This window comes from Engystomops pustulosus, chromosome 11 (assembly GCF_040894005.1).
Source record: "Engystomops pustulosus chromosome 11, aEngPut4.maternal, whole genome shotgun sequence".
Taxonomy (NCBI): Eukaryota; Metazoa; Chordata; class Amphibia; order Anura; family Leptodactylidae; genus Engystomops; species Engystomops pustulosus.
Genome location: NC_092421.1, coordinates 411,533 through 555,711, shown reverse-complemented (window position 1 = coordinate 555,711; position 144,179 = coordinate 411,533). Strand labels below are relative to the sequence as shown.

Genomic DNA, 144,179 nt, shown 5'->3' with positions numbered 1-144,179 from the left:
CGTTTCCAGACGCCTCCGTGTTCCTCCAGCGCTTCCAGACGCCTCCGTGTTCCTCCAGCGTTTCCAGACGCCTCCGTGTTCCTCCAGCGCTTCCAGACGCCTCCGTGTTCCTCCAGCGTTTCCAGACGCCTCAGTGTTCCTCCAGCGTTTCCAGACGCCTCAGTGTTCCTCCAGCGTTTCCAGACGCCTCAGTGTTCCTCCAGCGTTTCCAGACGCCTCCGTGTTCCTCCAGCGCTTCCAGACGCCTCCGTGTTCCTCCAGCGTTTCCAGACGCCTCAGTGTTCCTCCAGCGTTTCCAGACGCCTCAGTGTTCCTCCAGCGTTTCCAGACGCCTCAGTGTTCCTCCAGCGTTTCCAGCCGCCTCCGTGTTCCTCCAGCATTTCCAGACGCCTCCGTGTTCCTCCAGCGCTTCCAGGCGCCTCCGTGTTCCTCCAGCGTTTCCAGGCGCCTCCGTGTTCCTCCAGCGTTTCCAGACGCCTCCGTGTTCCTCCAGCGTTTCCAGCCGCCTCCGTGTTCCTCCAGCGTTTCCAGGCGCCTCCGTGTTCCTCCAGCGTTTCCAGGCGCCTCCGTGTTCCTCCAGCGCTTCCAGGCGCCTCCGTGTTCCTCCAGCGTCTCCAGGCGCCTCCGTGTTCCTCCAGCGTCTCCAGGCGCCTCCGTGTTCCTCCAGCATCTCCAGACGCCTCCGTGTTCCTCCAGCGTTTCCAGGCGCCTCAGTGTTCCTCCAGCGTTTCCAGGCGCCTCAGTGTTCCTCCAGCGTTTCCAGGCGCCTCCGTGTTCCCTTACAAAAAATGGCTGGACCATTATACAACGGCTTTACCTCTTGTGTCACCCCTCATCCTCATAGTCTGTGAGCTCTTGTGTCACCACCCTCATCCTCGGAGACTGTAAGCTCTTGTGTCACCACCCTCATCCTCGGAGACTGTAAGCTCTTGTGTCACCACCCTCATCCTCGGAGACTGTAAGCTCTTGTGTCACCACCCTCATCCTCGGAGACTGTAAGCTCTTGTGTCACCACCCTCATCCTCGGAGACTGTAAGCTGTTGTGTCACCACCCTCATCCTCGGAGACTGTAAGCTCTTGTGTCACCCCTCATCCTCATAGACTGTAAGCTCTTGTGTCACCCCTCATCCTCATAGACCGTAAGCTCTTGTGTCACCCCCTTCTCCTCATAGACTGTAAGCTCTTGTGTCACCCCTCATCCTCATAGACCGTAAGCTCTTGTGTCACCCCCTTCTCCTCATAGACTGTAAGCTCTTGTGTCTCCCCCTCATCCTCATAGACTGTAAGCTCTTGTGTCACCCCCTCATCCTCATAGACTGTAAGCTCTTGTGTCACCCCCTCATCCTCCATAGACTGTAAGCTCTTGTGTCACCCCCTCATCCTCATAGACTGTAAGCTCTTGTGTCACCCCCTCATCCTCCATAGACTGTAAGCACTTGTGTCACCCCCTCATCCTCGGAGACTGTAAGCTCTTGTGTCACCCCTCAACCTCATAGTCTGTAAGCTCTTGTGTCACCACCCTCATCCTCGGAGACTGTAAGCTCTTGTGTCACCACCCTCATCCTCGGAGACTGTAAGCTCTTGTGTCACCACCCTCATCCTCGGAGACTGTAAGCTCTTGTGTCACCACCCTCATCCTCGGAGACTGTAAGCTCTTGTGTCACCACCCTCATCCTCGGAAGACTGTAAGCTCTTGTGTCACCACCCTCATCCTCGGAAGACTGTAAGCTCTTGTGTCACCACCCTCATCCTCGGAAGACTGTAAGCTCTTGTGTCACCACCCTCATCCTCGGAGACTGTAAGCTCTTGTGTCACCACCCTCATCCTCGGAAGACTGTAAGCTCTTGTGTCACCCCCTCATCCTCATAGACTGTAAGCTCTTGTGTCACCACCCTCATCCTCATAGACTGTAAGCTCTTGTGTCACCACCCTCATCCTCATAGACTGTAAGCTCTTGTGTCACCCCCTCATCCTCATAGACTGTAAGCTCTTGTGTCACCACCCTCATCCTCATAGACTGTAAGCTCTTGTGTCACCCCCTCATCCTCATAGACTGTAAGCTCTTGTGTCACCCCCTCATCCTCATAGACTGTAAGCTCTTGTGTCACCCCCTCATCCTCATAGACTGTAAGCTCTTGTGTCCCCCTCATCCTCATAGACTGTAAGTAGAGATGAGCGAGCACTAAAATGCTCGGGTACTCGTTATTCGAGACGAACTTTTCCCGATGCTCGAGTGCTCGTCTCAAATAACGAGCCCCATTGAAGTCAATGAGAGACTCGAGCATTTTTCAAGGGGACCAAGGCTCTGCACAGGGAAGCTTGGCCAAACACCTGGGAACCTCAGAAAAGGATGGAAACACCACGGAAATGGACAGGAAACAGCAGGGGCAGCATGCATGGATGCCTCTGAGGCTGCTTAATCGCACCATTATGCCAAAATTATGGGCAACAGCATGGCCATGACAGAGTGACAGAATGAAGCTAGATAGCATCTAAAACAACCAATAATTGACCCTGACACTATAGGGGATGGCATGCAGAGGCAGCGGCAGCAGTGGCAGGCTAGAGAGTGTCATGGCGACATACCCTAAATGGACTCAGGCTTCAAACTAATGGGTGGCAGAGAGGAACCAAAGGAGGTGAGCAAGAAGCGCTCAAATAATATCGGTACATGATAAAAGTTTGCCAGTATATTTTGTGGATTACACAGCAGGGTGGCGACGAAGTTAACAAGTTTGATGTGGAAGCCATGAAAACAACCCAAAATTCTGCCTGACACAGCTCGTTTGATAAGGGGACCATGTATGGAGGCAGTGAACTAGTAGTAGATTAAAGGTGCTGCAGTTAAAACTATGTTAGTTGGATCTTGGGATGGAGCTGGCGCTCCGCTGCCAGGCGAGCTTTCGCCAATCCAAGCCCCTGTCTCTAGGCTACTCCCCAAACAGCACTTCTAAGAACCTTTTGTATAAGATCAAGTGTAGTAGCGTTCTTATAAGTTTAGGATATGGCGGGTGAGGGGAATGTAAACAGATGCGCAAGAAGCGCTGAAATAATATTGGTAAATGATAAAAGTTTGCCAGTATATTTTGTGGATTACACAGCAGGGTGGCGACAAAGTTAACATGGAAGCCATGAAAACAATCCAAAATTCTGCCTGACACAGCTTGTTTGATAAGGGGACCATGTATGGAGGCAGCTATATGAACTACTTTTGGAGGCAGCTATGGCGATGACGTGTGGAGGCAGCTAAAAAGACGACGTGTGGAGGCTGCTATGGAGACAATTTAATTTGGATAGTGCCTGTATGTGGCAGTCCAAAAAAGTTTTCAAACCAGAGGAGCAGGTAGCTGGTCCTCCAGAAAAATTACATAGATTGAGTGCCTGTATGTGGCAGTCCAAAAAAGTTTTCAAACCAGAGGAGCAGGTAGGTGGTCCTCCAGAAAAACTACATAGATTGAGTGCCTGTATGTGGCACTTCCAAAAATTGCTTAAAACAGAGGACCGGGTAGGTGGCCCTCCAGAAAAATTAAATACATAGAGTACTATAGCTAGAGCCAGATGGCCCTGGCAAAAAATAGCCAGATTCCTCTGCTTTAGTGTACAAAGAGGAGGAGAAGGAGGACAATGAGGAGGAGGAGTGCATACATTATTCAGGTTCAGCTTCCTTCACCTGGTGGAGAATGGAAATGCGGAGAAATCCAGGCTTTATTCATCTTGATAAGCGTCAGCCTGTCAGCGCTGTCAGTCGACAGGCGTGCACGCTTATCGGTGATGATGCCACCAGCTGCACTGAAAACCCGCTCGGACAACACGCTAGCGGCAGGGCAGGCAAGAACCTCCAAGGCGTACAGCGCCAGTTCATGCCACATGTCCAGCTTTGAAACCCAGTAGTTGTAGGGAGCTGTGTGATCATTTAGGACGATGGTATGGTCAGCTACGTACTCCCTCACCATCTTTCTGTAAAGATCAGCCCTACTCTGCCGAGACTGGGGACAGGTGACAGTGTCTTGCTGGGGTGACATAAAACTGGCTGGACAAGCTGCCTGCTCGCCTACTCTCCCTCGCTACTTGTCCCGCAGAACTACGCCCTCTGCCGCTAGCGCTGTCAGAAGGGAAATACTGTTTCAGCTTGTGCACCAGGGCCTGCTGGTATTCATGCATTCTCACACTCCTTTCCTCTCCAGGGATGAGAGTGGAAAGATTTTGCTTGTACCGTGGGTCCAGGAGAGTGAATACCCTGTAATCGGTGCTGGAATAAATTCTTTGAACGCGAGGGTCACGGGATAGGCAGCCTAGCATGAAATCTGCCATATGCGCCAGAGTCCCAACGCGCAAGAATTCACTCCCCTCACTGGCCTGACTGTCCATTTCCTCCTCCTCCAACTCCTCTTCTTCTGCCCATACACGCTGAACAGTGAAGGACTGAACAATGGTCCCCTCTTGTGTCTCGCCAACATTCTCCTCCTCTTCCTCCTCATCCTCCTCCACCTCCTCCGATATGCGCTGAGAAACAGACCTAAGGGTGCTTTGGCTATCAACAAGGGAATCTTCTTCCCCCGTCTCTTGTGACGAGCGCAAAGCTTCCGACTTCATGCTGACCAGAGAGTTTTTCAACAGGCCAAGCAGCGGGATGGTGAGGCTGATGATGGCGGCATCGCCACTGACCATCTGTGTTGACTCCTCAAAGTTACTCAGCACCTGACAGATATCAGACATCCACGTCCACTCCTCATTGTAGACTTGAGGAAGCTGACTGACCTGACTACCAGTTCTGGTGGAAGTTGACATCTGGCAGTCTACAATCGCTCTGCGCTGCTGGTAAACTCTGGATAACATGGTCAGTGTTGAATTCCACCTCGTGGGCACGTCGCACAACAGTCGGTGAGCGGGCAGTTGGAGGCGGCACTGCGCTGCCCTGAGAGTGGCAGCATCTGTGCTGGACTTCCTGAAATGCGCACAGATGCGGCGCACCTTCGTGAGCAAATCAGACAGATTGGGGTATGTCTTGAGGAAACGCTGAACTATGAGATTTAACACATGGGCCAGGCATGGCACATGTGTCAGTCTGCCGAGTTGCAGAGCCGCCACCAGGTTACGGCCGTTGTCACACACAACCATGCCTGGCTTCAGGTTCAGCGGTGCCAGCCACAGATCAGTCTGCGCCATGATGCCCTGTAATAACTCTTGGGCGGTGTGCCTTTTATCGCCTAGGCTCAGCAGTTTGAGCACCGCCTGCTGTTGCTTAGCGATGGCACTGCTGCTGTGCCTAGAGCTACCGACTGATGGCGCCATGCCCACGGATGGTAATTCAGAGGAGGAGGTGGAGGAGGGGTGGGAGAAGGAGGAGGCATAGTAGGCCTTTGAGACCTGGACCGAGGTAGGCCCCGCAATCCTCGGCGTCGGCAGTATATGACCAGCCCCAGGGTCAGACTCGGTCCCAGCCTCCACCAAGTTAACCCAATGTGCCGTCAGCGATATATAGTGGCCCTGTCCGGCAGCACTCGTCCACGTGTCCGTGGTCAGGTGGACCTTGTCAGAAACGGCGTTGGTCAGGGCACGGAGGATGTTCTCTGACACGTGCTTGTGCAGGGCTGGGACGGCACATCGGGAAAAGTAGTGGCGGCTGGGGACCGAATACCGAGGAGCGGCCGCCGCCATAAGGTTTCGAAAGGCCTCGGTCTTTACCAGCCTATAGGGCAGCATCTCCAGGCTAAGCTACTTGGATATGTGGACGTTGAGGGCTTGGGCGTGTGGGTGGGTTGCGCTATACCTCCTTTTGCGCTCCAGCGTCTGGGGTATGGAGAGCTGAACGCTGGTGGATGCTGTGGAGGATCGTGGAGGCGAAGATGGGGTTTTCACACTCGAGGTGTTTGGGCCGGGGTCCTGGGCAGGGGGCTGACTAGCAGATGACACAGGGGAAGGAGCAGTGGTGTGCCCGGCTGGAGGTGAACGGGCTTGGTGCCATTGAGTGGGGTGTTTAGCATTCATATGCCTGCGCATACTGGTGGTGGTTAAGCTAGTAGTGGTGGAACCCCTGCTGATCCTGGTTTGGCAAAGGTTGCACACCACAGTCCGTCGGTCATCCGGTGTTTCTTTAAAGAACCTCCAGACTTCTGAAAATCTAGCCCTCGCCACGGGAGCTTGACTACGGGCAACATTTGGCGCTGATGCACCAGCTCTGGCCCTGCCTCTCCGTCTAGCCCCACCACTGCCTCTTCCAACCTGTTCTCGTCGAGGACTCGCCTCCGTCTCAGAAGCACTGTGTTCACCCGGCCTATCAACCCAGCTTGGGTCTGTCACCTCATCATCCTCCGATCCCTCAGTCTGCTCCCCCCTCGGACTTCCTGCCCTGACAACAACTTCACCACTGTCTGACAACTGTGTCTCCTCATCGTCCGACACCTCTTTACACACTTCTTCCACTACATCAATAATGTCATCATCACCCACAGACTGCGACCGGTGGAAAACCTGGGCATCGGAGAATAGCTCAGCAGCAACCGGACAAGTGGTTTGTGACTGTGGGAAGGGTCCAGAAAACAGTTCCTCAGAGTATGCCGCTTCAAATGCCAAATTTTGGTGGGAGGGGGCAGACTGGGGGGAAGGAGGCTGAGGTGGAGGAGCTGGAGGAGTGCCGATTTCGGTGACATGGCTGGACTGCGTGGAAGACTGACTGGTGGACAAATGGCTAGAAGCATTGTCCGCAATCCACGACATCACCTCTTCGCACTGTTCTGGCCTCAACAGTGCTCTACCACGAGTCCCAGGACATGATGAACCTAGAGAGTGTACCTATCCGGCGTTCCCCTGCTCCCCCATCAGCAGGTGGTGTTTCACCCCGCCCAGGACCACGGCCTCTGACCCCTGCAGTAGTTGGACGCCCACGTCCACGCCCTCGTCCTCTACCCCTAGCCCTCGGGTTAAACATTTTCCAAATTAAAGTGTAAACTTGAAAAAAAAAAAAAATTGTGTTTATTTTTTTTTAGTTTTTTATTTTTTTTAACAAAACGATGCTATCCTATTGCTATGGCTAGTTTCTAACTTACACTGACTGCACACAACTGGATTTTGTGCTTTGCAAGATGAGTTTGAGCTATAAAATGAAATAAAGGTAAAAAAATAAATAAATCAGCAGACTCTGCCTAATTCTACTCAAACCCCTAATAAATTGTCCCACTTCGGTGTTTGAGATGGATATGTGTGTCACTAAGAGCCAAACACAACGGTCGCAGGTCTCCCAGCAAATTCCTCACAATATGGTACTAGCTGCACTACTAGTGCCAGCAAGCCCAGCCACAAGCAAATAAAAAAAATTGAAAATATAACGTTATTGTAGCCTAAGAAGGGCTGTTGGGTTCTTTAAGAATCACTCCTGCCTAACACTATTCTAATAGAACACCCTAACGCTTTCCCTGACCAGCAGCAGCTCTCTCCCTAGCGGCATCCAGACACAGAATGATCCGAGCAGCGCGGGCAGCGGCTAGTCTATCCCAGGGTCACCTGATCTGGCCAGCCAACCACTGCTATCTACGTGTAAGGGTACCACGTCATGCTGGGTGGAGTGCAGAGTCTCTTGGCTTGTGATTGGCTCTGTTTCTGGCCGCCAAAAAGCAAAACGGCGGGAGCTGCCATTTTCTCAAGCGGGCGAAGTATTCGTCCGAGCAACGAGCAGTTACGAGTACGCTAATGCTCGAACCAGCATCAAGCTCGGACGAGTATGTTCGCTCATCTCTAACTGTAAGCTCTTGTGTCCCCCCTCATCCTCATAGACTGTAAGCTCTTGTGTCACCACCCTCATCCTCATAGACTGTAAGCTCTTGTGTCACCACCCTCATCCTCATAGACTGTAAGCTCTTGTGTCACCCCCCTCATCCTCATAAACTGTAAGCTCTTGTGTCACCACCCTCATCCTCATAGACTGTAAGCTCTTGTGTCATCCCTCATCCTCATAGACTGTAAGCTCTTGTGTCACCCCCTCATCCTCATATACTGTAAGCTCTTGTGTCACCCCCTCATCCTCATAGACTGTAAGCTCTTGTGTCACCCCCTCATCCTCATAGACTGTAAGCTCTTGTGTCACCCCCTCATCCTCATAGACTGTAAGCTCTTGTGTCACCCCCTCATCCTCATAGACTGTAAGCTCTTGTGTCCTCCTCTCATCCTCATAGACTGTAAGCTCTTGTGTCACCCCTCATCCTCATAGACTGTAAGCTCTTGTGTCACCTCCTCATCTTTATAGACTGTAAGCTCTTGTGTCTCCCCTCATCCTCATAGACTGTAAGCTCTTGTCACCCCCTCATCCTCATAGACTGTAAGCTCTTGTGTCACCCCCTCATCCTCATAGACTGTAAGCTCTTGTGTCCTCACTCATCCTCATAGACTGTAAGCTCTTGTGTCACCCCCTCATCCTCATAGACTGTAAGCTCTTGTGTCCCCTCTCATCCTCATAGACTGTAAGCTCTTGTGTCCCCCCTCATCCTCATAGACTGTAAGCTCTTGTGTCTCTCCTCTCATCCTCATAGACTGTAAGCTCTTGTGTCCTCCCCTCATCCTCATAGACTGTAAGCTCTTGTGTCACCCCCTCATCCTCATAGACTGTAAGCTCTTGTGTCACCCCCTCATCCTCATAGTCTGTAAGCTCTTGTGTCCCCCCCCTCATCCTCATAGACTGTAAGCTCTTGTGTCACCCCCTCATCCTCATAGACTGTAAGATCTTGTGTCACCCCCTCATCCTCATAGACTGTAAGCTCTTGTGTCCCCCTCATCCTTATAGACTGTAAGCTCTTGTGTCACCCCCTCATCCTCATAGACTGTAAGCTCTTGTGTCACCCCCTCATCCTCATAGACTGTAAGCTTTTGTGTCCTCCCCTCATCCTCATAGACTGTAAGCTCTTGTGTCCCCCTCATCCTCATAGACTGTAAGCTCTTGTGTCCCCCTCATCCTCATAGTCTGTAAGCTCTTGTGTCACCCCCTTATCCTCATAGACTGTAAGCTCTTGTGTCACCCCCTTATCCTCATAGACTGTAAGCTCTTGTGTCACCCCCTCATCCTCATAGACTGTAAGCTCTTGTGCCCCCCCCCTCATCCTCATAGACTGTAAGCTCTTGTGTCACCCCCTCATCCTCATAGATTGTAAGCTCTTGTGTCCTCCCCTCATCCTCATAGACTGTAAGCTCTTGTGTCCCCCTCATCCTCATAGACTGTAAGCTCTTGTGTCACCCCTCATCCTCATAGACTGTAAGCTCTTGTGTCCCCCCCTCATCCTCATAGACTGTAAGCTCTTGTGTCCTCCCCTCATCCTCATAGACTGTAAGCTCTTGTGTCACCCCCTCATCCTCATAGACTGTAAGCTCTTGTGTCACCCCCTCATATCCTGCTTTGTTATTTTTAAGAACTCACTCCTATTGTTTTAAGGTCAGCAAATAAATCCTCCAGTAGACAGAGGAGGAAAGTTACGATACAATTAAACTCTACATGGAAAGTATTTATAATGAAAGATGTTATTACAATAGGAACCACGGGAACCATAGGAACCATAGGAACCATAGGAGGAACCATAGGAACCATAGGAGGAACCATAGGAGGAACCATAGGAGGAACCATAGGAGGAACCATAGGAACAATAGCAGCCATAGGAACCATAGGAGGAACCATAGGAACCATAGGAACCATAGGAGGAACCATAGGAACTATAGCAGCCATAGGAACCATAGGAGGAACCATAGGAACAATAGCAGCCATAGGAACCATAGGAGGAACCATAGGAACAATAGCAGCCATAGGAACCATAGGATGAACCATAGGAACCATAGGAGGAACCATAGGATCAATAGCAGCCATAGGAACCATAGGAGGAACCATAGGAGGAACCATAGGAACCATAGGAGGAACCATAGGAACCATAGGGACCATAGGAGGAACCATAGGAACAATAGCAGCCATAGGAACCATAGGAGGAACCATAGGAACCATAGGATGAACCATAGGAATCATAGGAACCATAGGAATCATAGGAACCATAGGAATCATAGGAACCATAGGAATCATAGGAACCATAGGAACTATAGGAACAATAGGAACCATAGGAGGAACCATAGGAGGAACCATAGGAGGAACCATAGGAGGAATCATAAGAATCAAAGGAACCATAGGAGGAGCCATAGGAATCATAGGAACCATAGGATGAACCATAGGACGAACCATAGGAACCATAGAAACCATAGGAACCACAGGAACCATGGAGCAATAGGAGGAACCATAGGAGAAACCATAGAAACCATAGGAACCATAGGAACCACTGGAACCATATGAAACATAGGAGCCATAGGAACCATAGGAACCACTGGAACCATAGGAATCAGAGGAACCATGGGAACCATAGGAACCATAGGAACCAAAGGAACCACAGGAACCATAGGAACAATAGGAACCATAGGAGCCATAGGAACCATAGGAGGAACTATAGGAACCATGGGAACCTTAGGAACCATAGGAGGAACCATAGGAATCATAGAAATCATAGGAGGAGCCATAGGAACCATAGGAGCCATAGGAGGAACCATAGGAATCATAGGATTCATAGAAACCATAGGAATCATCGGAACCATAGGAACCATAGGAACCATAGGAATCATCGGAACCATAGGAGGAACCATAGGAACCATAGAAACCATAGGAATCATCGAAACCATAGGAACCATAGGAGGAACCATAGGAATCATCGGAACCATAGGAACCATAGGAGGAACCATAGGAATCATCGGAACCATAGGAATCATCGGAACCATAGGAACCATAGGAGGAGCCATAGGAATCATCGGAACCATAGGAGGAACCTATGGTAGGTGACAGGTAGGTGACATGCTGCTGCACTCCGCCCGGGGTGATCAGGCTTGATTCTGATTTCCTTTAAGATCTTGTGTTCTTAAAGAGAACCCATCATGCAAAATAACCCCCTAATCTAAATATATTTTCATAAACTGCCATTAGAGAGCGTTGCCTCTATCCCTTCATTGTCCCTCTACAGGCCTGTAAACCTAAGCAATGAGGTCCTAAAGCTGTATGCAAATGACCTGTGAAATGTCCAATGAAGCATTAGCATATTCAAGCTGTCCAGCTTATTCATGAGTGGGAGGTACAGCCACACCCCTAGTGCATGACTGACAGCCTGTATAATGATGTGAGGCTGTATAATGATGTGCTTCCTGGTGCTGGCGCCCCCTGCAGCCTGTGTGTGTGTATAGGAGAGATACAACAGCTCCAGGCTGCAGCCATGATATAGCAGAACATGTCAGGTACTTGTGTAGCTGAGGTCTGTGTATTAGGAGGATGCAGCATGTCAACAGATGCAGCACACACACTAGCAATGCTTTACTATACATTACATACAGACATGAGCAGGAGGAGAGGGGAGGGGTAACAGGGGTGACATCACTGCCTCTGACCATGTGACCAGCCTCATTTACATAATAAAGAAAAGATGATTTTATAATGATTAATGTATGAAATGACTAGATAAAGGCTGGGATGGGATCCTTGTGTTCTTAATATAAATTCTAACAATTGTTTTTACTGAAAAATCCCCTTCTAAAGTCCATAGGTCCTGAAATATGTTAGAATTATGATGACATCTAAATGGATGCAGAAATTTGATGGAATTGTTTGTAGGATATGACATTTGTATCACCCGGTGTCCTCTACCTGGGGTTTCTGAAAGCTGCAACCATTTCCCAGATCCAGTTATTTCCTTCAGTGTGATCTGCTGATTCTGCAAGACTCTGTCCGTCTGAGTTTATTTGTGTTTCTGTAGAACGACTGGAGACTCCCAGACATTTATAGCTTTATAATGAACCATTCGCAGACCCCATTTATCACATGGTGAAAATAAATAAACCCGGAATACGTCCATCCTTTATTTCCAGAATCATCTCCCGACACAAGTTTCTTTGTTTCAAAAGTCACAAAGAAGTTGCATCATTTCATTCCAAACAAAAAATCGATCATTCTGTCACCTGGTGCGAGGCCGTGCGAGGCCGGATCTATGAATTCTGACATTTTACAGCAGTCACAGGATTCCTGCCTAATTACAAATGTCCCCAGAAGCCGATCATAACCTTCTTTATAAGTGGTTGTCCAGGGATTTAGATTGTCGGCCTATTCCAGGGATGGACCATAGATCTGTGATGGTAAATGGGTGACATCAGCAGTGCAGCCCGGAGAGAGCAGGAGCCCCAATAATAATCACAGCCCCAATAATAATCACAGCCCCAATAATAATCACAGCCCCAGTAATAATCACAGCCCCAGTAATAATCACAGCCCCAATAATAATCACAGCCCCAATAATAGTCACAGCCCGATTAATAATCACAGCCCCAATAATAATCACAGCCCCAATAATAATCACAGCCCCAATAATAATCACAGCCCCAATAATAGTCACAGCCCGATTAATAATCACAGCCCCAGTAATAATCACAGCCCCAATAATAATCACAGCCCCAATAATAATCACAGCCCCAGTAATAATCACAGCCCCAATAATAATCACAGCCCCAATAATAGTCACAGCCCGATTAATAATCACAGCCCCAATAATAATCACAGCCCCAATAATAATCACAGCCCCAATAATAATCACAGCCCCAGTAATAATCACAGCCCCAATAATAATCACAGCCCCAATAATAATCACAGCCCCAATAATGATCACAGCCCCAATAATAATCACAGCCCCAGTAATAATCACAGCCCCAATAATAATCACAGCCCCAATAATGATCACAGCCCCAATAATAATCACAGCCCCAATAATGATCACAGCCCCAATAATAATCACAGCCCCAATAATGATCACAGCCCCAATAATAATCACAGCCCCAGTAATAATCACAGCCCCAATAATAATCACAGCCCCAATAATGATCACAGCCCCAATAATGATCACAGCCCCAATAATGATCACAGCCCCATTAATAATCACAGCCCCAATAATGATCACAGCCCCAATAATGATCACAGCCCCAATAATGATCACAGCCCCAATAATGATCACAGCCCCAATAATGATCACAGCCCCAATAATAATCACAGCCCCAGTAATAATCACAGCCCCAATAATAATCACAGCCCCAATAATGATCACAGCCCCAATAATAATCACAGCCCCAATAATGATCACAGCCCCAATAATAATCACAGCCCCAATAATGATCACAGCCCCAATAATAATCACAGCCCCAGTAATAATCACAGCCCCAATAATAATCACAGCCCCAATAATGATCACAGCCCCAATAATGATCACAGCCCCAATAATGATCACAGCCCCATTAATAATCACAGCCCCAATAATAATCACAGCCCCAATAATGATCACAGCCCCAATAATAATCACAGCCCCAATAATAATCACAGCCCCAATAATAATCACAGCCCCAATAATAATCACAGCCCCAATAATAATCACAGCCCCAATAATGATCACAGCCCCAATAATAATCACAGCCCCAGTAATAATCACAGCCCCAATAATAATCACAGCCCCAATAATGATCACAGCCCCAATAATAATCACAGCCCCAATAATGATCACAGCCCCAATAATAATCACAGCCCCAATAATGATCACAGCCCCAATAATAATCACAGCCCCAGTAATAATCACAGCCCCAATAATAATCACAGCCCCAATAATGATCACAGCCCCAATAATGATCACAGCCCCAATAATGATCACAGCCCCAATAATAATCACAGCCCCAATAATGATCACAGCCCGATTAATAATCACAGCCCCAATAATAATCACAGCCCCATTAATAATCACAGCCCCAATAATGATCACAGCCCCATTAATAATCACAGCCCCAATAATAATCACAGCCCCAATAATAATCACAGCCCCAGTAATAATCACAGCCCCAATAATAATCACAGCCCCAGTAATAATCACAGCCCCAATAATGATCACAGCCCGATTAATAATCACAGCCCCAATAATAATCACAGCCCCAATAATAGTCACAGCCCCAATAATGATCACAGCCCCAATAATAATCACAGCCCCAGTAATAATCACAGCCCCAATAATAATCACAGCCCCAATAATGATCACAGCCCCATTAATAATCACAGCCCCAATAATGATCACAGCCCCAATAATAATCACAGCCCCAAAAATGATCACAGCCCCATTAATAATCACAGCCCCATTAATAATCACAGCCCCAATAATAATCACAGCCCCAATAATAATCACAGCCCCAATAATGATCACAGCCCCAATAATGATCACAGCCCCAATAATAATCACAGCCCCAATAATAATCACTGTTCTGGCCTCAACAGTGCTCTACCACGAGTCCCAATAACTTGAGACATGAACCTAGGGAGTGTAGCTCTACGGCGTTCCCCTGCTCCCTCATCAGCAGGTGGTGTCTCACCCCGCCCAGGACCACGGCCTCTGACCCCTGCAGTAGTTGGATGCCCACGTCCACGCCCTCGTCCTCTACCCCTAGCCCTCGGGTTCAACATTTTCAAAATTAAAGTGTAAACTGTAAATTTTTTTTGTGTTTTTTTTTGTTTTTTTTTTGTGTTTTTTGTGTTTTTGTTTTTTTAACAAAACGATGCTATCCTATTGCTATGGCTAGTTTCTAACCTACACTGACAGCACACAACTGGATTTTGTGCTGTGCCTGATGACTTTTAGTTTTGAAAAAAAAAAAAAAGAAAAGAAAAAGCAGACTGTGCCTAATTCAATCAAACCCCTAATAAATTGTGCCACTTAGGTGTTTGAGGTGGATATGTGTGTCACTAAGAGCAAAATAGAACGTTCCCAAGTCTCCCTGCAAATTCCTCTCAATATGGTACTAGCTGCACTACTAGTGCCAGCAAGCCCAGCCACAAGCAAACAAAAATATATATATATATATATATAACGCTATTGTAGCCTAAGAAGGGCTGTTGGGTTCTTGTAGAATCACTCCTGCCTAACAGTAAGCTAATAGAACACCCTAACGCTTTCCCTGAGCAGCAGCAGCTCTCTCCCTAGCGGCATCCAGACACAGAATGATCCGAGCAGCGCGGGCAGCGGCTAGTCTATCCCAGGGTCACCTGATCTGGCCAGCCAACCACTGCTATCGACGTGTAAGGGTACCACGTCATGCTGGGTGGAGTGCAGAGTCTCCTGGCTTGTGATTGGCTCTGTTTCTGGCCGCCAAAAATCACAACGGCGGGAGATGCCATTTTCTCGAGTGGGCGAAGTATTCGTCCGAGCAACGAGCAGTTACGAGTACACTAATGCTCCAACCAGCATCAAGCTCGGACGAGTATGTTCGCTCATCTCTAATGTTGAGCATTGGTTGTTCTCCTTCTCTTTGCTGATCTGTATATAGTATATAGTATATAGATTTGTTCAGCGATATTAACCAGAAGGCCGGGAGTTCTCTGACACTTCTATTAGGGATAAGGCTTTTTATCTGGATTATTCCATCCCTGTCTGAGCCTCCAGTATGAATGAATCATTACAATTTTAAAAGCTTCTTGTGTTGACCTGGACGGCCTAACCCTAACATGAAAGGACTAAAGTAGGAAAAACCAGGGAGTTTCTGGTCACTGAAGGCTTTTATTATATTCACCTTTGACAGTAATATTCATTCCTGGCCGTTGCGTTCATGATATGATATCAGTGTCTGTTCCATTATGGGAATCTCCATCTGGCAGTCAGGGACGGCGCCCGTATTCCTTCCCTTTCCTCCGCGGTCTCTGGTTCTGGCACATCCTCACATGGCCCGGCTAATGCTAACACAAAAGCTTCGCACTTTGTCCTTGTCATAAACAATGCAGAAAGTGACCGTCACCGCTCAGCCGGGAGGGAGACGCTTCCTGTTACTAAAGAAAGCGCAAGAACTACACGACAAGCTTTCTACAAAACCGCATCAATGCTCCAAAATACCGGGAGATATCGTACATTTACCATAATTCTATCACATGGAACCAGTGAGACTAAAACACACAAAAGAAAAACAAAACAGAGAAATGTTTATGATATTATAGCACAAATTATACAGACACCATCCAAAGAAATATAGTATATTTATATTATAGTAGGAAGAATTCCTAATCCCATATGAGGACGGTTTAAGCTTAAAACCAGAAAGCCTCAGCTCTAATTTTACACATCTTAACATCAAGCATGACTTTAAAGAAGCCTAACTGGGCTGCCTCACAAGGTGGCAAAAAGAGGCTGTCACTGGTGCCCCTGTTACCCATGTGCCTGTCTGTGCCGCTCTGTGCCAGCCGCAGCCACACCTACCTCTCCGCGCACCAGCGCTCTCTCCTGCGGCTTGACGCACACGTCCCAGCTTCCTAGGGTGCTGCTTATTGGCGCTGGTCAGCCACTGACCTATTAAATAGCTGTCCTCCTCCTGTGACCTCTGTTGGATCTTTGTGCCTCATGCCCTAAGAAAGCTTGTTTTCTTATGTCCTGCACTTGTATTGTGATTTCCAGTTGTGACCTCGGTTCCGTTCCTGACTACCCTACCCCCACCCTTCAGTAGCCTACTCCATTGCCTGCCCAGACCTTCTGCTCTGCCATTGAGTTTGATCCCGTGCTGCCTGTCCTGACCCCCTGCTTGTCCCCGACCACGATTCTGCCTCATGATCCTGTACCTCGCCTTGACCGCCACCGCAAGTAAATGCGTGTCTGAGGAGCGACCTGGTGGTATCCCGCCACGATAAGTTTCAGCGGGCTCTGGTGAAAACCGGGTGCCACTTAGACTCCACTCCCAAGTGACGGCTTACACCATTGCCCATGGTGGTCCAGTGGGTCCACTACCCCTGAATCCTGACAGAGCCAGCCCCTGTAGTGTATAGCCTGGCAGCCCCTGTAGTATATAGCCTGCCAGCCCCTGTAGCATACAGTCTGCCAGCCCCTGTAGTATATAGCATGCAGTCCCCTGTAGTATATAGCCTGCCAGCCCCTGTAGATATATAGCCTGCAGTCCCCTGTAGTATATAACCTGCCTGCCGCCTGTAGTATATAGCCTGCCTGCCCCCTGTAGTATATAGCCTGCCAGCCCCTGTAGTATATAGCCTGCCAGCCCCTGTAGTATACAGCCTGCCAGCCCCTGTAGTATATAGCCTGCAGTCCCCTGTAGTATATAACCTGCCTGCCGCCTGTAGTATATAGCCTGCCTGCCCCCTGTAGTATATAGCCTGCCAGCCCCTGTAGTATATAGCCTGCCAGCCCCTGTAGTATACAGCCTGCCAGCCCCTGTAGTATATAGCCTGCCAGCCCCTGTAGTATATAGCCTGCCAGACCCTGTAGTATATAGCCTGCAGTCCCCTGTAGTATATAGCCTGCCAGCCCCTGTAGTATATAGCCTGCAGTCCTCTGTAGTATATAGCCTGCCAGACCCTGTAGTATACATCCTGCCAGCCTCCTGTAGTATATAGCCAGCCAGCCCCTGCCCCCAATATAACGCCTGCAGGAAGAACAGTGTACTCACCTTCTGACACCCCCTGGCAGGTGGTCATCTTCTATACAAGAATGCTCCGGCATCAGCTCCGTGTCTCAGTGTCCGCCGCTTGCTGACATCATAGAGCACATTATACACGGACAATGCACTTACATGCACCAGGAAGAAGAAGGTGAACTCCAGGGACCTGAGCGGGGAAGCGACACATGCAGGATATCAGGCGCATGATCTTAGTGACTCCCCGCACAGCGCATTATACACGGACAATGCACTTACATGCACCAGGAAGAAGAAGGTGAACTCCAGGGACCTGAGCGGGGAAGCGACACATGCAGGATATCTGGTGCACGATCTTAGTGACTCCCCGCACAGCACATTATACAAAGACAATGCACTTACATGCACCAGGAAGAAGAAGGTGAACTCCAGGGACCTGAGCGGGGAAGTGACACATGCAGGATATCGGGCGCACGATATTAGTGATTCCCCGCACAGCACATTATACAAAGACAATGCACTTACATACACCAGGAAGAAGAAGGTTAACTCCGGGGACCTGAGCGGGGAAGTGACACATGCAGGATATCGGGCGCAGGATCTTAGTAAATCCCCGCACAGCGCGTTATACACGGACAATGCACTTACATGCACCTGGAAGAAGAAGGTGAACTCCGGGGACCTGAGTGGGGAAGTAACACATGTAGGATATCAGGCACAGGATCTTAGTGTCTCCCCGCACAGCGCATTATACACGGATAATGCACTTACATGCACCAGGAAGAAGAAGGTGAACTTCTGGGACCTGAGTGGGGAAGCGACACATGCAGGATATCGGGCGCAGGATCTTAGTGACTCCTCACACAGCGCATTATACACAGACAATGCACTTACTTGCACCAGGAAGAAGAAGGTGAACTCCGGGGACTTGAGCGGGGAAGTGACACATACAGGATATCAGGCGCAGGATCTTAGTGACCCCCCGCACAGCACATTATACACAGACAATGCAATTACTTGCACCAGGAAGAAGAAGGTGAACTCCGAGGACCTGAGCGGGGAAGTGACACATACAGGATATCGGGCGCAGGATCTTAGTGACTCCCTGCACAGCGCATTATACACGGACAATGCACTTACATGCACCAGGAAGAAGAAGGTGAACTCCAGGGACCTGAGTGGGGAAGTGACACATGCAGGATATCGGGCGCAGGATCTTAGTGACTCCCCGCACAGCGCATTATACACGGACAATGCACTTACATGCACCAGGAAGAAGAAGGTGAACTCCAGGGACCTGAGTGGGGAAGTGACACATGCAGGATATCGGGCGCAGGATCTTAGTGACTCCCCGCACAGCGCATTATACACAGACAATGCACTTACATGCACCAGGAAGAAGAAGGAGAACTCCGGGGATCTGAGCGGGGAAGCGACACATGCAGGATATCGGGCACATGATCTTAGTGATTCCCCGCACAGCAAATTATACACGGACAATGCACTTACATGTACCAGGAAGAAGAAGGTGAACTCTGGGGACCTGAGCGGGGAAGTGACACATGCAGGATATCGGGTGCAGGATCTTAGTGACTCCCCGCACAGCACATTATACACGGACAATGCACTTACATGCACCAGGAAGAAGAAGGTGAACTCCGGGGACCTGAACGGGGAAGCGACACATGCAGGATATCGGGTGCACGATCTTAGTGACTCCCCGCACAGCGCGTTATACACGGACAATGCACTTACATGCACCTGGAAGAAGAAGGTGAACTCCGGGGACCTGAGTGGGGAAGTAACACATGTAGGATATCGGGTGCACGATCTTAGTGACTCCCCGCACAGCGCGTTATACACGGACAATGCACTTACATGCACCTGGAAGAAGAAGGTGAACTCCGGGGACCTGAGTGGGGAAGTAACACATGTAGGATATCAGGCACAGGATCTTAGTGTCTCCCCGCACAGCGCATTATACACGGATAATGCACTTACATGCACCAGGAAGAAGAAGGTGAACTTCTGGGACCTGAGTGGGGAAGCGACACATGCAGGATATCGGGCGCAGGATCTTAGTGACTCCTCACACAGCGCATTATACACAGACAATGCACTTACTTGCACCAGGAAGAAGAAGGTGAACTCCGGGGACTTGAGCGGGGAAGTGACACATACAGGATATCAGGCGCAGGATCTTAGTGACCCCCCGCACAGCACATTATACACGGACAATGCACTTACATGCACCAGGAAGAAGAAGGTGAACTCCGAGGACCTGAGCGGGGAAGTGACACATACAGGATATCGGGCGCAGGATCTTAGTGACTCCCTGCACAGCGCATTATACACGGACAATGCACTTACATGCACCAGGAAGAAGAAGGTGAACTCCAGGGACCTGAGTGGGGAAGTGACACATGCAGGATATCGGGCGCAGGATCTTAGTGACTCCCCGCACAGCGCATTATACACGGACAATGCACTTACATGCACCAGGAAGAAGAAGGTGAACTCCAGGGACCTGAGTGGGGAAGTGACACATGCAGGATATCGGGCGCAGGATCTTAGTGACTCCCCGCACAGCGCATTATACACGGACAATGCACTTACATGCACCAGGAAGAAGAAGGAGAACTCCGGGGATCTGAGCGGGGAAGCGACACATGCAGGATATCGGGCACATGATCTTAGTGATTCCCCGCACAGCAAATTATACACGGACAATGCACTTACATGTACCAGGAAGAAGAAGGTGAACTCTGGGGACCTGAGCGGGGAAGTGACACATGCAGGATATCGGGTGCAGGATCTTAGTGACTCCCCGCACAGCACATTATACACGGACAATGCACTTACATGCACCAGGAAGAAGAAGGTGAACTCCGGGGACCTGAGCGGGGAAGCGACACATGCAGGATATCGGGTGCACGATCTTAGTGACTCCCCGCACAGCGCATTATACACGGACAATGCACTTACATGCACCAGGAAGAAGAAGTTGAACTCCGGGGACCTGAACGGGGAAGCGACACATGCAGGATATCGGGCGCAGGATCTTAGTGACTCCCCACACAGCGCATTATACACGGACAATGCACTTACATGCACCAGAAAGGAGAAGGTGAACTCTGGGGACCTGATTGGGGAAGCGACACATGCAGGATATCGGGCGCAGGATCTTATTGACTCCCCGCACAGCGCATTATACACGGACAATGCATTTACATGCACCAGGAAGAAGAAGGTGAACTCCGGGGACCTGAGCGGGGAAGCAACACATGCAGGATATCGGGCGCAGGATCTTAGTGACTCCCTGCACAGCGCATTACACACGGACAATGCACTTACATGCACCAGGAAGAAGAAGGTGAACTCCGGGGACCTGAGCGGGGAAGCGACACATGCAGGATATCGGGTGCACGATCTTAGTGACTCCCCGCACAGCGCATTATACACGGACAATGCACTTACATGCACCAGGAAGAAGAAGGTGAACTCCGGGGACCTGAGCGGGGAAGCAACACATGCAGGATATCGGGCGCAGGATCTTAGTGACTCCCTGCACAGCGCATTACACACGGACAATGCACTTACATGCACCAGAAAGATGAATTCCTGGGACCTGAGTGGAGAAGCGACACATGCAGGATATCGGGCGCAGGATCTTATTGACTCCCCGTACAGCGCATTATACACGGACAATGCACTTACATGCACCAGGAAGGAGAAGGTGAACTCTGGGGACCTGAGCGGGGAAGTGACATATGCAGGATATCGGGTGCAGGATCTTAGTGACTCCCCGCACAGCGCATTATACACGGACAATGCACTTACATGCACCAGGAAGAAGAAGGTGAACTCCGGGGACCTGAGCGGGGAAGCAACACATGCAGGATATCGGGCGCAGGATCTTAGTGACTCCCTGCACAGCGCATTACACACGGACAATGCACTTACATGCACCAGGAAGAAGAAGGTGAACTCCAGGGACCTGAGCGGGGAAGCGACACATGCAGGATATTGGGTGCAGGATCTTAGTGACTCCCCGCACAGCGCATTATACACGGACAATGCACTTACATGCACCAGGAAGAAGAAGGTGAACTCCGGGGACCTGAGCGGTGAAGCGACACATGCAGGATATTGGGTGCAAGTTCTTACTGACTCCCCGCACAGTGCATTATACACGGACAATGCACTTACATGCACCAGGAAGAAGAAGGTGAACTCCGGGGACCTGAGCGGGGAAGCGACACATGCAGGATATCGGGCGCAGGATCTTAGTGACTCCCTGCACAGCGCATTATACACGGACAATGCACTTACATGCACCAGGAAGAAGAAGGTGAACTCCAGGGACCTGAGTGGGGAAGTGACACATGCAGGATATCGGGCGCAGGATCTTAGTGACTCCCCGCACAGCGCATTATACACGGACAATGCACTTACATGCACCAGGAAGAAGAAGGTGAACTCCGGGGACCTGAGCGGGGAAGCGACACATGCAGGATATCGGGTGCACGATCTTAGTGACTCCCCGCACAGCGCATTATACACGGACAATGCACTTACATGCACCAGGAAGAAGAAGGTGAACTCCGGGGACCTGAGCGGGGAAGCAACACATGCAGGATATCGGGCGCAGGATCTTAGTGACTCCCTGCACAGCGCATTACACACGGACAATGCACTTACATGCACCAGAAAGATGAATTCCTGGGACCTGAGTGGAGAAGCGACACATGCAGGATATCGGGCGCAGGATCTTATTGACTCCCCGTACAGCGCATTATACACGGACAATGCACTTACATGCACCAGGAAGGAGAAGGTGAACTCTGGGGACCTGAGCGGGGAAGTGACATATGCAGGATATCGGGTGCAGGATCTTAGTGACTCCCCGCACAGCGCATTATACACGGACAATGCACTTACATGCACCAGGAAGAAGAAGGTGAACTCCGGGGACCTGAGCGGGGAAGCAACACATGCAGGATATCGGGCGCAGGATCTTAGTGACTCCCTGCACAGCGCATTACACACGGACAATGCACTTACATGCACCAGGAAGAAGAAGGTGAACTCCAGGGACCTGAGCGGGGAAGCGACACATGCAGGATATTGGGTGCAGGATCTTAGTGACTCCCCGCACAGCGCATTATACACGGACAATGCACTTACATGCACCAGGAAGAAGAAGGTGAACTCCGGGGACCTGAGCGGTGAAGCGACACATGCAGGATATTGGGTGCAAGTTCTTACTGACTCCCCGCACAGTGCATTATACACGGACAATGCACTTACATGCACCAGGAAGAAGAAGGTGAACTCCGGGGACCTGAGCGGGGAAGCGACACATGCAGGATATCGGGCGCAGGATCTTAGTGACTCCCTGCACAGCGCATTATACACGGACAATGCACTTACATGCACCAGGAAGAAGAAGGTGAACTCCAGGGACCTGAGTGGGGAAGTGACACATGCAGGATATCGGGCGCAGGATCTTAGTGACTCCCTGCACAGCGCATTATACACGGACAATGCACTTACATGCACCAGGAAGAAGAAGGAGAACTCCGGGGATCTGAGCGGGGAAGCGACACATGCAGGATATCGGGCACATGATCTTAGTGATTCCCCGCACAGCAAATTATACACGGACAATGCACTTACATGCACCAGGAAGAAGAAGGTGAACTCCAGGGACCTGAGCGGGGAAGGGACACATGCAGGATATCGGGTGCAGGATCTTAGTGACTCCCCGCACAGCACATTATACACGGACAATGCACTTACATGCACCAGGAAGAAGAAGGTGAACTCCGGGGACCTGAGCGGGGAAGCGACACATGCAGGATATCGGGTGCACGATCTTAGTGACTCCCCGCACAGCGCATTATACACGGACAATGCACTTACATGCACCAGGAAGAAGAAGGTGAACTCCGGGGACCTGAGCGGGGAAGCAACACATGCAGGATATCGGGCGCAGGATCTTAGTGACTCCCTGCACAGCGCATTACACACGGACAATGCACTTACATGCACCAGGAAGAAGAAGGTGAACTCCGGGGACCTGAGCGGGGAAGCGACACATGCAGGATATCGGGTGCATGATCTTAGTGACTCCCCGCACAGCGCATTATACACGGACAATGCACTTACATGCACCAGAAAGATGAATTCTGGGGACCTGAGTGGAGAAGCGACACATGCAGGATATCGGGTGCAGGATCTTAGTGACTCCCCGCACAGCGCATTATACACGGACAATGCACTTACATGCACCAGGAAGAAGAAGGTGAACTCCGGGGACCTGAGCGGGGAAGTGACACATGCAGGATATCGGGCGCAGGATCTTATTGACTCCCCGTACAGCGCATTATACATGGATAATGCACTTACATGCACCAGGAAGGAGAAGGTGAACTCTGGGGACCTGAGCGGGGAAGTGACATATGCAGGATATCGCGTGCAGGATCTTAGTGACTCCCCGCACAGCGCATTATACACGGACAATGCACTTACATGCACCAGGAAGAAGAAGGTGAACTCCGGGGACCTGAGCGGGGAAGCAACACATGTAGGATATCGGGCGCAGGATCTTAGTGACTCCCTGCACAGCGCATTACACACGGACAATGCACTTACATGCACCAGGAAGAAGAAGGTGAACTCCAGGGACCTGAGCGGGGAAGCGACACATGCAGGATATTGGGTGCAGGATCTTAGTGACTCCCCGCACAGCGCATTATAAGCGGACAATGGACTTACATGCACCAGGAAGAAGAAGGTGAACTCCAGGGACCTGAGCGGGGAAGCGACACATGCAGGATATCGGGCGCAGGAACTTAGTGACTCCCCGCACAGCGCATTATACACGGACAATGCACTTACATGCACCAGGAAGAAGAAGGTGAACTCCGGGGACCTGAGCAGGGAAGCAACACATGCAGGATATCGGGCGCAGGATCTTAGTGACTCCCTGCACAGCGCATTATACACGGACAATGCACTTACATGCACCAGGAAGAAGAAGGTGAACTCCAGGGACCTGAGCGGGGAAGCGACACATGCAGGATATTGGGTGCAGGATCTTAGTGACTCCCCGCACAGCGCATTATAAGCGGACAATGGACTTACATGCACCAGGAAGAAGAAGGTGAACTCCGGGGACCTGAGCGGGGAAGCAACACATGCAGGATATCGGGCGCAGGATCTTAGTGACTCCCTGCACAGCGCATTATACACGGACAATGCACTTACATGCACCAGGAAGAAGAAGGTGAACTCCGGGGACCTGAGCGGGGAAGCGACACATGCAGGATATCGGACGCAGAATCTTAGTGACTCCCCACACAGCGCATTATACACGGACAATGCACTTACATGCACCAGAAAGGAGAAGTTGAACTCTGGGGACCTGAGTGGGGAAGCGACACATGCAGGATATCGGGCGCAGGATCTTATTGACTCCCCGCACAGCGCATTATACACGGACAATGCACTTACATGCACCAGGAAGAAGAAGTTGAACTCCGGGGACCTGAACGGGGAAGCGACACATGCAGGATATCGGGCGCAGGATCTTAGTGACTCCCCACACAGCGCATTATACACGGACAATGCACTTACATGCACCAGAAAGGAGAAGGTGAACTCTGGGGACCTGAGCGGGGAGTGACACATGCAGGATATCGGGCGCAGGATCTTAGTGACTCCCCGCACAGCGCATTATACACGGACAATGCACTTACATGCACCAGAAAGGAGAAGGTGAACTCTGGGGACCTGATTGGGGAAGCGACACATGCAGGATATCGGGCGCAGGATCTTATTGACTCCCCGCACAGCGCATTATACACGGACAATGCATTTACCTGCACCAGGAAGAAGAAGGTGAACTCCGGGGACCTGAACGGAGACACATGCAGGATCTTGGACGCACGATCTTAGTGAATTTTGGCACAGTGCACTTTTGTCAGACAATGCACTTTCGGGGACTCCTCCGGACAGGTAAGTAAATGTGCCCCATCTCTCTGGACAGTTATGTGCTTGTGGAGTTCCCAGTATATATATGTATGTATATATATTCTCAGTTGTGCTTGGACTGGTGATTGATTTGTTCCTTACAAGAAACACTTGTTATTGCCACATTCACCTGATTTTTTTCTGATTCTATCTTTTGATTTTATGGATAATATATGTGACCATTTTTATAGAAACTAAAAAGTTTTGGGATATAATTTGTGATATTCATTTCTCTCTTGTATAAATATAATTACAAATTTGACCACAATTCTACATTCAGATGGGAAGAAATGACTGGGTGAAGTGTAAGTGTAATTAATGATGCAGTTTGTATCCGTTGCACATGTTCTTCTCAGGGGCCGTGCATTCATTTGTCATTCTGTAGGTTCTGTCTCTCTGGGTCTCTGCGGCTTCCCCTTTGGTTACTGCGTCCAGAAGACTCTGTGTGGCGGCCATTGTTCTCCAGAGTTCTGTTTATCTGCCCCTGTCATTGCCCTCGCTCTGACCATTCTCTGTCCTCTGACTTTTATTACACTGTCCATATTTTCAGAATTTGTCGGAAACCACAAGTATTGCGAGGAGGACATCGCTGGAAATCTCTAAAATCTCCCACACAATTTTGTGCAGAATAAATTTGACCTTCTTCATATGTTTTGTAAGAATCTTTTATATCACAGAACAGAAAATACGCATGAAGCGCATCCATCGGCTTTAAGGTTTTCTAGTCTTGTGCAATCATTGGCAGAGCCGGACGCGCAGATTAATATAAACACTAATTGAAGTTTCCTCTGTGCACACATTACCCCTCAGCCGCGTAGCCGAGCCAAACCATAGGACGCTCTGGGGAATCTCGGTTTTAGCAGGAAATTCCTTGGAAATAGAGAAAAAGTGTCAAATTAAAATTTCTCTTTTAAAGACATATAGGCTGAGTTTATACAGTTTATACACTTATCTGTTAAAATATAGGTAATTAACCCCTTAAGCGCCAGGCCCTTTTTCGGTATAGCGTTTTTATTTTTCACTCCCCATCACCCCAGCGCAGAGTTTGCCAGACAGGACTCAAGGACTCCTGCAGTCCCAGGACTCTGGAAGAAAGCTACAATGATGATCCAAACTACTTCCTCTTTCTACTGTATTGGTGTCTTCAGGTGTCGATACAATTCAGATGATTCCATGGATTACGACAGAACCGGTTCTGTTACACACGGATACATGTAGAAACCCCCCTAAAGAGTGCAGAGGGTGTCGGCAGTAATTCTGCATTGACGTCACTGATCATTTTGCCCTTCTTTTCATCCGTCAGTGTCCGCTTTCAATAGGTCAATAATCCATGAGTATTGCTAAAGCTAAAAACAAACAGGTGTGCATCCAGAATAGAGAAGAGCAGTAAATAGGATACTTGCATGTCCTGTGTGTTCTGTATCCACTCCTGCTTTTGGCTATCAATCCTGAAGCTTTTCATCCTTCTGACAGATGAAATGAAGGGGAAAACTAAACATAGTGGCAATGTCATAGATTGGTGGAGGGTGAAAACAGCATTATGGAAATCACAGGGTGTTCAAGGGAGACAGCGGTCAGTTGGAAGCAGCACGAGTAGGCCGCAGAGTGGTACAATGACAAATTCTGGAGGTGGCAGCAACACGGTAGGCCACAAAGTGGCACAATGACAGAGCATGGAGGTGGCAGAAGCAGCATCATGAGGTCACAAAGTGGCACAATTTCAAATTCTGGTGGTGGCAGCAACATGGTAGGCCACAGTGTGGAGATGCTGGCAGCAGCGGGAGGCCAGAAAGTGGCACAATGACAGATTATGGAGGTGGGTGACAATTCCATGCCCTGGTAAAGATGGTGGGAGGCAGAAGGAGCAACTGGCAGCAGATGTGTGGCATCAGGCGGGTGGCAGCATCAGAATAGTTAGAATCCAGACTCATTTCTCAACATTTGGGTGAGGCATCATGGTTGATCTAATCTGATGCATTAGGCATTGGTATGTTGAAATCCTGGCCGATCCAAGCCTGATTCATCTTGACAAAGGTCAGTCTCTCCACATTACGGGTGGACAAGCGGGTTCTCCTTGTGGTGACGATGGCCCCCGCCGCACTGAACACCCGCTCCTATGCCACACTACTGGCCGGGCAGGACAGCTTCTCTACTATAAACTCCGCAAGTTGCGGCCACACATCAAGTTTGGCTGCCCAGTATTCCGGGGGATCCGCTACCTGAGGTGGTAGAGTGCTATCCAGGTAGGCCACCACCTGCTGGTGCAGGGTCTGCTTCATGTCCTGCTGCTGCTGCTAGTGGCTGCTACCCTCCTCACTAGGCAGGTGAAGGAAGCTGCTAAATAAGAACTCCAGATTTAAGCTGTTGCCAATTGAGCTGCTACTGCTCCTACCCCCCCAGCTCCCCACAGCAGCCGTGGCAGTAGTAAGTGAGCGATGACTGCCAGACCTGACAGAGGAAGATAAAAAAGAACACAGGGGGCGCCCCTAGTGCAATATGGTACTTAAATGTGTTGTGTGGTAACTGTGATATCTGCTCACCTTGGGACACCTTGTGTCTTATGTGTTGAAACAGATATCAGGGGTTCGGTCTGGTTTTAGTTTCCGTAGTTTTGGACTGCTGCGTCTTCCCGGGATCCGGTACTGGTTTGTGCCGGATAGGGAAATCACACATCAATAGTAGGTCCAAAAAAACCGGGTTGTAGTTAGACGCGCTGTCCGGTATATAGTTGATATGACACAGATTTCTTTGGTTAGAACGCTCTTTTATTTATATGGATATTGGACTATGCGTTCGGGGGTGGTCCACCCCCTTCATCAGGTCCGTAAACAAATGCTATGTAAAATTAGTACAATAAATTAAATAAATTAGTACGTAAATAAATAAATTAATAAAAATTAATAGAAATACAGTCGACAGAATTGCGCTAATGTTTGTGCAGGTGTGTGGAAGGTGGATATATATACACAAGCAATAGGATGTTTATACACACACAATTAGCATGATTGGTTTCAATTAAGATATTAGTGGATCGACATAAAATGATTCAATTCTAATAAAAACAGTCTATAAATAGTAAGTGTATAAATAAATAAATGAATTAGTAAATGAATAAATGTCTAAAAAAAATAATGAATATATATAAATAAGAAATATCTCTACTGTACACAACAGTGTAAACCATGGTGTGAGGTAAGTGATTGGAGAAGACACATGCATGTGGAGAAGAGTATACTGTATTTAGCTGAGGATTGATGGAGGAATGTAAAGGGATAAATGAATAGTGGGTTACCTTTAGGGATTGTAAATAGGCAGAGTGCCGTCAAGTGGATATTTAAAGTTTTTCACGGAGCTGAATGGAATGGAAATGAGGATACATTAAATCAGGAAGGAAGTAGGAACGCTTGTGGAAGGCAGGAGGGTACTTACTGTGTCCGGAGTAACTTGCCTGACGTGCCGCGCTTGTTGTGAGCGTCATGTGTTGTTTGGGGGAGCTTATATGCGCGCTGGGAGAGAAATGAAACTACGCGCATGCGCAGTAGGTGAAAGAGTCACTTGGGACTTGGGGGGAAAAAAGAACATATGTTAATAATGGATGGAATTAAGAGTGAGTCTAATATTATGCCAATGGAGGATGAGAGTGGTAATCTGAGCTTTGTGGGGTATAATAGGATAGGTGTGAAGTAATATGCATTGACTGTAATAAATGTACTGTAATTTGTGATTAGAGTTGCATATGAATGAAAAAATGAGTTGAGACATAATGGAACCTTACAGAATGAGGAAACATCATATGTGGATACATATATACATGAGTAATAAAAATGAAATGATAAAGGGGTTGAGGTGGTACAAGGTTGGAACTGTAGTATGGATACATATATATATATACACACAAATAAGATATACATTTATAAACATATACATTCACGTGATGTACATTAATTAATGAGAGGGATCCTTGTGATCTTTAGTTAGTCCTATGTTCAGGGATGCATTATTTGAAAAGAAAAAGAGAAAAAGAAAACATATTTATTGATGGGGGGCTGCAGAGTTATAGGGATGGTATTTGTGCAGCGTGGGATCAATTTGTTTCTTTTTGCTGTCTTAAGTTCGTTCAATCAGCTCATTCAGACCTGTCAGAGGATTGACAATGGGGCACATAGGTAGCAGCCAACTGTGTGCTCAGTATTTCTCTATAGCATGCCAGTTGTCCCTCCCTCTCGGCAACTAGAAAAAAGTCCCCCTTTTTGGACCAGTAGCAGGGGTCCAAGAGCGTGGATAGCCAAAACTCATCCCTATTCAGCTGTCACTAGTTGGGCAAAGCAGCATGCTGCTGGACATCTGCGCAAGTGACTCTGAAGGTGCTTCTAGGTCATCTGCCTCGTCTTCTACCTCCTCCGGAGGCTCCTGCTCCTCCTCTCCTGTCACCTGAGTAGAAAAACCACTAATTGCACCAGACTCTGCTCCTCCTCCTCCTCCTACTACAGTCCAGCCCCCACCGGACTCATGTGGCCATGAGATGGAGTCTCCACTTCTCCAGTGCCCCGACCAGACAGATTTAGCAGCATCTGTTCCAGGACATGAAGCAGTGGAATGACGTTATTCATCCCATAGTCCTGGAGACTGACTAATAACGTGGCCTCTTCAAAGGGCCTGAGCAAACGGCAGGTGTCACACATGAGATCGAACCAGATCGAACACGTGCGCCATGCAGGGCGCATAAACCATCCCTCCTCGGTGCAACGTGGACACCATGTTCCTCCCATTGTCTGTCACCATGGTTCCGATTTTTAGTTGTCACGGAGAAAGCCACACATTGATTTCTTGTTGCATGACGCGGAGCAGTTCCTCCCCTGTGTGACTTCGTTCGCCCAGGCAAACCGGGTGTAGAACTGCGTGACACCGCTGTGCCCTGCACATGTGGTATGATGGAGCAGCACTTGTGGAGGCTGAGGTGGTGGTGAAGAAGGAGGAGGAGGCTGACACTGGCACAGGAGCAGCAGTTTGACAACGTGGAGGAGAAAGCACCATCTCTTGTGGAAGTTGTTGGTGTGGGTGGGGAGGACTTACATTCACCCAGTGGGCTGTAAAGGACATGTACTGGCACTGACCGTAGTTATAGCTACACACGTCCGTGCTGCCGTGCACCTTGGTCAAGGACTGGCCCACCTTCTGTTGTACATATTGGTGAAGGGCTGGCATTGCCTTTTTGGAAAATAAATTGCAGCTTGGAACTCTCCACCTCGGTTCGGCACAAGCCATTAGTTCTCTGAAGGGTGAAGAGTCACAACTTGGAAAGGGAGAGACTGCAGTACCAACAACTTGGACAAGAGCATGGTCAGCTTCTGTGCCTTAGGATGGCTGGACGAATAGAGTTGTCTTTTTGTAATCGCCGGCTTCAACGACTGCTGGCGCCATGCGTAGCGAGGAGCAGGAGCATCTGGACCGGGAGATGTCAAAGACAAACAGGGGCAACCAAAATTGTGTACACCAGGACTGATAGAGACAGGTTGGAATTGTTTCTGTGAAAGGCTGTCTAAAGGGTTTGCCATCACTATTATAGGGGGACTGTATATAATTAGTTATAGGGATTGTATATAGTTATTATATGGAGGCTGTATATAGTTATTACAGAGGGCTGTATATACTTATTATAGGGAATGTATATAGTTATAATATGAGGCTGTATATAGTTATTATAGGAGGTGTATATAGTTATTATAGGGGGTTCATATTGTTATTATAGGGAGGGTATATATAGTTATTAAAGGAGGGCTGAATATCATTATTACAGGGGGCTGTATATAGTTATTATCAGAGGTTGTATATAGTTATTATAGGGGGTTATATAGTTATTATAGGGAGGCTGTATATAGTTATAGGGAGGCTGTTGGAGTTACTATAAGGAGGCTGTATATAGTTATTACTGGGGGGGTATAGTTATTATAGGGGGGTGTCTAAAGTTATTACTGGGGGCTGTATATAGTTATTTTAGCGGGGGTGTATATAGTTATAATAGGAGGCTGTATATAGTTATTATAGGACCTGTATATAGTTATTATAGGGGGCCGTATATAATTATTATAGGGTGTGTATATAATTAGTGGGAAGGCTCTATATAGTTATTTCTGGGGGCTGTATATCATTAATGCTCAGGAGGGGCTGTATATAGTTAATGCTGGGGGACGCATATAGTGATTACTGGGGGCCATATATAGTTATTGGTAGGGGGCTGTATATAGTGATTACATGAGGCTCTATACATTTATTACTAGGGGCCTGTTTATAGTTATTGCTTGGGGGCTGTATATAGTGATTACCAGGGGCTGTATATAATGATTAGATGAGGCTCTATACATTTATTACTGGGGGCCTGTATATAGTTATTACTGGGGGATGTATATAGTGAATACTGGGAGCTGTATATAATTATTGCTGGGGGCTGTATATAGTGATTGCTGGGGGAATGTGTACAGTGATTACTGGTGGGCTGTATATATTTATTATTAGGGGCTGTATGCAATGATTACTGGGGACTGTATACAGTGATTGTTATGGGAACTGTATATAGTGATTACAGGAGGATGTATGCAGTGATTACTGGGGCTGTAAATAGTGATTGCTGGGGGAGCTGTATATAGTGATTGCTGGGGGAGCTGTATATAGTGATTGCTGGGGGAGCTGTATATAGTGATTGCTGGGGGAGCTGTATATAGTGATTGCTGGAGGAGCTGTATATAGTGATTGCTGGGGGAGCTGTATATAGTGATTGCTGGGGGAGCTGTATATAGTGATTGCTGGGGGAGCTATATATAGTGATTGCTGGGGGAGATATATAAAGTGATTGCTGGGGGAGCTGTATATAGTGATTTCTGGGGGAGCTGTATATAGTGATTGCTGGGGGAGCTGTATATAGTGATTGCTGGGGGAGCTGTATATAGTGATTGCTGGGGGAGCTGTATATAGTGATTTCTGGGGGAGATGTATATAGTGATTGCTGGGGAGCTGTATATAGTGATTGCTGGGGAGCTGTATATAGTGATTGCTGGGGGAGCTGTATATAGTGATTGCTGGGGGAGCTGTATATAGTGATTGCTGGGGGAGCTGTATATAGTGATTGCTGGGGGAGCTGTATATAGTGATTGCTGGGGGCTGTATATAGTGATTGCTGGGGGAGCTGTGTATAGTGATTGCTGGGGGCTGTATATAGTGATTGCTGGGGAGCTGTATACAGTGATTGCTGGGGGAGCTGTATATAGTGATTTCTGGGGGAGATGTATATAGTGATTGCTGGGGGAGCTGTATATAGTGATTGCTGGGGGAGCTGTATATAGTGATTGCTGGAGAGCTGTATATAGTGATGGCTGGGGGAGCTGTATATAGTGATTGCTGGAGGAGCTGTATATAGTGATTGCTGGGGGAGATGTATATAGTGATTGCTGGAGGAGCTGTATATAGTGATTGCTGGGGGAGATGTATACAGTGATTGCTGGGGGAGCTGTATATAGTGATTGCTGGGGGAGCTGTATATAGTGATTACTGGGGCTGTATATAGTGATTGCTGGGGGAGCTATATAAAGTGATTGCTGGGGGAGCTGTATATAGCGATTGCTGGGGGAGCTGTATATAGTGATTGCTGGGGGAGCTGTATACAGTGATTGCTGGGAGCTGTATATAGTGATTACTGGGAGCTGTATATAGTGATTTCTGGGGGAGATGTATATAGTGATTGCTGGGGAGCTGTATATAGTGATAGCTGGGAGAGCTGTATATAGTGATTGCTGGGGGAGCTGTATATAGTGATTGCTGGGGGAGCTGTATATACTGATTGCGGGGGGAGCTAAATATAGTGATTACTGGGGCTGTATATAGTGATTGCTGGAGGAGCTGTATATAGTGATTGCTGGGGAGCTGTATATAGTGATTACTGGGGGAGCTGTATATTGTGATTGCTGGGGAGCTATATAAAGTGATTGCTGGGGGAGCTGTATATAGCGATTGCTGGGGGAGCTGTATATAGCGATTGCTGGGGGAGCTGTATATAGTGATTGCTGGGGGAGCTGTATATAGTGATTGCTGGGGAGGCTGTATATAGTGATTGCTGAGGAGGCTGTATATAGTGATTGCTGGGCACTGTATATAGTAATTACAGGCCACTGTATATAGTGATTGCTGGGGGAGCTGTGTATAGTGATTGCTGGGGGCTGTATATAGTGATTGCTGGGGAGCTGTATACAGTGATTGCTGGGGGAGCTGTATATAGTGATTTCTGGGGGAGATGTATATAGTGATTGCTGGGGGAGCTGTATATAGTGATTGCTGGGGGAGCTGTATATAGTGATTGCTGGAGAGCTGTATATAGTGATGGCTGGGGGAGCTGTATATAGTGATTGCTGGAGGAGCTGTATATAGTGATTGCTGGGGGAGATGTATATAGTGATTGCTGGAGGAGCTGTATATAGTGATTGCTGGGGGAGATGTATACAGTGATTGCTGGGGGAGCTGTATATAGTGATTGCTGGGGGAGCTGTATATAGTGATTACTGGGGCTGTATATAGTGATTGCTGGGGGAGCTATATAAAGTGATTGCTGGGGGAGCTGTATATAGCGATTGCTGGGGGAGCTGTATATAGTGATTGCTGGGGGAGCTGTATACAGTGATTGCTGGGAGCTGTATATAGTGATTACTGGGAGCTGTATATAGTGATTTCTGGGGGAGATGTATATAGTGATTGCTGGGGAGCTGTATATAGTGATAGCTGGGAGAGCTGTATATAGTGATTGCTGGGGGAGCTGTATATAGTGATTGCTGGGGGAGCTGTATATACTGATTGCGGGGGGAGCTAAATATAGTGATTACTGGGGCTGTATATAGTGATTGCTGGAGGAGCTGTATATAGTGATTGCTGGGGAGCTGTATATAGTGATTGCTGGGGGAGCTGTATATTGTGATTGCTGGGGAGCTGTATATAGTGATTGCTGGGGGAGCTGTATAAAGTGATTGCTGGGGGAGCTGTATATAGTGATTGCTGGGGGAGCTGTATATACTGATTGCGGGGGGAGCTAAATATAGTGATTACTGGGGCTGTATATAGTGATTGCTGGAGGAGCTGTATATAGTGATTGCTGGGGAGCTGTATATAGTGATTGCTGGGGGAGCTGTATATTGTGATTGCTGGGGAGCTATATAAAGTGATTGCTGGGGGAGCTGTATATAGCGATTGCTGGGGGAGCTGTATATAGCGATTGCTGGGGGAGCTGTATATAGTGATTGCTGGGGGAGCTGTATATAGTGATTGCTGGGGAGGCTGTATATAGTGATTGCTGAGGAGGCTGTATATAGTGATTGCTGGGCACTGTATATAGTAATTACAGGCCACTGTATATAGTGATTGCTGGGGGAGCTGTGTATAGTGATTGCTGGGGGCTGTATATAGTGATTGCTGGGGAGCTGTATACAGTGATTGCTGGGGGAGCTGTATATAGTGATTTCTGGGGGAGATGTATATAGTGATTGCTGGGGGAGCTGTATATAGTGATTGCTGGGGGAGCTGTATATAGTGATTGCTGGAGAGCTGTATATAGTGATGGCTGGGGGAGCTGTATATAGTGATTGCTGGAGGAGCTGTATATAGTGATTGCTGGGGGAGATGTATATAGTGATTGCTGGAGGAGCTGTATATAGTGATTGCTGGGGGAGATGTATACAGTGATTGCTGGGGGAGCTGTATATAGTGATTGCTGGGGGAGCTGTATATAGTGATTACTGGGGCTGTATATAGTGATTGCTGGGGGAGCTATATAAAGTGATTGCTGGGGGAGCTGTATATAGCGATTGCTGGGGGAGCTGTATATAGTGATTGCTGGGGGAGCTGTATACAGTGATTGCTGGGAGCTGTATATAGTGATTACTGGGAGCTGTATATAGTGATTTCTGGGGGAGATGTATATAGTGATTGCTGGGGAGCTGTATATAGTGATAGCTGGGAGAGCTGTATATAGTGATTGCTGGGGGAGCTGTATATAGTGATTGCTGGGGGAGCTGTATATACTGATTGCGGGGGGAGCTAAATATAGTGATTACTGGGGCTGTATATAGTGATTGCTGGAGGAGCTGTATATAGTGATTGCTGGGGAGCTGTATATAGTGATTGCTGGGGGAGCTGTATATTGTGATTGCTGGGGAGCTGTATATAGTGATTGCTGGGGGAGCTGTATAAAGTGATTGCTGGGGGAGCTGTATATAGCGATTGCTGGGGGAGCTGTATATAGCGATTGCTGGGGGAGCTGTATATAGTGATTGCTGGGGGAGCTGTATATAGTGATTGCTGGGGAGGCTGTATATAGTGATTGCTGAGGAGGCTGTATATAGTGATTGCTGGGCACTGTATATAGTAATTACAGGCCACTGTATATAGTGATTGCTGGGGGAGCTGTATATAGTGATTGCTGGGGGAGCTGTTTATAGTAATTACAGGGCACTGTATATAGTAATTACTGGGGAGGCTGTATATAGTGATTGCTGTTCCCTGTCTGGACTACGGCCCCCACCAACCTTACAAGCACTGAGGAGTAACTCCTTCCTGAACACAGATGGGTTTAGACTAGAGATGAGCGAACATACTCGTCCGAGCTTGATGCTGGTTGGAGCATTAGTGTACTCGTAACTGCTCGTTGCTCGGACGAATACTTCACCCGCTCGAGAAAGTGGCATCTCCCGCCGTTTTGCTTTTTGGCGGCCAGAAACAGAGCCAATCACAAGCCAGGAGACTCTGCACTCCACCCAGCATGACGTGGTACCCTTACACGTCGATAGCAGTGGTTGGCTGGCCAGATCAGGTGACCCTGGGATAGACTAGCCCCTGCCTGCGCTGCTCGGATCATTCTGTGTCTGGATGCCGCTAGGGAGAGAGCTGCTGCTGCTCAGGGAAAGCGTTAGGCTGTTCTATTAGAATAGTGTTAGGCAGGAGTGATTCTACAAGAACCCAACAGCCCTTCTTAGGGCTACAATAACGTTCTACTTTTTTTTTTTTATTTGCTTGTGGCTGGGCTTGCTGGCACTAGTAGTGCAGCTAGTACCATATTGTGAGGAATTAGCAGGGGGACTTGCGACCGTTGTGTTTAGCTCTTAGTGACACACATATCCACCTCAAACACCGAAGTGGGACAATTTATTAGGGGTTTGAGTAGAATTAGGCAGAGTCTGCAGATTTATTTTTTTTTTTTACCTTTATTTCATTTTATAGCTCAAACTCATCTTGCAAAGCACAAAATCCAGTTGTGTGCTGTCAGTGTAAGTTAGAAACTAGCCATAGCAATAGGATAGCATCGTTTTGTTAAAAGAAATAAAAAACTAAAAAAAAATAAACACAAAATGTTTTTTTTTTCAAGTTTACACTTTAATTTGGAAAATGTTTAACCCGAGGGCTAGGGGTAGAGGACGAGGGCGTGGACGTGGGCGTCCAACTACTGCAGGGGTCAGAGGCCGTGGTCCTGGGCGGGGTGAGACACCACCTGCTGATGGGGGAGCAGGGGAACGCCGGATAGGTACACTCTCTAGGTTCATCATGTCGCAAGTTACTGGGACTCGTGGTAGAGCACTGTTGAGGCCAGAACAGTGCGAAGAGGTGATGTCGTGGATTGCGGACAATGCTTCTAGCCATTTGTCCACCAGTCAGTCTTCCACCCATGTCACCGAAATCGGCACTCCTCCAGCTCCTCCACCTCAGCCTCCTTCCCCCCAGTCTGCCCCCTCCCACCAAAATTTGGCATTTGAACCAGCATACTCTGAGGAACTGTTTTCTGGACCCTTCCCAGAGTCATAAACCACTTGTCCGGTTGCTGCTGAGCAATTTTCCGATGCCCAGGTTTTCCACCGGTCGCAGTCTGTGGGTGATGATGACCTTCTTGACGTAGTGGAAGAAGTGTGTAAAGAGGTGTCGGACGATGAGGAGACACAGTTGTCAGACAGTGGTGAAGTTGTTGTCAGGGCAGGAAGTCCGAGGGGGGAGCAGACTGAGGGATCGGAGGATGATGAGGTGACAGACCCAAGCTGGGTTGATAGGCCGGATGAACACAGTGCTTCTGAGACGGAGGCGAGTCCTATAGCAGAACAGGTTGGAAGAGGCAGTGGTGGGGCCAGACGGAGAGGCAGGGCCAGAGCTGGTGCATCAGCGCCAAAAGTTGCCCGTAGTCAAGCTCCCGTGGCGTGGGCTAGATTTTCAAAAGTCTGGAGGTTCTTTAAAGAAACACCGGATGACCGACGGACTGTGGTGTGCAACCTTTGCCAAACCAGGATCAGCAGGGGTTCCACCACTACTAGCTTAACTACCACCAGTATGCGCAGGCATATGAATGCTAAACACCCCACTCAATGGCACCAAGCCCGTTCACCTCCGGCCGGGCACACCACTGCTCCTTCCCCTGTGTCATCTGCTAGTCAGCCCCCTGCCCAGGACCACGGCCCAAACACCTCCCGTGCGAAAACCCTATCTTCGCCTCCACGATCCTCCACAGCATCCACCAGCGTTCAGCTCTCCATACCCCAGACGCTGGAGCGCAAAAGGAAGTATAGCGCAACCCACCCACACACCCAAGCCCTCAACGTCCACATCTCCAAGTTGCTTAGCCTGGAGATGCTGCCCTATAGGCTGGTAGAGACCGAGGCCTTTCGAAACCTCATGTCGGCGGCTGCCCCTTGGTATTCGGTCCCCAGCTGCCACTACTTTTCCCGATGTGCCGTCCCAGCCCTGCACAAGCACGTGTCAGAGAACATCATCCGTGCCCTGACCAACCGGGCAGGGCCACTATATATCGCTGACGGCACATTGGGTTAACTTGGTGGAGGCTGGGACCGAGTCTGATCCTGGGGCTGCTCATATACTGCCGACGCCGAGGATTGCGGGGCCTACCTCGGTCCAGGTCTCAAAGGCCTACTATGCCTCCTCCTCCTCCCACCCCTCCTCCACCTCCTCCTCCTCCGAATTACCATCCGTGGGCATGGTGCCATCAGTCGGTAGCTCTAGGCACAGCAGCAGTGCCATTGCTAAGCGACAGCAGGCGGTGCTCAAACTGCTGAGCCTAGGCGATAAAAGGCACACCGCCCAAGAGCTATTACAGGGCATCACGGCGCAGACTGATCTGTGGCTGGCACCGCTGAACCTGAAGCCAGGCATGGTTGTGTGTGACAACGGCCGTAACCTGGTGGCGGCTCTGCAACTCGGCAGACTGACACATGTGCCATGCCTGGCCCATGTGTTAAATCTGATAGTTCAGCGTTTCCTCAAGACATACCCCAATCTGTCTGATTTGCTCACGAAGGTGCGCCGCATCTGTGCGCATTTCAGGAAGTCCAGCACAGATGCTGCCACTCTCAGGGCAGCACAGCGCCGCCTCCAACTGCCTGCTCACCGACTGTTGTGTGACGTGCCCACGAGGTGGAATTCAACACTGACCATGTTATCCAGAGTTTACCAGCAGCGCCAAGCGATTGTAGACTGCCAGATGTCAACTTCCACCAGAACTGGTAGTCAGGTCAGTCAGCTTCCTCAAGTCTACAATGAGGAGTGGACGTGGATGTCTGATATCTGTCAGGTGCTGAGTAACTTTGAGGAGTCAACACAGATGGTCAGTGGCGATGCCGCCATCATCAGCCTCACCATCCCGCTGCTTGGCCTGTTGAAAAACTCTCTGGTCAGCATGAAGTCGGAAGCTTTGCGCTCGTCACAAGAGACGGGGGAAGAAGATTCCCTTGTTGATAGCCAAAGCACCCTTAGGTCTGTTTCTCAGCGCATATCGGAGGAGGTGGAGGAGGATGAGGAGGAAGAGGAGGAGAATGTTGGCGAGACACAAGAGGGGACCATTGTTCAGTCCTTCACTGTTCAGCGTGTATGGGCAGAAGAAGAGGAGTTGGAGGAGTTGGAGGAGGAGGAAATGGACAGTCAGGCCAGTGAGGGGAGTGAATTCTTGTGCGTTGGTACTCTGGCGCATATGGCAGATTTCATGCTAGGCTGCCTATCCCGTGACCCTCGCGTTCAAAGAATTTATTCCAGCACCGATTACTGGGTATTCACTCTCCTGGACCCACGGTACAAGCAAAATCTTTCCACTCTCATCCCTGCAGAGGAAAGGAGTGTGAGAATGCATGAATACCAGCAGGCCCTGGTGCACAAGCTGAAACAGTATTTCCCTTCTGACAGCGCTAGCGGCAGAGGGCGTACTTCTGCGGGACAAGTAGCGAGGGAGAGTAGGCAACCAGGCAGCTTGTCCAGCACTGGCAGGGGTACGCTTTACAAGGCCTTTGCCAGTTTTATGTCACCCCAGCAAGACACTGTTACCTGTCCCCAGTCTCGGCACAGTAGGGCTGATCTTTACAGAAAGATGGTGAGGGAGTACGTAGCTGACCATACCATCGTCCTAAATGATCACACAGCTCCCTACAACTACTGGGTTTCAAAGCTGGACATGTGGCACGAACTGGCGCTGTACGCCTTGGAGGTTCTTGCCTGCCATGCCGCTAGCATGTTGTCCGAGCGGGTTTTCAGTGCAGCTGGTGGCATCATCACCGATAAGCGTACACGCCTGTCGACTGACAGCGCTGACAGGCTGACGCTTATCAAGATGAATAAAGCCTGGATTTCTCCGGATTTTCATTCTCCAACAGGTGAAAGAAGCGCAACCTGAATAATGTATGCACTCCTCCTCCTCATTGTCCTCCTTCTCCTCCTCTTTGTACACTAAAGCAGAGGAAACTGGCTATTTTTTGCCAGGGCCAACTGGCTCTAGCTATAGTACTTTATGTATTTAATTTTTCTGGAGGGCCACCTACCCGGTCCTCTGTTTTAAGCAATTTTTGGGAGTGCCACATACAGGCACTAAATCTATTTAATTTTTCTGGAGGACCACCTACCTGCTCCTCTGGTTTGAAAACTTTTTTGGACTGCCACATACAGGCACTATCCAAATTAAATTGTCTCCATAGCAGCCTCCACATGTCGTCTTTTTAGCTGGCTCCACACGTTGTCTCCATTGCTACCTCCACACGTCATCGCCATAGCTGCCTCCAAAAGTCGTCCATATAGCTGCCTCCATACATGGTCTCCTTATCAAACTAACTGTGTCAGGCAGAATTTTGGGTTGTTTTCATGGATTCCACATCAAACTTGTTAACTTTGTCGCCACCCTGCTGTGTAATCCACAAAATATACTGGCAAACTTTTATCATTTACCAATATTATTTCAGCGCTTCTTGCGCATCTGTTTACATTCCCCTCACCCGCCATATCCTAAACTTATAAGAACGCTACTACACTTGATCTTATACAAAAGGTTCTTAGAAGTGCTGTTTGGGGAGTAGCCTAGAGACAGGGGCTTGGATTGGCGAAAGCTCGCCAGGCTGCGGAGCGCCAGCTCCATCTCAAGATCCAACTAACATAGTTTTAACTGCAGCACCTTTAATCTACTACTAGTTCACTGCCTCCATACATGGTCCCCTTATCAAACAAGCTGTGTCGGGCAGAATTTTGGTTTGTTTTCATGGCTTCCACATCAAACTTGTTAACTTTGTCGCCACCCTGCTGTGTAATCCACAAAATATACTGGCAAACTTTTATCATTTACCGATATTATTTCAGCGCTTCTTGCGCATCTGTTTACATTCCCATCACCCGCCATATCCTAAACTTATAAGAACGCTACTACACTTGATCTTATACTAAAGGTTCTTAGAAGTGCTGTTTGGGGAGTAGCCTAGAGACAGGGGCTTGGATTGGCGAAAGCTCGCCTGGCAGCGGAGCGCCAGCTCCATCTCAAGATCCAACTAACATAGTTTTAACTGCAGCACCTTTAATCTACTACTAGTTCACTGCCTCCATACATGGTCCCCTTATCAAACAAGCTGTGTCAGGCAGAATTTTCAGGTGTTTCACCAGATACATAGTGGAACGCGGCCCATCTGTCGCCGCCATGCTGGAGACCTGAAGTTGCAATCATAGCAGCGCAATATGGATGCCCCATACTGTCGCTCTTAATCATGGAACCATTTCCGTAAAAACAATTAAAAATAGAACCACTATGCTATTCCATTATTCTTAGGTGAAATATTCAAACGACCCGGCCTGCTTTGAAAATTATAATTTTTTCAAAGTAAACGCTTCTGGCCCCCAGGCCCATTTTGGGTGGGGAGGAGCCGAGAGACAGGGGCTTGGACAGGCGAAAGCTCGTCTGGCAGCGGACCGCCAGCTCACTCCCAAGATTAGGCAGCCTCAGAGACATCCATGCATGCTGCCCCTGCTGTTTCCTGTCCATTTTGTCCATTCAGGATCCTCCACAGCGTCCACCAATGTCTCATTTCAACTCTCTATACCCCAGACGCTGGAGCACGAGAGGATATGCAGCACATCATCCCCTTATCAAACGAGCTGTGTCAGGCAGAATTTTCAGGTGTTTCACCAGATACATAGTGGAACTCGGCCCATCTGTCGCCGCCATGCTGGAGACCTGAAGTAGCAATCATAGCAGCGCAATATGAATGCCCCATACTGTCGCTCTTAGTCATGGAAGTCGTCTCCATGGCTGCCTCCACATGTCGTCCCCTTATCAAAAGAGCTGTGTCAGGCCCATTTTTCGGGTGTTTCACCAGATACGTTATGGAACTTGGTCACTATGTCGCCACCATGCTGTGTTATCGACTAAATATACCGTCAACCTTTTGTTCACATAGGAAATCATTTCACCTCCTTTGGTGAAACCTGAGTCCATTTAGGGTATGTCGCCATGAGACTCTCTAGCCTGCCGCTGCTGCCGCTGCCTCTGCATGCCGTCCCCTATAGTGTCAGGGTCAATTATTGGATGTTTTAGTTGCTATCTAGCCTCATTCGGTCACTCTGTCATGGCCATGCTGTTGCCCATAATTTTGGCATAATGGTGCGATTAAGCAGCCTCAGAGGCATCCATGCATGCTGCCCCTGCTGTTTCCTGTCCATTTCCGTGGTGTTTCCATCCTTTTCTGAGGTTCCCAGGTGCTTGGCCAAGCTTCCCTGTGCAGAGCCTTGGTCCCCTTGAAAAATGCTCGAGTCTCCCATTGACTTCAATGGGGCTCGTTATTCGAGATGAGCACTCGAGCATCGGGAAAAGTTTGTCTCGAATAACGAGTACCCGAGCATTTTAGTGCTCGCTCATCTCTAGTTTAGACCTTGAAATACATTTTAAAATGCAATTTAATCTTGAGATCATGGACTTAAGGTCCAGCATTAGGTAGAACCTTATTAAAAGCATTCTGTGCCTCTGCCAACTCCTACTGTGGTCCCTTCATCTACTCTCTTAAATGTTTCCCCCTCTCATCTCCCCCTTATATTGTGGTCCCTCTCATCTCCTCCTCATATTGTAACCTCTCATCTCCTCCTCATATTGTGACCTCTCATCTTCTCCTCATATTGTGTCCCCTCTCATCTCCTCCTCATATTGTGGCCCCTCTCATCTCCTCCTCATATTGTGGCCCCTCTCATCTCCTCCTCATATTGTGGCCCCTCTCATCTCCTCCTCATATTGTGGCCTCTCTCATCTCCTCCTCATATTGTGGCCCCTCTCATCTCCTCCTCATATTGTGGCCCCTCTCATCTCCTCCTCATATTGTGGCCCCTCTCATCTCCTCCTCATATTGTGGCCCCTCTCATCTCCTCCTCATATTGTGGCCCCTCTCATCTCCTCCTCATATTGTGGCCTCTCATCTCCTCCTCATATTTTGGCCGCTCATCTCCTCCTCATATTTTGGCCGCTCATCTCCTCCTCATGTTGTGACTCCTCTCATCTCCTCCTCATGTTGTGACTCCTCTCATCTCCTCCTCATGTTGTGACTCCTCTCATCTCCTCCTCATGTTGTGACTCCTCTCATCTCCTCCTCATGTTGTGACTCCTCTCATCTCCTCCTCATGTTGTGACTCCTCTCATCTCCTCCTCATGTTGTGACTCCTCTCATCTCCTCCTCATGTTGTGACTCCTCTCATCTCCTCCTCATGATGTGACTCCTCTCATCTCCTCCTCATGTTGTGACTCCTCTCATCTCCTCCTCATGTTGTGACTCCTCTCATCTCCTCCTCATATTGTGACTCCTCTCATCTCCTCCCCATATTGTGGCCTCTCATCTCCTCCTCATATTGTGGCCTCTCATCTCCCCCTCATATTGTGGCCTCTCCTCTCCTCCTCATATTGTGGGGCCTCTCCTCTCCTCCTCATATTGTGGGCTCTCATCTCCCCCTCATATTGTGGCCTCTCCTCTCCTCCTCATATTGTGACTCCTCTCATCTCCTCCTCATATTGTGACTCCTCTCATCTCCTCCTCATATTGTGGCCTCTCATCTCCCCCTCATATTGTGGCCTCTCCTCTCCTCCTTATATTGTGGGGCCTCTCATCTCCTCCTCATATTGTGGGGCCTCTCCTCTCCTCCTCATATTGTGGCCTCTCATCTCCCCCTCATATTGTGGCCTCTCATCTCCTCCTCATATTGTGGCCCCTCTCATCTCCTCCTCATATTGTGGGGCCTCTCATCTGCTCCTCATATTGTGGCTTTCTCTCATCTCCTCCTCATATTGTGGCTTTCTCTCATCTCCTCCTCATATTGTGGGGCCTCTCCTCTCCTCCTCATATTGTGGGGCCTCTCATCTCCTCCTCATATTGTGGGGCCTCTCATCTCCTCCTCATATTGTGGCCTCTCATCTCCTCCTCATATTGTGGCCTCTCATCTCCTCCTCATATTGTGGCCTCTCATCTCCCCCTCATATTGTGACCTCTCATCTCCTCCTCATATTGTGTCCTCTCATCTCCCCCTCATATTGTGGCCCCTCTCATCTTCCCCTCATATTGTGGCCCCTCATCCCCTCCTCATAGTGTGGCCTCTCATCTCCCCCTTATATTGTGGCCTCTCATCTCCTCCTCATATTGTGGCCCCTCATCCCCTCCTCATAGTGTGGCCTCTCATCTCTTCCTCATATTGTGGCCTCTCATCTCCTCCTCATATTGTGGCCTCTCATCTCCTCCTCATATTGTGTCCTCTCATTTCCTCCTCATATTGTGGCCTCTCATCTCCTCCTCGTATAGCGGCCTCTCATCTCCTCCTTATATTGTGGCCCCTCTCATCTCCCCCTCATATTGTGGCCCCTCTTATCTCTTCCTCATATTGTGACCTCTCATCTCCTCCTCATATTGTGGCCCCTCTCATCTCCCCCTCATATTGTGGCCCCTCTCATCTCCTCCTCATATTGTGGCCTCTCATCTCCCCCTCATATTGTGACCTCTCATCTCCTCCTCATATTGTGTCCTCTCATCTCCCCCTCATATTGTGGCCCCTCTCATCTCCTCCTCATATTGTGGCCTCTCATCTCCTCCTCATATTGTGGCCTCTCATCTCCTCCTCATATTGTGGCCCCTCTCATCTCCTCCTCATATTGTGGCCTCTCATCTCCTCCTCATATTGTGGGGCCTCTCATCTCCCCCTTATATTGTGGCCTCTCATCTCCTCAGCATATTGTGGCCTCTCATCTCCCCCTCATATTGTGGCCTCTCATCTCCTCCTCATATTGTGGCCTCTCATCTCCTCCTCATATTGTGGCCCCTCTCATCTCCTCCTCATATTGTGGCCCCTCTCATCTCCTCCTCATATTGTGGCCTCTCATCTCCTCCTCATATTGTGGCCTCTCATCTCCTCCTCATATTGTGACCTCTCATCTCCCCCTCATATTGTGGCCCCTCTCATCTCCTCCTCATATTGTGGCCTCTCATCTCCTCCTCATATTGTGGCCCCTCTCATCTCCTCCTCATAGTATCATAGTATATTAGGTTGGAAAAATATGCAAGTCCATCAACTCCAACCTTTAAGAATTAAATAAATGTTTTATCCCCATAACCCGGGATATTTTTCCTCTCCAGAAAGTCATCCAGGCCTCTCCTGGACATGTGCATAGAGTCCTCCATAACAACCTCCTGCCGCAGAGAGTTCCATAGTCTCACTGCTCTCATTTCATGATTTCTCATCTCCTCCTCATATTGCAGCCTTTCAGCCACCCTCGTATTGTAACCCCTCATTCCTCTAAATTGTGGCCTCTCATACCCCCTTAAATTGTGGCCCCTTATAGCTTCTTAAATGCTGGGCCCACATACCCCTTTATTTAGTGGCCCCTCACACCCCCTTATATTGTGGCCACTCTCAATTTCCCCTCATTTTGTGTTGCCCCTTCGCTATCCTTTTCTTGCTCTAAATAAATGTAAAAATTAAACACCACATAGATACCTGTCCCCTTCACCAGTATTTCTCCTCGCGGTGAGGATGGAGAGCGGTGAGGATAGAGAGCGGTGAGGAAGGAGAGCGGTGATTGCTTCCTCCATCGGCACGGGCGGTAGGGGGCAGAGTAAACAACCGGTGGGGGTGGAACCAAACAGTGTGGAACAATGGCACCTGCTGGTGGGCCAGTCCAACCCTGCTCCCAGTATATTCCTTAGACGGCCCACACTTTCCGTTTTTTTTATTTGTCATTTATAAGTTGGGGACTGTGTTCAGGTGCAGCCTCCGTGACCCAGACATGTTGCCAGATTGCCCCCTGACCAATGACAGCCATAGGTAGTTGGCTAGGGCCGTGTTTGGTGTGCGTCTGATATCCACTAGGTGTTGCTGCTGCGCTGGAGTTCACCTTCTTCGTCCCGGTGTATGTGAGTGCTATTCTTGCAACACAATTTTTTTTTTAAATTCTGCGTTTTTTCTGAATCCGTCGGGTTTCCGATGGCCAAACCCCAATTTCTAGCGCCAATGCGCCACAATCCGATCATGTGCGCCAAAATCCTGGGGCGCAAATTGGAAATATTCTGGAAATCCAACGAAAATGCGCGATTCGGACCCTTAGTAAATGAGCCCCAATATGTCAGATCATGCGGGATGCACCCAAATCCTGGACTAGTTCTTACAGTTCGCTTTTGCTCATCTCTACCAGCGTCCAGGTTATGTAAACATAGATCTGGAAAAAAAAGCTGCAAAAAAAGTCACTTCTTTCTTCTCCGATTACGATTCTGATACTTTGACTCTTCTAACTTGGAATCTGTCAGCGTGTAACAGGGACCTTCCGTTCTGTTTCATATCCTCATACATATTTCTACTTCTGTTTACTATTAGTTTTCTATGTTCCAACATAACAATTCTTGTATTTAGGGTATTTCTTCTAAAGGATCCTCTGAATATCACATTTAAGGTTCTGTGCAATTAGAAGTCGCAGGTATTCACCATAATTACAATTCACAAAGAACAAATATATGGAGTCATTTAACATCTCAAACATGTGGCAATAGTAACGTGTAATTCTTTACGCCTTCACCTCTGGCAGCAATGTGATCCTTATTCCCATCGGTGTCACACGAGAGCTTTGCTATTCCCTCTCTTAATTGGATTCATACTCCTAGACAGCCGGGTCGTGAGGATGGAGGAAGATGTCGTTTCAGACCTTCTCATTATTTTGATCTTGGTCTCAGATTCCTTACAAGAGACTCCGGTCCCTGGAGAGGCAGGTAAAATAATGTACAGGAAGGATCTGGCAGAGGTTCGGGGGGTGGGGGGGAACAGAAGGTCTTTCTGCAACTTCCAGCAATGAACTCAAGTAGTAAAAAAGTTCTTATCTTGCTCTATCCTTTAACTGAAACATTGGAATAGGCACAATATGCTAAAATATGCAAATAAATACCGTGTGTAATGAACCACATAATGATAATTGGCCATTGAAAATAGATGTCTGTTAACATTTGTGTTTACGTGATAACATCTTGTTAAAACTGCATTTTGTAAACATATGTTCAGAGCGATGTAATTAGCAAATCTCCTTCCCTCCTGTAAAACACAAAGTAAAGGCCAAGCCAAGGCCTAAGGGCCACCATAATCCCTTGTCTGCAACTGGAGGGAACAGAGAGAAGATATTGGTTACTAGAAGGGGAGCTTGAATAAAGATGGAGGTCGCTCAAACTGAGCCAAAAAGAGTATTGAGAATAAATCCCTGCATCAAAGTCCGGGCATCAAACCTTTGCTGCCATGACGTGATATTGTCGATCGATTCTGCATGAAAACCGTCACAATATCCTGAGGCCGAGTCTCACAACCTCCCTGCGTTACAGTAAGGGCGACCCCGATATCTGAGACTATAGTGACCCCATTATTCCTCTGGTCTGTGTGACACTATATCTTACATCTGTATCCTTGTGCATGACCTCACTTGTGTCATTGTTACATTGAATTAACCATTTCTTCCCCCAATGTCTTGGGCATATTCCTGCCATATGTAAGTTTTTACCTTTAGTCACTATTTATTGAAAATAATATATTCACACTGTCGATGGACTTTATTGTAATGTAATGTAATCCGCACGTGCCGCATCGCTCACACCATGGTGACATCACAGTGTCTGCACCGCCATCGGCTGACGTCATGGTACATGCAACGACCCGCTCGGGGACCCAAAGACAGAAGAGAAGACCAGCGGGGTGCATCGGAAAGGTGAGTTTTTTGGGTTTTTTTAGGCTGGGCAGGGGGCTGCCGGCTATATACAAGGGCGAAAGCACAGGCTATATACTGGGGGGTGAGCACTGGCTATATACTGGGGGGTGAGCACTGGCTATATACTGGGGGGTGAGCACTGGCTATATACTAGGGGACAGGCACTGGCTATATACTGGGGGGTGAGCACTGGCTATATACTGGGGGGGTGAACACTGGGGGGCAGGCACTGGCTATATACTGGGGGGCAGGCACTGGCTATATACTGGGGGGTGAGCACTGGCTATATACTGGGGGGGTGAGCACTGGCTATATACTGGGGGGTGAGCACTGGGGGGCAGGCACTGGCTATATACTGGTGGGAAGGCACTGGCTATATACTGGTGGGAAGGCATTGGTTATATACTGGGGGGCAGGCACTGGCTATATACTGGTGGGAAGGAACTGGCTATATACTGGTGGGAAGGCATTGGTTATATACTGGGGGGCAGGCACTGGCTATATACTGGTGGGAAGGCATTGGTTATATACTGGGGGGCAGGCACTGGCTATATACTGGTGGGAAGGCACTGGCTATATACTGGTGAGAAGGCACTGGCTATATACTGGGGGGGGGGTGAGCACTGGGGGTGCAGGCACTGGCTATATACTGGTGGGAAGGCAATGGCTATATACTGGGGGGCAGGCACTGGCTATATACTGGTGGGAAGGCATTGGTTATATACTGGGGGGCAGGCACTGGCTATATACTGGTGGGAAGGCACTGGCTATATACTGGGGGGCAGGCACTGGCTATATACTGGGGGGCAGGCACTGGCTATATACTGGGGGGCAGGCACTGGCTATATACTGGGGGGCAGGCACTGGCTATATATTGGGGGGGGGGGGGTGAGCAGTGGCTATATACTGGTGGGCAGGCACTTGCTATATAATGGTGGGCAGGCACTGGCTATATATTAGGGGGCAGGCACTGGCTATATATTAGGGGCAGGCACTGGCTATATACTGGGGGGCAGGCACTGGCTATATACTGGGGGGCAGGCACTGGCTATATACTGGTGGGCAGGCACTGGCTATATACTGGGGGGCAGGCACTGGCTATATACTGGGGGGCAGGCACTGGCTATATACTGGTGGGCAGGCACTGGCTATATACTGGGGTGCAGGCACTGGCTATATACTGGGGTGCAGGCACTGGCTATATACTGGGGGGCAGGCACTGGCTATATACTGGGGGCAGGCACTGGCTATATACTGGGGGGGCAGGCACTGGCTATATATTGGGGGGGGTGAGCACTGGCTATATTCTAGGGGGCAGGCACTTGCTATATACTGGTGGGAAGGCACTGGCTATATACTGGGGGCAGGCACTGGCTATATATTAGGGGGCAGGCACTGGCTATATTCTGGGGGGCAGTCACTGGCTATATACTAGGGGGTAGGCACTGGCTATATACTGGGGGGCAGGCACTGGCTATATACTGGGGGGCAGGCACTGGCTATATACTGGGGGCAGGCACTGGCTATATACTGGGAGGGTGAGCACTGGCTATATACTGGTGGGCAGGCACTGGCTATATACTGGGGGGCAGGCACTGGCTATATACTGGGAGGGTGAGCACTGGCTATATACTGGTGGGCAGGCACTGGCTATATGCTGGTGGGCAGGCACTGGCTATATACTGGGGTGCAGGCACTGGCTATATACTGGGGGGCAGGCACTGGCTATATATTGGGGGGGTGAGCACTGGCTATATTCTAGGGGGCAGGCACTTGCTACATACTGGTGGGAAGGCACTGGCTATACACTGGGAGGCAGGCACTGGCTATATACTAGGGGGCAGGCAATGGCTATATACTAGGCGGCAGTCACTGGCTATATACTAGGGGGTAGGCACTGGCTATATACCGGGGGGCAGGCACTGGCTGTATACCGGGGGGCAGGCACTGGCTATATACTGGGGGGCAGGCACTGGCTATATACTGGGGGGTGAGCACTGGCTATATACTGGGGGGGTGAGCACTGGGGGGCAGGCACTGACTATATAATGGTGGGAAGGCAATGGCTATATACTGGGGGGGTGAGCACTTGCTATATACTGGTGGGAAGGCATTGGCTACATACTGGGGGGCAGGCACTGGCTATATACTGGGGGGAAGTTACTGGCTATATATTGGGGGGGGCACTGGCTATATACTGGTGGGCAGGCACTTGCTATATACTGGTGGGCAGGCACTGGCTATATACTGGGGGGCAGGCACTGGCTATATATTAGGGGGCAGGCACTGGCTATATACTGGGGAGCAGGCACTGGCTATATATTGGGGGGTGAGCACTGGCTATATACTGGTGGGCAGGCAATTGCTATATACTGGTGGGAAGGCACTGGCTATATACTGGGGGCAGGCACTGGCTATATACTGGGGGGCAGGCACTGGCTATATACTGGGGGGCAGGCACTGGCTATATATTGGGAGGGTGAGCACTGGCTATATTCTGGGGGGCAGGCACTGGCTATATACTGGGGGCAGGCACTGGCTATATACTGGGGGGCAGGCACTGGCTATATATTGGGGGGGTGAGCACTGGCTATATTCTAGGGGGCAGGCACTTGCTATATACTGGTGGGAAGGCACTGGCTATATACTGGGGGGCAGGCCCTGGCTATATACTAGGGGACAGGCACTGGCTATATTCTGGGGGCAGGCACTGGCTATATACTGTGGTGCAGGCACTGGCTATATATTGGGGGGCAGGCACTGGCTATATATTGGGGGGGGGGTGAGCACTGGCTTTATTCTGGGGGGCAGGCACTAGCTATATATTGGGGGGCAGGCACTGGCTATATACTGGGGGGCAGGAACTGGCTATATACTGAGGGGCAGACACTAGCTATATACTGGGAGGTAGGCACTGGCTATATACTGGGGGGCAGGCGCTGGCTATATACTGGGAGGCAGGCACTGGATATATACGGGCAGGCAGGCACTTGCTATATACTGGGGGGAAGTCACTTGCTATATACTGTGCGGCAGTCAATAGCTATATATTGGGGACGGACACTGGCTATATAATGTGGGGCTGCTGGCTATATACTAGGGGACAGGGAGGACAGAAAGGGACGGTCCAATAATAATAATAATCTTTATTTATCAAGCGCCATCAAATTCCGTAGCGCATAACAAATCATAGGAGACATATACAGATATAATATTACATTACAGAGTACAAACAGTCATATGGAACAATAGGAGAAAGGGTCCTGCGCACAAAAACTTACAGTCTATGAGGATGAGGGGAGGACACAAGAGCTTACAGTCTATGAGGATGAGGGGAGGACACAAGAGCTTACAGTCTATGAGGATGAGGGGGTGACACAAGAGCTTACAGTCTATGAGGATGCGGGTGACACAAGAGCTTACAGTCTATGAGGATGAGGGGGTGACACAAGTTTTATTGGCACTCATTTGCTATAATAATAATGATGATAATAAGAATTATAATATTTATTTACATATTGGATCCCAGTTAATGGAATTATTTTTTCATCACCCCCGTGTATTTTATGTATAAGTCCCACATTATATATTTTTTTATCTTTGATATTATTAAATAGTCCCAGCTCTCTATTAGTTTTTCCAGCAAAGTCCAGGGAATAGCTGCTGTTCACAATGTGCGCTACTCCCCTGGTTCTACAATTAATAACATCTTTTATCTGAAACCTTTCTCCAGTAGCAGTGTCTTTGAAGCATTTGGTCTCATGTGGCACAAGAAAGACACCTGAACAGAGTTTATGTCATCCATGTGGCTTCTTTACTTGGTCTGAATAAGTGTATCTGCACCACTCTCTCTCTTATACTGTGCCCCTATCTGAAGGTTATCAGGAATCTAGGGCTAAGATCCTCCAGATAATTACCTTAGTACTTCCTAAGTATTTTTCTCACTTCATTGTAGGCCATGTCATATGTCCTTATGACCCCAACTGACCATGAGCTGGATCTTTAATGTTTGTAAGTTTGAGCAGTTTCTCCATAATTGGAGGATTGAGTATCCCTTTATAAGGATTATAGGGATGTGCATTTTACAAGTGGAGGGGACAATTTGTAATAGGGTTTTCTTGTGAACAACTTCTATCTTTATATTGACCCAAACTGATTGGATTTGAATAGGAAAGGCACACACCTGTCTATATAAAAGCTCCAAGTGCATCTTAAGGACTAAGAAACTGCCCAAGGAGCTCAGAGACAGAATTGTGATGAAGTACAGATCTGGACAAGGTTACAAAAGAATTTTTACAGCACTCAAGTTTCCTAAGAGCACAGTGATCTCCATAATCCTTACATAGAAGAAGTTTGGGACTACACAACTCTTCCTCAAACCTTGCCATCCAGCAATCATGAAAGAAGAGCCTTGGATAGAGAGGTAAAGGAGAACCCCAAGATCACTGTGGCTGAGCTCCAGAAATGCAGTATGGAGATGGGAGAAAGTTCCACAAGTCACCTATCACTGCAGCTCTCTACCAGAAGCCTCTCCTCAGTGCAAGACATATGAAAGCTGCATAGAGATTGCAAAAAAAATAGGACTCCCAGACTATGATAAATAGGATTCTCTGGTCTGATGAGATAAAAATTGATTTTTCTTTTGGTGTTAATTCTAAGTGGTAAGTGTGGAGAAAACCAACCACGTGCCAAATACAATCCCAACAGTGAAACATGGTGGTGGCAGCAGCATCATGTGGACAGGGACAGGACGACTGGTTAAAATGGCCAAGTGCAGAGATATCCTGGATGAAATCCTCTTCTAGAGTGCTCTGGACCTCAGACTGGGCTTAAGGTTCACAACAAGACAATGACCCTAAGTACACAGCTAAAATAACAAAGCAGAGGCTTCAGAATAACTCTGTGACCATTTATGACCGGCCCGGCCAGAGACCGGACCTGAACCCAATTGAGCATTTCTGGGGAGACTTCAAAATGGCTTCCACCAACGTTCAGCATTCGACCTGAGAGAACTGGAGAGGCTCTACCAGAGGATCCCCGAGTCCAGGTAAAAAAACTTGTTGTATGATTCCCAAAAAGACTCATGTCTGTACTAGATCACGAGGCGCTTCGACTCACTACTGAGCAAAGGGCCTGAATACTTATGACCATGGGATATTCCAGGTTTTCTTCAGTTTAATAAATTATCTACATTTCAGTTTTTGTCACGATGTGGAGCAGAATTTGGCGCACCAAAACAAAGAATGGAAAATGTGAAGGGTCTGAACACTCCGAGCCCACTGTATATTATTAGTGTAAATGACCTTCTCCATCTTTTCCAAATTATGAAAATATAATTGATGAGACCTTTGCAGTGCCTGAGGTCGTCGTGGCCTCCTTCCAGCCCAGGGGCAGATTTGCATTAGATCGACCTACTGCAGTGGCTCTTGGGCTTTTGGTAAATTATCCATCAACAATGAAGTTCTCATAAGAAAGATGAGTAATTCAGCACAAATGTAATGTAATGTAGATAACAAGGAAAAGGGGGGCCATGGCTTCGGCCCAGGATCCTGGATGAGCCCCCATGTTGCCGGAGCTTATCATCGCTCACAGCAGGGCGGGTCCTCCAGGCTCCGTTGAGCCAGTGCACTCATTATTTCTCCTCTGCTGTAGGGAAGAGATAATTACTGCATCCAGCAGGTGGCAGCGTCACTATGGTAAACCGCTCTGTACAGGGATGATCTGAATATGGAGGACAGAGAAGAAGAGGAGGAAATTCCTCTAACATCCTCCCTGCTTCACTCCCTAGACGCGTGGAAAGAGGACGCCAAAGTCCTGTGGATGAGATCCCTAAATAGATTTGTGTATGTGACCGCTGCGTGTCCAATAGCAGCCGCATCTCCAGTAGAACGAGTAACTTATCCGCCAGCCTCCATCTCCCCTCAGTCACACAGCACTTCCCCCCCCATGACTCGCAGACCACCTGTTTATCATTGTCTCTCCTGCAACACACAAATGGACCCCGTATTCCACCCGCAGACCCTCTGATCCTGGGTCCACATGTTGCGTTTTGCCTGCAACACACAAATGGACCCCGTATTCCACCCGCAGACCCTCTGATCCTGGGTCCACATGTTGCGTTTGCCTGGTGTTTAGAAACGGAGAGCCGAGCGCCGTGGGCGGTGCTTAGACCGTTTGCGTATGAATTACCGTAGAAAAGCAGCAAAACTCTTCCGTCTCTGCTCTTTGCTGTGGGCGGCCGGCACCAGCGAGTCAGATGTACACACCGATTCCACGTCTTCTCCTGCTGCTTCGGCTCCTGGTGCTGGTAAAAGCTGTCGAGAACCAGCACCGGAACACAGCTGCAGGGCGGCCCAGGGGGAGAGAAGAGGACAAGTTGTGTCTTTATTTTTAGTCTGGGGTCTCTGTAATTGGAAACGTCTGCTCTGGGGGACAATTGTATAAGTTATCTGTTCTAGGGGTCTCCATTATTTGGCATCACCTCTGGGGGACCTCAGTATGTGATTGGGGTCTCCAATATTATTGCCTGTTAAAGTGTCTCATTAATTATCTGGTCATTGTTATTTTTTAGGTCTGGGGTCTGTATTATCATGTGGTGCCTGGTCTGGGGTCTGTATTATTATTTAGTGCCTGGTCTGGGGTCTGTATTATGATTTGGTGCCTGGTCTGGGGTCTGTATTATGATTTGGTGCCTGGTCTGGGGTCTGTATTATGATTTGGTGCCTGGTCTGGGGTCTGTATTATGATTTGGTGCCTGGTCTGGGGTCTGTATTATGATTTGGTGCCTGGTCTGGGGTCTGTATTATGATTTGATGCCTGGTCTGGGGTCTGTATTATGATTTGGAGACCACATGGATGGTGCATAGACCTACATGAAGCCTCTACATCTATTACAGCAAATATCATGTTCTCCTTCTTCTGATTTCATTCTGATTTGTACAATATATTTCATCTTCAATCTTATATTATTATGAGTCATTTTTTTTATTTTTTAGCGCCGTGTTGTTAAGGTCAGAGCATTTTACTTTTTCCGGAAATGTAGCAAGGTGAAGGTGTGTTTATGGGAGGCAAATAAAACTATTCATTTACATTTATTGTCTGTTACCTTCAGAACATTGGAAAAACTAGCAATTACATTTTCAGCCATATTTATACCTATTTCCACCAAAACAGTGATACCGAAACTTTTTTGTTTTTTAAAACTTTTTTTGTGTGTCTATAGATGGTGATGGCCGTAACCTTTTTAATTTATGGTCAATGCACGCACATTGCAACTTTCTTGTGTGTGAAGACATTGGAACGGGATGTCTGGGTGTAAAAAAATATATATCCGGGGGGGTTAAGAAAACATAACCATGTCTCAGGTCGCAGAGGCCCCCATTTGCCTGTGTGTGCCCCTGCATCTCCCGTGGCTTGGCGCGCACACGCCCCCTCAAAGAGCCAGTGCACCGCCTCTTCCTATGACCTCTGCCGGATCTTTGTGCCTCGTGCCTGAGAGAAAGCTCGGTCTCTATGCCTTGTGATTGTCTGCTGAATTCCCGGTGTGACCCCGTTCCATTGCTGACCTCGCTCCTGTGCTGCCTGACCTCTTGCCTGTTCCTGACTCCGTCTCTGTGTGGAGCGACCTGGTGGTACCACGCCGCAGCAAGTCCAACCCACATTGCTGTGGGCTCTGGTGAAGACCGGATGCCACTCAGACTCCACTCCTAGGTATTGGCTTACGTTGTCCAGTGGGTCCATTATGGTTCGGGTTAGGGATCCTGACCGCGCTTACCTGCTCCGGCACTTCAAGCATTCCCCATCGATACTCTGCCTCTGTTTGTACGCAGAAAATGTCAATGACCGGAAGTCATCGGCCTCTGTAAACCAGGAGAGGGTAACGAAGGGGCGAGCCGCAGAAGGTATGCGTGAGTTCATTTTTGTTTCCTTAGTCCCCTTGCTGGGTGATAGCCCCTTTAATTTTTAATAGACATTTTGGGGTATTATCCCCCATCCCACCAGGGTTCACATGAGCCTTTCTATTTCTATAAAGCCATTCCTCTCTGTACAGTTACTGCCTTACCCTTTTTCCTCCTATTCTCCATCCTAGAGATAAGACCCGGTCGGGCTCTGCAGCTGTTTCTGATTTACAGAGGGTTCAGAAAACCTTTACCTGCTGCACTAGGGTGCAGGGCCCTGGAGGGTAACACCAGGTAACACCAATGGATTCTGGAGCTGGAATTATTCTTCAAGTCTAATTTGTGGTTGGTGTGAGACTAGGACAAAGACCAAAAGTGTGAGCTTGGCCAATTTTCTGCTTGTAAATGTATTAAATTATTATGAAACGGGCACTGACTCCTCAAAATTACATTTTCATAGCAAAAATAATCCGTCCTATCATTTCCTATTACTCTTTCAGATCATGTGACTTGGCATAAAAAATGGCAAATATTGTTGAGAACTATTATAAATAAACAAAGAAAAACTTGCGCTGTAGATTCTATAAAGAAATGAATGACTAATTAGGGGGAGGGTCCTGCATCCTCTATCTCCTGGAATATGGGATTTAGTACTTGCTCCATACACGGTGCGGACACATCAAAGCCGTTCAATCTGCAGGAGTCTTTCTTTTTGGAATAGATTTTCTGATTTGGTTTAGGCTGCATGCACACGAAAGTACAGAGGACGTATATACGGGATGTATGCCCATCCGGCCGTAGCCGTGGATCTCTATGGAGAGGGGTCACTGGATGTATGCCTGTCCGGCCGTAGCCATGGATCTCTATGGGGAGGGGTCACCGGATGTATGCCCGTCCGGCCGTAGCCATGGATCTCTATGGGGAGGGGAGGGGTCACTGAATGTATGCCTGTCCGGCCATAGCCGTGGATCTCTATGGCGAGGGGAGGGGTCACCGGATGTATGCCTGTCCGGCCGTAGCCATGGATCTCTATGGGGAGGGGAGGGGTCACCGGATGTATGCCCGTCCGGCCGTAGCCATGGATCTCTATGGGGAGGGGTCACCGGATGTATGCCCGTCCGGCCGTAGCCATGGATCTCTATGGAGAGGGGTCACTGGATGTATGCCTGTCCGGCCGTAGCCGTGGATCTCTATGGAGAGGGGTCACTGGATGTATGCCTGTCCGGCCGTAGCCGTGGATCTCTATGGAGAGGGGTCACTGGATGTATGCCTGTCCGGCCGTAGCCGTGGATCTCTATGGCGAGGGGAGGGGTCACTGGATGTATGCCTGTCCGGCCATAGCGTGGATCTCTATGGAGAGGGGTCACTGGATGTATGCCTGTCCGGCCGTAGCCATGGATCTCTATGGCGAGGGGAGGGGTCACTGGATGTATGCCTGTCCGGCCATAGCGTGGATCTCTATGGAGAGGGGTCACTGGATGTATGCCTGTCCGGCCGTAGCCGTGGATCTCTATGGGGAGGGGTCACCGGATGTATGCCCGTCCGGCCGTAGCCATGGATCTCTATGGAGAGGGGTCACTGGATGTATGCCTGTCCGGCCGTAGCCGTGGATCTCTATGGAGAGGGGTCACTGGATGTATGCCTGTCCGGCCGTAGCCATGGATCTCTATGGGGAGGGGAGGGGTCACCGGATGTATGCCCGTCCGGCCGTAGCCATGGATCTCTATGGGGAGGGGTCACCGGATGTATGCCCGTCCGGCCGTAGCCATGGATCTCTATGGAGAGGGGTCACTGGATGTATGCCTGTCCGGCCGTAGCCGTGGATCTCTATGGAGAGGGGTCACTGGATGTATGCCTGTCCGGCCGTAGCCGTGGATCTCTATGGAGAGGGGTCACTGGATGTATGCCTGTCCGGCCGTAGCCGTGGATCTCTATGGCGAGGGGAGGGGTCACTGGATGTATGCCTGTCCGGCCATAGCGTGGATCTCTATGGAGAGGGGTCACTGGATGTATGCCTGTCCGGCCGTAGCCATGGATCTCTATGGCGAGGGGAGGGGTCACTGGATGTATGCCTGTCCGGCCATAGCGTGGATCTCTATGGAGAGGGGTCACTGGATGTATGCCTGTCCGGCCGTAGCCGTGGATCTCTATGGGGAGGGGTCACCGGATGTATGCCCGTCCGGCCGTAGCCATGGATCTCTATGGAGAGGGGTCACTGGATGTATGCCTGTCCGGCCGTAGCCGTGGATCTCTATGGAGAGGGGTCACTGGATGTATGCCTGTCCGGCCGTAGCCGTGGATCTCTATGGAGAGGGGTCACTGGATGTATGCCTGTCCGGCCGTAGCCGTGGATCTCTATGGCGAGGGGTCACTGGATATATGCCTGTCCGGCCGTAGCTGTGGATCTCTATGGAGAGGGGTCACTGGATGTATGCCTGTCCGGCCGTAGCGTGGATCTCTATGGAGAGGGGTCACTGGATGTATGCCTGTCCGGCCATAGCGTGGATCTCTATGGAGAGGGGTCACTGGATGTATGCCTGTCCGGCCATAGCGTGGATCTCTATGGAGAGGGGTCACTGGATGTATGCCTGTCCGGCCGTAGCCATGGATCTCTATGGGGAGGGGAGGGGTCACCGGATTATGCCCGTCCGGCCGTAGCTGTGGATCTCTATGGAGAGGGGTCACTGGATGTATGCCTGTCCGGCCGTAGCCGCGTGGCCATATGTTTGTGTGCGTGCAGCCTTAATGTGATAAATAGTGAAGAGTAGACTGACGTTTGACCGAACCAGAATCAGCGATGGCGCCAATTGTGGACCAGGACCCAAGCCCATTAGAGTCTGCTCATCGCTAGTCATTAGGCTTCCTGAATGTCATGCTTGATGTTTCGGGGGCTGCCTTACAAGGTAGCTAAGAGGCAATGTTTCCTGATCCCATCCTATAGAACAAATATCAGAAGAATTAAGTTTTCCTTTGTCCTGTGATCATGTTATAGAGTTTATATAGAAGGAAGATTGCAGATACATGGAGCCGCGTCATCCTTCCTAATATAAAGCCTTCAGGCCTTAGTCCTCCTAACAAACCGCCTCCCCTCTGTCTGACCTGTTCTCTGCTGCAGCGATGACGGAGCAGAAAGATATTTTACCATTTTTGTGGTGACAAATTGCAAATAATTCCTGCCCTTTGTGCGTCCACAGTCATAGTCATGAAAAACGGAAGAATAACGAGACTCGTACTAAAAAGTCGCTTTAAAATCTACTCATCGTAAAACGCATGAAATGTGCGAGACTGGAGGAAAATAAGAAAATGCTGACGTTTATTTGGTTCATATTGTAAAAATTTACAGGTATAAAAGTAGATATAAAACTGGTGGAAGCGATTACACAGATGCAGAAGAGACGTCCACAGGTGAAAGCTTCATTACCAGGAGTTCACATTATCCGGGAAATCCAATGCACAGACAGAGCGGGATGACTTCTCCGGGACATCGGTACTTAACTACAAGTTCCTACATGCAGAGCCATGCATCACATCGAGGAGATTCATAGAGACAAAGCGACTTCTATGATATATTACTGAAAGCTTTTACTTGACGACCTTTTCCATTTTCCATTGTCCATTTTTTTCACTTTTTGGCATTTTTTTTGTTACAGGTTTTTGATTATTTTTGATTTCTTTATTTTTTTTCTGATCTATGGTAAATTATTTTTTACACGTTCTTAGGCCCTCTAGGGTTCTTGAACCCAGGGGGTCTGATAACTCTGACCACATTCTGCAATACAGCTGTATTGTAATATAAACAGTGAAAATGCTGCAGACCCTTACAGATCTGCCCAAATTACAGTCCCTGGAGTCTCTCATAGAGATGGATTGTCATACCTCCCCCTCTTCCCTCCCAGCTTTGCCAGCAGCATTTAAAGGGTTACCGCCCTGTTCAGAGCAAGTTGTTACCATTGGTTGTTAGCTAGAAGACAAAAGACATCCTCACTGTATGAAAAAAACTCTTTCCACACAGCCTTAGAGGGGTTTTCACATTCAGTTTATTCATCTGTCATTTCTTCAGTTAGATGTTATTAAAAAAATGTAACTGTGTGAAGATAATTTCTCATAAATGTAGTGATATGGTCCCTTAGAAACCAAACTGTGTCCTTGGATACGACCACCTCTGCTGGAGGGATTGCACAAAGAAACAAAAGGTTTTTGTATATGAAATGTCTGGGAGTTACTGTATGACCCACAGCCGTCCTGTGGTAACGATCGCTGAAGCCAGGAGGTCAGGCAGGACACAATAGCGCATGTCTGGCCACAGCTGCCAGAGTGCGGGGTGGTCGTATCCAAGGAAGACATCTCATTTCTAAGGGACAACATGGCTACATTTATGAGAAATTATCTTCACACAGGAACATTTTTTTTAATAACATCCAATTGAAGAAATGTTTCCATATGGCAAATGAATTCAATTAAATGTAAATGTTCAGATGGGAAACCCCTTTAATTTCTCTGTACATCACATGTTGTAACGGTGTTAAGGAGGATGAAGTACAACAAGTACGAAGGTTTTCTTCATTTGATTGCTGCTGCTGATCAGAGCTGCAGAATTGAGTCCAGGAATTGACATGCCACACAGTCCTATCTGCAGGCGCCATGGACGGACACAAGTGTGTACTATGCTTTACCCCAGGATCTTTTCAGGATTTTTACTACCGCTGAGTTATTTATGAGATGCTTAATATCATCCTGAATTTTCATGAAAAGACATGACACATCCCATAAATTCCATTATTTATTACGGCTCTTATTGGATTTTAAGCTTTCTGAACCTTTTTCTGCATTTCTGTTTCTTGACTTGTCAGTGCAATTTTTATGTTTTACATATGGATAGATAAGTAATTTCCATTTATCTTCAAGGCATGCAGTACACAGTAATATATAATATTTAAAGGAAACCTACCATGTGATTTGATACATTATGAAGCAAATATACCCTGATAATGCTGTAGCTACACTGATTATATCTTGGTGAATCCCTGAGCTGAGTGGTTTTGCTGAAAAAACTATTATAAAATTATGATAATGAAGCTCTGTCACTCCTGTGCCTGGGCTCCAGGCTTTTCCTTTCACATTACTTATGCACTGCACCAGAGAATGATGTAAGCAATGTTCTCCCTGCCAGGCAGAATAATCAATTGCTGCACCATCCTCTAGCTGCTGTGTATAAGTGGTTTGGCTGAAAAACTTGTAAAATTCAGGATCTTGGGAAAGCTGGATCTACATTACACATGAGCTTTCTGAACAGTCAAGACAGGAACAATCAACCTGAGCTGGATCACTCATACACAGCATCTGGGGGATGGTGCAACAATTGATTATTCTGCCTGGCAGGGAAAACAGTGATTGCATAATCCTCTGGTGCAGTGAATAACTAATGTGAAAGGAAAAGCATGGATGTCAGGCACAGAGCTTGATTATCATAATTTAATAATTGTTATTTCCGAAAAACCACTCAGCTTGGGGATTAACCAAGATCTGATCCTGCATCAGTGTAGCTACAGCAGTCTCGGGGTGTGTTTGCTTCATACTGCATCACATCGCATGGTAGATTCCTTTAATGGATGAGATAGTGAACAATTAGCTCTGCATTTACCAACTAATGCATTAGAAGACATACAGTATATTAATAGGAAGGTTTCACATTTTCTAAGATTACAGTGAATTATTCATATTTCATATTTTGCCTTCTCTCTATAATTCCAGTGCTTTGTACATGATTATAGTGTAAGATTTAAGGCTTTTAGTATTAACGGTTTATTATGGGAAGTAGAATATTTTATAACCACAAAATGTCATTGATTAGAACTTGAATCATTGATCACAGACTGAAGACTGATGTGTCCTATACTACAGGGGTCACTGGTGAACGGACATGGGGTGAAGTGAATGAACCAGACACAGAAGTCAGTGCCGTGAGGAGTAAGAATGGCAAAAAACTGGAAAAATTTATATAGAGGAAAACCGTAGAAATAGGACACATGGAAAGTACCTGAGCTCTAAAGCACGAGCTACAGGTGATGGTTACCAGTCCAGCAGAAATGATCGTATTTGGTTGGCGTATTCTCCTCCTTTCCTCATGAACCAAGAGCATTCAGTGTCCAGCCTATTGCTACAATGCATGTATTGTGTATGGCACATAGAGCCTGGACAGCTACAATGTATGTAATGTGTATGGTACATAGAGCCTGGACAGCTACAATGCATGTAATGTGTATGGCACATAGAGCCTGGACAGCTACAATGCATGTAATGTGTATGGTACATAGAGCCTGGACAGCTACAATGCATGTAATGTGTATGGCACATAGAGCCTGGACAGCTACAATGCATGTAATGTGTATGGCACATAGAGCCTGGACAGCTACAATGTATGTAATGTGTATGGTACATAGAGCCTGGACAGCTACAATGCATGTAATGTGTATGGCACATAGAGCCTGGACAGCTACAATGCATGTAATGTGTATGGCACATGGAGCCCGGACAGCTACAATGCATGTAATGTGTATGGCACATAGAGCCTGGACAGCTACAATGTATGTAATGTGTATGGCACATAGAGCCCGGACAGCTACAATGCATGTAATGTGTATGGCACATGGAGCCTGGACAGCTACAATGCATGTAATGTGTATGGCACATAGAGCCCGGACAGCTACAATGCATGTAATGTGTATGGCACATAGAGCCTGGACAGCTACAATGCATGTAATGTGTATGGCACATACAGCCTGGACAGCTACAATGCATGTAATGTGTATGGCACATAGAGCCTGGACAGCTACAATGTATGTAATGTGTATGGTACATAGAGCCTGGACAGCTACAATGTATGTAATGTGTATGGCACATAGAGCCTGGACAGCTACAATGCATGTAATGTGTATGGCACATAGAGCCTGGACAGCTACAATGTATGTAATGTGTATGGTACATAGAGCCTGGACAGCTACAATGTATGTAATGTGTATGGTACATAGAGCCTGGACAGCTACAATGCATGTAATGTGTATGGCACATAGAGCCTGGACAGCTACAATGCATGTAATGTGTATGGCACATAGAGCCCGGACAGCTACAATGCATGTAATGTGTATGGCACATAGAGCCTGGACAGCTACAATGCATGTAATGTGTATGGCACATAGAGCCTGGACAGCTACAATGCATGTAATGTGTATGGCACATAGAGCCTGGACAGCTACAATGCATGTAATGTGTATGGCACATAGAGCCTGGACAGCTACAATGTATGTAATGTGTATGGCACATAGAGCCTGGACAGCTACAATGCATGTAATGTGTATGGCACATAGAGCCTGGACAGCTACAATGTATGTAATGTGTATGGTACATAGAGCCTGGACAGCTACAATGCATGTAATGTGTATGGCACATAGAGCCTGGACAGCTACAATGCATGTAATGTGTATGGCACATAGAGCCTGGACAGCTACAATGTATGTAATGTGTATGGTACATTAAAGGGAATCTACCACCACGAATCTACCTATAAAGGTAGATCGGGTGGTAGGTGGATGTAAGGGACGTGAGGAGAGCTCTTTTCAGAGCTAATCCTCACGTCCCCGCTAACTTTTGGGAAACTTTATTAACCTAATATGTAAATTTAGTTATGCGGCTACTCCACGCCCCGGTAGCTACATTACTCCTCCTACCCTGTTCTGTGGGATACGATGTTGGATACGTCTGTACATTGGAAGGACGGGTCGGAATCCACCCGATGTCTCCTTATAATACAAGGCAAAAACCAATGTGAACCGTAACCTGGGAACCTGACCTGTCATCCCTTCTGACACGTACGTCTATAACAGACCCTACTCCCTACTTATATGTTACTCAGACATCATCTCATGTTCATGGACCATCCAAACTCTCCCCACATGCTACATATTCAGAAGATAAGAATCAAAGGGTTAACCTTCAGTTTCTTACAATCAGAGAACATGAACCGCTGCGCTGAGGAAGGGTCGCGAAGGGAAACGTTGTATCCAATATAGAAATATCCTAGAGCTTCGTGCTGTTCCTGTATCATTGTGTTACATCTGTACATGGACCTCAGTAATGTCCCTTCTGCTGGGGATCAGGAAATCATGAATATCACAGACAAAGCCTTGGTTTGGTTGGTCTTCAATTCGCTGGACTAAAAATTAGATTAGAAAACTTTACAAGTGAACCTACGACTCTTATATGTAACGTACAAATACAGCAACAATCAGAGCACAAAACTAAAGGTTTTACTTTCCATGATATTTAGAACTTAAGGAATAAAATAGAAGCCCCCCCCCCCCCCCCCCACAGGAAGGTTGTGCCTATAGAACTTATAAGGTCCCTTTGCGATGTTATTCTGGATCTGTAGACTCCATATCTCTGGGATAATGTATTCAGGTTGGACTAAACATTATTTGCGTTTTCTGTCAAATTCTACCAGAAAGGTTCTGCGTGTCGTGTGTGAGAGAAGCTTCAGGCTGTGAATATTTAGTAACGCGGGGATTCTTGGCCTGATGGATTCACTGGTTTATGAAATACATTAGTGTCATACGTGCAATCAGGTCAATAACATATAAAATATACAAAAATATAAAGATATAAAACAAGAGTTAATAACATAAAATGTAATTCCCTTTTTTTATTTTTTACTGATCCCTACCTTGTGTTAACCCTTTCCGAGCTTCCCTGTATAAGATTTAAGTGCCACAATTAAAAACACTGACAAATGAATTGAAGGTCCAGAATCAGTGCAGGAGTCCGAGAGTTTTATACGAGAAGAATCCAGTGTCGGTCTATATATTTATGAGAAGTGCGATATATACTGGAAGCCTCCGGCGATCTGCAAGGGATCAGCGCTGGAGAGTAAGAGATTATCTTCTGAACCCGCACCTGGAAGAGACTTTCTAAGGTTTCATTTTCCTGTTGGTAAAGAAGAAACAATTGGTAAGAAATAATCTGTATATATATATATATATATATATATATATATACACACACTATATATACTACAATTAGAGATGAGCGAGCACTAAAATGCTCGGGTACTCGTTATTCGAGACAAACTTTTCCCGATGCTCGAGTGCTCGTCTCGAATAACGAGCCCCATTGAAGTCAATGGGAGACTCGAGCATTTTTCAAGGGGACCAAGGCTCTGCACAGGGAAGCTTGGCCAAACACCTGGGAACCTCAGAAAAGGATGGAAACACCACGGAAATGGACAGGAAACAGCAGGGGCAGCATGCATGGATGCCTCTGAGGCTGCTTAATCGCACCATTATGCCAAAATTATGGGCAACAGCATGGCCATGACAGAGTGACCGAATGAGGCTAGATAGCATCTAAAACATCCAATAATTGACCCTAACACTATAGGGGACGGCATGCAGAGGCAGCGGCAGGCTAGAGAGTGTCATGGCGACATACCCTAAATGGACTCAGGTTTCACCAAAGTAGTTGAGCAAGAAGCGCTGAAATGATTTCCTATGTGAACAAAAGGTTGACGGTATATTTAGTCGATAACACAGCATGGTGGCGACATAGTGACCAAGTTCCATAACGTATCTGGTGAAACACCCGAAAAATGAGCCTGACACAGCTCTTTTGATAAGGGGACGACATGTGGAGGCAGCCATGGAGACGACTTCCATGATTAAGAGCGACAGTATGGGGCATTCATATTGCGCTGCATGGAGACATTGGTGGACGCTGTGGAGGATCGTGGAGGCAAAATGGACAGGAAACAGCAGGGGCAGCATGCATGGATGCCTCTGAGGCTGCCTAATCTTGGGATGGAGCTGGCGGTCCGCTGCCAGGCGAGCTTTCGCCTGTCCAAGCCCCTGTCTCTCGGCTCCTCCCCACCCAAAATGGGCCTGGGGGCCAGAAGTGTTTACTTTGAAAAAAAATATAATTTTCAAAGCAGACGGGGGCTACAAACAGCACTTCTAAGAACCTTTTGGATAAGATCAAGTGTAGTACTGTTCTTATAAGTTTTGGTTATGGCGGGTGAGGGGAATGTAAACAGATGCACAAGAAGCGCTGAAATAATATCGGTAAATGATAAAAGTTTGCCAGTATGTTTTGTGGATAACACAGCAGGGTGGCGACAAAGTTAACTTTGGAGACAACGTGTGGAGGCAGCTATAAAGACGACGTGTGGAGGCTGCTATGGAGACAATTAAATTTGGATAGTGCCTGTATGTGGCAGTCCAAAAAAGTTTTCAAACCAGAGGAGCAGGTAGGTGGTCCTCCAGAAAAATTAAATAGATTGAGTGCCTGTATGTGGCACTCCCAAAAATTGTTTAAACCAGAGGACCTGGTAGTTGGCTCTCCAGAAAAATTAAATAAATAGAGTACTATAGCTAGAGCCAGTGGGCCCTGTCAAAAAATAGCCAGTTTCCTCTGCTTTAGTGTACAAAGAGGAGGAGAAGGAGGACAATGAGGAGGAGGAGTGCATACATTATTCAGGTTGAGCTTCTTTCACCTGGTGGAGATTGGAAATTATGAGAAATCCAGGCTTTATTCATCTTGATAAGCTGTCAGTCGACAGGCGTGTACGCTTATCGGTGATGATGCCACCAGCTGCACTGAAAACCCGTTCGGACAATACGCTAGCGGCAGGGCAGGCAAGAACCTCCAAGGCGTACAGCGCCAGTTCGTGCCACATGTCCAGCTTTGAAACCCAGTAGTTGTAGGGAGCTGTGTGATCATTTAGGACGATGGTATGGTCAGCTACGTACTCCCTCACCATCTTTCTGTAAAGATCAGCCCTACTCTGCCGAGACTGGGGACAGGTGACAGTGTCTTGCTGGGGTGACATAAAACTGGCAAAGGCCTTGTAAAGCGTACCCCTGCCAGTGCTGGACAAGCTGCCTGGTTGCCTACTCTCCCTCGCTACTTGTCCCGCAGAAGTACGCACTCTGCCGCTAGCGCTGTCAGAAGGGAAATACTGTTTCAGCTTGTGCACCAGGGCCTGCTGGTATTCATGCATTCTCACACTCCTTTCCTCTCCAGGGATGAGAGTGGAAAGATTTTGCTTGTACCGTGGGTCCAGGAGAGTGAATACCCAGTAATTGGTGCTTGAATAAATTCTTTGAACGCGAGGGTCACGGGATAGGCAGCCTAGCATGAAATCTGCCATATGCGCCAGAGTCCCAACGTGCAAGAATTCACTCCCCTCACTGGCCTGACTGTCCATTTCCTCCAACTCCAACTCCTCTTCTTCTGCCCATACACGCTGAACAGTGAAGGACTGAACAATGGTCCCCTCTTCTGTCTCGCCAACATTCTCCTCCTCTTCCTCCTCATCCTCCTCCACCTCCTCCGATATGTGCTGAGAAACAGACCTAAGGGTGCTTTGGCTATCAACAAGGGAATCTTCTTCCCCCGTCTCTTGTGACGAGCGCAAAGCTTCCGACTTCATGCTGATCAGAGAGTTTTTCAACAGGCAAAGCAGCGGGATGGTGAGGCTGATGATGGCGGCATCGCCACTGACCATCTGTGTTGACTCCTCAAAGTTACTCAGCACCTGACAGATATCAGACATCCACGTCCACTCCTCATTGTAGACTTGAGGAAGCTGACTGACCTGACTACCAGTTCTGGTGGAAGTTGACATCTGGCAGTCTACAATCGCTCTGCGCTGCTGGTAAACTCTGGATAACATGGTTAATGTTGAATTCCACTTCGTGGGCACGTCGCACAACAGTCGGTGAGCAGGCAGTTGGAGGCGGCGCTGCGCTGCCCTGAGAGTGGCAGCATCTGTGTTGGACTTCCTGAAATGCGCACAGATGCGGCGCACCTTTATGAGCAAATCAGACACATTGGGGTATGTCTTGAGGAACCGCTGAACTATGAGATTTAACACATGGGCCAGGCATGGCACATGTGTCAGTCTGCCGAGTTGCAGAGCCGCCACAAGGTTACGGCCGTTGTCACACACAACCATGCCTGGCTTCAGATTCAGCGGTGCCAGCCACAGATCAGTCTGGGCCGCGATGCCCTGTAATAGCTCTTGGGCGGTGTGTGACGGCACTGCTGCTGTGCCTAGAGCTACCGACTGATGGCGCCATGCCCACGGATGGTAATTCACAGGAGGAGGTGGAGGAGGGGTGGGAGGAGGCATAGTAGGCCTGAGAGATGTGGACATAGGTAGGCCCCGCAATCCTCGGCGTCGGCAGTATATGACCAGCCCCAGGGTCAGACTCGGTCCCAGCCTCCACCAAGTTAACCCGATGTGCGTCAGCAATATATAGTGGCCCTGCCCGGCAGCACTCGTCCATGTGTCCGTGGTCAGGTGGACATTGTCAGAAACGGCATTGGTCAGGGCACGGATGAGGTTGTCTGACACGTGCTGGTGCAGGGCTGGGAAAAGTAGTGGCGACTGGGGACTGAATACCGAGGGGCAGCCACCGCCATGAGGTTGCGAAAGGCCTCGGTCTCTACCAGCCTATAGGGCAGCATCTCCAGGCTAAGTAGTTTGGAGATGTGGACGTTGAGGGCTTGGGCGTGTGGGTGGGTTGCACTGTACTTCCTCATGCGCTCCAGCGTCTAGGTTATGGAGAGCTGAACGCTGCGCATGGAGACATTGGTGGATGCTGTGGAGGATCGTGGAGGCAAAGGTGTGGTTTTCGCACGGGAGGTGTTTGTGCCAGGGTCCTGGGCAGGGGGCTGACTATCAGCTGACACAGGGGAAGGAGCAGTGGTGTGCCCGGCCGGAGGTGAACGGGCTTGGTGCCATTGAGTGGGGTGTTTAGCATTCATATGCCCACGCATACTGGTGGTAGTTAAGCTGGTAGTGGTGGAACCCCTGCTAATCCTGGTGTGGCACAGGTTGCACACCACAGTCCCTCGGTCATCCGGTGTTTCTTTAAAGAACCTCCAGACTTCCGAAAATCTAGCCCTCGCCACGGGAGCTTCACTACGTGAAACATTTGGTGCTGATGCACCAGCTCTGGCCCTGCCTATCAACCCAGCTTGGGTCTGTCACCTCATCATCCTCCGATCCCTCAGTCTGCTCCCCCCTCGGACTTCCTGCCCTGACAACAACTTCACCACTGTCTGACAATCGTGTCTCCTCATCGTCCGACACCTCTTTACACACTTCTTCCACTACGTGAATAATGTCATCATCACCCACAGACTGCGACCGGTGGAAAACCTGGGCATCGGAAAATAGCTCAGCAGCAACCGGACAAGTGGTTTGTGACTCTGGGAAGGGTCCAGAAAACAGTTCCTCAGAGTATGCCGGTTCAAATGCCAAATTTTCCTGGGAGGGGGCAGACTGGGGGGAAGGTGGCTGAGGTGGAGGAGTGCTGATTTCGGTGACATTGGTGGACTGTGTGGAAGACTGACTGGTGGACAAATGGCTAGAAGCATCGTCCTCAATGCACGACATCACCTGTTCGCACTGTTCTGGCCTCAACAGTGCTCTACCACGAGTCCCAGTAACTTGAGACATGAACCTAGGGAGTGTAGCTCTGCGGTGTTCCCCTGCTCCCTCATCAGCAGATGGTGTCTCACCCCGCCCAGGACCACGGCCTCTGACCCCTGCAGTAGTTGGACGCCCACGTCCATGCCCTCGTCCTCTACCCCTAGCCCTCGGGTTAAACATTTTCAAAATTAAAGTGTAAACTGTAAATTTTATTTGTGTTTTTTTTAACAAAACGATGCTATCCTATTGCTATGGCTAGTTTCTAACCTACACTGACAGCACACAACTGGATTTCGTGCTGTGCCTGATGACTTTTAGTTTTGAAAAAAAAAAAAAAGAAAAGAAAAAGCAGACTGTGCCTAATTCAATCAAACCCCTAATAAATTGTGCCACTTAGGTGTTTGAGATGGATATGTGTGTCACTAAGAGCTAAACAGAACGTTCGGAAGACTCCCAGCAAATTACTCACAATATGGTACTAGCTGCACTACTAGTGCCAGCATGGCCAGCCACAAGCAAAACAACCAAAAATAAAATATATAACGCTATTGTAACCCTAAGAAGGCCTGTTGGGTTCTCATATGGCTAGTTTCTAGCCTACACTGACAGCACACAACTGGATTTTGTGCTGTGCCTGATGATTTTGAGTTCGTCACAATATGGTACTAGCTGCACTACTAGTGCCAGCAAGGCCAGCCACAAGTAAAGAAAAAAAAATTCTAGCCCTAAGAAGGGCTGTTGGGTTCTTGTAGACTCACTCCTGCCTAACAGTAAGCTAATATAACACCCTAACGCTATCCCTGCAGCAGCAGCTCTCTCCCTAAAGGCATCCAGACAGAGACAACCGTATAAACTATGAGAATGATGCGAGCAGCGCGGGCAGGGGCTAGTCTATTCCAGGGTCACCTGATCAGGCCAGCCAACCACTGCTATCGACGTGTAAGGGTACCACGTCATGCTGGGTGGAGTGCAGAGTCTCCTGCATCCCACCATATACTACACTACTATGTCCCACCATATACTACACTACTATGTCCCACCATATACTACACTACTATGTCCCACCATATACTACACTACTATGTCCCACCATATACTACACTACTATGTCCCACCATATACTACACTACTATGTCCCACCATATACTACAGACATTGGGCCACATTTATCACTTTTGTGCGCCTAAGTGTAGAAGTTGCGCCTAAATTCTGGCGCACTGTTTTGCCAGAAATATCACAAGCTACAACCATCTGTGATAAGTATATTTTCTGCCTCTTATTAATCACTTTACTTTAAAACAGTTTAGGCGCAATATTAGATTCAGCATACCTCCCAACATTTGGGAAAAGGAAAGAGGGACAAAATGGCGGCACGCGTAGCGTGCCGCGGCGATCCCCCTAAGCCACACCCCCAATCACTCCCTGGCCACGCCCCAAATTTTAGACATATTAAAAATAATAAAAATCATAATTTAAAAAAAAAAAAAAAAATTATCCTCATTGGGATTTGAACCCAGAACCTGCAGTGTCCATGTACAATAATAACACAGCGCCTCAACCAATTGAGCTATAACCTCAGTGATTAACAAGTGGAGAATTTTGGTAACTAAGAACTATAAACTGCCTTGGTATATAGGGAGGGATCTTCTCAGATTATTGTAATTATTGAGACTATTATTATTATTATTATTGAGATGATTATTATTATTTTTACCATTATTAATAATCATCTCCATAATAATAAAATTTATAATAATAATAATAATAATAATAATAGTCTCAATAATTACAATAATAATCTCTGAGAAGATCCCTCCCTATATATCAGTGCATTAGTCTGTATCACAATGTAACACTGGCTGATAACATGTCTTACTTACCAGAAATCCCCAGCTCTGTATCACTGGGCTTATAGCTCAGTTAGTTAAGCTCCTGTCTATGGTGCAGAGGGTCCCAGGTTCGAATCTCAGCCTGGGCAAAACTTTATTTAATTTAATTATATAAAGAGCTTGTGTCTGGGGAAGACCTGGAGACCATATATGGACAGATAGAGATCTGAGCTGATGACGTGGTCCCTGCTCTCTCCACTAAGCCGACACTTCTCTGAAAAGGATTCCCTCCCGATGTCTGCTCTGGGGAACCCTAGGAGATGCAGTCACCATATATGGACAGATCTGAAGCTGATGACGTGGTCCCTGCTCTGCGCTAAGCCCGACACTTCTCTGAAAAGGATTCCCTCCCGATGTCTGTAGAAGCCATTCTGTACTGTGAGTTCAGACTTTCAAAGTATTTACTATGCAGACACAGCAGCGGGACACAGCGGGACCTGGGGGGAGAATCCGTGACAATATCATAGCTGCCCGTGACGCGGGGCAGGGGTACGAAAAACGGGAAAGTCCCGTCAAAATCGGGACGGTTGGGAGCTATGGATTCAGGCACTTACATGTCATCCTGCTACAAGCTCCTCTCTGCTTCTCCCACATCCCAGAATGAAGATAACACTCACAGCAGCACCCAGGTGTGTGACACCCTGCACCCAGTGACCTCCTCAGCAGCACCCAGGTGTGTGACACCCAGCACCCAGTGACCTCCTCAGCAGCACCCAGGTGTGTGACACCCTGCACCCAGTGACCTCCTCAGCAGCACCCAGGTGTGTGACACCCTGCACCCAGTGACCTCCTCAGCAGGGGCTTCTCCTGGAGGGGATCACCCAGTGATGGTCTCCTGCTGCACCCCTGTAATTCTGCACAGTATCCCCCTCAGATACACTGGTGATACTGTGCAGAATTACATGGGGGACACTTGTCTGTAGTATCTGCAACATTCTGCAAACTTCTCTTGCTGTGAGCTCAGGGTTTTGCAGAATATTTTGTAAATAGAAGGTGATGAACTGTAAATAGAGTCTGCAGCTCCTGTCTGCAGTGTATCTAATGTATCTATTATATGTTCCAGTGTCTGGCTGAGCTCTGCTGCTAGAAATGAGCTCTTCTGCAAAGGGGCTCAGTGCTTTCTTCTCAGATAACGCCACCTTCGGGCTGGAGTGTTTTTGCGCACGTTTTTGTGCCTAAATGAAAACGTTGCAAGTGATGAATATCATTAGGTGCAGCAAAACATCTAGATTGGTAAGCTAGATGAGGGAAAGCTGGTTATTTTTGCTGCGCGGCTAGTTTGGCGTTTAATCGCAAAAATGGCGCAAAAACTGTGCGCCTTAATGAAAAGGCGCAAAAACAACAGAAAAAACGAGTGATACATGTGGCCCATTGTCTTTACTACCTGTGTAAGAAGGCTAATGGATGATTAGAGAAACCTTGCTCAGGTACGCTAGCACAGCTGAAAACAGTTTGGCTGTTGAGAGAAGCTATAAAACTGACCTTCATTTGAGCTGGTTGAGAATCTGAAGCATCACATTTATTTGCTCTATGAAACTCTCATAATTGCCAGAAAAAAAAAGATCTTTCATGTGAAATTCAACAGTCTATAATAATCTAATAATAATAATCTTTATATAACTCCATCAAATTCCGTATCGGAATATTACAGAGTACAAACAGTCATATGGAACAATAGGAGTGAAGGTCCCGATCACAAGAGCTTACAGTCTATGAGGATGAAGAGGTAAACAGCTTGTATAATGGTCCAGTATAAAATAATTTAATAAATACAAATTATGCAGCTTGAACCGTTGATAATCTTAAATACAAGGACCAAGCTAGATAAAATTTTCTCATCACACATTGTACTTCAAATCAATACAAAAATTTAGATGCTATCTTTTGTTCTTATTATGAAAAAAATGGAAATTAGGCAAAAATTTCCAAAGTATTCATTTTCAAAGTTCTACATTTTTAGCTTTTCAGGCGATAACCATAAAAAAGGTATATGAATGGGGTAACTTATTTTGCAGAATATAGAACTTACCGTATAAACCATAAGCAACATTTTTCAGTACAAAAAATGTGATGAAAACTAAAACTCGGCTTATACTCAAGTCAAGAAAAAAAATAAAGTCAGACCTCACCTTTTTGGTGTCCCCTGCAGGTCTTCTCTTTGTCTGTCGACCAGGGGGGGGGGGAGCTGGCTATATACTAGGGACTTGTTGGTTGAGGAAATGGCCTGGCTATATACTGGGGGGCATAGGCTGACTATATACTGGGGGGCATAGGTTGGCTATATACTGGGGGGCATGGGCTGGCTATATACTGGGGGGCATGGGCTGGCTATATACTGGGGGGCATGGGCTGGCTATATACTGGGGGGCATGGGCTGGCTATATACTGGGTGGCATAGGCTGACTATATACTGGGGGGCATAGGTTGGCTATATACTGGGGGGAATAGGTTGGCTATATACTGGGGGGAATAGGTTGGCTATATACTGGGGGGAATAGGTTGGCTATATACTGGGGGGAATAGGTTGGCTATATACTGGGGGGAATAGGTTGGCTATATACTGGGGGGAATAGGTTGGCTATATACTGGGGGCATGGGGTGGCTATATACTGGGGGGCATAGGCTGGCTATATACTGGGGTGCATAGGCTGGCTATATACTGGGGTGCATAGGCTGGCTATATACTGGGGTGCATAGGCTGGCTATATACTGGGGGCATAGGCTGGCTATATACTGGGGGGCATAGGCTGGCTATATACTGGGGGGCATAGGCTGGCTATATACTGGGGGGCATAGGCTGGCTATATACTGGGGGGCATAGGCTGGCTATATACTGGGGGGCATAGGCTGGCTATATACTGGGGGCATAGGCTGGCTATATACTGGGGGGCATAGGCTGGCTATATACTGGGGGGCATAGGCTGGCTATATACTGGGGGGCATAGGCTGGCTATATACTGGGGGGCATAGGCTGGCTATATACTGGGGGGCATAGGCTGGCTATATACTGGGGGGCATAGGTTGGCTATATACTGGGGGGCATGGGGTGGCTATATACTGGGGGGCATGGGGTGGCTATATACTGGGGGCATGGGGTGGCTATATACTGGGGGGCATAGGCTGACTATATACTGGGGTGCATAGGCTGGCTATATACTGGGGGGCATAGGCTGGCTATATATTGGGGGGCATAGGCTGACTATATACTGGGGGGCATAGGTTGGCTTTATACTGGGGGGCATAGGCTGGCTATATACTGGGGGGCATAGGCTGGCTATATACTGGGGGGCATAGGCTGGCTATATACTGGGGGGAATAGGTTGGCTATATACTGGGGGGAATAGGTTGGCTATATACTGGGGGGCATAGGTTGGCTATATACTGGGGGCATGGGGTGGCTATATACTGGGGGGCATAGGCTGACTATATACTGGGGGGCATAGGTTGGCTATATACTGGGGGCATGGGGTGGCTATATACGGGGGGCATGGGGTGGCTATATACTGGGGGGCATGGGGTGGCTATATACTGGGGTGCATAGGCTGGCTATATACTGGGGTGCATAGGCCACCCTTGTACTTGAGTCAATGGGTTTTCACTGTTTTTTTGGTAAGATTAAGTACTTTGGCTTATATACAGGTCGGCTTATACTTGAATATATATGGGATGTTGTGAGAAATTGGCTTGTTCTTGCATCACCATGTATAATGGGCATTTTATTGTTTACAGAGCTATTTTACATTGGACAATGATATTTTTTGTCTGTGCTTTTGAGGTCCTTTTTCATTGCGTTTGTCAAGGTGGCTCCGTTTTGTGGTCTACATTTTAAAATGCATGCGATTACATGTACAAATATACAAGATATCCAAACAAGAACCAAAAAAGCCCCTGTTCCCTGCCATATTATTAAAAGGTATTTCTAATCCAGGAGCTTCACTGTACAATTTGGAAACTATTCATTTATATTTATAAATCACATGACATCCTGTGCTCCACATTTACACAAACATCACAAAACCTGGAGGTAAAGTATCCGAGTCCTTCCCCAGCGCCCGTCATCTGTAAGGATTCTCTATATATATGTGTGTATACAGCCTGCTCCGGCCGTGTTCTCTTACCCTCAAGTTGTGACAACCAATCTGCGATATGTATCTGGATGCTGTGAAATACGGGGAGAGGAGAAGAACAGGAAAAAGAGGGACGACGGGAATTGTAGCTTCACAGAAACTTACACAACAGAAATACAAAGGCAAAGCAACAATGCAATAATGTAGATTTTTGCTCACATCCCATCAGGTTTTTTTTGCTCGCCCCATCACAAATCACAATGTGAACTCTTGTCCCGATTCTGGCAAAATGTTGCAATTGAGTCATTCCTAATTCTTCACGTATTTGATGCTGGTTTATAGAAATGACTGGGATTACACAGCTGTACAGAGGGGCCGCTGCTATAACTCCGCATGTGGCGTCCAGATGGGACTTTGTCAAATTAAGAAGTTTAACTTCTTCCCATAACTAAATTTATATATAAAATCAGGGAACGGCTGAAAATTTAAATAAAGGATGAAAGAGATAAAGAGATAAAAATGAGAACTTAATGACGATGAATAAGCCCCACACGAAATATTCTCGGCTTCTCAGTTTAGTTCAGTGTCAAAATTAAATATCTAAAAATGTGCAATTTGTCCTTAAGTAAGGAGAGAGTTTGTTTTCTTTGTAATTACCTAAGAAAATAGAGAAATTGTATCCACAGATGGAGGTTTAAACAAAGAAGTGGAAGTTTAGCCAAACGTTTTCTATCTATAGTGAGATTTCCATTTATTGAGCTCCTTTCTGTGGTCAAATGACACTTTGGGGGACATTAATCATAGTCTCTTAGACTGTTTTGAGCGTCTTTTAGAGCAAAAATCTCGCTAAGAAGGCGCATTTATGCCATTTTCTGGCGCACGGCAGAGTTCGGCACTTAGTGGTTCTGAGTCCCTGCGCCTTATCTGACATAGTGAGTGCGTCCTATACAGATGTTTGCACGGGATCTATCACAAAAGTGCGCCTAAAAAGGCACAAAATAGGCGCAGAAAATGCACCTCCTCTCAGCAGCTGCACTTCCAAAAAACTTCCCTTTTCATTACTAAAAACATACATTTTAGGTTCCCAAATGAAGAATTCCCTCTATGCGACACGGAAAATAATAATAATAATAATAATCTTTATTTATATAGCGCCATCATATTCTGTAGCGCTTTACAAATCATAGGAAACAAATACAAATGTAATGTAACAGAGCACAACATTTGTATGGAACAACAGGAGTGAGGTCCCTGCTCGCCAGAGCTTACGGTTTATGAAGATGATGGGGTAACACGAGGTAAAAGAATATTTAATGGTCAAGCCATTCTTCTTAGGGAATAGAAAAAAATATAATAAATGGAATTGCTGTCGCTTGAACCACTCAGCCGTCATCTTATATACCAGGTCCAGGGTGAATGGGACTGTAGAGAAGTCTGGTGCCTGTTGGTTGCTGGATAACAGATGGGAGGACGACACAGGACGGGTTAGTAGAAGAGTTAAAACTTCATGCAGTTAATGAGTGTTATAGGCTTGCCTAAAGAAATGGGTTTTAAGAGCACGTTTGAAACTTTGGAGGTTAGGTATTAGTCTGATAGTCCGGGGCAGAGCATTCCATAGAATTGGTGCAGCTCTAGAGAAGTCTTGGAGACACGAGTGGGAGGTCCGCACTAGGGTAGAGGTTAATCTAAGATCACTGGCGGATCTAAGAGCACGGGTTGGGCGATAGACTGAGATAAGAGAGGAGAGGTAGGGGGGTGCAGCATTATACAGAGCTTTATGGATGAGGGTTATTATTTTAAACTGTATTCGAAAGGAGACTGGCAGCCAGTGCAGCGACTGGCATGAACTGGAGGCATCCGTGTAGCGTTTAGTCTGAAAGACGAGCCTGGCTGCTGCATTAAGAATCGATTGGAGAGGAGAGAGTTTGGTGAGTGGAAGACCGGTTAGTAGAGAGTTACAGTAGTCTAGTCGAGAGTGAATCAGAGCAACAGTTAGCATTTTACAGGTTTCAAATGTGAGAAACGGTCAGATTCTGGAGATGTTTCTGAGATGCATCCAGCAAGAGCAAGCAAGAGAGATTGAATGTGTGGCTCAAAGGAGAGGTCGGAGTCCAACACAACCCCAAGACAGCGGGCCTTCTGCTTTGGGGTTATGGTGACCCCACAGACTGATATGGAGAGGTTAGGATAGGCTCTGTTAGTGGATGGTGGAAAGACAAGAAGTTCGGTCTTAGAAAGATTAAGTTTCAAGAAGAGACAGCAGAGAGACAGTCACTAGTGTCTGGATTAAGGCAGGGGTGATGTTAAGTGCTGAGGTATATAGCTGGGGGACAGCAGCATAAAGATGATATTGGAAACCCAATCTGCTGATGGTTTGTCCAATGGGGGCAGTATAGTGGGAGAAGAGAAGAGAAGAGGACCTAGGACTGATCCCTGAGGAACCCCGACACTGAGAGGAGAGGAGAAGAGAAAGATCCAGAGAAGGAGACACTGAAAGTGCAGTCAGAGAGATAGGAAGAAAACCAAGAGAGTGCAGTGTCCTTTAGGCCAATGGAGTGAAGCCCCTGAGGAGGAGCTGGTGGTCCACAGTATCACAGGAAAATACTTCGGAGCAGTTTTATAATGTAACATTTCTCCAGTAAGGACTTCATCATTGTCTATAGGATCATCTCTGGGAGTGATTATTGTCTTATTGTACAGATCTGAGAATATTATCAGTCTCCATTTACTGTAGATTATAATAACAAAGGAAAAGACTCATTTCAGCAAGAATTTTTTTTTTTCCATCTCTGTCACTTTTAGTCCCTGCAGTTACATCACAATGATAGTTTTTTTGGGCAGAGATGAAGCCCTGAACGTTCTGTCACATTTTCTCAGTCTCCTTTCATTATTGCTCACAAATGAGATCTAATAATTGCACAAATTTAGGCGCAAATGAATCGGACCTGAGACAATTCCAAACCGCATTTACTAAGGCAGAACCAGATCCATCATAGATCAGGAGCCAAAAAGAAGAGCAAACCAGGCGCAAAAATAGGCGAAACCTGAGACCCCCTATGATTAATGTCCCCCTAAGTCTTGTATCAACACGTAAATCAGACCAAACAACAAGATTCTTAAGCACATTAAATCTTTGTATACTTTCCTATGACTAAGTAATAGATGTAACTGCACAGATAATAGATATACCTGCACAGATAATAGATATAGATGCACAGATAATAGATATAGATGCACAGATAATAGATATACCTGCACAGATAATAGATATACCTGCACAGATAATAGATATAGATGCACAGATAATAGATATACCTGCACAGATAATAGATATAGATGCACAGATAATAGATATACCTGCACAGATAATAGATATACCTGCACAGATAATAGATATAGATGCACAGATAATAGATATAGATGCACAGATAATAGATATACCTGCACAGATAATAGATATAGATGCACAGATAATAGATATACCTGCACAGATAATAGATATAGATGCACAGATAATAGATATACCTGCACAGATAATAGATATACCTGCACAGATAATAGATATAGATGTACAGATAATAGATATAGATGTACAGATAATAGATATACCTGCACAGATAATAGATATACCTGCACAGATAATAGATATACCTGCACAGATAATAGATATACCTGCACAGATAATAGATATAGATGCACAGATAATAGATATACCTGCACAGATAATAGATATAGATGCACAGATAATAGATATAGATGTACAGATAATAGATATACCTGCACAGATAATAGATATACCTGCACAGATAATAGATATACCTGCACAGATAATAGATATACCTGCACAGATAATAGATATAGATGCACAGATAATAGATATACCTGCACAGATAATAGATATACCTGCACAGATAATAGATATACCTGTATAGATAATAGATATACCTGTATAGATAATAGATATACCTGCACAGATAATAGATATAGATGCACAGATAATAGATATACCTGTATAGATAATAGATATACCTGTATAGATAATAGATATACCTGCACAGATAATAGATATACCTGTATAGATAATAGATATACCTGCACAGATAATAGATATACCTGCACAGATAATAGATATAGATGCACAGATAATAGATATACCTGCACAGATAATAGATATACCTGTATAGATAATAGATATACCTGCACAGATAATAGATATACCTGCACAGATAATAGATATATCTGCACAGATAATAGATATACCTGCACAGATAATAGATATACCTGCACAGATAATAGATATAGATGTACAGATAATAGATATAGATGCACAGATAATAGATATAGATGCACAGATAATAGGTATACCTGCACAGATAATAGATATAGATGCACAGATAATAGATATAGATGTACAGATAATAGATATAGATGCACAGATAATAGATATACCTGCACAGATAATAGATATAGATGTACAGATAATAGATATAGATGCACAGATAATAGATATACCTGCACAGATAATAGATATAGATGCACAGATAATAGATATACCTGCACAGATAATAGATATACCTGCACAGATAATAGATATACCTGTATAGATAATAGATATAGATGCACAGATAATAGATATACCTGCACAGATAATAGATATAGATGCACAGATAATAGATATACCTGCACAGATAATAGATATACATGCACAGATAATAGATATACATGCACAGATAATAGATATACCTGCACAGATAATAGATATAGATGCACAGATAATAGATATACCTGCACAGATAATAGATATACCTGTATAGATAATAGATATACCTGCACAGATAATAGATATACCTGCACAGATAATAGATATATCTGCACAGATAATAGATATACCTGCACAGATAATAGATATACCTGCACAGATAATAGATATAGATGCACAGATAATAGATATAGATGTACAGATAATAGATATAGATGCACAGATAATAGATATAGATGCACAGATAATAGATATAGATGCACAGATAATAGGTATACCTGCACAGATAATAGATATAGATGCACAGATAATAGATATAGATGTACAGATAATAGATATAGATGCACAGATAATAGATATACCTGCACAGATAATAGATATAGATGTACAGATAATAGATATAGATGCACAGATAATAGATATACCTGCACAGATAATAGATATAGATGTACAGATAATAGATATACCTGCACAGATAATAGATATACCTGCACAGATAATAGATATATCTGCACAGATAATAGATATACCTGCACAGATAATAGATATACCTGCACAGATAATAGATATAGATGTACAGATAATAGATATACCTGCACAGATAATAGATATAGATGTACAGATAATAGATATAGATGCACAGATAATAGATATACCTGCACAGATAATAGATATAGATGCACAGATAATAGATATACCTGCACAGATAATAGATATAGATGTACAGATAATAGATATACCTGCACAGATAATAGATATAGATGTACAGATAATAGATATAGATGCACAGATAATAGATATACCTGCACAGATAATAGATATACCTGCACAGATAATAGATATACCTGCACAGATAATAGATATAGATGCACAGATAATAGATATACCTGCACAGATAATAGATATAGATGTACAGATAATAGATATAGATGTACAGATAATAGATATAGATGTACAGATAATAGATATAGATGTACAGATAATAGATATACCTGCACAGATAATAGATATACCTGCACAGATAATAGATATACCTGCACAGATAATAGATATAGATGCACAGATAATAGATATAGATGCACAGATAATAGATATAGATGCACAGATAATAGATATACCTGCACAGATAATAGATATACCTGCACAGATAATAGATATACCTGCACAGATACTAGATCTAGATGCACAGATAATAGATATACCTGCACAGATAATAGATATAGATGTACAGATAATAGATATAGATGTACAGATAATAGATATAGATGCACAGATAATAGATATAGATGCACAGATAATAGATCTAGATGCACAGATAATAGATATACCTGCACAGATAATAGATATAGATGTACAGATAATAGATATAGATGTACAGATAATAGATATAGATGCACAGATAATAGATATAGATGCACAGATAATAGATATAGATGCACAGATAATAGATATACCTGCACAGATAATAGATATACCTGTATAGATAATAGATATACCTGTATAGATAATAGATATACCTGCACAGATAATAGATATACCTGCACAGATAATAGATATAGATGCACAGATAATAGATATACCTGCACAGATAATAGATATAGATGCACAGATAATAGATATACCTGCACAGATAATAGATATACCTGCACAGATAATAGATATACCTGCACAGATAATAGATATACCTGTACAGATAATAGATATACCTGCACAGATAATAGATATACCTGCACAGATAATAGATATACCTGCACAGATAATAGATATACCTGTACGGATAATAGATATAGATGCACAGATAATAGATATACCTGTATAGATAATAGATATACCTGTATAGATAATAGATATACCTGCACAGATAATAGATATACCTGCACAGATAATAGATATACCTGTATAGATAATAGATATACCTGCACAGATAATAGATATACCTGCACAGATAATAGATATACCTGCACAGATAATAGATATAGATGCACAGATAATAGATATACCTGCACAGATAATAGATATACCTGCACAGATAATAGATATACCTGCACAGATAATAGATATACCTGTACAGATAATAGATATACCTGCACAGATAATAGATATACCTGCACAGATAATAGATATACCTGTACAGATAATAGATATAGATGCACAGATAATAGATATAGATGCACAGATAATAGATATACCTGCACAGATAATAGATATAGATGCACAGATAATAGATATAGATGCATAGATAATAGATATAGATGCACAGATAATAGATATAGATGCTTAGATAATAGATATAGATGCACAGATAATAGATATAGATGCACAGATAATAGATATAGATGCACAGATAATAGGTATACCTGCACAGATAATAGATATAGATGCACAGATAATAGATATAGATGTACAGATAATAGATATAGATGCACAGATAATAGATATACCTGCACAGATAATAGATATAGATGTACAGATAATAGATATAGATGCACAGATAATAGATATACCTGCACAGATAATAGATATAGATGTACAGATAATAGATATAGATGCACAGATAATAGATATACCTGCACAGATAATAGATATAGATGCACAGATAATAGATATAGATGCACAGATAATAGATATAGATGCACAGATAATAGATATACCTGCACAGATAATAGATATACCTGCACAGATAATAGATATAGATGCACAGATAATAGATATAGATGTACAGATAATAGATATAGATGTACAGATAATAGATATAGATGCACAGATAATAGATATAGATGTACAGATAATAGATATAGATGCACAGATAATAGATATACCTGCACAGATAATAGATATAGATGCACAGATAATAGATATAGATGCATAGATAATAGATATAGATGCACAGATAATAGATATAGATGCACAGATAATAGATATACCTGCACAGATAATAGATATAGATGCACAGATAATAGATATAGATGCACAGATAATAGATATAGATGCACAGATAATAGATATAGATGCACAGATAATAGATATAGATGTACAGATAATAGATATAGATGCACAGATAATAGGTATACCTGCACAGATAATAGATATAGATGCACAGATAATAGATATAGATGTACAGATAATAGATATAGATGCACAGATAATAGATATACCTGCACAGATAATAGATATAGATGCACAGATAATAGATATAGATGTACAGATAATAGATATAGATGTACAGATAATAGATATACCTGCACAGATAATAGATATAGATGTACAGATAATAGATATAGATGCACAGATAATAGATATACCTGCACAGATAATAGATATAGATGCACAGATAATAGATATAGATGCATAGATAATAGATATAGATGTACAGATAATAGATATAGATGCACAGATAATAGATATACCTGCACAGATAATAGATATAGATGTACAGATAATAGATATAGATGTACAGATAATAGATATACCTGCACAGATAATAGATATAGATGCACAGATAATAGATATAGATGCACAGATAATAGATATAGATGCACAGATAATAGATATAGATGCACAGATAATAGATATAGATGTACAGATAATAGATATAGATGTACAGATAATAGATATAGATGCACAGATAATAGATATAGATGTACAGATAATAGATATAGATGCACAGATAATAGATATAGATGCACAGATAATAGATATAGATGCACAGATAATAGATATACCTGTATAGATAATAGATATACCTGCACAGATAATAGATATAGATGCACAGATAATAGATATAGATGTACAGATAATAGATATAGATGTACAGATAATAGATATAGATGCACAGATAATAGATATAGATGTACAGATAATAGATATAGATGCACAGATAATAGATATAGATGTACAGATAATAGATATAGATGCACAGATAATAGATATAGATGCACAGATAATAGATATACCTGCACAGATAATAGATATAGATGCACAGATAATAGATATAGATGCGTTAAACCCTGGGGCACAATGGGTGTAATAGCTGCTGGTTGGACACTATGCATTCGATGGCTGTAATCCCCATACGTATCACATGTTTGGCTTTTCTTCTACTCTTTTTATTTTAGTTTTTTTCGTGCGGTGGTGGATTTGCATGTTTTGCTACTTTTCCATGCAGACTTTGAAGTTTGCTGCGCACTGGGAACCCAGGTTTGTGCTTTTTTGTCTTAGTTGGTTCTAGATATCTATGCATAGATTTGCACCTTAAAAACCAAACAAATGGGCAAAAATCGTCCGTTACCCACCAGCCGTATTCAATAGTGCGGTGCAGAGCAGTAGGGGTTAACCTTTCACACGCTGAGACCACTTTACAGATTCTCCTGGTGCGCGTGTGGGCAGTGCCCTTAACCAATGGAGAATGAGGATGAAGAAGATTTAGAGACATCGATGTGTTGGTTATAGAAATATCTTTATGTCTCCTGGGTTGATAATTCAGCGCTCAACTCTCAAGGAAAAGGCTTGTTAATCTTATCAAAATGTTCTTTACTCCAGATAGAAAATCGCAACACAGACTTCCGTGTTCAGGGGGCAGCAGAGCTCCGCAGCCGCCACCCGCCGCCCGCACGGCATAAAACCACGGGAGATTCTTGCTTAGCGCGTCCGGTAAGCACTTGCAGCATATTTACTAGGCGGACGGTGCAGGAGTGGAGACGCAGAGGAGACCCGCATGGCCAGGATGGCGCCGATGCACCGGGCAGCAGACACGTGAGATGGAGAAGGATGGCGCCGAGTCTGACGCTAGGACTAATAACTATAAGCTTTGCTTGGGGATATTGCAGTGGCACTTATCAATTTCCAACCTTCCAGTTCTATGTGCTACCATCAAGACCTTTTCCCCAAAAAAGGAACAAATATACACAGATTTTTTGCAAAGAATGTGGGCATTAAAATAGAAACTGTCTCAGATTGTTAACAAGAATTTGTAAACAACCTGTTAACAAAACCCAATTTGTAAACAATGTGTTAACAACATTTTTTAAACAATTTGTAAACAACTTGTAAACAAAAACAGTTTAATTCAATTTGCTTGTCTCGATATAATATTCAATTGCAATAGTTGAAGACCAATAATTAAGACATTTAAAAACATATTCATGCATAAGAAAATAGCAATTATACATAGACAAAGAAGTAAAACATGAAATCCTTTTTTAAGGTACTTTCATAAAATTCCCAAAAGGGAAAGAAAAAAAGGTTTGCAGATATTTGATAAATGAAATCTGTATTTGTTGATTAACATATATGTGTTGAGGTTTACGACCACGGGGTAAGTATTCCAGGAGGTTTGTGTTTTCAGATCATAGGGCCCTGTGCCTGTAATACACGTTTATATAAAAAAAATGAAAAATAAAATGAAAATTAAAAATAAAAAGTAAAAAAATAGACAATAAAATGTGTTTCTTTGAGCAGCTTTCAATCTTTTAAGACAATTGTAGCCTTCATGTGGTCCCTTTATGGTCTGTAATATGTGACTGTTTGTTATATTATTTGGCGCTCACGGTTAGTTGATGTCCAGCGGGGCTGATGTTGGTGTTTCTTAGCAGGACCGTGTTGCCTTTTTCTGCGGGTTCCGATCACCAGCTCTGTCTATTTCGCCGCTTTGTGGTCCCGGGGACGTTATGTAGAGTGTCTCTGGGCTGGATGCGTTCTTTGTCCTGTAGTGGCGTCCAGAACGCTGTAGAAGACGCCGCTGCTGACGCCTTTGACCGGCTTGTGGATCGTGGGTTTTCACCTCCCGCAGCCCAAACTAGCTGATCTTGATGTCACGTGTTGTCAGCTTTTGTAGTACACACGGCGTTGAAGCTCCGGAGCAAATAAATAGTCCACAATGTGAATCGTAGATGATGTAAGGTGTGAAGCTGCGCAATTCTTATGATATATGCTAGACGCGTGACGCTTCTTCTTCAGTAGATTTTTAATAATGTGTGTACCTCCTTCTGCTCACTCACTCTTATACCCCTTGGTGGTTGTTAGTACCCGTCCTGGATTCCTTCCCCTGGTCACCTGGTAAACCTGGTGTGGATTTTTCAAAAAGTTCTTTTTGAGATCGGTATGTGAAGATTACCTCAACACATATATGTTAATCAACAAATATAGATTTCATCTATCAAATATCTGCCAACCTTTTTTTTTTCCCTTTTGGGAATTTTATGAAAGTGCCTTAAAAAAGGATTTCATGTTTTACTTCTTTGTCTATGTATAATCGCGGTTTTTGTCTATATATAATCGCTATTTTCTTATGCATGAATATGTTTTTAAATGTCTTAAATATTGGTCTTCAACTATTGTAATTGAATATTATATCGAGACAAGCAAATTGAATTAAATTGTTTTTTTGTTAACAAGTTGTTTACAATTTATTGTTTACAAATTGTTCACATTTTTGTTAACAAATTGTTAACAAATTGGTTTTTTTTGTTAACGGGTTGTTTACAAATTCTTGTTAACAATCTGAGACAGTTTCTATTTTAGTGCCCACATTCTTTGCAAATAATAACTATAAGCGCCTGGCTAAAGAAGTAGTGCGCAGAATGGGCCCCACGCTACAAGACGCGGTATCATTGTCCATCGGAGAGTCCCTGAGAGCCTTGCAAAATGATATCCAAACCAATGCAAACAGAATAGAGGAGGCGGAGCAGCGTGTCCACTCCATGGAGGGTGACACGGCCGGAGTAACGGCCGGAGTAAAATCGATGGCGACGGATAATAGAAAAATACAAACCTGCAGAGACTCAGAACCCTCGCTGACCCAGAACAGAAGAACAACAAGTCCAGAACCTGGCAGCTCCACCTATCGGCGGGGACAAGGAGACACGCGACCCTCAAAGACAAAATGGAACTAAAATAACGGAGAATGAGGGAAAAGGGACTGAAACAACTGAGAACTTCACAGGTTCCCAACTATGGGGCTCGCAGTGAGGAGACTCAGGGCTTTGTGTAAAGCTGGAAAATGTTATCGTTATGTGTCCAATGCTGTAACAATGGAGACTTTGCTTCAGGTATTGTCCTGAAACAACAAACTTGTAAATATCACAACTTAGGTAACATGTCATTAGAGTAATCTCGTGGAATGTGAGGGGCTTACGGACCCCACAGAAAAAGTCGCTGGTCCTGAGATCTTACAAAACGTAGCCCTGCTACAAGAATCGTATCGAGAACAAGAGGATGCGAAGCCTATGCAAAAATACTGCATAGCCCCGGCATTGGGAGCAGCAAGCTCTAGTAGGAGGGGAGGAGTCCTCTTATTGATAAATCTACTGAATGTCGCCTTCTCAACTGTCTTTACCCAGGAAAATCCCCTGGTGGAAGACACAATGAGGAATAATGTAATGAGGAAGAGGTACGGCGCCACCTCACAACCACTAAGATAGATAAATCACCTGGGCCAGATGGCATACACCCCCGGGTTCTGCATGAATTATGTACGGTGATAGACAGACCGTTATTTTTAATATTTGAAGATTCACTGAGGACTGGTTATGTTCCACAGGAATGGCGCATAGCAAATGTGGTACCAATATACAAAAAAGGATCAAATAGCGATCCTGGAAACTACAGACCCGTGAGTCTAACTGCTGTGGTGGGGAAAATATTTGAAGGGTTTATTAGAGATGCTATCCTGGAGTATCTCACTGTGCATAACCTTATAACCCAGCGTCAGCATGGGTTTATGAGAGATCGTTCCTGTCAGACTAATCTGATTGGTTTCTACGAGGAGGTAAGTTCAAGACTGGATCTGGGGGACGCTGTGGATGTTGTATATCTGGACTTTTCAAAGGCATTTGACACCGTGCCACATAAAAGGTTGGTATATAAAATGAGACTGCTGGGAATAGGGGAAAATCTGTGTATTTGGGGAAGTAATTGGCTTAGTGATAGAAAACAGAGGGTTGTCATTAATGGCACATTCTCAGATTGGGTTGATGTTACCAGTGGAGTGCCACAGGGGTCAGTATTAGGGCCACTTCTTTTTAATATTTTTATTAATGACCTTGTAGTGGGTTTACACAGTCAAGTTTCCATATTTGCAGATGATACTAAGCTGTGTAAAGTAATAAATACTGAGGTCGATAGTTTAGCATTACAGAGGGATTTGTGGAAGCTTGAGGGATGGGCAGAGAAATGGTTGATGAGGTTTAATGTAGATAAATGTAAAGTAATGCACTTGGGCCATGGAAACAAAAAGTATAATTATGTTCTTAACAGTCAATTACTTGGTAAAACTGGAGCTGAAAAGGACTTGGGGGTATTGGTGGATGGTAAACTTCATTTTAGTGACCAGAGCCAGGCGGTTGCTGCTAAAGCAAATAAAATTATGGGATGTATCAAGAGAGGAATAGATTCTCATGATAAAGACATAGTTTTGCCGTTCTATAAATCACTGGTCAGACCACACATGGAATATTGTCGACAGTTTTGGGCACCAGTGTATAAAAAGGATATAGTAGAGCTGAAACTGCTGCAGAGGAGAGCAACCAGGATTATTAGGGGAATGGGGGGATTAGAATACACTGACAGATTACAAAATTTGGGATTATTCAGTTTAGAAAAAAGACGACTGAGGGGAAACCTCATTACAATGTACAAATACCTGAACGGACAGTACAAGGATCTCTCCAAAGATCTTTTTATACCTAGGCCTGTGACCAGGACAAGGGGACATCCTCTACGCCTAGAAGATAGGAGGTTCCACCATCACCCTAGACAGGGGGCATCCTCTACACCTAGAGGAGAGGAGGTTCTACCATCACCATAGACAGGGGCATCCTCTACACCTAGAGGAGAGGAGGTTCTACCATCACAATAGACAGGGGCATCCTCTACACCTAGAGGAGAGGAGGTTCTACCATCACCCTAGACAGGGGGCATCCTCTACACCTAGAGGAGAGGAGGTTCTACCATCACCCTAGACAGGGGACATCCTCTACACCTAGAGGAGAGGAGGTTCTACCATCACCATAGACAGGGGGCATCCTCTACACCTAGAGGAGAGGAGGTTCTACCATCACCATAGACAGGGGGCATCCTCTACACCTAGAGGAGAGGAGGATCTACCATCACCATAGACAGGAGGCATCCTCTACACCTAGAGGAGAGGAGGTTCTACCATCACCATAGACAGGGGACATCCTCTACACCTAGAGGAGAGGAGGTTCTACCATCAGCATAGACAGGGGGCATCCTCTAAACCTAGTGGAGAGGAGGTTCTACCATCACCATAGACAGGGGGCATCCTCTACACCTAGAGGAGAGGAGGTTCTACCATCACCATAGACAGGAGGCATCCTCTGCACTTAGAGGAGAGGATATTCTACCATCACCATAGACAGGAGGCATCCTCTACACCTAGAGGAGAGGAGGTTCTACCATCACCATAGACAGGGGGCATCCTCTACACCTAGAGGAGATTCTACTATCACCATAGACAGGGGGCATCCTCTACACCTAGAGGAGAGGGGGTTCTACCATCACCATACACAGGGGGCATCCTCTACACCTAGAGGGGAGGAGGTTCTATCATCACCATAGACAGGGGGCATCCTCTACGCCTAGAGGGGAGGAGGTTCTACCATTACCATAGACAGGGGGCATCCTCTACACCTAGAGGAGAGGAGGATCTACCATCACCAAAGACAGGGGGCATCCTCTACACCTAGAGGAGAGGAGGTTCTACCATCACCATAGACAGGGGACATCCTGTACACCTAGAGGAGAGGAAGTTCTACCATCACCATAGACAGGGGGCATCCTCTACACCTAGAAGAGAGGAGGTCTTACCATCACCATAGACAGGGGGCATGCTCTACACCTAGAGGAGAGGAGGTTCCACCATCACCCTAGACAGGGGCATCCTCTACACCTAGAGGAGAGGAGGTATTACCATCACCATAGACAGGGGACAATCTCTACACCTAGAGGAGAGGAGGTTCTACCATCACCATAGACAGGGGGCATCCTCTACACCTAGAGGAGAGGAGGTCTTACCATCACCATAGACAGGGGACATCCTCTACACCTAAAGGAGAGGAGGTCTTACCATCACCATAGACAGGGGACATCCTCTACACCTAGAGGAGAGGATGTTCTACCATCACCATAGACAGGGATTATCCTCTACACCTAGAGGAGAGGAGGTTCTACCATCACCATAGACAGGGGACATCCTCTACACCTAGAGGAGAGGAGGTTCTACCATCACCATAGACAGGGGGCATCCTCTACACCTAGAGGAGAGGAGATTCTACCATCACCATAGACAGGGGACATCCTCTACACCTAGAGGAGAGGAGGTTCTACCATCACCATAGACAGGGGGCATCCTCTACACCTACAGGAGAGGAGGTTCTACCATCACCATAGACAGGGGGCATCCTCTACACCTAGAGGAGAGGAGGATCTACCATCACCATAGACAGGAGGCATCCTCTACACCTAGAGGAGAGGAGGTTCTACCATCACCATAGACAGGGGGCATCCTCTACTCTGAGAGGAGAGGAGGTTCTACCCTCACCATAGACAGGGGGCATCCTCTACACCTAGAGGAGAGGAGGATCTACCATCACCATAGACAGGAGGCATCCTCTACACCTAGAGGAGAGGAGGTTCTACCATCACCATAGACAGGGGGCATCCTCTACACCTAGAGGAGAGGAGGTTCTACCATCACCATAGACAGGGGGCATCCTCTACACCTAGAGGAGAGGAGGATCTACCATCACCATAGACAGGAGGCATCCTCTACACCTAGAGGAGAGGAGGTTCTACCATCACCATAGACAGGGGACATCCTCTACACCTAGAGGAGAGGAGGTTCTACCATCAGCATAGACAGGGGGCATCCTCTAAACCTAGTGGAGAGGAGGTTCTACCATCACCATAGACAGGGGGCATCCTCTACACCTAGAGGAGAGGAGGTTCTACCATCACCATAGACAGGAGGCATCCTCTGCACTTAGAGGAGAGGATATTCTACCATCACCATAGACAGGAGGCATCCTCTACACCTAGAGGAGAGGAGGTTCTACCATCACCATAGACAGGGGGCATCCTCTACACCTAGAGGAGATTCTACTATCACCATAGACAGGGGGCATCCTCTACACCTAGAGGAGAGGGGGTTCTACCATCACCATACACAGGGGGCATCCTCTACACCTAGAGGGGAGGAGGTTCTATCATCACCATAGACAGGGGGCATCCTCTACGCCTAGAGGGGAGGAGGTTCTACCATTACCATAGACAGGGGGCATCCTCTACACCTAGAGGAGAGGAGGATCTACCATCACCAAAGACAGGGGGCATCCTCTACACCTAGAGGAGAGGAGGTTCTACCATCACCATAGACAGGGGACATCCTGTACACCTAGAGGAGAGGAAGTTCTACCATCACCATAGACAGGGGGCATCCTCTACACCTAGAAGAGAGGAGGTCTTACCATCACCATAGACAGGGGGCATGCTCTACACCTAGAGGAGAGGAGGTTCCACCATCACCCTAGACAGGGGCATCCTCTACACCTAGAGGAGAGGAGGTATTACCATCACCATAGACAGGGGACAATCTCTACACCTAGAGGAGAGGAGGTTCTACCATCACCATAGACAGGGGGCATCCTCTACACCTAGAGGAGAGGAGGTCTTACCATCACCATAGACAGGGGACATCCTCTACACCTAAAGGAGAGGAGGTCTTACCATCACCATAGACAGGGGACATCCTCTACACCTAGAGGAGAGGATGTTCTACCATCACCATAGACAGGGATTATCCTCTACACCTAGAGGAGAGGAGGTTCTACCATCACCATAGACAGGGGACATCCTCTACACCTAGAGGAGAGGAGGTTCTACCATCACCATAGACAGGGGGCATCCTCTACACCTAGAGGAGAGGAGATTCTACCATCACCATAGACAGGGGACATCCTCTACACCTAGAGGAGAGGAGGTTCTACCATCACCATAGACAGGGGGCATCCTCTACACCTACAGGAGAGGAGGTTCTACCATCACCATAGACAGGGGGCATCCTCTACACCTAGAGGAGAGGAGGATCTACCATCACCATAGACAGGAGGCATCCTCTACACCTAGAGGAGAGGAGGTTCTACCATCACCATAGACAGGGGGCATCCTCTACTCTGAGAGGAGAGGAGGTTCTACCCTCACCATAGACAGGGGGCATCCTCTACACCTAGAGGAGAGGAGGTTCTACCATCACCATAGACAGGGGGCATTCTCTACACCTAGAGGAGAGGAGGTTCTATCATCACCATAGACAGGGGACATCCTCTGCACCTAGAGGAGAGAAGGTTCTACCATCACCATAGACAGGGGGCATCCTCTACACCTAGAGGGGAGGAGGTTCTACCATTACCATAGACAGGGGGCATCCTCTACACCTAGAGGAGAGGAGGATCTACCATCACCGTAGACAGGGGGCATCCTCTACACCTAGAGGAGAGGAGGTTCTACCATCACCATAGACAGGGGACATCCTGTACACCTAGAGGAGAGAAAGTTCTACCATCACCATAGACAGGGGGCATCCTCTACACCTAGAGGAGAGGAGGTTCTACCATCACCATAGACAGGGGGCATCCTCTACACCTAGAGGAGAGGAGGTCTTACCATCACCATAGACAGGGGACATCCTCTACACCTAGAGGAGAGGAGGTCTTACCATCACCATAGACAGGGGACATCCTCTACACCTAGAGCAGAGGAGGTTCTACCATCACCATAGACAGGGGCATCCTCTACACCTAGAGGAGAGGAGGTTCTATCATCACCATAGACAGGGGGCATCCTCTACACCTAGAGGAGAGGATGTTCTACCATCACCATAGATAGGGATTATCCTCTACACCTAGAGGAGAGGAGGTTCTACCATCACCATAGACAGGGGGCATCCTCTACACCTAGAGGAGAGGAGGTTCTACCATCATCATAGACAGGGGGCATCCTCTACACCTACAGGATAGGAGGTTCTACCATCACCATAGACAGGGGGCATCCTCTACACCTAGAGGAGAGGAGGATCTACCATCACCATAGACAGGGGACATCCTCTACACCTAGAGGAGATTCTACCATCACCATAGACAGGGGACATCCTCTACACCTACAGGAGAGGAGGTTCTACCATCACCATAGACAGGGGGCATCCTCTACACCTAGAGGAGAGGAGGTTCTACCATCACCATAGACAGGGGGCATCCTCTACACCTAGAGGAGAGGAGGATCTACCATCACCATAGACAGGGGGCATCCTCTACACCTAGAGGGGAGGAGGATCTACCATCACCATAGACAGGGGACATCCTCTACACCTAGAGGAGAGGAGGTTCTACCATCACCATAGACAGGGGGCATCCTCTACACCTAGAGGAGAGGAGATTTTACCATCACCATAGACAGGGGGCATCCTCTACACCTAGAGGAGAGGAGGTTCTACCATCACCATAGACAGGGGGCATCCTCTACACCTAGAGGAGAGGAGGTTCTACCATCACCATAGACAGGGGGCATCCTCTACACCTAGAGGAGATGAGATTTTACCATCACCATAGACAGGGGGCATCCTCTACACCTAGAGGAGAGGAGCTTCTACCATCACCATAGACAGGGGCATCCTCTACACCTAGAGGAGAGGAGGTTCTACCATCACCATAGACTGGGGGCATCCTCTACACCTAGAGGAGAGGAGATTCTACCATCACCATAGACAGGGGACATCCTCTACACCTAGAGGAGAGGAGGTTCTACCATCACCATAGACAGGGGACATCCGCTACACCTAGAGGAGAGGAGGTTCTACCATCACCATAGACAGGGGGCATCCTCTACACCTACAGGAGAGGAGGTTCTACCATCACCATAGACAAAGGTTCTTTACTGTAAGAGCAGTGAGACTGTGGAACTCTCTGCGGCAGGAGGTTGTTATGGAGGATTCTATGTACTTGTTCAGGAGAGGCCTTGGTGACTTTCTGGAGAGAATAGATATCACGGGTTATGGGGAAAAAACATTTTATAATTCTTAAAGGTTGGACTTGATGGACTTGCGTCTTTTTCCGACCTTATATACTGTGATACCTTGATTGAAAAGTGGATCCTGTCAGAGAATTTTGCACTTTAATAAGTGGTTCAGAAGAGAATATTGATTTTTAATACGTAGTTCAGAAATGTGTTGAAATGTGTAAAATATTTCACTTTAAAGTGTTGCATGATAACTTTCCTAGCTGTACAATGACGTTTCTAGCTGGGAATCTGTGGCCCATCCACCTGCCCCAGACATAGAGTTGCAAGATTCCCGAGAACTTGTATTGGAGGATGAGAGGGTAGGCAGTGGACCATCAGAAGAGATCTATGATGACAATGGAACACAACAGCCAATAGCTGTGGTTTTCTGCAACGTGCAGACGGAGATGGAGGGCGGTGGTGAGGGCTCAGTGGTGGAAGAAGCAAGGGATGCTGAAGAGGACCTGCACCAGACATGGGTAGAAGGTATTGATATTTTGGACAAAGAGGTGGTGGCCTGGAAACCATGGGCAGCGGGCCGAAAAAAGCAAAAGAGGGCCAAGGTGCAGAGGATAGCCCATAGCCATCTGCTACTTTGTCCAAAATAGCAGCCTTCTGTAGATGAACAACAGAAATCTAGAAAACAGTGAGGAATTGATACAGAAAGTATATTGGAAATTTTAATAATTTTCATTACACAAGAAATATTAACAATTTGCTGTAATGTGCACAAAGTGGACAACCCAACCCGTTCCACTGAGTGCCTAGACACAAGGCCAGCTGTCACCTTGCTAAGGGATGATATGATGCCTCCACCACCAATCACCAAGCCTGTCCACACCATCATTCAGGTCTCATCCCCTAAATCTTGGAGTGAAATGAAATTTTCACTATGATGTCGACATTTCATTAAAGAGGGGCTCTGCAGTGTATATTTCATTTAAGGGGTGCTCTGCAGTGCACATTTAATAAAAATGGGCTTTCATTAGTAGCGGCTGCATTTCCTACTTGTTTATTCTCCAGTCAATAAGCTTTCCCAGGTTTTTTTTGTGGTAAAATAAGGTGTGAAGAGGAGGCACATGTGCCAGGCCAGTCCACACAAGGCCCCCAGGATGGTCTCCAGGACTGGTGGTCTGCTACTGCACTGTCCAGCCAGGGAACAGTTTTGGACCAGGAGGATCAGGAGTTGGGTGACACCTAGAGCATCACATCTCTGGAGAGTGGTGGAGAAATGCAGAGTCTAGGAGTGGAATGAAGGATTCTGTACCATCCTTGTAGTGTGGACCCAGCAGGGAGATCGCCCAATATTTGGCTGATGATGGCGTCATCAGGGCTGACTATATTAGTGGCATATTGGAAGCAGTGCAGCATTGTCCCTCATGGAGGCCCAGTCATTGGTGGTGAAGTGCAGCTGGTCCTTCCACCAGCCTGAAGGAGAGCATTTCTAAGGCCAGTAATTTCTAAACGCTCCTATTCAGGACCTGAGCTTTGCATGCGATGGGCTCAACTTTCACTTTCTCTCCATGATTTGGGGTAAGGAGATCTGAATGTATGATCTGGACAGTTGTCGTTGGGAGCCAGTGGAACCGGCTGGGCCAGCTGAGGCAGTAGCAGGAGCCTAAGTGTTCGTGCTTTTTTGGTGACTCAACCAGTGCAGCTCATGGTTATTCTCTAAGTGCCTGGTCATACATGAGGTGCTGAGATTGTTTTGGCTTAGGCTGCGCTTTATGGACTGGTTATACAGCCTGCAAAAGACACATGTTCTGTTTTCTGCACTCTGCCTTGCAGCAGGCACCCTATGAGATGGCCTTAGTTTCCTGGGTCCCTGTGGCTTCCTGGCCATCACCTCCGCATCCAAAGTATCGCTGCCTTTTACCCATGTCAGGTCAAGAACCTCATTATCAGCCCCCCATTTCTTCCACATTTACCACTGCCCACCCTTTCCTATGATGGGTAACAAGCTCTCCCAAGCTCTGCTATGTGTAATGGCGTCTGGACACGGGACCAGATTTTTATACTGCAGAATTACCTGTCCAGCCAACCACAGGCATACCTGCAGAGGGCATGCCTGTGGTCCATGCCTGTGGCCCATGCCTGTGGTCCATGCCTGTGGCCTATGCCTGTGGTCCATGCCTGTGGCCCATGCCTGTGGTCCATGCCTGTGGCCTATGCCTGTGGTCCATGCCTGTGGTCCATTCCTGTGGTCCATGCCTGTGGCCCATGCCTGTGGTCCATTCCTGTGGCCTATGCCTGTGGTCCATGCCTGTGGTCCATGCCTGTGGCCCATGCCTGTGGTCCATGCCTGTGGCCCATGCCTGTGGTCTATGCCTGTGGTCCTGTGGTTGCTTCTTCAGCTTTGCTCTTTTTCCTGAACATGGACCTGGATCACAAAACCTGTGATGGTCACATAGCGGCTATGATGTGCCTTTTGGGATAGGAATGAACACCCTTGTTCCTTGCATTAAACAATACTTCAAATGTGCGCTCAGCCGTTCCTAAACAACAAACCAGGGAAAGATCATAAATTCTGCTGAATCTGTAAAATCCAGAGGACAGCACATCATTGTCTGTAATAGAGAGTGAAATGATCTTTGACATCCGTCCAGTGCAGCTGTTCCCTCTGTTTGGGAGCACGGAGATGATTCCAGGAGCATCGCTCATTCCTGATACCTGATAATCTTCTTTTACGATGTCATTTGAAAGAGGGAAAACACTTCTGTCCACCATTGCTCTGATCCCAGATATTTTCTTTATAGCTAACAGTTTGCAAAAGCCGAATAATTTCTGGAAACTGTTAAGGCGAAAATGTTCCAAAAAGGCAAAATAATAGACAAACAAAAAGGAACTGATAATAAAAGTGTAAAAGCGGCCGATGAGGCAATGTTTAATGAAGTACATAGTAAGGTTTGTCTCTTACCTGTTGGTGGCGTCCATCACTTCATCCTGTTATGTATAATATAAGGCCGGACGCTGCTTTGTTTTCTGTTGTTGTGGCGATAAAGATGGAAACATCAAAAAGTAAAAGTAGAGGCTCCTCCTTTTTATGATATTTGAACAATATCTTCATAGAATTGACCTGGACCTTCCGTCTCCAATGTATCTTGTATATTTTAGGAATGAAATGTAAACTTTGTGATTGGATTGTGTCATTATAGACTATGAGCCGTCGCTGCACCAGGATGTGGCCTAGAATGGCCTTCAGGACACAGAACTTTATGTTTTTCTCTGCTCAAATTCCAAAAGACAGAACTTTTTACATTTTTATCTGACATGTGCATAAGAGGGCTTGTTTTTTGCAGGAAGATTTGCATTTCCCAATGGTAAAAATAGCATAATGATTGACATGTATTAACTCTTTCCTGCAACAGAATAGAATAAAGCGCTGCTTTGCCACTTGTTTTTGTATTAAAACTTTGAAGCAGTTCCCCGCACAGTGGAGTAAACATCATCAAATGATTCTATAGGTTAGTACGATGAAGGAGACTTGTGCAGGTTTTCTTATGTTTTACTACTTTAGCAAATGAAAACTACTTTATAAGGAAACCCCATTTGCATATTCTCAGAGCCAGAACTTTTTTTGCCTCAATCAAAGGAGGATTATTAGGGCTCGTTCATTGCAAGAAAAGGTTATGATTAGATTGGTTCTATTATTGGCTAAATCTGACTCTTTGATCATTTTTATTACATTTATTTGGATGGGAGGAAGCACTAAAACTGCAATATTTTATTTTTTTTATTTTTACCTTTTATACCCTTTACAATATGGGTATAATTATGTTATATCTGCTTGGCCAAGGTCGCTACAGAGCCGATGCTACCAACTTTCTGCGATGGGTTTTATTTTTTAAATGCTCAATGGAATTATATATTATATATTTTGTGGTGTGTTTTTAATTAATGAATGTATTTTTTAAAAAAACCTTTAACATTTTTTTTACTGTCGCACTGGGTACGGGCACTGGGTATACCTTGATCCTTTGATCCCTTGAACAGGGTTCTCTCGGTCTCTCTTGTGCCGCGATCTTATGTATGTCAATGTGCCGGCACGATCCCCGAGGACAAAATATATCAGTCAAATGCAGCAATAGGCTACTATTTAGGACAACCTACTGCTAGTTCATGTAATGATTGTGAACCCCTTATTAACACTATAAATAATAAAAATGATAATTGGATTGCATTTGTGGTTCTGCATCATTTCTGTCTAATAACTTTATTTTTACAGAGTCAAGTTGGACTCTTCCTGACACACCGGCCATCACCAAAACCTCCCTGAGGACAACCTAACCACCGGAAATTCATTTCAGGAGCATAATATATGAGATCTGTCAAAGATAAATATCGTGGCCCTCACCAAGCAGGATCCCATCGTTGTCTTACTGGCACCGGTGTCTGTGACCCTAATTTACAAGCTGATGGCTGGTATGCAAAGGCCAGCAAAATATTCTCAGATAGAAATACCTGTCATCAAAAATGGAAGTAGGGGGCCCCAGGCCAGGCGCCTCTATTATAGCCCAATTCTAGGCCAGCCAGGCCAGGGTCATCCAGACACACAAGGCTAGATCAAGAATAGAGCACAACTCTGCAGCTATTGATACATGACCCCAAGGACTTTAATGTATTATAAGTAATAAAATGTATCAATACTGATATATTCTGTGACCAAAAAGGGGTTGTTACAGGTGATGGAAGGTGAATCAAAAAGAGTTAAACTTAACTGTAAAAAATAGTCGTGTTTCAATCCAAACCCTTATATATTACAAACAGTTAAAGCTCCTAACAAGGAAAAAACTGATAGTGAACATAATAACACAAAAAGAGGGGATATAATATGAAAATCGTCTCTAAAAACAATCAAAAGATGAATATAGCCTAGTCAGTCTAGGTGTAGCCCTTAGGTGGACCCGTATAAGACATAAGTCCACACATAACACGACAACCCTCTCAATAGAACAAATGGATCTTGGTTTATAGGCAGGAAGGGCTAAGAAGTTTTCCAGAATTAGGGTCCCAACCCTATCATCCCAACCTCATGGGTCCGAAAGATCATTAATTAATCAGAGGAAGAACCCGTGTACATAGCTGTTCAGGCTGCCGCATACGTTCTCTCCCACACTGGGGTATTGCACCAAATCATCTGTACTACAAAACACAAGCACATCAGGACTTCATTGAAGTCTTTTGGGGTCACTGTGTCACATCTAAAAATCCATTTTGTTTCCCTCTGCTGAACAGATTTGTCCCAATCCTCTCCTGTGCGGTTCTGTATGACCAGGTCAATGCCGGTCGAGCCAGTGGGGTATCCCTATTGTTCGCGATGTCCCTCAGGTGCTCCCCCACCCATCAGCATAGTTCTTGTATAGTCTCGGGTCCGCACTCACAAACAGCTCCGTAAATAACAGCAGCTGAATAACATTTAATAAAGGAGACGATTTCATATGTTTTCCTCATCTCATTAGCCGTAAACTGCTTGATCACTAGAATAAATGGACAAGCGACGCAGCCGCTCCACCTGTAGCCTAATAGCGCGGTGTAGCCAGGCAGGAGTGAGCGGTAACCCTGGATATGTACATAATCATTCGGAAGCGCGTCTTGTCTTGTGCATAAAACCATTTTGCATTAATTGCTTTTTTATGTCAGACAATATAAGATTGTTTGTTAACCTTGTAAACCAGTTATCTGATGTAAGTTACAGTAAATGGGGGGGGGGGGGGATTATTTTACAGTATTCTCTTAGTTACGCTTTTAGAGTTTTATAGATATTTAAAAGCAGAATCTTGGATTAAGTTGGAAAAAATGTTAGTAAAATCTTTGCTCATCATAAAATGATTACATTAAAAAAATCTAAACTGCCTTGCGCCAAACTTATGGCTTAAGGGTTGAGACCGTTTTTAGACACTTTCCCAAGTTTTACGACTAAGGGGACCTGGTTTCTGATAGGGGACATGGTGGTAAAGAGTCAGTTCATCAAAAAAACAGCAGCAGTTTTTGGCGCAGTTAATAACCAACTAATAGATGGTGCAAAAAAGATCTCAACAGTCGTCACACAGTGAAAAGTATTAAAGCTTTCATGAATAAGTGGGGAAATATTTCTGGGCATCGTATGAGATTGTTTCCCCTCTGGAAGTTTTCCTTCTTAATAGCAGTTTCACCATTGTTTCTCTTCTGTTGACCAGAGGGAACACATCATGTGACAATAGAAGATTTGTGTCATTCTAAAAACTTGATGATGAAAGGAGTCCCTGCTTCCCTGCTTAACAGCAGTGTCAACACTGTGAACATGATGACAGTGTTGGTGCTGCTCTTAGCAGGGAAGCAGGGACTCTTTGCTTCTTTATTACTCCCATTTTGCTCCCATCTGATTCCCTTGATCTTAGGGTTGTTATTCTAAGGATGGATGGAGGTGGCCCATTTCCTTGTCATTCTTTTACTGATGACATCATCCAAATACTGTACAAAAAGCAGTAACTTGACACAACAAAATGTTCAACTTGCCTAGAAAATATTATTGTCAAAAGTATTATTATTTCTAATGAAACCAACAAGGAACTTTTGGACTATTGTTTCTCTAGTCTATTGTCTGACTTTACCTGACATATTATCCGCCACTGGTATTACAAGACAACAGATCAGCCAAATACTATAAAACTGTAAGACATACAATGATAGTCAACAGAGTTTATGTAAACTTTTTGTAAAGTGTAAAAAATTAGAAGGAGGAGCTTAAAAATTGCAAAGTGGAATCCTCATTTCATAACTCAGATGGCAGGATTTGTGACACTTCATATAGAAATAAATCTTATTTTCTTTGTTATTGGACAATTCAATAGATAATGAGGAGTGATGAGGAAGTCCAATACAATTCTCAGTAATTTAGCAGAGTTTGGCCAGACCCCAAATACATAAACCTATTCCAGTCCCGATCCCCCACCAGTACCCCTCGCCATCAGTCCTGTCCCCGATCATGGGTGTTCACTGTTGGGGTCCTCCTCTGTTAGGGCTATGACACTACCGACCTTAACTTACTATCATGTACAATGTCCCACTCCGTGGTGCTCAAGTTATCATTACATGGTATCAAAGAAGACAAATAGTAGAACATCTCTCACTTACAGGAGTTAAACATCGGCCATTTTGTGTTTGAGGAGCTTCATCCTTTTTACTTCACTATTAAAATGCTGCTGGAAAAGTTGCCAGTGTCTGATGCGGTGGTGCATGCACCAGCACTAAGATACCTGCGCCCATGGGCGTCGTCATTTTGGGGATGGTTGTCCCCCCTGATGACGTCATCTGGAAGCAACACTCCTCCCCAAATTGTGATGCTGCTGGTAACTTTTCCAGTGCCATTTAAAGAGTAAATGCCCACAACAGGTGTCAGCACTTATCGGGGGCAGTAACCACCAGGTGATGAGCCAAACCCAGGCTTGAACCTTTAAAGTTTGGGGTCCAATCCATTCAACCCAAACCTGTTAAGTTAGGCACAAACCCTGAACTTTGCAGTTTGGTTCCGCTCAACACGAATTATAAGTAAAGGATTAGTAGAACTGTACTAAGATCTATTGTTGTTAAAGGTGCAGGAGTTTTTTTCCTAGAAATTGTTACTTTACCTTTGAAGAATTTTTTTCTTGCGTAATAAATAAAGCAGAAGAACCTCCTCCTCCTCGTCGTGTCCTCGCAGCTAAAGGTTTACACTCTATGGCTGCTTTACTACAGAAATCGAACCCAATGGTACACGGATACGTTTTGTTTCATTATGATTCTTTTACTTCTCTTATTAAATTACTGAGCGTTTTTGTTAATTGTAATTAGTAAATGAATATGAATAGTGTTTATGTGTTCAGTTATATGCAGTGAACATCTATGGCAGCTCCTCCAGCCTCACCGGCAGAGGTACATCATGTAATTACTGGGGTCCACACACTGAACCCCACCCTGTGGATAAGACAATAAGTCCACATCCTTTAGATGGGGTTGAATGTTTAAGGAGAAAAATTGTGATCCAATAACAAAAATTCAGAGAGTAGCGCAGACCATGAACCCATTGTAAGCGCCAATAGCAAAATGTTGTGTGTGTTAGCGAAGCGCTGCTAAGGTACAGAAACAAAGAGAGAGGATTGAAAAGGCAATCAAAGCATCAGGCAAGAAATAAAAATAAAAAGTATGTATTTTATTTCTAACACAAAGTATCAAATGAATAATGTGCATTATTTCTTTAATTTCCATACAAATATAAAAATATATAACATATATAACAGTGGAGGGAGATTATAGCTATTTACAATACCCCGAGACTACATCACAGACTGTGTGTTCTGATCCGTTTTCATACATTAGATACATGTGATGTCATTGTGTTTGGACTGTGTCCCCCAATCATCCGTCTCCCCATTGGAAGCAGACAAACAGCTGACGCATCTCTTCTTCCACTAATACTCATCGCCAGGGGAAGTTTACAAAACATTTCAGTTTTTGGTTTACATGAAATTACATTATTTCCATTTTAAAATGAGAAACATTCATAAAACTTCAAAACCAGCATTGTTCTGTATGAGAAGCTCAGACCCTCCTATGTCTCCCCCGGCTGGAGCAGCAGATGACGTATTATATATGGGATTACACGTGTGATGTCTGCAAAGGGACGTATTTATATCTCACAAATACCACGGGGAATGGTCCCCACAAGGAAAGGGTTAAAGAGTTTCTGTAAACTTTTCTGGGAATTCTCTTAATTTTTGGTTAAAAACTTTGACCTAATTTTGGCAGTAAAAATGCTTTCTTCATTTTCCATATATTTACAATACAAATTTACCAAAATGTGAAGAAAAAAAAGTAAAAAAACATAAGTAGAGTGATGGTTGTACTGAAGCAGATTCAATGAAATGGAAAGTATTAGGGACTTTTATGGAACGTTGCCCAATCTCACATTTTTGGGAATCTAAAACAAAACCTTTAGATTTAGAATTTACATTGGATTTTGTCTAATATTTTCATTTAAAAGAAATCTGTATTATAATCCGAATTCTTGGCCTTTCCAACCAATAAAAATCACTGATTATTTTTTGCATTGGAGAAATGTGAATCTTCTGAATTTTAAGTTGTATCTTCTGAATGACAATGTGACTCGGCACACAACGCAATGAAGCCAACGTGAAAAGGAAAGTGACTAATGTCCATCTTATCAGCAGGAATCATACGGATAAGAGTTGCTTTCTATTGACATGTTATGAATTCAGCCTTTGATTGGGAACCAAAAGAAATATTTACTAGACATCTGCTTCATAATCGTGGAGACTTTTGGTCTCGGGTCAAGTTCCTGCAAGAAAGACTAACCTCCCGTTATTCACCTCCCGTTATTCACCTCCCGTTATTCACCTCCCGTTATTCACCTCCCGTTATTCACCTCCCGTTATTCACCTCCCGTTATTCACCTCCCATTATTTCCCTCCCGTTATTTCCCTCCCATTATTGGCAGATAAGGTGTTAAGAGGCCCCAACCACTATTTGGTTCCAGGTAGTGTAACCTCAGAATATGCTTTGGGGGGGGGGGGGGTGATTTATGCACCGTTTAAGGTTTCTGATGTCCTAATTAAAGCCAGACCCGGCTCGGGAGCTCACATATCCTGTAGCAAGGTCACAGGCAGCTGGAAGACAAAAAGCAGCTCATGCAGTGAATAACTCCCGACAAGAGGACGGCGGGGGGGTAGAATCGATTCCACAAGATTGCACAGGATTTATTTATATGCAGAGGCAGGAGGGGGCAGAAGGGATCGGCAGGGGTTGTGTAGAAGCCTAGGGAGGTTATCCAGATGTTCTTGAATTCATTACAAGTAAACTCCTTGCCCAAACATTATAATGAACAAGCTTTACCAGGCTGCAGATGCAGATGGTGTTTAGAATTGTGATTAGTGAAAGATTTGGGTTTTTTAAAATTAAATTATTACAAGTTCGCCTGAAGGTCCAGAACCATTGTCATTTCATGAATAATTCCTCAAGTAAAGTTTCTTTGACATTTGATAGTTGAGCCATTGACTTGTTATCAATAGATAATGTGACCCTTCGAGACAAATAACGTATAGTGATCGTCACAATGTATATTTTATAAAGCTGGAGATGTAGTTAGCAGATCAGTTCCTCTAAGATCCCAAGCACACGACTGTAATTGTGGTTGTGACCATAGAGCCATGAAATATATATGAAAGGGAACCTGTCAGCACACTGACCCCCCGGCCCACACACGGTGCCTTCTTCTGTGATATGTACGTCCGCTGGGGGTCTTTTTAGCACATTTCTTGGTTGCAGCATGAATGAAATATCATCTTTTATGGTTTTGTACCATAGAGTCAAGCAGTCAGACCACCCACTACTACAGCCAGTCTGTTCTGCCCGCTCCATGCATCTGGTGTCCCGCCCCCCCCCCCCTCCCCGATTGCGGATAGCCAGAGAATGACGTCATAATTACATTTTACAAAAGAATAAAATACCATTTCCAATCATGCTGCAACCTCAAAATATGCCAAAAACACCTCCAGGGGTTAATATATTACAGAAGAAAGTGCAGTTTGTGGGGGGGGGGGGGTAGTGTGGTGACAGGTTCCCTTTAAATTGTCACTGCAAACCTCGTGTTTACAAGGCAAATATAGCAACAGAGGATCCGTGAACTTGGAATCCACCTATTCCCAGAGGAGACATGAGCCGTTTTCTCAGAGTCGAGCTCCATTGATTTATGGCAGATTTGTAAGCACGAGGGAACGAGAATAGACCGGCTGAAAACTTTACACATGTACAACGGGCAGAAGCAGAGGAGTGTGGGAAAAAAATCACAGGCTCTAGAATGAAAAATGGCTGCTGCAAACAAAGCTAAAGGGCAACTCCATGCAGCGCAGTCTGTAGCCTCGTGTTATGGGAGCGAAACGGGAAGATATAATCCAGTCATTTATATTGGGAGTCGTCCTAAGTGATACATGTACAGACAGGCAAGAACTGGCATTTACTAAGTGGGACTTCACAGTGGGCTCTGAAAAACTAAAAAAAACTAAAAAAAAAGCAACAACACAAACAGAAAGTTCTTTCCTACTGACATATTTCATTGCTTAGAGTTTTCTCTTCTATAACTTGTCTCCTGCAGATCAGACTCCATGTGATAAAATCCTTGTGAAAAGCGATCAGAGTTCCAAAACTTTTTGTTACAAAGAAGGAAACTGAATGTGATGGATGAAGCTTGAGGTGAAACAGAATCCAAAAACCGCAAAAAAATCTCACTGTGATGTAAGCGAATTCCACGATTTGTCAGTAGAAGTTTCTGGAGCTTTTGTCTGCAGCGACCATGTGGACATGTGAGAGTTGGAAGATTTGGGGTTGAGAATAGGATTTTAGGAGTTAAATTAAGGATAAATGAAGTGCTAAATAAATGTGATGCGGGACACTGGTGTCAGGTTCAGCCTTTCCATTAGTGATGTCGCCCTTCCTGTCTGTTAGCAGAGGGCTCAGATGACTACAAAGCCGGGACTTGTCCGCTTGTGTTTTTATTATGGCACAAGCCGTCACAGGTTCTGGCAGAAAAACTCAGCCAATGTTTTGATGCGGGTTAAAAAAATATACTCAAAGCCCCGGAGGTAACCGGAGCGAGCAAACTCAGATGAGAAGGACCAGATGCTAACAACATGTCTGTGAACCTCAAAATCCGACCTGTAGACAGCTGGCGGATCTAATGACTTCTTCAACCCCCAATAGTTGTAGAACCATCTAGAACCAAGGCAGAACATCGTTCCCTTAGTTGGTTCCATTTCAGTTTTCTGCTTTCGTAGAGGAATTTGCCTTGACCATAGGCCGCATTGTATATTAGTAGTAGCCTAGAAGTCTCTATAACGAAGACGTAGCACTAAGTGCAAAGTACATTTATCCTTCCAGTCATTACAGTCAATGGAACGGAAGGCTACATGAAACAAAAGTAATATATAGGCGCGTGTCTACATATATATACAGTCTATATATAAGATACAAGAATGTTTCAGCAAATCTGAGATAAACACATATGAAGTGGTTTTGCCTATCTCTCGGATGAAGACTTATAACATTTCCCACCACTTTTATATAAACCTTGCAGAGTTAACCTTAAAGATGTTTTGCTTATTATTTTTGGAGGACAATGGTGGTGTAAAATATTACTCATTGGGAAGTGAAGCCGCTCGGTTGTGTGGCCACGTGGGGTTACAGGCGGGTGAGTAACTATGTAGATTGTGCCTTAACACATTCATGCCGGGAATGGAAGCATCTGCATCATCCTGCTTACTTGTTCAAAGCTTTCTCCAGGTATTCCTGGATCCACTTAATCTTAGGGTCCAAACAAATTTGTTTGCCATTATGCTTAAGACGAGCCCTGTAAAAAAGTGTGAAACAACCGGGTAAGAGAAAGTAATGCAGTGAAAAAACAAGTCTATAAAGGAGGGAATACTGGCTGCGCTCTCATCTAGGTCCTTCTGAAGACCCTCATATAGTCTTTGGTTCCCTGATTTGTAACATTTAGGACCATATACAGTTTGCAGGCTACTGCTCTATGATGTCCCATAAATACATCTATTTGGACCCTTTGAAGATTATTTATTTGCTCTTAGCAGCAGCAACATAACCTTCTCCTTTTGTCTGCTACAGGACGGGGGATGTTCTCCTTGTGTTGGGCTCAAAATCGAGTTACTTTTTATTGCAGACAACAAGTATTACGAGGAACTTATATCTATGACAAAATGATACTAAGAATTCTGCTTGTGCAGATGTAAGATGTCACTGAGCTAGAGAACGTTGTATTCCCTCTCTTTGTTTTCTTTGATTGCTTTGTACTTACACAATCTGCAGGGAGCAGTTGGTGGTGGAGAGGATCTTCAGGTGTTTGATGTTGCTTTTGGCCACATTACTTTCATAATATCTACAAGGACATCGGTAAGTCAAGCTGACCGGCTTCTCTGTGGGGACACAACACAAACATTACAAGTACAACCCCTGCCTCGAGAACAGGCATTGAGAAAACATTTGTCATGACTTGCTCTACAGCGATGCGTTTTATAAGAGTCATTCAGAAATATATATTACAAAGAGTAAAGAAATGGAAAGATAAACGAGACTCAAATGCACGAGGTTAAATCACATCAACTAAGATGAACTCATTGACGAGAGATAATTCTTCTTATTGTTTATAAATCTTTCTTAAACAATCAAGTGATGAGCAAACATTTTGTGAACACAATTCTGGAGTAAGAGCTGTACCCGGCATCGCCCACAATGCACCTCAATCCTTTATAAGAATTATATGTAGAACTTGGGGGCAGATTTAGCAATTTCTTTCTTCTGTCGGAATTTGCACCAAATAACTGTCTGCCCCAAAGGGTTTTAGACACTTTTCGGACATTTTTCAAACTAGAATGACAAAGGAGGCTACAAAAAGTTTAGTGAAGCTAAAAATTATGAATTTTGATGCAGCTTTCTGGCGTAAGTTAAGAAAACTAATAAGAGGTACAAAGTACAAGAAGACATCAGATCTGTATCCTATCACACACACACATCCCGGGCAGCACAGGGCAGTCTAGTCTCACTCGGCACACGACTTATGATAAATCTGCCTCTTTGTGTTCTCTTGGGCAGAGTCACGGAGATGTGCACCCGCTCGCGGCACTTATTTTAAGAAGAGGCCACTTATCTCCTTGTAGCCTTGGATTCATTCATATTTTATTCAGAAATTTTGAAAACGTTTTGTAAAATATATTTTTAAGATAAAAAAAAACTAAAAACAAGAGGTTCCCACCTTCCAAGGCGTTTTATGTCTGAATGTGTTTCCAAAACTGTCAACTGTTTCATCAAAACCAGGATTTGAAGAACTCAAGAACTGGAGTCAATAAAACCATCTTGAAGCTAATGAACAGTAGGATCATTTCCACTGGCAGCTACTTAACACTTTCAGTCTTGTTTTTCTTATTAATTACATGAGATAACGCAGCACTCAGCTGTCTTGTTACACATTTAACTGAAATGGAGGTTTAATTGTAGAAGTAGCCCCTTGCTATTAAGATATTATATAATATAAAGCAAAGACTCCTTCAACAGCTCCCCTTCTGTAGACCCCTCATCTGTAGACACCACCATCTGTAGACACCACCATCGGTAGACACCATCATCTGTAGACACCACCATCGGTAGACACCATCATCTGTAGATACCACCATCGGTAGACACCACCATCGGTAGACACTATCATCTGTAGACACCACCATCGGTAGACACCACCATCTGTAGATACCACCATCGGTAGACACCACCATCGGTAGACACTATCATCTGTAGACACCACCATCGGTAGACACCACCATCTGTAGACACCACCATCTGTAGGTACCATCATCTGTAGGTACCACCATCTGTAGACACCACCATCTGTAGACACCACCATCTGTAGATACCACCATCTGTAGACACCATCATCTGTAGACACCACCATCGGTAGACACCACCATCTGTAGATACCACCATTAGTAGACACCACCATTGGTAGACACCACCATCTGTAGACACCACCATCTGTAGACACCACCATCTGTAGATACCACCATCTGTAGACACCATCATCTGTAGACACCACCATCGGTAGACACCACCATCTGTAGATACCACCATTAGTAGACACCACCATCTGTAGACACCACCATCTGTATACACCACCATCGGTAAACACCATCAACTGTAGACACCACCATCTGTATACACCACCATCGGTAGACACCATCATCTGTAGACACCACCATCGGTAGACACCACCATATCTCTCTACAAAACCCTTAAGACATGTTTTCATAAATTTATAAAAATTAAAACCTCCTGTACAACAAAAAATCCTTAATTTTGCCGTCTTCTGGCGCTAATAACCTTTTCATACTTCAGTGCTCGGAGCTGTGGGTGGTGTCATTTTTTGCGACTTTGATGAAGTTTTCAATGCTGCAATTTTAAGGACTTACAGCCTTTTGATCACTTAATGAATTGCTTATATTTTTCAAAATGACAAAAAAGTGGCATTTTTGAATTTGGGCGATAATTTTTGGGAATAACTGTTATTATATTTTAATAGATCATAAATTTTGGGACACCTAACATGTTTATCATTTTAACTATTTATTTATATTTATGTAAGTAGCAGGGAAATTGGTGTGCTTTTAATTTGTAGGGTTTTTTTACTATAATTTTTTTAAACTTATTTTTATGTATATTTTTACTATTTTTCAGACCCCCTAGGGTACTTTAATCCCCGGTTGTCTGATCCTACCATATACTGCCATACTTTTTTTTCTCATCATTCATTACAATGTGCAAATCGGGGTTAATAGTACTATGCGTTCCAAATAGGACCCAATCAAGTGCCGCAACCATCCTAAATTTCTGTTTAAACATAGCACTGAGTAGTTTATTTGTATTTTTTGGAACACAATCCTACATGAGTTTTCATTTATTTTCTTAAAGCTTCCTCAATCTTAAAGGATGTAAAAGTTGTCTGGATTTATTTAAAGTTCTGGTAGAAGACTTTTATAATGTTCCCTAAAAGGTAACCTCTCATATGTAGTTCCACTTTACACCTGGTTTATCCTTTTATGTTATATAATATTGTTTCATTATCCTGTATAACCTACTAACTATGAGACACATAAGAGAAATACTAATCAATAACATTTTCTATAAAACTGAAAAAATCAGTTACATTTTTTCTAATAATTTTCTATTAAATTGTTAAGAATTATATTCAGCCCACTCTTTCTATTTCTATGAGCGACAACCTATAATTTATGTAATAAAGGGGTCTCAAGGGTCACTTTTTCCCCCACAAGATGCTCCCATGCGCCCTTCTATCTCTCTCAGAGGCTGCTTCCTATTGGCCCCCGCTCCCTTCCTGTCCGCTTTCCATTTCCTGTCCCCTTTGCTTTCCATGGCTGCCGCTTCTCCCGTAGACTGTTTTCCCTAATATGTCTCAATTACAGATTACTCCAATCTCCCCTTTCATTCACTTCAGCCCATCCTCCTTTCCCGCCGTCAGACCTTATATTAAATTATTTTTTTGAGGGTAGGACACATTTTCCATCCCATTTTGTAATCTATGGCTAAATGACATATTACTGATACATAATACAGAAGTCCAGCTTTCTTTTTATGATAAATAGTTGTGTGAGAGTTTTTACTTGTAGACATGATACATCTCGGATTTTCACACACAATTTAGATTGTTTTCATAAGCGTCTGCATCGTGCAAAGCAACAAACATCACAAAGACGCGGCTCATTATTATTAGCCACTAATTTGTGCCACACGCTCACTGAATCCTTCCCCCTTGTGCCTATCAGAAGTAGTAACTATGGTAAAACTGTAAGAATAGAATTCCTTCATATGATTTCTTTATACACAGCAACTTCGGAAAAACGAACATGGAAAACGATCCCAGAGAGAACGTGGCGTCCGGAGCTGTCACATAGGACTCGTGTCATCAGTGTCATTATTACACTGTACACTTGTCTGTCCGCGCTTTGCTTCAGCACATTTTCTCCCAAGAGGCCTCGGTGTTACATTTCATACTAGATGGATCTCCCCTAAATGTTTCAACAAATTAGCTTTTTCATTTCAACAATTTTTTGCAACATCAGTGTTTACAATATTATTAAATTCTAGAATATGAATCATGTTAATGTATAAGATAGAGAACTGTCATCTAATTGTCAAAAACATTTCTCACTGAGACATTTTGATAAATATTTATGTAAATGATAATGAATGAAGACTATGCTGCTTGTTTCATGATTTGCCCATGAATACGAGACTTAGCAATTCGAAACATATCGTCATACAGTGATCAGTCATAGCAATAACAGAGAGATCACCTGAAAGTAAATCTTACAAAATATTAAATACAATGGGCCACATGTATCACTCGTTTTTTCTGTTGTTTTTGCGCCTTTTCATTCAGGCGCACCGTTTTTGCGCCATTTTTGCGATTAAATGGCAAACTAGCCGCGCAGCAAAAATAAGCAGCTTTCCCTCATCTATCTTTCCAATCCAGATGTTTTGCTGCGCCTAATGATATTCATCACTTGCAACGTTTTCATTTAGGAGCAAAAACGGGCGCAAAAACACTCCAGCCCGAAGGTGGCGTTATCTGAGAAGAAAGCACTGAGCCCCTGTGCAGAACAGCTCATTTCTAGCAGCAGAGCTCAGCCAGACACTGGAACATATAATAGATACATTAGATACTCTGCAGACACTAGAACACATGCAGACTCTATTTACAGTTCATCACCTTCTATTTACAAAATATTCTGCAAACTCCTGAGCTCAAAGCAAGAGAGAAGAGAACTTTGCAAAAGTTTGCAGAAGTTTGCAGAATGTTGCAGATACTACTTACAAGTGTCCCCCATGTAATTCTGCACAGTATCACCAGTGTGTCTGAGGGGGATACTGTGCAGAATTACAGGGGTACAGCAGGAGACCAGCACTGGGGGATCCCCTCCAGGAGAAGCCCCTGCTGAGGAGGTCACTGGGTGCTGGGTGTCACACACCTGGGTGCTGCTGTGAGTGTTATCTTCATTCTGGGCTGTGGGAGAAGCAGAGAGGAGCTTGTAGCAGGATCACATGTAAGTGCCTTATATTTTTGCTGCGCTGCTAGTTTGGCGTTTAATCGCAAAAATGGCACAAAAACAGTGCGCCAGTATGAAAAGGCGCAAAAATAACAAAACAAACAGTGATACATGTGGCCCTTGGTCTCCTTCCACTCCTCCCCTGCTCCTGCAGTACAGAAGATGCAAGTTCATGGGAGAGAAACCTCATGGTTTATAGTCAGGACTGAGTTTATGGTCGGGTCCATGGGCAACCAAAAAGCCCAACAGCCGGACTGATGGAGACAGATGAGAATTATATGTGTGAAATGATGCATTTTTGTTAATAACATTGAATTATAGAATTATTATATTCTCTATTACTAATATTGAGGTTATTTATAGGTTAAGCAGTGTTTAAGCTGACAGTTTTACCGGTTATATTGTAATGCATTGAGAGGACAAAGAACATGGAAAGTTTTATGTTACAGTCACTGGAATTTGGAAAGTAAAACAATGTCAGTCAATCCAGACACAACTGGACGTAGACTCCCATTAGCAGCAATTATCCAATGTAAATGTCCGACTATCTCTGGACACCCTACCGGTCTCCATCGTGGCCCTGATACTTCTGGCCCTGATGCTTCTGGCCCTGATACTTGAGTATTTTGTAAATACTTGATCACTAATACTACAGTTGTTTGCTGTATAGAAGATGGGGGTTATTCTCTATAACATTCTGCCCTCATCTGCAACCAACTATAAAATGTTTTCACAGGAATTCCAGAGCTTCATATCTTCCGTAGATCTCCAAGCATTGATGGTTGATGCTTCAAGCCACAGACTTTCCTTTGGGGATATTTTAGAAGTTGAGAAATGACTTTGCCTTTAAGATGAACTACATTATTTATTAGATCACCGCAAACACGAATTCTTCAGCGTAATTAAGAAGCATCTAGATTTTCTCATGTCAGTGTTAGGTCACAAGTTCTAAACAGTTTGACAATCACAATGGCGACACCTGAATGTCTCTTGAATAACATTTACAGGAAACTAATAGGAATTTTTTAGAGAAAAAAATAGTGGTCAGGTCCGGCAAATAAAGTCACTGCAAAGGGGCCTCTCCATGAGTTGCTTTTATCGTCTGATCTTTTATCTTTTCCCTGCCATTTGTTCTTAGCTGCAGAAAGTTTGTTCATTTTATTAGCAAATGAGCCTCATAAAAGAGGGATTAAAACACTATGGGGCAGATTTACTTACCCGGCCCATTCGCGATCCAGCGGTTTTTCCGAATCTGTCGGGTTTTTGTTCGGCCACACCCCCCCATTTCCGTCGCGCGCATGCCGGCGCCGATGCGCCACAATCCGATGGCGTGCGCCAAAATCCTGGGGCAATTCAGGTACAATCGGCACAAATCGGAAATATTCAGGTAACACGTCGGGAAAACGCGACGGATTTAGCATAGTATAGTAGAGTGATGTAGCATAATATAGTAGAGAGATGTAGCAAAGCATAGTAGAGTGACGTAGCATAGTATAGTAGGGTGACGTAGCATAGTATAGTAGAGTGACGTAGCATAGTATAGTAGAGTGACGTAGCATAGTATAGTAGAATGATGTAGCATAGTATAGTAGAGTGACATAGCATAGTATAGTAGAGTGACGTAGCATAGTATAGTAGAGTGATGTAGCATAGTATAGTAGAGTGATGTAGCATAGCATAGTAGAGTGACGTTGCATAGTATAGTAGAGTGACATAGCATAGTATAGTAGAGTGACGTAGCATAGCATAGTAGAGTGACGTAGCATAGTATAGTAGAGTGATGTAGCATAGTATAGTAGAATGATGTAGCATAGTATAGTAGAGTGATTTAGCATAGCATAGAAGAGTGATGTAGCACAGTATAGTAGAGTGATGTAGCATAGTATAGTAGAGTGACGTAGCATAGCATAGTAGAGTGACGTAGCATAGTATAGTAGAGTGACGTAGCATAGTATAGTAGAGTGATGTAGCATAGTATAGTAGAGTGATGTAGCATAGTATAGTAGAGTGACGTTGCATAGTATAGTAGAGTGACGTAGCATAGTATAGTAGAGTGTTGTAGCATAGTATAGTAGAGTGACATAGCATTGTATAGTAGAGTGATTTAGCATAGCATAGTAGAGTGATGTAGCATAGTATAGTAGAGTGACGTAGCATAGTATAGTAGAGTGACGTAGCATAGTATAGTAGAGTGACGTAGCATAGTATAGTAGAGTGATTTAGCATAGCATAGTAGAGTGATGTAGCATAGTATAGTAGAGTGATGTAGCATAGTATACTAGAGTGATGTAGCATAGTATAGTAGAGTGATGTAGCATAGTATAGTAGAGTGACGTAGCATAGTATAGTAGAGTGCTGTAGCATAGTATAGTAGAGTGATGTAGCATAGTATAGTAGAGTGACGTAGCATAGTATAGTAGAGTGATGTAGCATAGTATAGTAGAGTGACGTAGCATAGTATAGTAGAGTGACGTAGCATAGTATAGTAGAGTGACGTAGCATAGTATAGTAGAGTGACGTAGCATAGTATAGTAGAGTGATTTAGCATAGCATAGTAGAGTGATGTAGCATAGTATAGTAGAGTGATGTAGCATAGTATAGTAGAGTGATGTAGCATAGTATAGTAGAGTGATGTAGCATAGTATAGTAGAGTGACGTAGCATAGTATAGTAGAGTGACGTAGCATAGTATAGTAGAGTGATGTAGCATAGTATAGTAGAGTGACGTAGCATAGTATAGTAGAGTGATGTAGCATAGTATAGTAGAGTGATGTAGCATAGCATAGTAGAGTGACGTAGCATAGTAGAGTGACGTAGCATAGTAGAGTGATGTAGCATAGTATAGTAGAGTGATGTAGCATAGTATAGTAGAGTGATTTAGCATAGCATAGTAGAGTGATGTAGCACAGTATAGTAGAGTGATGTAGCATAGTATAGTAGAGTGACGCAGCATAGCATAGTAGAGTGACATAGCATAGTATAGTAGAGTGACGTAGCATAGTATAGTAGAGTGACGTAGCATAGTATAGTAGAGTGATGTAGCATAGTATAGTAGAGTGATGTAGCATAGTATAGTAGAGTGACGTAGCATAGTATAGTAGAGTGACGTAGCATAGTATAGTAGAGTGACGTAGCATAGTATAGTAGAGTGATGTAGCATAGTATAGTAGAGTGATGTAGCATAGTATAGTAGAGTGATGTAGCATAGTATAGTAGAGTGATGTAGCATAGTATAGTAGAGTGATGTAGCATAGTATAATAGAGTGATGTAGCATAGTATAATAGAGTGATGTAGCATAGTATAGTAGAGTTATGTAGCATAGTATAGTAGAGTGATGTAGCATAGTATAATAGAGTGAAGTAGCATAGTATAGTAGAGTGATGTAGCATAGTATAGTAGAGTGATGTAGCATAGTATAGTAGAATGATGTAGCATAGTATAGTAGAGAGATGTAGCATAGTATAGTAGAGTGATGTAGCATAGTATAGTAGAGTGATGTAGCATAGTATAGTAGAGTGATGTAGCATAGTATAGTAGAGTGATGTAGCATAGTATAGGAGAGTGATGTAGCATAGTATAGGAGAGTGATGTAGCATAGTATAGTAGAGAGATGTAGCATAGTATAGTAGAGTGATGTAGCATAGTATAGTAGAATGATGTAGCATAGTATAGTAGAGAGATGTAGCATAGTATAGTAGAGTGATGTAGCATAGTATAGTAGAGAGATGTAGCATAGTATAGTAGAGAGATGTAGCATAGTATAGTAGAATGATGTAGCATAGTATAGTAGAGAGATGTAGCATAGTATAGTAGAGTGATGTAGCATAGTATAGTAGAGTGATGTAGCATAGTATAGTAGAGTGATGTAGCATAGTATAGTAGAGTGACGTAGCATAGTATAGTAGAGAGATGTAGCATAGTATAGTAGAGAGATGTAGCATAGTATAGTAGAGTGATGTAGCATAGTATAGTAGAGTGATGTAGCATAGTATAGTAGAGTGATGTAGCATAGTATAGTAGAGTGATGTAGCATAGTATAGGAGAGTTATGTAGCATAGTATAGTATAGTGATGTAGCATAGTATAGTAGAGTGATGTAGCATAGTATAGTAGAGTGATGTAGCATAGTATAGTAGAATGATGTAGCATAGTATAGTAGAGAGATGTAGCATAGTATAGTAGAGTGATGTAGCATAGTATAGTAGAGTGATGTAGCATAGTATAGTAGAGTGATGTAGCATAGTATAGTAGAATGATGTAGCATAGTATAGTAGAGAGATGTAGCATAGTATAGTAGAGTGATGTAGCATAGTATAGGAGAGTTATGTAGCATAGTATAGTAGAGTGATGTAGCATAGTATAGTAGAGTGATGTAGCATAGTATAGTAGAGTGATGTAGCATAGTATAGTAGAGTGATGTAGCATAGTATAGTAGAGTGATGTAGCATAGTATAGTAGAGTGATGTAGCATAGTATAGTAGAGTGATGTAGCATAGTATAGTAGAGTGACGTAGCATAGTATAGTAGAGTGATGTAGCATAGTATAGTAGAGTGATGTAGCATAGTATAGTAGAGTGACGTAGCATAGTATAGTAGAGTGACGTAGCATAGTATAGTAGAGTGATGTAGCATAGTATAGTAGAGTGACGTAGCATAGTATAGTAGAGTGACGTAGCATAGTATAGTAGAGTGATGTAGCATAGTATAGTAGAGTGACGTAGCATAGTATAGTAGAGTGACGTAGCATAGTATAGTAGAGTGATGTAGCATAGTATAGTAGAGTGATGTAGCATAGTATAGTAGAGTGACGTAGCATAGTATAGTAGAGTGACGTAGCATAGTATAGTAGAGTGATGTAGCATAGTATAGTAGAGTGACGTAGCATAGTATAGTAGAGAGAGTATAGAAGACAAAACAGAAGCAAAACAGCCAAAGAGGGAACGGAAATATTCCTATGCACATAAATGTGTCACCGAAAGATCCTTACATTAATTTAAATGCATAAAGCTTCCAAAGTGTAGAATTGCCTGGAATGATTACTTTTAGCAGATTTTGTTGAGTTTGGTGTCGCTTTAATAATAAGTTTCTTCTTTATCTTCCTAACACACAAATACTTTACTACTTCAACTAGAAATCCGCCTCTTTACAATGTGAAATGGCTTTTTTCTGGAATTTTATTCCCAGGAAACAATGATATCTATGTCCCATCGGAATCATTAAAGATTCCATGTGCGCGGTTGTAGCGTAAAACATCAAGTTATTTGCCTGCAGTCATAGATTGTTGTATAGAGAATCCAGAGAAACCTCTAGAACTCAACGCATAGACGGCTCTTTGTTAGATTGAGAACAGTATTTTCTTTCTCTATATATATATACATATATACTACTTAATAACAGTTATATATATATATGCTACTTTATAACGGTTATATACATATATACTACTTAATAACAGTTATATATACATATATACTACTTTATAACGGTTATATACATATATACTACTTAATAACGGTTATATACATATATACTACTTAATAACAGTTATATATACATATATACTACTTAATCACGGTTATATATACATATATACTACTTAATAACAGTTATATACATATATACTACTTAATCACGGTTATATATACATATATACTACTTAATAACAGTTATATACATATATACTACTTAATCAGGGTTATATACATATATATACATATATACTACTTAATCAGGGTTATATATACATATATACTACTTAATAACGGTTATATACATATATACTACTTAATCAGGGTTATATACATATATACTACTTAATAACGGTTATATACATATATACTACTTAATCAGGGTTATATACATATATACTACTTAATAACGGTTATTTATACATATATACTACTTAATAACAGTTATATACATATATACTACTTAATAACGGTTATTTATACATATATACTACTTAATAACAGTTATATATACATATATACTACTTAATAACAGTTATATATACATATATACTACTTAATAACAGTTATATACATATATACTACTTAATCAGGGTTATATGCATATATATACATATATACTACTTAATAACAGTTATATATACATATATACTACTTAATAACAGTTATATACATATATACTACTTAATCAGGGTTATATACATATATATACATATATACTACTTAATAACGGTTATTTATACATATATACTACTTAATAACAGTTATATACATATATACTACTTAATAACAGTTATATACATATATACTACTTAATAACAGTTATATACATATATACTACTTAATAACAGTTATATACATATATACTACTTAATCAGGGTTATATACATATATATACATATATACTACTTAATAACGGTTATTTATACATATATACTACTTAATAACAGTTATATACATATATACTACTTAATAACAGTTATATACATATATACTACTTAATAACAGTTATATACATATATACTACTTAATAACAGTTATATACATATATACTACTTAATAACAGTTATATACATATATACTACTTAATAACGGTTATATATACTACTTAATAACAGTTATATATACATATATACTACTTAATCAGGGTTGACCACATCTACTATTACTGCCCCTAGAAAAGCGTCCACAAGCCGTTAACACTTGAAGGGAAGCAGATGTGAGTGATAATGGGAGCAGGCGCATGTTTTGGGAAGGTTCCTGATCTGTCCCGGGTTTATCTGATCCCACATAAATATACAGAAGGAAATCATTGAATTTGTGTCTGGCTGCAGTCAGTGTTGTCTGTGATTAGAATATATGTATACATATAGATAGCATGAAAGATACGGAACAGGGGTGGTCACAGCTCACGAGACAATGACCCCAATAGACATTCTATTACCCCACGGGGTAACTACATGTGTGACCGGGGGGGGGGGGGCACTGGAGTAATGAACTGTGTCATGCAATACTCCCGCCGCCTGGACTAAGCGTGGAGTAACGTCTCCTAGAAACTGACAAGGATAATATATTTATTACCACAAACTGTACATAATAATATTGAGGGAATTATATTACAGCAGATTTACTGTATGACACAATCACAGTGTAAATCCATTCCACAAAAAGTGTCTCACTAAATGGTTTTCATATATTTATATAGATGGATACATTATATATGGAGAGAATGTGGGATTTTACTGTAGTTGCTTTTGGATTTTACTTTCTTTGCGGTAATTCGATTAGATTTTCTCTTTTTTATATATAATGTTTGCTGTGCTATACAAAGATTTAAAGAAAATGTATAAGATGATAAAAACTATTGTGAAAACTTGTATGAAATGTATCATGCGCATTCCTGTGATTGTCCATAACTAGAAATGTTATCAGACATGGATGTACAATATCCAGCAGGACAACACATTGAGAAGTTTTCAGTCCTTCGGGGCTTTGAGGATCCTCTGTGACACCTCAGGGACACCTGGATATACATCATCCCATCACAGGCTGTCAGTAGGAATGACTCAAGCTCTTTTCTTATGACCCTTTTAGCGGAATGTCCTATTGAGAATAGATACATTTATACTTTCCAGATGTGGTGCCCTGATATCTCCCCAGCTCATCAGGGCAGGATCTAGGGGCAGTCACACACCCTTCTGGACTGTGGCTTCTTTTATCTTTCTATGCTAATGATGTTTTGGGTTTTCTTTTTCATGGAAAATAATTAGATTGACTGTTCTGAAAACCCCAAACAAACTCTTGTGGGATTTTACATGAGAAGGGCCCAGACACAGAGGGAGCAGACCACCTGAATGTTCATGATTAATGGAGACGCTCAATGGAGGACAAAAGCCACAACTGTCCAGGTGATCATGAAAATATCAGAGGTCCGCGGGATGGTTCAATCTTTCTATTGCTGCATTTCAGATGGGACCAGTTCTCCATCAGACGATATGTATCACCCACTGAAAATAGTGAGAAATGTTATGTCTACATGAATCTGCCTTGTCACCCCAGCGTGCTATGTATCCCACAGATCCGCAGGTAAAGCACAGACATGTAGGAGATTGTATCTGTGAAAGACGAGACTTTCCTGCCTTATTACACAGCAACCGCAATGAAATCTCCTCTTACAGCTCAAACATCTGGATCTGCAGATTTACTCCACCAGGCAATACCCCGAGACCGTGGCCACAATGAAATGCATCAGGACAATGGAATTATTTCATGATCACAAATATTTCTACACCCCTGGAATTAGACCTGAGCCCCATTAGCCAGGATAATGAGCAGCTTAGGTCTCCTCTTATCAGATAACCAGACAGAAGCCTCACCAGGATAACGGGAACATCTCTTATTTCTCAGCACATTCCAAGTGCAAAACATTCACTTATCTATGGTTCCCCCTTTTCTAAGTTGTCTGGGGGCTTTTTATCTAGTTTAATGTTTTTGTATCTGGATCATTAGTTAAGGTTCAGACATAGAAGGCGATCGCCGTGTACAAGGCTGAAGCAACACGTTATCACAATTCATTACATTACTGACATGTCCAAGCGTTGAGTAGCTTCAAAATGTCTTCGAAATCTCCGCAGTAAACGGAGCAGCTTAGACTTAGGGTTAGAAAGTTAGATTCTTGTAAAATACTTTCTTCATTGGCAAAAAACTGTTTTGTTAAGTTAAAAAAGTAAGTTTTTAATTTACGAAATGCATGAAAGAATTTGAGAAGAACAATTCACCAACAAATGTAAGAAAAAGCAGCACAAGAAACATCTGTAAATCATCCTCCAGACATGAAGACAACGTGACCCACCTGCAGAAAAGCCACATGCGCCACATTATACCGGCCACAAACGGCAGCAAGTCCCAGGTGACAAACCCAAAGCATCTCAGAAGAACTCACAAAACTTATCAGCAGCAGAATCTCAAAAAGTTTCATAAATAATCCAACATCATGAAGATTGTTGAGGGGTGGACCAGGGTACCTACCTTCAGAGGAGCAGATAATCCCCAGCAATAAGGTCAGGAGAGTTAGAGTCCTCAGGTCCATGCTGCTGAAGTATGGGGCAGATGTGTTCAGAACAAGAGAGAGGTTAGGAATGAGCTGCTCTCAGTGTGGAGACGCCTGGAAGTGCAGGGCTGGGGGTGGGGAGAAGCTGGGGGTGATTTATCACCTCTGGCATGTTATTACATCCTTCCTCCATTAAAATCCTTGGATGTAAATCAGCAAAGCTCTAGTTCACTATGTAGGTAGGTTATCTGCTAATAGCGGCTAATAACACATGATTTCAGCCGCACCATTCCCTCCAATGATAATTTGATACAAGGATTCGTGGAGATCAGTAGCTTCTTGCAGTTCCATGTACTAGTTCCCATCTGTAACATATTAGACAAAAATGCATTGTACAACATGAATCCAGTGACTACAGATACAAGCAGCCAATACTGTGGGAAAGAATAACAATATTCCTCAGGTCTGGTACAGATATCTCAGATACCGAATCTACTGCTGATATGGATTGGACGAGACAAACAATCTAATCAGTTTCCTCGTTATAAGAACTATTACATGTACTAAACATAATGCATTCACATGTTCTCCACTGCTCACCAATCACATGTATCAATGCCCAAAATTATTCAAGGACATCATCAAGGCAAACATAGAAAGCGTAATGGAAAGCGCAGCGTACATAATAATAATAATAATAATAATAATAATAATACTTACAAGATGAGGGGATTTCCAAATAAAATGTAACGTTAATGAGTAAAAAGAGGTTTAACTCTTCTAAAGTAACAGAAAATGATATGAAGATGCTGCAAACATTTCATTTTTTACAGTGATACTAATTGGTTTCCATCACCAAACAATTATTGTTGGGAATCCCTGAGTGGGGCATTCGCGGGGCTTTCCTTTAGTACAAATAAAAGACAAGTAATGGATCTTAGAAATGAAGTTACCTGCTCATTGATCCTCCTGAGGTACGAGGTTCTGTGCCGGCCGCCGTGTCATTACGAGGGGGTTATTCTAAGGGTGCGCCGGTCCCCCCATTCCCTTTATAAAGGTGGTCGCTCTCCGCACCCGTGCTACAATACATATAGCTGAAAAGAAGTCTGGGAGACATAGAAAATATTCCCAAAAAAACAAAAATTCCCAGAGACAATGTTGTTTTTTTATTACCAACGTATCGGAGGCAATATTCCCAAATAGTAAGTTTAGTTTAAAAAATATGTGAATATTCTTATACAAGAGTAAACATTAAAAACTCATCTCTTCGGGAGTCACGTGTATCGCCAGCAGCCCCGACATTAGATACCGGCTCAGCCAGGAGGACGCAGGATCCACTTGTCTCTCTTATACTGGACGCTATAAATGTGGCCACAAGCAGTGCCAGGACGGTCAGTACAGAATAGTAAGGAACACAGGGGGCGTGGCTCCAGCAGCAAGAGCGGGCGCATATAGCGGAGCCCTGCACCACCTTCCACCATTATCCTGCTGAATACTCCTGGGAGTCAGAATAAGAAAACTGCAGCTCAGAGAATTCAGGAGGGAAATAACAGGGTGTTATTTATTGAGAAACGGTTTAACCTCTTAGTGGCCGCCCATACCGGCTTCTACGTCGGCCACTAAGGGGCCTTAGTCTACGCTGACGGGTTTCTCCGTTGGCCTAACCTAAGGTCTGCAGGGAAGAGCCGTGCCAGCCAGGACTCTGCTCTAACAGTCCCATCCGGCTGGTAACCTGTTTGATCCCACGGTCAATGCTGTGAAAAATTTTTTATAAAAGTGAAAAATGAAATTCATAAAATTGTCCCTAAAGCCCCTAACACATATAAGACAATAAATAATAAAAATGGAAAAAATTTACAAAATTCCAATCTATAAAAATATAAAAATGGTTATTCCCGGCGCTGAACCCCGTTATGGAAAAATGCTCTCAAATGTCTGAATTGACTTTTTTGCCGTTTCACAACACATAAAAACACAATAAAAAGTCACCTAAAAGTCACGCAGGTTCCAAAAGGGAAGCAATGAAAACGCCAGCTTGTCCCGGAAAAAAAGGACACCTGAGACAACTCCGTCCTCCAAGTATGAAACCATAATTTTTTTGGTACACAAGTTTTTAATTTTTGGTAAAATCTATGAACACCTAATAAAACCTTTATAAATTGGGTCTTCCCTTTGATTGTACCAAACCAAAGAATATTTTAGAGATGACATTTGGAATGTAAAGTGAAAGACGTAAAAACAAGAAAATGGCGCAAATGCAATTTCTTGTCATTTTTGTCGCATTTTGAATTGTGTTTCCACTTCCCAGTACAAGGGATGGAATAGAAAATGCTGTCACTAGGAGAAGCCCTCACACAGCTCTGTACATGGAAAAGAAGGGAGCGATAAACAGAAAGTAAAATGGAAAAAACTTATCAGTGCCCCTGATACACAAGGGGTTAAAATCCCCCCGATACCACATGATGAAAAGTTTACAAATTCTCTGGGATAAAGGTTTGTGGTACCTGAGGCCACGTTCACCACAATCCAAAGGCTCCAGTTGTGATCACATATTTTGGTAACATCCCCCCCCCAACATGCGGCCGCAGGTGGAGTCTTTGGATTGTGTTTTAGAACGTAACCAAAATACCACGTGTGAACGTGGCCTCAGGGGCTCTACAAACACGTCCTGGCACCAGAAATCTATCCTGCCCTACAAAAGCTCAATGGCTCCTCCCCTCCGCGCTTCACCATGAGCCCAGACCGCAGGTTACATCCACATGTGGGGGGTCCGACACGTGCCCTGACAGCGAGTTACATCCACATATGGGGGGTCCGCCGTGTGCCCTGAAAGAGAGTTACATCCACATATGGGGGGTCCGCCGTGTGCCCTGAAAGAGAGTTACATCCACATGTGGGGGGTCTGCCATGTTGCCTGGCAGTGAGTTACATCCACATGTGGGGGGTCCGCCATGTGCCCTGACAGCAAGTTACATCCACATATGGGGGGTCCGACACGTGCCCTGACAGCGAGTTACATCCACATATGGGGGGTCCGCCGTGTGCCCTGACAGCGAGTTACATCCACATATGGGGGGTCCGCCGTGTGCCCTGAAAGAGAGTTACATCCACATATGGGGGGTCCGCCGTGTGCCCTGAAAGAGAGTTACATCCACATGTGGGGGGTCCGCCGTGTGCCCTGAAAGAGAGTTACATCCACATATGGGGGGTCCGCCGTGTGCCCTGAAAGAGAGTTACATCCACATGTGGGGGGTCTGCCATGTGCCCTGACAGCGTGTTACATCCACATGTGGGGGGTCCGCCATGTTGCCTGGCAGTGAGTTACATCCACATATGGGGGGTCCGCCATGTGCCCAGACAGCGAGTTACATCCACATGTGGGGGGTCTGCCATGTTGCCTGGCAGTGAGTTACATCCACATGTGGGGGGTCCGACACGTGCCCTGACAGCGAGTTACATCCACATATGGGGGGGTCCGCCGTGTGCCCTGACAGCGAGTTACATCCACATGTGGGGGGTCCGCCATGTTGCCTGGCAGTGAGTTACATCCACATATGGGGGGTCCGCCATGTGCCCAGACAGCGGGTTACATCCACATGTGGGGGGTCCGACACGTGCCCTGACAGCGAGTTACATCCACATATGGGGGTCCGCCGTGTGCCCTGACAGCGAGTTACATCCACATGTGGGGCGTTCGCCACGTGCCCTGACAGCGAGTTACATCCACATGTGGGGGGTCCGCTGTGTGCCCTGAAAGAGAGTTACATCCACATATGGGGGGTCCGCCGTGTGCCCTGAAAGAGAGTTACATCCACATGTGGGGGGTCTGACACGTGCCCTGACAGCGAGTTACATCCACATATGGGGGGGTCCGCCATGTGCCCTGACAGCGAGTTACATCCACATATGGGGGGTCCGCCGTGTGCCCTGAAAGAGAGTTACATCCACATATGGGGGGTCCGCCGTGTGCCCTGAAAGAGAGTTACATCCACATGTGGGGGGTCCGACACGTGCCCTGACAGCGAGTTACATCCACATATGGGGGGGTCCGCCGTGTGCCCTGACAGCGAGTTACATCCACATGTGGGGGGTCCGCCATGTTGCCTGGCAGTGAGTTACATCCACATATGGGGGGTCCGCCACGTGCCCTGACAGCGAGTTACATCCACATATGGGGGGTCCGCCGTGTGCCCTGAAAGAGAGTTACATCCACATATGGGGCGTCCGCCGTGTGCCCTGAAAGAGAGTTACATCCACATGTGGGGGGTCCGACACGTGCCCTGACAGCGAGTTACATCCACATATGGGGGGGTCCGCCCCGTGCCCTGACAGCGAGTTACATCCACATGTGGGGGGTCGCCATGTTGCCTGGCAGTGAGTTACATCCACATGTGGGGGGTCCGACACGTGCCCTGACATCGAGTTACATCCACATGTGAGGGGTCCGCCGTGTGCCCTGACAGCGAGTTACATCCACATGTGGGGGGTCCGCCATGTTGCCTGGCAGTGAGTTACATCCACATGTGGGGGGTCCGCCATGTTGCCTGGCAGTGAGTTACATCCACATGTGGGTGGTCCGCCATGTTGCCTGGCAGTGAGTTACATCCACATGTGGGTGGTCCGCCATGTTGCCTGGCAGTGAGTTACATCCACATGTGGGTGGTCCGCCATGTTGCCTGGCAGTGAGTTACATCCACATGTGGGGGGTCCGCCATGTTGCCTGGCAGTGAGTTACATCCACATGTGGGTGGTCCGCCATGTTGCCTGGCAGTGAGTTACATCCACATGTGGGTGGTCCGCCATGTTGCCTGGCAGTGAGTTACATCCACATGTGGGTGGTCCGCCATGTTGCCTGGCAGTGAGTTACATCCACATGTGGGGGGTTCTCTTACTTGGACAAAACTGCCCAATATGTTCCTTGATGCATTTTCTACTTTTATTCAGTTACTGGGGGTAAATGTTGCAGCTAAATAAATGTATTCATGATAAATACTAGTAAATTCCAAATCAACCCTTCATTTTTTTAGTTTCTGTAAAATACATAAAGGGTTAACAAGCTTCCTACCTGCGGAGCGGGATAGTTTGAGGGGTGAAGTTAATGCTAAAAACAAGAGCTTCATTCATTGGAGTAAAGAGAAGGCCGAGGGTGCGGATGTCTTACTCCACGCGTTCCCCGCACCAAACCACAAGATGTGGACAGATGGATTCACGACCATCGGAGACGCCACTGACCCAGGGGTAACTAGGAGGAGAAGATGTGCCCCCTGGGGGTTATCCCCCTGACTGAGGGGCCCTATTACCTTTAGTTATTATTGGCCTCTTGTAGGGATCATTTCACAGGGTTCCCTCCCATGATTAATGTTTATGTATATCCTAAACGAGACACAAATTCCTTACATGAAGGAGACATAAAGTGTGGCACGTGCCGGTGACCTATTGGTGGCCTCCCACTCGATTCTAGAAGGCTGAGGGTTTCTTGTACAACACCCAGATACTACGGACTAACCCCCTGTTATTTAGCACCCCCCCCCCCCTCTTCTGGGGGATTTCTTCTGTTTCACACACTGGACTCAGGGGGGATTCACGTCCGGTGCTAGTTAGATCAAGCATCAGATTTACTGGGTTTTTGTTGTTAGTTATACACCAGAAAGCTCTTTGGTTGCCTCTGTGATTGTCACCGGGTTATGCCTCTATCTATGTCAGGGGATTGGAATGTAGTGTTCTCATTCATACTCATATACTCTCCATCCCCGGTACGTCTGGTGGAGACCCACCTGACCACAACAACTGTCACCACCGTACTTAAACTTTGGGCTCAAACTGTCCCACACTCCACATGTACCACACACTCCCGAGGGGCGTCACTCCGAAGGAATGAGATGGGAGCTAGATGTACGTCAGGCAGACCCACAGGGGAGATATCTTATCATACTTATTTTTCTAGATTCTAATGCTTATGTCATTATAAGTGTATACAATCCAACGTCCCATCCGCTCACTATACAATCCAACGTCCCATCCGCTCACTATACAATCCACCGTCCCATCCGCTCACTATACAATCCAACGTCCCATCCGCTCACTATACAATCCAACGTCCCATCCGCTCACTATACAATCCAACGTCCCATCCGCTCACTATACAATCCACCGTCCCATCCGCTCACTATACAATCCACCGTCCCATCCGCTCACTATACAATCCACCGTCCCATCCGCTCACTATACAATCCACCGTCCCATCCGCTCACTATACAATCCAACGTCCCATCCGCTCACTATACAATCCACCGTCCCATCCGCTCACTATACAATCCACCGTCCCATCCGCTCACTATACAATCCACCGTCCCATCCGCTCACTATACAATCCACCGTCCCATCCGCTCACTATACAATCCACCGTCCCATCCGCTCACTATACAATCCAACGTCCCATCCGCTCACTATACAATCCACCGTCCCATCCGCTCACTATACAATCCAACGTCTCATCCGCTCACTATACAATCCAACGTCCCATCCGCTCACTATACAATCCAACGTCCCATCCGCTCACTATACAATCCAACGTCCCATCCGCTCACTATACAATCCACCGTCCCATCCGCTCACTATACAATCCAACGTCCCATCCGCTCACTATACAATCCAACGTCTCATCCGCTCACTATACAATCCAACGTCTCATCCGCTCACTATACAATCCACCGTCCCATCCGCTCACTATACAATCCAACGTCCCATCCGCTCACTATACAATCCACCGTCCCATCCGCTCACTATACAATCCAACGTCTCATCCGCTCACTATACAATCCACTGTCCCATCCGCTCACTATACAATCCACCGTCCCATCCGCTCACTATACAATCCAACGTCTCATCCGCTCACTATACAATCCAACGTCCCATCCGCTCACTATACAATCCACCGTCCCATCCGCTCACTATACTATACAAAGGACCAGACAAGTTTTCTTCCAGTCAGGTGGATAGCACAACAGAACGTCTATGCTCGCCATATTTCTACATGAAGTGGGTTGGACCTACTTGTGGTGTACACGCCACGTAGGAGTGCACAATCTTACATGTCATACGACTGGTAGAAATACACTGTCACCCATAGATTATATATGTGGTATTGATTGTGCCAGTTTATTAACTCAGTCAGTGGACCACCTACCGAGGGGCCCACCAGACCGATCACCTATCCTCATTTATTTTACAGATCCAGTTTCTGATCCCCAGGGTGGCCGACGTAATAGTCATCTATTAAGCATATAAAGAGAGAGGCAGCTAGGGAGTAGGAAACACCGGCCCAAACTTGTGCGGAGTTAGAGGCGGCATATGTGGCTGACCTGACCTCTGACCAGGACGTCGGGGTGAGTCACAGCAATAATGATACATGAAAAAGGGAAGAGATGAATATGTTTTACTAAACAAAACTATTTTGAAGAGGGGAACCAATCTAGTGGCCTTTTATCGCAGCTTATCCATAGAAACGCAGCCTCTCCTACTATACTATCTATAAAAACGGACACAGGCCAACTAGTCACCTCTTATAACCAGATTCTAGTCTTTACGGGATTCTATAAGGAGCTATCGATCTCACACAGACAAAACTGACGCCCAGCTAGATGAATCCCTAGACTCCTTTACTTTCTCTACACCATGACAGGACGTGCAGGCCGCCTTAGATGCTCCTATTGGATAGGGCCCAGGGGGAAATGGCTAAGAATAAGGACTAGACGGCCTTCCGCTAGAGCAGTGATGGCGAATCTTTTAGAGACAGAGTGCCCAAACTACAACCAAAATCCACTTATTTTCCATGAAGTGCCAACGTTGCATTTTAAGCAGTAACTTATTGCTACCTCATTGCTACTGCAACATCAATCGTATCGGCCCCGTGAGGCCACCAATACAGTTGAAAGAAGGAGGGCACATTCAGACTATCATTGTAGCTTCTCACCAGGGTCTCTCTGTACAGTAAGATTGGTGGGTCCAGTAGAATTACCTACAAAGATAATGCAGTTCTATCAACACCTTCCCACCTTTTCCGCAATTCCAAACAGCCAATGAAATGTCACTTTAAAATAGCGCTGAGAGCTGCATCTCTTAAGTTGCCTGGGACTGTAGAAAGATTCGGTAGTTTTGGTCTTGTTTGTTGAAATCTTTGCTGGGGTCAATGGCCTAAGGGCCCACAGAAAGGGCACTGAGTGCCACCTCTGGCACTCGTGCCATAGGTTCGCCACCACTGCGCTAGAGGCTGTAGCCAAATAGGAGGACATACTAACAACATTGTGTAAGGTACTATTAGACTCATTTGAAAAGGGATCCCTACCAAAATCATTCTAGTACAGAACTATTAAAGATAGATAAAGATCCATAAGAATGCAGCTCATATAGGTCGATTTCACTGCCAAATGCAGATTGCAAACTACTGACGAGTTTTAGCATCTTGACTTAATAAGTTTATGCTCTTACTGATACTCAGAGATTAGTCGGGTTTTATTCAGGGTCGTACAACAGCGAAAAATGTACGTCGTACTCAGATACCCATTTTAAATATTCAGGGGTAAAGACACTTCCCTCGTGTATGACCTAGGCCCCAAACAGATCTATTTAAAACCAAATTTGATATCTGGTGATAAATTCCACTATCTGTGGCAGGGCAAAGTAATCTTATAAAAATGGTGCTACAACCCAAGAGCCTGTATGTCACTAGGCACATATCCATCCCTATTCCCCAGCACTCTGTAGTTCGGTGGAATCCCTCATGATACCTGTTATATTGGGTTTGGGCAGATCCAAATTGCAACTGGCCAAATTGTAGAGACCCAAGGGGACTGTTGCGGGTGCGGCTTCTTGCGATTTAAAGGGCCAGCGGGACTTTACTTGTTTCTGGGCATTCCAGTTACAATAAAGTATAGAGCAAGTTAAGTATTCAATTCCCCATAAGGTCTCCAAAACAAATTATTCATACTAAATTAACTTACCCATACTATATGTTAGAGGTGAGTGCAGGTGCAAGTACCCCAATGCGCATTTCGCGTGTCCCCGCTTCTTCAGGGGGTTCCCTGAATTGTAACTGTATAGGCAATCGGTTTTGCATTTGCACCTTATGAGACTGTATGTGGAGCTGCTATGGATTTACATATGCACTGGCACTTTATGGTTTGCACATATGATGATGCCCAAAGAAATTGTATAATTATATGTTTTTTTGTGACGTGTAGAGGCATTAGATGGACTACAGGGAACGATTTACTTTACATTGTATTCTAATGTTGTAATTGTTTGTTCTTTTTAAATTTTTTATTAAAATGAATTGTATTTTTTATTATGTAGTCATGAATTATATGAAGAGAGTGTCACTCATGCATTGGCTGCTGGGTATTGAGTTGTTAATGGAGTAGGTTCAAGACCCACGCTGTTTTCTCATTCTGTGCTGATTATTTGGTTTGGAATATTCCATACAAGAGGAATCTCCCATCACAAGTAGATCTCTGGTAGATTTCTACTGCTGCTTCAGCCCTAATCTATAATTTAATAACCCTGGAACCTTATTTTAGTAATATGTAAATGAACTGCAGAGGCCGCTGGGGCGTGCACTAGCCTGGCCGGGCACTGGGCGCTAAGACATGTCCCAGTAGCCTCTGCAGGTAATTTACATATTACTAAAATTAATTTTTCAAGTCAGGTTCCAGGGTTATTAAATTCCAGATTAGGGCAGAGGCAGGTGAGCAATCTACTAGCACATCTACTTCAGATGGTAAATTCCTCATGGTAGGTTCCCTTTAAACTCATCACAAAGAAATATGGAAGAAATGTGGTGGCACAAACACCCAAAAATTTCCAGTCTGCTCCAGGAGAGTTTGTACCAATAGGAGTCTCATCTGCGCCCCAGTCCATTAGCAGCAGCTCGTATGTTAAGATGAGTGGGAATCTGAATGTACGGGATGTGTCTTTCTCCCCTTCTTTTTTCAGGTGAGACTGTTTATATAGTAGGGGCTCGCACGGGACCGCTGGATGGAAATGTGCCTAGTGCCCCTCTTCATGTGAATCCGTGAGAGGGAATCACACACGTCACTGTATTGTTTTCTTTTCTTGTTTTCATCAGGCATGAGGTTTGGAGAGTTATGTTTCTGTGAGATGCGGGGACAGGGGTTATACATTCAGAGGCATTGAGCGCGTCTCCAGACCTGTAAGAGATGGGGATCACAGACAAGATGCTAAACACGGAGGCGTACCGGATCTTTGCTGTAAATACAATACATGATTCATATACCGCGATTGAATACGATTTTATATAAAGGACATTTATTGTATCATTTCTTTATTCTAGTTTTATACTGATAGTATATTTTATACAGTCTATTACAGTATGGCATGTATCCATCTATAGAATGTTTTCTTTACAATTCTCATGTTAACCCTTGCTCATTCTATGATGTATATAACATTTTGTTATTCCCTTTGTTCCTTACCATGTTTTGTTATCACCTGTAACTGAATTGTGATGTGATGTCATCTTCATAACCTTCATTCATTGGCCGTTTTAGAGAAACTCTGTCTATACATAGGATGACCTTATTTACATCGCTGCCAGGCTGTGCCGGAGGACCCTGCTTTTATCTCCTATGTTGTAAATTCTAGTAATGAGGGTTTGGGGAAGATGACAATATGACCATGTGGCCTCAGAAACCACTAAACCCCAGGAGCTGACAACGCCTCTGAATTGTTCCAATTGGCTCCTGAGGAATATTATTTCCATGTATGGAGCCTGCGGCCCCCGACTGCGAAAGATTTGACTTTTTTCTCCCATCTGCATAAAGTGTATTCTTCTATTGATTTGTTTCTATGGGATCATGCTCTTTTCAGCAGAATTATAGGTAATAGGATGGACGGATCCGGCTCCTAGTCATTGCTGAAAGGTTTACGCTCCGAGCTGATGCGTGGCGCTTGTATAACACCTTCTTATAGGCAGCAGATTGGAAACTCTGAGAGAATTTTTAAATACTAATAAAATTGATAACATTTCCTTTTGTGTTGCTCCCTCAAGGGAGAGGCCATTTCATAGGGATAAGCAGCTGCTAATAGAAGAACATCTGGTGAGAAAATATCCCATAACCTTTCTGGATTGTCGCCCCTAATGCCTTGAACAATCAACAACCATCGAAATATTGCATGGACTTCTGATCACATACCGTATCCAGGGATACATCTGCATACAAGTACAAGCTGCACCAATTTTACTACGTTCTTCTCCTACACCAGATAGAACCAGATCTAGCTCATTATGCTCAATCAATTGGATCATGGGAGGGCAGAATGGACGCAGTAAAAATGGTGGCCCTTCCTAAAATTACTTATCTATTTAGGAATGTACCAAATCCACTCACCAAAAGTTACCTAATTACGATACAAAAACGAATGAATGGATATGTTTGGAGGGAAAGTAGAGCTTGGATAGCTGCGGCTACACTATACAGACCCCGGGCCTGCTACACATGACTAGTTCCTCTGATGCCGCTCCATCAGACCGGGCGAGGCAGAGGCTTTCCCCACTTCAGATAAAGCGCTGGATTTAGATAAGACATTATATATGGTAAGAAGAGAGTCTCACTTATAGCGTGGAATGAACCATCCATTCCTCATCCTTCCTCTTATTACGGTTCAGGCAGCTGCCAGAAGGTGATCAGTACTCCGGAGACTCCCAAATATTTCAATTACAAGCGGGTGACATGTGGAGGGGCATTGCTATTGATAGGTGAACACTGGATTGGCCGTGGTGTTCACAGAATAGTAGGGTCACTTAATGGCCTTTACAGAAAAGTGTAGTATATTTAAAATCCCCCAAAATGATTTGCAACACCCTCGCCGATGCAATGGCGAGGTAGTGCTTGCGAATACGTCCCACCTGTAGGTAACACCACATTACACTACATGGTCCTTATAGGATCAAGGGGAAATTGCAGTGGTTAATCCTGCCTGGCAAGGCAGATGTTAATATGTGATGTAATTTCTATTATCCAATGATATGTGTTACATCCTGTCTTTGTGCACTGAGAGGTAATTGGAGGAGCAGCCACCACCTGACCAAGGGAAGGTAATAAAACCCCCTAGCCTGGAATGTTCTAGAGGAGAAAGAGAGAAATCTCTCTCAGGAGAGAGACCGGTCCTAGTCAGGCCCTCTGGGTCTGCAGGACGCAAGCAGAGAGTAGTTAGCTGAGCAGCAGCTCAGAGACTCTAGCACACCAGACCAGTGCAGGAAGAGCCTAGCCCCTGCCTGAAGTGGAAGATTAGACTAGAGCTAGTGTAGTGAGGAAAAGGGGTATCATTCCTACCTTCAAGGGTGATACCTGAAGAGATCCAGGACCGAGCTGAAGCATCCTCTAGGACACAGCTGCCTCCCAGCCTGCCCTATACATCCAGGCTGGTGAACTACATCCTGTGGCTCCCTCCAAATACCTCTCCAGTACTCCACCATCTTGTTAAAGGCACGTTGCTGCGGTTCCTGCGGTTCAAATAAAGAACTGTAAGTTGTTTTCTTCAACTTCTGCCTCCGTCTGGTCCCTGCTACTACCCCTGCCTTCATCACCGGCACCCTGTCCCTCACCCAGAGACTCACACTCGGGACATTAAGGGGTTGCCCCGGGGAGATCCGCTATAGCAGCCTCTCCCATATCATTTTCTTGCCAACACCACCCTGCTGGAGACCTGCCAGGCTGTAGGACAGCCCTCCGGTTCCCCCGTACCAAGCACCGTGACGATAGCGTGCTTAGGCCGCAACCGCCAGCCACTCCGGTACCGCGGGCCCCGGCTGTATCCAGGCCTCACCTCAAGGGCTAGGCCCCGGTGGGGGATGTTGCAAGTGGCGTCACGAACAGGATATAGACTTCTGTGCCTTATTACGGCATTAAAGACTTTCCTTTATTAAAAGACTGTGCTGCCTAACCCTGCTGCCATCCGGGTTTAGGCCTAAGGACTTGTGCGTTTCTGGAATGAACTGTGCTATACTGCTGCCACGTGCGGTCGAGCGCCGCTCCCGCACTCCAGAGGTTAATCCTGGCAAGAACTGTACCAGCTCTGCTACATCCGGCGCTGCCGCGCCTAAAGATTTTTACCTCAGAAACTGTGGCGCAGCAAATAATTCAAGCCCGCCAAAACCTTCACTGGCGGGAAACCCAGATGACGCATCAAGCTCCACCCACGCGCGAAGGGCGCGAACCCCGCCTCCTGTGGCGCAGGAAAAATTAGAGCCCGCCACAGCTCTTGGCGGGAAGGACTTGGACTCCTCCCACTGGCTCGAGGCGGACTTCCTGCCCTGCCTCAGAGAAGCGCCAGACCTGGAGTGGACTTTGGACAGAGAGGACAACGCCATGTGGGGTCCTCCGCCTTTCCCTCCTGTGGAGCGTCCGGAGTTTTATGAGGTCTTAGAGACTATGGTGGTGGTCTCTGCGCAGCCCGTCCGAAGACCCTCCGCTGGACATCGGCTGCACCGAGGATTGACTCGGGCCTTCGTCACCAGGACATGCTACCAAACGGTGACGCAGTATCAAATTCCACCCGGGCGGTTCCTCGTCCCCATCCCGGCTACCATCCCGGTACCGCGGGTCCACGTGGAGGCGCCACGTGGGGAGGCCCCGACTCCTGCTGAGCCAACGCCTGGGCCTAGTGTGGCCGTTCCACCTGCTCCGAGGCCTACTACTCCTGTTGCGCGGCCTGCTAGCCCCGCTGTATTGGTTCCTGACCCTCCGGTGGTTCCTGCTCCTGTTCCGGCACCTACCTGTCGTCCAAGGAGATCCGAGCCTGAACCGGAGCCACGAGCCCCAGCACCGAAACCTCCGCAGCCTCAAGGCCGAGGTGAGGCCGCCCGCCGGCGACTCCGAGACGCTGTCTCGGACCAGCGACGCAGAGAGAAGGAGGCCCAGCGGTACATGGCCGGTCGATCTACAGCTGGAGCTTGGGTCGAGAAGAATCGCACCACCGGCATGGTCCGGTTCTTCGACAAGCGGAAGGGCTATGGCTTCGCTACCCAGGACTACACCGGACGGGAAGTATTTATACCCCGCCGGTCCGTCAAAAGGCCTGATCTGCCGGAGAGCCTGCACAACCTCAAGCCAGGCGAGTGTATCGAGTTCTCCCTGCAGGAAGGACCCCGAGGACCCTGGGCGGCTGGCGTGCTCCGGATCCCCGACTCCGACGAGGACCGTTACTTCCCGCAGGACGACTGGTATGAGGACGACGAGTGGCCGGAGTCTCCGAACACCTCTTCCTCCTCGGCTGCAAGTCCCCGGGCGGTGACCCACGTGAATGCCCCATCCACAGTAATTGTGAGTACGGGTCCCATTGCCATCCATGGGCCGGGCATGATACAGGGCGCCACCCCCACCGGTTCCCCAGCCGGGAGCATTGCCAGGTCCCGCGGCTCTTCTGTGGGAGAAGACATCCCGGCTAGTGAACCTTGTCCGGAGGTTCCATCTAGGCCCGCATCTCCCCTTGCCGGTTACCAATGGGGTGATGACCCGGCCCCGGAAGAACCGGAGCTGGAAGGAGCCGCGGCGCGGCCGCTGGACTCCGTTTATTTTTTCCTGGACCCCTCTGTGGTCCCTGGCTCAGTTGAGCCCCCGGCTGGAACAGCCGACACCCCGGGCGACAGCGCTCCTCCCCCTGAAGGTCCGGAGGATGTTGCTGCACCTGCAGTACCCACTGCTGCCACCGGGTGTCCCCAGCCGGTACCTACTCCCGCTGAGGATGCACAGGATTCCCTGCAGGAGCTGGATCCTGTCTTTGCTGAACCCAGCGATACTGACTAATCCCTGAAGGGCTGTCGCCCTCTCCAGGTACTATGTCCTTTGTACATATTGTGTATATTTTTCCACTTTCCCCAAAGAGCCAGAGACTTTCCTGAGACTCTCACCCATATTTATCTCAGTCAAGAGACATACCTTGAACTGATTATTGCCCTGTGCTATGATAGCACCCTTCCTCTGCCACAGCAGAGATTTCTTCAAAGGACCCTGTCCCTCTACCCATAGAGGAGACCCTTTGCTTCTTTAGTGCACTTTTCCCCACATCAAGGGCTGTACCCAGAAGATGGACTTTGTCAGTAGAGACCTTCTGAGAGACTTTTGCCAGATACTTCAGGGAAAAGTTGCTATGTCTATTGACTTATTATTCTGCACTTAATGCCTTCCTTTTTAGGTATGGACATTCTGTTTGCACTTTTTATGCCTTTTCTTTGCAGGAAAAGAGACATTTGCTACCGTGCTACTCTGAGTAGCCTATCTATCTGTAACGTTATGTTATAAGATGTGTACCCATTGGGCTCCTAAGCCAATGTGATCTTAACCTGTTTGCACACTGTCAGAAGATATGCCAGTAGTCTGCATTAACCCTTTCATAGGCTTTTCAGGTTGTAGTGTGGCTGTGTCGGACCGTCTTCTATGTAAACACTGACCGCTACCTGATCCCTCAAACTGAGGTTTGCACGTGGGGGTAGTCCGTAAACTGCGGGTCTTTAGGGGACCGGGGGTGTTACACAGATAGCACCTGGATGCCACTCATACATGGGTAAGGTTGTCAGTCAGGAGGTACTTGTGTCGCATATGCTAACGCAATGCAGATAGACAGCATATAATTGCCGCCAGGGAAGAAGCGTTGATCAAACAAATATACAGGCCTTGGTGCAAGGAGTGGATTACAGGACATGACACCACACCTTTCCTACTGTACAGTTCGGTTTAATGGCGTCAGCGACCAACTGTCATACAGCTATATTTTTGTCTTAGTCCGACACCAACCCAGGTGCCTGTCTCCAGGACCATGGGCGGTTTGTCCCTACACCTCACACAGCCTGCACTTCCCAGAAGTGCCCTTAGCCCCCACTGTGCTCCAAACCATCTGTAGTCGAGCCGAGGGCGGCTCTTTCAATTGCCCCCGGGGTATGCAACACCCTCGCCGATGCAATGGCGAGGTAGTGCTTGCGAATACGTCCCACCTGTAGGTAACACCACATTACACTACATGGTCCTTATAGGATCAAGGGGAAATTGCAGTGGTTAATCCTGCCTGGCAAGGCAGATGTTAATATGTGATGTAATTTCTATTATCCAATGATATGTGTTACATCCTGTCTTTGTGCACTGAGAGGTAATTGGAGGAGCAGCCACCACCTGACCAAAGGGAGGTAATAAAACCCCCTAGCCCAGAATGTTCTAGAGGAGACTCTCCCCAGAGGAGAAAGAGAGAAATCTCTCTCAGGAGAGAGACCGGTCCTAGTCAGGCCCTCTGGGTCTGCAGGACGTAAGCAGAGAGTAGTTAGCTGAGCAGCAGCTCAGAGTCTCTAGCATACCAGACCAGTGCAGGAAGAGCCTAGCCCCTGCCTGAAGTGGAAGATTAGACTAGAGCTAGTGTAGTGAGGAAAGGGGTATCATTCCTACCTTCAAGGGTGATACCTGAAGAGATCCAGGACCGAGCTGAAGCATCCTCTAGGACACAGCTGCCTCCCAGCCTGCCCTATACATCCAGGCTGGTGAACTACATCCTGTGGCTCCCTCCAAATACCTCTCCAGTACTCCACCATCTTGTTAAAGGCACGTTGCTGCGGTTCCTGCGGTTCAAATAAAGAACTGTAAGTTGTTTTCTTCAACTTCTGCCTCCGTCTGGTCCCTGCTACTACCCCTGCCTTCATCACCGGCACCCTGTCCCTCACCCAGAGACTCACACTCGGGACATTAAGGGGTTGCCCCGGGGAGATCCGCTATAGCAGCCTCTCCCATATCATTTTCTTGCCAACACCACCCTGCTGGAGACCTGCCAGGCTGTAGGACAGCCCTCCGGTTCCCCCGTACCAAGCACCGTGACGATAGCGTGCTTAGGCCGCAACCGCCAGCCACTCCGGTACCGCGGGCCCCGGCTGTATCCAGGCCTCACCTCAAGGGCTAGGCCCCGGTGGGGGATGTTGCAATTTGTAAAAGTATTTGAGGATAAGACACTTTATATTGGGGTCACAAGCCAAATCCATATGTGAAAAGTGCTTTTCTAAATCCTGCAAAAAGCTCTAAAAGTATCACATTGTTATACAAGACTGGATAGTCGACCACCCCCTTCACTGTCACAGCGGCAAAACAACCGAAAGACCAGGACTGATAGAGGCAGGAGGGACTTGTGTCTGGGAAAACCCCTTTAAAATATTTAACCATCAGTGCTACAGCTTAATAGATTACCAATGGGTCGGACCATGGATGCCAGAACCTTTGATAGTCGATCATCATTGGTAAGAATCCTTGGACCGAGGCTTTACTTTGTACAATGGCCCAAAGGCCGACAAGCTGATAACATCACACTCCAGTTTCCATTTAAAGTCATTTCAGGATCCAAGGTCAGACCTGAAGGTTCCTGTCACCACTTTGAGGAGCTGGAAAAGTTTTGTCTTGAGGAATAGTCAAAAACCCCAGTGGCAATCATGGAGCCGCATCCAAAGCTAGCTGCGGTTGTAAAGAGGCTTTACTGACTATAGGGGATAAATAATTCTACACACGGTAAGAAAATTCCCTCAGATATTTCATTTGGAAAATAAAAACAATATGGATTTTGGTAGATTTAGAGTAAAAATGGAAAAATGGAAAAGGACTACTGTATTAAAAGGCTAAAGGGAGGGGCGTTCAGCTGCACGGCTCATTATATCATACAGGTGCATGGCTCGTTATATATCACACAGGTGCATGGCTCGTTATATATCACACAGGTGCATGGCTCGTTATATATCACACAGGTGCATGGCTCGTTATATCACACAGGTGCACGGCTTGTTATATATCACACAGGTGCACGGCTCGTTATATCACACAGGTGCACGGCTCGTTATATATCACACAGGTGCACGGCTCATTATATATCACACAGGTGCACGGCTCGTTATATATCACACAGGTGCACGGCTCATTATATATCACACAGGTGCACGGCTCGTTATATAACACAGGTGTACGGCTCATTATATCATACAGGTGCATGGCTCGTTATATATCACACAGGTGCATGGCTCGTTATATATCACACAGGTGCATGGCTCGTTATATCACACAGGTGCACGGTTCATTATATCACACAGGTGCATGGCTCGTTATATCACACAGGTGCACGGTTCATTATATCACACAGGTGCACGGTTCATTAGATCACACAGGTGCACGGCTCGTTATATATCACACAGGTGCACAGCTCATTATATATCACACAGGTGCACGGCTCGTTATATATCACACAGGTGAGCGGCTCGTTATATATCACACTGGTGCACGGTTCATTATATCACACAGGTGCACGGTTCATTAGATCACACAGGTGCATGGCTCGTTATATATCACACAGGTGAGCGGCTCGTTATATATCACACTGGTGAACGGTTCATTATATCACACAGGTGCATGGCTCGTTATATATCACACAGGTGCACGGCTCGTTATATATCACACAGGTGCATGGCTCGTTATATCACACAGGTGCACGGTTCATTATATCACACAGGTGCATGGCTCGTTATATCACACAGGTGCACGGTTCATTATATCACACAGGTGCACGGTTCATTAGATCACACAGGTGCACGGCTCGTTATATATCACACAGGTGCACAGCTCATTATATATCACACAGGTGCACGGCTCATTATATATCACACAGGTGAGCGGCTCGTTATATATCACACTGGTGCACGGTTCATTATATCACACAGGTGCACGGTTCATTAGATCACACAGGTGCATGGCTCGTTATATATCACACTGGTGCACGGTTCATTAGATCACACAGGTGCATGGCTCGTTATATATCACACAGGTGCACAGCTCATTATATATCACACATGTGCGCGGCTCGTTATATCACACAGGTGCACGGCTCGTTATATATCACACAGGTGCGCAGCTCGTTATATATCACACTGGTGCACGGCTCATTATATATCACACATGTGCACGGCTCATTATATATCACACAGGTGCACGGCTCGTTATATATCACACAGGTGCACGGCTCGTTATATCACACAGGTGCACGGCTCGTTATATCACACAGGTGCGCAGCTCATTATATCACACAGGTGCACGGCTCGTTATATCACACAGGTGCACGGCTCGTTATATATCACACAGGTGCACAGCTCATTATATATCACACAGGTGCACGGCTCGTTATATATCACACAGGTGAGCGGCTCGTTATATATCACACTGGTGCACGGTTCATTATATCACACAGGTGCACGGTTCATTAGATCACACAGGTGCATGGCTCGTTATATATCACACAGGTGAGCGGCTCGTTATATATCACACTGGTGCACGGTTCATTATATCACACAGGTGCATGGCTCGTTATATATCACACAGGTGCACGGCTCGTTATATATCACACAGGTGCATGGCTCGTTATATCACACAGGTGCACGGTTCATTATATCACACAGGTGCATGGCTCGTTATATCACACAGGTGCACGGTTCATTATATCACACAGGTGCACGGTTCATTAGATCACACAGGTGCACGGCTCGTTATATATCACACAGGTGCACAGCTCATTATATATCACACAGGAACACGGCTCGTTATATATCACACAGGTGTACGGCTCGTTATATATCACACTGGTGCACGGTTCATTAGATCACACAGGTGCATGGCTCGTTATATATCACACAGGTGCACAGCTCATTATATATCACACATGTGCGCGGCTCGTTATATCACACAGGTGCACGGCTCGTTATATATCACACAGGTGCGCAGCTCGTTATATATCACACTGGTGCACGGCTCATTATATATCACACATGTGCACGGCTCATTATATATCACACAGGTGCACGGCTCGTTATATATCACACAGGTGCACGGCTCGTTATATCACACAGGTGCACGGCTCGTTATATCACACAGGTGCGCAGCTCATTATATCACACAGGTGCACGGCTCGTTATATCACACAGGTGCACGGCTCGTTATATATCACACAGGTGCATGGCTCGTTATATCACACAGGTGCACGGCTCGTTATATATATCACACTGGTGCACGGCTCATTATATATCACACAGGTGCGTAGCTCTTTATATATCACACAGGTGCACGGCTCGTTATATCACACAGGTGCGCAGCTCGTTATATATCACACAGGTGCGCAGCTCGTTATATCACACAGGTGCGCAGCTCGTTATATATCACACAGGTGAGCGGCTCGTTATATCACACAGGTGCACGGCTCATTATATATATCACACAGGTGCACGGCTCGTTATATCACACAGGTGCGCGGCTCGTTATATATCACACAGGTGCGCAGCTCGTTATATATCACACAGGTGCCCGGCCCGTTATATATCACACAGGTGCAAAGGGTTTTTCATACCTGTGTGAATGAAGGTTTCTCACCTTTTCCATCATATTGGACGCTGTGGCCTTTTCCTTTCTATATTGGACTTTGGATCCCACACACCAGGACCCTGAGCGCATCACCCAATTTAATAACTGGTAATTTTTTGGTTGTTGTCTCTTGTCTCATGGCTCCTGGCCGATCGTGCGTGATTTTCATGAAATATTTCCTTTAAACAGAGAGGATATGAAATAGATAATCTGAGAATACTCCAGTATATCTCCCAGGCTCTTATTATAGGTAATAACTATTGGTTGTCTCACTTTGGAGAAAATATTTGAGAAAAAATATTTCAAATAAAATTTGAGTAGTAATAATTAATATTGATAAGAATGAGATGGATTAAATGGGGGGGGGGGGGGTAGAGGTGATTAGTTTATGGCTGTGGACTCTGGTGGTAAATCTGATCCAATACTTAGAGAACATTCGGTAACAACTCCAACTATCATTGTACAGAACTTGGCAGATGTTTCCAAAATCAAATCTGGGATTTGTGAGAGATTTGTACCTGTCTTCCAGCAGAGAATAACAAAAGAAAAGTAAAAAACCCGTCTTAATGTATGAAATACCACGGCTGCTGCATCGCCTCTTCTCGTCCTTATTAACCCTTATTAGTATTTCCTCCTCTCTAACAATCAAATATTGTCCTAAGACGGCAACACAAAACAAAAAGCTAAATCCCAGATGTTTATTACCGTACATTAGACATATGACACGATGCATAGAACGGTTACCACACAAGGTAAAAGATTCCTGGAAAGTGCTTTATATTTAGGAGAAAACAGAATCTGCACTTAGTATAAATCTTATTGTATTGCGCCCTCAGTACCGCACATTTATTACCGCACATAGTACATCGTGTTATCAGGTACATAGCGCTGACAGACATTGGTGCAGGACTGAAAAGAACCTGGAAAGAAGCTGCACTGAGAATCGAGGTATTTCATGTAAATAAATGTAGAGTTTTAAAAAATATTTTCATATTTGCACATTTCCCAAACGTTGAGTTATTTTAATTACTGTATGTACTTAAGTATTAGCTGACCCAAATATAAGCTCAGGCGCTTAATTTTACCACAAAAAACTAGGAAAATCTTTAGACTCGAGTATAAGCCTAGGGTATAAAATGCATTGGTCACAGCCTTCCCTCAGTACCCAGCCCCCTCTCCCTAGTATATAGCCAGCCCCAATATATTAACAGCCAGCCAGTCCTCAGCCCTTCAGCTTTCCATCTGAGGAAGGTCATCCCGACCGAAACGTCATATGTTTATGTGGATGTGCACAAGATAAAAGCATTGATTATCTAAACGGACTGAGTGCCACTTTCTATATTTCTATATGTATACGGGGCTGGGACCCTAGATCGGCAGCACCAAACACTATAAGGAGTGCTGTGGAATTCCTGTTTACCATACAAGTCCCTGTATATAGCAAGTCAGCCCCTGTATATAGCCAGCCTGCCCACTGTACATAGCCAGTCACCCCCTGTACATAGCCAGTCAGCCCCTGTATATAGCCAGTCAGCCCCTTGTATACAGTCAGCCAGCCCCTGTATATAGCCAGCCTGCCCCCTGTATATAGCCAATCAGCCCCACTATATAGCCAGCCAGTCCCTTGTATATAGTCAGTCAGCCCCTGTATATAGCCAGCCTGCCCCCTGTATATAGCCAGCCTACCCTCTGTATATAGCCAGCCCCTGACTCCTGTTTATAGCCAGCCAGTCCCCTGTATATAGCCAGCCTGCCCCCTGTATATAGCCAATCAGCCCCGCTATATAGCCAGCCTGCCCTCTGTACATAGCCAGTCAGCCCCTGTATATAGCCAGCCAGTCCCTTGTATATAGCCTGCCACTCCCTTGTATATAGCCAATCAGCCCCTGTGTATAGCCAGCCAGTCCCCTGTATATAGCCAGCCTGCCCCCTGTATATAGCCAGCCAGTCCCCTGTATATAGCCAGCCTGCCCCCTTTATATAGCCAGCCTGCCCCCTGTGTATAGCCAGCCAGTCCCCTGTATATAGCCAGCCTGCCCCCTTTATATAGCCAGCCTGCCCTCTGTATATAGCCAGCCAGTCCCCTGTATATAGCCAGCCTGCCCCCTTTATATAGCCAGCCTATAAAACATCATTCTGTGTAGATCACTTCAGGATTGTTTTTATTTATGTGTGTTGGATTTTTCTAGACTCACATGATGTGGTCAGAGCTTTGTTATAACCAGAGAGCATTCACATGTTCCTTGTTCTGTGCAGGGTCCATTCGCCTGTTTATTTTCGCTAATAATTCTACCTCATGCTACGAGAGAGGCACAGACCCTGCGCCACATGAATAAGCGCTGTCAGAGGTTACGTGGACGCTCTGTGGGACAGTTCATTGGATCTGCTGACGATGACAGGTTAAATCACCCTGCAAGGAATGATGGTTCAGAGTTACACTGTATGCAGACTGCAAAAAAAAAGGATTAAACTTAAAAAGAAGGATTAAATAAAATGACAATTTGTTTTCACTTTTACATTATATGTGAAATAAACAAAACAGCAAAAAATGGAGCAAATGTCTTTAATGTCTCTTGGTCTCATTATCCTGTGCAGCAATAAGTGTCAGATGTAGCTCATGTTCTAGATGTTCACTGGTTTTATACTTTTTGTTTTATTTTTATCATTATTGCAATTTTATAGTATTTTTAGCGTTATGTCCCTAGATGATAAAATGCACAAAAAATACTTTTTATCCCTGAAATGCTGGGGTACAATAGAGGGCTGTTGGATGGTTCAGCTTGGGTGCAGAGTTGCCTTTGGCTGATTTACCTAGTGGTTCTAATCTATTTGTCACGGCTTCCCCTGCGACCCATGTCTCGGATCTCAGGTGC

General features: G+C 45.5%; 1 protein-coding gene across 1 annotated transcript; it reads right to left on the bottom strand.

Annotated features, from left to right (window-relative positions):
* Window positions 1–64,613: 64,613 nt before the first annotated feature.
* Window positions 64,614–121,011, bottom strand: CXCL12 (C-X-C motif chemokine ligand 12). Its single transcript, XM_072131016.1, has 4 exons — window positions 120,853–121,011; window positions 107,045–107,162; window positions 106,496–106,582; window positions 64,614–64,914 (listed from the first exon to the last, which is right to left on the bottom strand). The coding sequence occupies exons 1-4, from the start codon at window positions 120,911–120,913 to the stop codon at window positions 64,899–64,901; spliced, it is 282 nt and encodes a 93-aa protein (XP_071987117.1). The 5' UTR covers window positions 120,914–121,011; the 3' UTR covers window positions 64,614–64,898.
* Window positions 121,012–144,179: the final 23,168 nt, after the last annotated feature.

Bases quoted from the DNA above. Each gene is read 5' to 3' on its own strand.
- CXCL12 (XM_072131016.1), bottom strand. From the start codon at position 120,913: ATGGACCTGAGGACTCTAACTCTCCTGACCTTATTGCTGGGGATTATC. The intron at 107,163-120,852 runs GTAGGTACCCTG...GTGTCCCCACAG, and splicing joins GATTATCTGCTCCTCTGAAG to AGAAGCCGGTCAGCTTGACT. The intron at 106,583-107,044 runs GTAAGTACAAAG...ACTTTTTTACAG, and splicing joins AACTGCTCCCTGCAGATTGT to GGCTCGTCTTAAGCATAATG.